Raw genomic sequence first — 114242 nt, 5'->3', positions numbered from 1 at the left:
CAGTCCAACACTAGTGTAACTGAGCTTTAAAAGTAGGAGGGAAAAGTTAGTTACAACAGAAAATCCTGAGAGAGCCTAGCTGTCAGTAATTTGCAGAATAGTGTAGATGGCAGAATATCTATTATAATTAATCGACGTCCCGCTGAAGGAAACCAAAGCCCGAATATCAATGTGGATTAAGTGAAAGCAGCAATTAGAACACAGCAGTGAAAGTTAAGGAAAGTGAGACTATCGATTCAAAAGTTATGAATTTGTAAAGTTTTGGTGCCTCATTGCTATATAAAATGACTACGATAATTTGTGATGTCATCTTCCACAACAGTGTAGTATAAAAGATATAGAAAGAATTACACCAAATCTCATTTTGCATAAAAAGTAAATGTTTCACTGACTTCTCACTGATATAATATTCTCAACCGACGATATGTTAAGGTTAGTATTAATACCCCTGTACTCCCATTATGCTAGAAAAGTGAAAGAATGTATTGAATATTCTTTGTATTTTCTTCATATTGTCCATAATGATGTAATAAAGTATAAATAGTAATCTCTTTATCCAGTGATGACGACAGAGGAACTTTAAAAATTTGTAAGTTTTGAATTAAATTGGCCACTAATTTCCCTTAAAGAAAGTGGTATGGAAGCTAAGTAGGCTCCTGAAAAGTACAACAAAAGAAGCAAAATATTTACATTCAGAAATTGAGATGTACTCATAGCTGCTCAAAAGAGAGAGAAAGAGTCAGTTATACTGAGTTATGTTAAATTCAAAAAGGCCTATTACTGAAATTTAGTGAGAAGAAAAATACAATGGAGTGGCTCCTTAGAAGTTCTAGCAAATGACTATAAAGCAGGTTCTGTAGAAATGGGGAAGTGGACTTGCAGCCCCATTCTGCCCCCCCCCCCCCCGCCAAATTTTTGGTTCTCAAAAAACAAACAAACAAACAACAACAACAAAAACAAAATTAATACAACAAAGCCTACGTATGACTTTCTGAGGGTTCAGTTGGTAGAATTACAACATTAAACGAAGTGGGGGGGGGGGGGGGGGGGCTCCCGCCATTCACCCCTGACGCAGCCACGAGTAGCCTTACTACCAAAGCGTCCCCATACTGAAAAAATATTTCATGGCTCCTGTAAAGGACTGTATAATCATTAATTTTTGCAGTGACAAATGAATTTTATTCCTTCCCTACTCTTTATCCGAGCTGTCTGTCTGTCTGTCTGTCTCTGTTCTTTTTTTTTTTTTTTTTCTGGTGGGGGGGGGGGGGTGTCTTCTCAATCTTAGGTCTGTCATGGTCATCTTTATTTTTTCCCATTTTTGAAATGAAGTAAAAATCAAGAACCTTTGATTTCTTGTTCATCACTTAATATTTACCATCAACATTAACTCAAATTTGTTGCAAATTCAAGACCTATCAATTTGTTTATCTTAACATTCTATATCTGTCTGTCTGCTAATTCATTTGTTTCAAACTTTGTATCTCCCCCCCCCAAAAAAAAATGACTTTCTTGATTTTCATTGCATTTGTTTGTCAACCTTTACTATGTCATCGATACTAAGAGACTAACTGTCCCATTGGTTTGTACATAAGATACAACATGTCTAAAAATTGTGTTTTTTAATGATATAGCAACTACAACTCACATGGCATATAAATGCTCATTACAATTAAATTACTGCAAATGTAGATGTATGATAACCTCATTTTGAGAATAATACTCTGTTCTGTTTTATTTTGTTTCATACAAGGAAATTTGATAAAGAGGCAAGGGCAAGTTAATTATAAAAGGCTTTTGAATAAATGGGATAAAATTACTTTTGGTTGTCATGTTATGTGCATGTTGATTTTCGACAAATATCAACATAAAAACTCTTGATATGCCACAACTTAATTGTGTAATGTCTACTGTATCTTAAACTTGCAATGTTCTCTTTGCTACAAATTACTCTCTTCATTGTAAAGAGGAAGTACACTCTAAAAGATAATGAATTTGAAGAGAACAAAAACAAAATCAAAATATTAAAGAGAAACAGGATAGTGAACATTTGGACCAAATTCTGATTGAAAAATGAAAAATTTATGAAATTTTAAAGACGTAATCGCTCAGACAGAAATTGATAACTCAGTAATAGATGTAGCATGTGATCTTATCTTGTGTTTGCCCTGCATGCATACAATTACAGAAAATCTTTTCTTTTTTCCCTCAATATTAATGATGGAATATACATATATTTTTTTTCCATGCAGGGGTTGTATACAAAAATATTCACAATGATTGTATAGAGGGTGCATGTATGATAGGACATTTACTTGATGGAAAATGAAAATTTCAACTTCAAAAAATCAAAACTTTTAAAATCTTGAATGGAACTTGTTCAAATTTTCACTGTCTTTTCCCTCTAATTTTTCAGATTCAACAAACACTTCACTAATTTTCAGAGTATGACTTGGCCTTTAAGTTAGTTTTAACATAAAAAAGCATTTCATCTTTAACATTCTCGTCCACTGTCACAAAAAGATCTGGCAGTGTTACATGCATGTGCCACTCTGTATGTCCATGTAATATAACAAAGCACAGTGTGAATAAATTTTACCATGAAACAAACAGAAACAAACACACACACACACTCACACACACACGCACATACACACAAACACACACACACACACACACACATATTAAGTCCACATCATCATTATAAACTGCATAGACCTACAGTAATCAACCAGTGAATACAGAAAATGAGTCTGAAACTCTTGATGGAAGAGAAGACACTTTGAGAGAATTATGATTCACTTCACAAGGACAACATTTTTATTACAAACAAACAAACAACAAACGAATAAGGAGACACGGATGATGTAAGATATTTCTCTGGTGGTGGAAATACTCCCTAAATTTGGCCACAAAAGAAAACAAAGGTAATGGTAACCTAACTTAAGATAGATTATGATTATAGAAAGAAATTATTATGCGGAATGGAAAAAAAAAAGCTACATAAGCTGTAACAGAATATAAGATCATAAACAGATAGCTACTATACCATGATGATAATGGTGAAATCAAATAGGTTTATTTCTCAGAAAAATAATATAACTGTGAACATAGCAGCACTTGAACACAAACTAAATAACAATGGCAGTTCTCTTTTCTTTCATACACTTAAAAGAAACATCCTCTACCTCTTGGTTCTCCTGTGACATTTCCTTCCTGAGTACAAAAAAAGAAATCTCTTTACATGCACAAAATTTACACAGGTTACCTACAAGTATTTTCAAACACAATCTACAAGCCTGCGCTTCCCCAATGGAAGGGGGTGTCGTGTACGCCGAATCTGTAAAACTGCCACATATACATTCTAAAAAAAGATCGGAGACATGGTTCACACAGTTGAATATAAAGATATTACACTTGGCATGAGCAAAACGGCTTGGCGCACGCCATCTTTTGCTATACTGAGAACGTCATTTCACAGATTGAGTACCTATTGATAACATTTGCCTTCAGATTCAAATAGTACCATATCTATTGCTTGCACAAATCACACTGTAACCATCACAAAATAAACTCACTATAAAGTGTTTGTTAAGACTCTCCTGCTCACAAAAGTTATGCTGGTCTGTACGTGTGGTTGTTTCAGAATTTTGTTTTCATATCCAGAGGGATTCTACATCGCACTTGTACCAAGACTCTTCTATTTGTTACTTGAGCATTGGTAATGATGTTATAACACCCCATCCACATAATTTTTGCATACTATGGGGTACAGTTTATTAACTTTTGTACGGTGCAAACTACCACACTGCACATGCTATGACAGGAATATGAATTACATCAGCCTTTGTTTGTCATCTACAGTGATTCCACATTTGACATTATTTTGGAGAAAGTTGTGCAAATCATTATACTAATATATGCTCTCTCTCAACTAACAAGGTTGTAATAAATTTCTTTCAGAGTACAATACAGATCTAAATCCCAATACCTGAGGGTTTTTATTGTAGTCAGATGATACTAAGACAATAGATCTCGGCACCTTGGTCATTATGAATCTTGAAGTAATACATTGGATGTTCAAAATTCATCTAGTGTTGATGGAACACTGTTGGAATTTACAATTAAAATTGCAAAAAACTAGTAATCCGGTCTATATGGGAAAATTAATGGATATTCAACTCAAACATGACACAAAAGACAGACAAAAAAAATGCTTAAAAGACAACAAAGAGGACTGTCAATTTTATGATTTTTTTTTTTATTTTTTTCATCTCTTTTTGACCCAAAATAAAAGGGGAAAGTCCAGAGTTGCTGAATCAAAGCTAGAACACACCAACCTGTACAGCAAACTTCTCCTGACTTCAAGATCTAATCAAAGGGGCAGAGATCTACTCAAATGTCATGCTCAAATATTATACAATAATAAGCATGCATTTTTGGCAGAGGGAGCAAAGTTAGCACTCAGTCTGTACATGGAAATGGAGGCTTATTGTGATGGACACACACACAAAAAGTGGAACATAAGCTTTAACTCATATTACAACAGGTGACTTGAATTAGGGATGTCAAAAACTAAGAAATAATAGACATAAGAGAGGGAAAATCTCTTACAAGGATCTTAATCAAATGAAAACAAAACATGCATATCTGTATTTGTTATGCAAAATGGCAGCTCAAATTCACAAAGCTGGTCACATGATGTGATTGTCTTAAAAATCAGTAAAAATGCAATATCATTATATGATGCAAACATAAGACATCCTGCATATTGGTTTCTGATGGGGGCAGAAAATGAGAAGTCGGTAGGCTCATATGCAGTTACCTGATTGGTCGGAAGTTATTATCAAACTTAGTCAACACAGCCAGCTAGTATTGCTCACTCACACAGCAAAAACTTTCTTTCCAAGACACTGCTGGATTATTTTCCTCCAACAATCTATCAAAGCAAGTTAACAGCTTCCTCTACGTATCATTCTGGTGTAATTTCATCCCTACTAAAAGATGAAAGTAGCCAATTAAAAGTAATTTAACAGTGTTGAAAAAGGAAGCTATTTCAATCATGGGAAGGGAGGGGGAGGGGTGGGTTGGAGAAGGGAAGGGGCAGACAAATTAAGGAAAAATATTTCACTGATTTTCAGTGGGCCTTAAGGCCACGACAATTACTACCATGGGATGAGATAAGAGCAGTTCAAAATGACTTTTAAACTCAAGGGTTCAACTTTAATGCCCGAGATGTTAAGTTGTTAAGATAAGTCTTCGTTTTTTTTCTTGTTGTTGTTTTAATTTGAGAGCCTCTACCCTGAATAGCAAAGGAGGGAAAGGGAGATAGTGTGTCTTTTATGCAGAGTGACTCATACCAAAATGCGCCTCTGAAGTGCACACTTAATGATCGATGTGTAGAGACAGAGTCAGAGATCATGGCGAGAGAGAGAGAAAAAAAAAGGTAGATAGATAGATAGACAGATAGATTTATAGATAGACAGATAGATAGATAGATAGATAGATAGATAGATAGATAAATAGATAGATAGATAAATAGATAAATAGAGAGGAGAGAGAGAGTACATGCAGCATCTCCCTAAACACCTTGGAAAGCACTAAAGATTACCCTGGAGCTCGCTTGGGTTTATTCTATCTCATTTTTTTAAATATATTCATTGCTTTATTCATTCATATTTTTTTCTTCCATCAAGTTGTGCCTTATTAGAAGTGCACTTTGAAGATGTGAAGCTGGTTGCAGGGCATGTGGGATCCTTTTTAAGAATTCATTCTGGGTGAAGATCTTAATGGGCATTAATCAGGGGCTAACTCCAAAATGTGAATGATTGATAATTGCCCGAGGGGGGAGACGGGAAGCAAAATAGACATAAAACTTTGTGAGTCATCACGGGGGTGCATAATTACGAAAAGAGAGGATGGTGCATAATTCATTGCAGTCTGTGTCAGAATTGAAAGATTACATTCACAAGTTTGCAGATGCCTTTCCCATTACACACACACACACACACACACACCGACAAACTGGTAGACATGGGACTGGGAGAGATTTTGATCGTCCATCACCATTCCCATAATGCTTTGCTGCACCCCTCTCCACGTCCTCTCTGGCATGGCAACGCCTTTCAGCAACGATTCGTTGTTGCAGCCAGCTCAGCACGCGAAGCAACACAGCCTACAAGTATGGGTGGTGGTACCATAAACAACAAATGTCTCCCACTGTCCATCTTCAACTACAGTGACATGAACACAATTACTCCTGCAGGTGGCAGCTGGCATTACACCACTCCCAACAATGATGTGATTTTCTGGACTGGCAAGTGTTTCTTGGTTCTACTTTGACTTCAGAAATACTGGTTTAACAGATATATAAAAAGAATCCATGGCTTCTTTAAAAGTGATCTTTTAGTAGTGATAGCAAAACGTGTTGCACACTCCACAGTGGCCAATCATAGAAGCGAACTGGTTAGGGGCTGATTAGTGAACAGATACAGATCTCTGTCGCTCGAAATGACTTTCCTCTTAACCCACTGAGGAGGAGCTGATTTTGCTACAACAAGGATTTCTCATAGGCACCTACCTGAGTATATTTGGGACTAGTCTTTGACAGGTTAATCACAGCCAGACTCCTGGGGTGTGTGTGAATAGATTTTTTGCTTTCTTTTTGAGCACTGTGACCAGCCGTTCTGTGAAAGTGAGCTGCCATTCATATACTTCCTTAGATTGAGGAATAAATAAATTATGTACACATTTTGTACAAAGCAATATAATGAAAATATATAGAGAGATTATGGATACTGCAACTAAAATACCAACATTCCCTGTACAAAGGGATCAAATATGTGCAATATTTATATCATGTGATCGTAATTATCTTTTTTTTTTTTGTCGTTGGTGGGGTTAATTCCAAACATTTTCTGTAGAAATAAAACATTCCAACAATTTACAATTGTTTTTTTTAAATTAACAAGTAATTACATGTTTCATTTATTAGTTTTATAGGAATGAAAATATTTATGATTACCAGACATTTGTATTTAATAGAAATCTTGTTTGCACCTTGCTTTCTGATAGTTTCAATTTTTTTTTTTGCAAAGACAAATCGATAAATCTAGAGTTGTGTATGTCAAACTTCACATGAATTTGATTCAGTAATTTTAAACGCATTGCACGCTTCCGGTCTAGATTTACAGGCTATATTCAGATCAATCTGCATTTGATCTAAGGAAGGCCAAAATTAAAAGAACCTTTGTTCTGCCTGGAAATTAGAGACACGGTCAAGTCTGGATTTAAAGAAAAAAACCCAGAACAATTAATCTTATAACATCAACAAATAAGACATTAATGTATCTGACAGACAATAAATTCATGTAAAATCATTCTTAGTTTAGCTTTTAAATTTGTACTTTCTTGGCTGCAAGATGCCGGGCAAGAAACTTGCGTATTGGTCATAGAAAAATCTGCTTTCTTGGTTGAAATCATTCTCCTACATCTTGATGAAGAAGAAACAGAAAATGTCAGTTGCCTTGTGCACTTTGAGAAAAAAAAAATCAAACACAAAGTTAATTTCTTGTAAAGAAATATAAATGTACAGTGAGGTATTACATCTTTGCCATTGAAGCTTGCACATGACACATTCAGTTTTTATTCTTAAAATCTTGTTGACATCTTTGTTACCATTCTTAGCGTTAACTGCCACAATTTTCAAATGTTCGTGATGGAAGCAAAAAGTGGATTGTGGTTTACACATTTGACAAGATGACTTGATGCAAGTTTCAAATAATTGCACACAAAAGAGTGGCAATGCATAGCAATGCTCAGACGTCTAGTCTGTGGTACACACTGAGCTGCTGTAGAGTCACATATGAAAGCTTGCTAAACTTGTTTGTTAACTTGTTTGTTGGCTTGTTTGTTTGCTCATTTGTTTATTTTCTCATGTGCTGTATTGTACTGAGTTTTTTTTTTGACAACAGAACACTGATGACCTCTGCTGCCAGTCAATCTGTCCAAATTATCACATGTAAACAGGTCTACAACAAGTGCGCATGGCAGATTTTGTTTTCATATAGAGAGTTGTGTGACACACAAGCATTACATGAATTATAGATGGCTTGCAGTATTACGTGTACATGGTTTAATATGCCACAGGCTTGCTCACGATTAAGACATGTGTACATTATCTTTTCTTCTTTTAGTTTCTGTTCGTCTGATGCGTGCTTCCTTGGTCGTGAAAACACTTGGTCATTATAATTATCATCATTCGTTTGATAAGTCGGCGTCCGTGGGGATGGCCTCCAGTATTTTCACTCCATCCCCTGAACGTACTCGATGTGCACCAGCCCCGTCTCCTCGCCGCGGGAACAGAGCAGCCACTCAGGGTCCACCTGGTGGTTGACGGTAAGGACATCGCCCTTAGAGAAGCAGAGTTCACCTTCAGTCATTGACACGTGGTGGCACAGTGCCTTCACGGGACTCCTGTGAACCAACAGCAGAAGGCGCAACAATGATCAACTACACTGGAAAAACTTTGTTCTCTTTCTCTGTACATTACAATGTTCTGCATGAAACTAGAAATAATTTATGTAAACATTATTACCCTCTGACTTTCAGAAAGAAAAAGAGTTTTAAAAAAGATAGAACAGGTGCAGTGGAATATACTTGTGCGACTGAAGAAGGTTAAAAATGTAGCAAAACAGCTGCTAAAAACTGCTTATCCAAAAGTAGCAAATCGGTGGAGTGAAATGGAGTCAATAGGGGCCTGAGCTTTCAATCCAAGCAGAATCTTTGTCAGAGGTGAAATGGTTGCAAAAAAAAGCATACTTGTTTACATTCCTGGAAACATTTAGCCCCTTACCAACATTACGCAATGACAAAGATATTTATCTTCAATAACACCTGTTGCTTGATCATCAATGAGTGAGGCCTGAGGTTTTCATTAAAAAAAAATGTATATTCACAGTATGTACATACAAGTTTTGTTGTTAAAAATCACTGCATGAAATTGCTAGACAGCAAAGAAATATTTGTTATTTCAAACTTGTCATATGATATGTGTCATATATGTGTAGATATTATATTGCATTGTTTACGGAAATTATAAAATAACATTGGAAATAAAAATCATTACATGTAGTCATCAGAAATATGGAGAAAATCTTTGTTTTGTTTTTTGTTTTTTTTTTTACATCAGTAAGAATCTATAACACCATTTGACCACCACAGATGCACTCACCCTGGACTGGTCTTCGGGGAGGTTGGGGAGGCGCGGCTGGATCCGCTCTCTCCGTCTCCGCCCATCCTCGTCTGCTCCTCCCGGGCCGGGGTGGGAGGGGGCGTGCAGGGCACCGCCCTGGGCTCCGGCTGCTGGGGCTGGCTGGGCATCATCTGGTTCCACATCTTGGAGAAACTAGGGCGGAGCAGAGAGCATGGGAAGTTGGAGGGAATTCTTAATGGGGTGTATATGGAATATATAAGGATTGATATGACATTCCCAAAATCAAAAAGTTGAAAAGGGTAAAACATCTCTTTATATATCAAGAGTTAAAAGGATGTCATTCTCACTGTAGCCTTATACAACACAACTGTTACAGTACTTGATGAGGCTGAATCTAATGTCTCTTAAAGAATATGAAAACTACATTTATCTAGAATCATCATTATTTTTTTTATTCATTTTTTTTTTTTTTGCTACACAGAAAACCCAGAAATGGTACATGTTGCAAGGTCCTGTTCCAGCTTTTTTATTGTAAAGAAAAGGAGTTTTCTCTTGAGTGACTACAGGACCACTAACACTTGGACATTTTGCAACTACTGGTACTGAAGGGGGAAAAAATATGATTAACCCATTGAAGATGCTTTGATTTTGCTACAACACGCATTTCCCATAGACGCTTGCCCGAGGCCCGAGTATACTCGGGTACTCTTCTTCAACGGGTTAATGCTCTGTTACAGACTATGCAGCCACTTGAAATATGTGAGTTTGTGCCATTCACCTTGCTCCAAGTTTCCCCCATCCAGACGAGAAGGTGGAACTTGTTTCCTTCATTACGGGAGTCTGCTGCATATCGACGCTCATACTCCTCTTGCTGCTACCCCACATGCTGTATCTGGGGTTTGACGATTGGACGTTGCTCCCTCTCCGAACGGGCACCCTTTCTGGTTGTGTAGCAACGGATGAAGCAAACTCCTTGATCCATCCGAGCGACCACCTTGTTGATTGCGAGTTCTGGGCGGGCAGTTCACGCTGGCCGCCACCCATCGCGTGCTCATCTCCCGAAACATTCTCTGCAGGGGTGCTGTTTGCTGTCCTCAACAGCCCTTCACTTGTAGCAGGCTGTTCTGAAGACTGTGGCCTCCCCACTGGAGAAACTTTGCGCGCATTGCGCATCAATGTCATTGAGCTGTACATGCCCGTGTTCACCGGTCTGGCCGGGTTCGTCTCCTCTCGTCGGGGCGCCCTGCCGAATAAATGCACCGTGGGGAATCCACTGGGTGCACTCCATCCCTCTGGTCTCGTGTCCGTAAGGCTACTAGTGTGGAGTGAGCTCAGGCTGGCCCCTCCGTGCTGTTCCACCAACTGCTGCTTCTCCCTCTGCCTCATGGCCTCGGCCTGGATGTAGCCATACTCGAAGCCGTGGTCGAGATTGAAGGGCAGCTCGGCCAGGGGCTGGACAGCCACCAGGAGGTCGCTGAAGAGCTGCTCGAAGGGGGCCGAGTTGCACAGAGACAGGAATGCAGTGGGTTCATACAGTCGCCGGATGATATCTGTAACAGACACACAAAAAAGACACACATTGCTATGACATTGTGAATCTCTGACTGCCAGCTTCCATTAATATGAAAAACTGGTGCAATAAAAATTTGAAATCTAGCAGCCTCATATACATCGTAACTACCAATACTACCCAATTTCCACAAAATCAAGAGTGAAGCATTTTGTGTAAAAACTTGTGACATTTGACAGATTTAGAACCTGATGGACTTCAGCTCACATAATTGGTTTAAAGAGAAACAAATCAAAAGATTAAGTGTGTTGTAATAAATGCATTAGTACACACACAAACATGTTGGATGAGATGTGCATTCAATTGTGGTGAATGTCAAAAAGCATGCTCAGTTTGTGGAGTGGTTCTGATGCACACAGATGCTATAGGCACGCTTTGGCATGGACTCCTGCTGTCTTTTGCCACAGTGTGCACACACTATGGCATGACAAAACAGGAGAAGAAGAAGGAGAAGAAGAAGAAGAAGAAGAAGAAGAAGAAGAAGAAGAAGAAGAAGGAGAAGAAGAGGAAGAAGACAAGGAAGACAAGGGAGAAGAAGAGCTATACGGCGCACCCACCGATGGCAGAGGAAACAAAAGTCCACCTCTGAGGCAGCCAGGAACAGTGAATGTTGTCCCTTCTCCTGCTTTCACTCCAAATTTGGGCATGCATGTGGCATCACTGCCACGGCTTCCGCCCACCGCAGGAGCGACTTTTCACCCTTCGATTATGTAAATATCACCACGCACACTGATTTTTTTTTTCCACCCTAACAAACCAACGGTGTAAAAGAGCATCAAAAGCATGAGTCAGAGATGGTTGCATAGAGAGAAGACATACACAGCGGACATGAGAAGGAAAATGCCATCATCATGTTACAATGCAGAAGTGAAGAGATGGAGAGGTTTCCCAGCCCATTACCAGGCAAATGTCATGTGATGATAACCTTGCCTTGCCTTCACTTTATCTCCAGCACAAAACTAAACCACTATCTCCGTGCTGGTTTCCATGGAAACTTTAGAATGTTAATGCTCCATACTTCTGCAAACACTTGGTGATGTTCATCACACCAACAAAAAGAAAGAAGAAAAAAGCAACAACAAAACAAACACTGACAACCACATTGAGGCAAAAGAATTCAATACAGCTTCACAAGACTGAAATGCACCTCTGCATTTTAGCACAGGGGTGGAAAAACAGAGGACATTCCCCTTTCCTGTGCTGTTCATGTTACCGAAGTTAAAGATCACCATTTGGTACAAATATCGTGTAGAAGGCATCACTTGGCATTTTTGCTCATAAATAAAGCTAGTTATAATGTCATCGCAGACCAAAATGTCAAACTAGGAGTCATCATTCTCAATGGAGATACAAGAAGCCTTCCAACATTGGAGAGCACTTTGGTATTCATCCACTGGAGGCAACAATGCTTCATTTGGGGTGTGCATGTATATACTGTATGTCTCCAAAAGAATTACACCAGGACCCTCCAAAATGATAACTTTAGAAATAGTGAATTAACCCAAATACAATTTCAGGGTATGAAATTATAACTTATTGCCCACATCTTACAGAAAACCCCATCCCATTTGCTTCAGTGGTCAAAGAGAAATGAGGAGTTTCGTAGTGCATGTCAGGAATCCCTTTTCTCCAAGTTCTGTCCACTGTGTGCACACATTAATACGCAGTTCCAAGAGCATCCAAGTGCTAAACTTGGAAGAATCAGACCCATGAAATGCTTTACAATGATCTACATTTCTCTGTGACCACTTAACCAAATCGAATGGGGTTTTCTGCAAGATATAGCTAAGATTTTATGTTTTAAGACCCTGAAGTAGCACTTAGACAGTTTAATTGGAAGTTATCAATGCGAAAATCTGATTGTAATTTTTTGGGGACGTACTGTATATCAAGGATTTTGATTGAACTACCCAGGGAAGTACCACAGCTCAATGTCTTTCAAGCATGCTTAATACCATGTTGCGGCAGAATAAAATGACCCTGTGGGATTCTGTACATCCAAAAAATAAACCAATTATCTGCCGGTGATGGAGAATGCCTGACACAGGCAGAAGAATTCTTTATAGGATTAAGACTTCAATGTGGGAGGGTGCTGCTGTGAGGGACCTGCATCGTAGATGGACCTGGCTTTGCAATCAGGTCGTTCTCTCCGTGCATCACGGCGGCCGCGCGTGCGGCGAGTCAGCTTTATGAGCAAAGATTAGTTGATCATTAAGCCCGGTCGGTGTCACACCAGGGCAGATGGCATTCGCAGGTGTCAGGAAGTAAATTGATCTCAGCAATCATGCCTTATAACTGACAATATTAGTCTGTGGTGGGGTCATCAGTTTCCATCAGAATTGTAATTTTCATAATGATATTCCATGGGCATTATAATTCACTTAAGAAGTTCTGGCTTGCTCTGCAAATGTGTTAGTGTGAAAGAAGCAGCTCAGCAATATAAAATAACAGCATTGATGAGGAAAAGCAGTGAAAAGACAAAATGTTACTGATTCATAGTAAATTTAGGAAGAGATAATTTCTCCTGCTGTGTCTAGTGTGTTCATTTGCATCATATTCTGTTCAATCGCTTGTTCCTATGTCACTCGTTTTCATTGTCAAACTACATTTCATTTGGCAAATGCATTAACTAATATGTGATTTTTTGTTCACTCATCTAAACATTCAGGTAATTAGGTGTTCATGGCCTCATTCATATGCCCATCCATCTGTTCATCAATATATCCACCCATCTATTCATGCTATTATTGAGTTCTTTTTCTCCCAGGCTTTAGCTATCAATCAATGTATCTATCCACCCATTCATCCAACCATCCATCTATCTCTCTACGAGTACTTCTTACTATTTTTTTTTCTATGTAGTCATCTATCAATATACTTGTAGGGCCTATGTTGCAAATGCTGATTCAAGCTGTAATTCATCAGGGCCATTGTATAAAAATACCATATGTCCCCCCCCCCCCCGAAAAAAACTACAATAGGACCCCCTCCCCCGAAATGATAACTTTAAAAATAGTGAATCAACCCAAATACAATTTCAGGGTATGAATTAAACTATAACTTATTGCCCACAACCTACAGAAAACCCTATCTGATTTGCTTCAGTGGCCAAAGAGAAATGAGGAGTTTTTTTTTAGAGCATGTCAGGAATCCCTTCCCTCCAAGTTCTGTCCATCCAACTTGGAAGAATCAGACCCATGACATGCTTTACAACGATCCACATTTCTCTGTGACTACTTAACCATACTGAATGGGGTTTTCTGCAAAATAGAGCTAAGATGTTATGTTTTAAGACCCTGAAGTAGCACTTAGACAGTTTAATCATATTGGAAGTTAGCAATGCGGAGATCCGATTGTAATTTTTTTTTTTTGGGGGGGGGGGCACACTGTACTGAACTGAGTTGTTAAGACTCATACAGAAAAACAACATGTGCAGCACTCGTTCAGTGTGAAGACACCATATGCCATTAGGCCAGATGGAGAACTATCAGGTCAAGATCACATGAATGAAGCATAATACTCTGAGCAAGCCTTTGAGGTACAGAACATACATCGCTTGAACCACTCCTTATCGCGTTCCGACATCACGCACGAAAAGCGTATCTCCAAGACTTTTCCCATCAAAGGAAATCTATTTTGGGGAAAACCTCTCCTTGGGCGCAATATTCCATAGTAGCAGACTACGATCATGAATCCACCGATGGCGGGGAAATTAGACAAAAATAGCTTGCAATGCCTCATCAGCCCCTACTCACTCACATGCTGAGATCTCAAGGATTATAGTATGTCCCCCACTTAAGGGTTTGGCATGGTGTTTTTGCAAAATATGCTATTAAATATATCAATGTATATATCGGGGTGGGGGAGGGGGTAAATGGTGTACCATCTAGTAGTTGCCATTCCATGCGTCAACAACAGCTTAGCGATACTGACAGCATCATTAAGATAACAAAATTAGTCATCTGTCTGCCTATATAAACAAGATTCTCCTCAAGCATATTGACGTTTCAACTTCATACATTGTAAATATAACAGAGCTCAGAATAGAACGAATAATTTTTGTGCTCCAAGTTTCAAAGACTGAAAAAAAAAATGATGATACAAGCTGCCTTACTGCTGGAAATTTTGGTATTCATCAATACTATGATGACTTTAACACTCTCCCCCCAAATCCATGGCATATCTAGTTTTGAAGGGCGTTTAGCACTGCATACAGGTAAAAACTCGAACAGTTTTCACAATGATAGAAGAGTAAATGTTCAAATATTAAATTTCATTATTTCTTTAGGAGTTTTCTTCACATCTGGGGAAAAATTGCTGGGAGTTATCTTAGAATTTTCTCCACAATTAACGACATAGCAAAGCAATATGAAAGACAAGGAGAACTGAATAGTTTCCCAATTGAAATGACTAATTTTTTTCTCTTTTCTTTTAATACACTACGGGAACACCTAAATTAAGGAGCCCAAGGTTGACCTATCAAAACCTGCTCTGCTTCAGAGCCCACAGATGGAAGCGATTCGCTTTACGCTGCTCAGGAAATGACAGCAGCAAAAAATTATGTGTGGGGGGAAAAACTGTACAAAAATGGACAAATCACATGAACTACAACAAAAACACAGAAAAAAGAAGAAAAAAGAAAAAAGAAAGCACACCGCTTCTCAAGAATTTGATCTCGTTCCTGATTACCAGACTAGAGTTGCTGAGAGAGAGAGAGAGGTTCTTGCAAGAAGACTGGAAAGGTAAGCTTTCTCTGTCTTCTCCCCACCCACCCCTTTTTTTTTGGGGGGGGGGGGAAGAGAGGGGGAAAGGGTAGTTGGATTCAGCAGAGATTCTAGGTATTTATGCAAAACATCCTACTGAAGACAGATGACTGACACAATACTGTACGAGCTGAAATTTTCGCGGTGGTTTTATTTTCACGAATTTCGCGAATCGCCTTTAAACCGCGAAAATAACAACACGCGAAAATAACAACGCGCAAATAGTTACGTTCAGTTAGACCGTCGCAACCGCGAAATTAACAACACGCGCAAATGTCCTCCAAGTAGCAATTCGCGAAAATATCTCTACGCGAAAATTTCAGCTCATACAGTATATCATATAAGGGTTTTTTTTTCTCTTTCTGCTGGCTTATTATCTTTCTTTTTTTTTCTTCACAAATTTATCTCCCGGGCTTCAAATCCTCAACCAGGCTAGTACATGTTGACTGTCATGTGTTATGACTGTCTTTAGCTGTGAGCACTTCACTTTGCCATGAAGTATGCATGAAAGTATGTGCCATAAACACAGTACCATACAGTGTCTTTGCATAAACTGAAAAACAAAATACAAAAAGATTTCCATGAATGATGAGTTTGTTGTTGTTGTTTTTTTGTATCTTGTCATTATGAATATTAATAATTCTTTTTTTTTCTTTCTTTTCTTTCTTTTTTTTTTTTTTAGATGGTGGCAAATCACCCTGTTGCCTCTCTAACAGAAACTTGCCATAGATTGTATACAAAGTTCACTCGATTCCAATTACACAATGGGATATCGTACGATGCTTACAGATACTCCCACCTAATCCCATTTACACTAGTTATGTTCAGACGACAAGCCCTAACCTCGAGGTTAGGAAACCTCGAGGTTAAGCTCTTGCCCCCTAACTTCGACGTGCGTCCACACGATGAATCTTAACCTCGAGGTTACGAAACCTTGAGGTTAAATTCCTGCCCCTTTGAGTGCATTGATTTTTGTGTCCACACGGTGCTTAACTACGAGTGGGGACACCCTCGCGGCTTGTGGTTAGAGCACAAACCATAAGATTTCTCGTAGCTCTTAACATCAAGCTAACCTCGAGGTTAGCTAACTACGAGTGCGTCTTCACGGTCCCTGACTACAAGCTTAACCTTGAGGTTAAGGCTTGTCGTCTGAACGTTACCACTAAATGTATACCTAGCAGGAAGCGGGAAAGGGAAAGGTATAAAACAGGAATGTTGGGAGGGGGTGAAAGAAGTTCATTAACACTGCCATTGATACAGAGAGAGAGAGAGAGAGAGAGAGAGAGAGAAAGAAATATGGCTTCTGCAGATGCCATTAGATAAAGATGGAAATAAATTGAAGGTATGTATTTGGGATGACAAGGAGTTAATGAATAAACCTCTGAATGGGTTTGCTTGATGAAAATGCATCCAGTGGCTGCACAGAGACCAGGGGGGCTTATCATTAAGGTCCCATCATCTGCAGTGTGATTTCCCAAGAGAGCAAGGGCCAAAATGAAACTTTTAGTTGTGACTGTACACCAGTGATATCACCAGACACTTAATCACCGACAAAACTAACCCCTTTTTTTCCCTAAGCACCATTATCCCAATCATCAATATGGGTGTTAGGTGGTATTCAAATATCTATTAAGAATCTGTCTCTTTACACAAGTTTTCACACCTCTCATGAAGTTTCCTATGATTATAGCTCACCCCTCCCCCCCCCCACACACACAAACATATAATATTCACAATAAGAACTATGCAAAGTGTAGTTTTAGTCTATAATTTTAACTGTTTTTGTTCTTTTTTTGTGTGTGTAAACTGTCAAATCCCTAAGGCAACAATTAACAAAGAGATGAAGGGAAGAAATTGTTATGTTTATTCAACCAGAGGTCTAAGATTCACTGAAGCAATCATTACCTCAAAAATGAGTCAAGATCTAGACAGGCCAGATCAGAACCGAAAGGGGCTCATTACTGTGGAAAGTGATGCGGTCGACCGATATGGGAATGGAATAGTCCGGTCCAAGAGCCCAAGGATATTGCTCCCACTGTGTCAGCTGCATATTACACAGCACCAGGAGGGTGGTTCCCGGATCTTGCGAGGGGTGTCATCTGACGTACCCTTGACAAGGTTCCGTTTACCCCTCCACTGAGGCAGAACTTGCCGCCCCTCCTCCTCCGGAGCGCAGGAGGACAGCCAATAAGATGCCGAGTGATCGGTGCTACGTGAGAGATTAGCTGACAGATAAAAGCGGTTGATGATGCAAGGGTTTTTTTTCAGGGTATGTTCTTCCTCCTCCTCATTCCCCCCCCCCCCCCCCCCCGATTTGGGAATTTAAAATGAAAAGGATCATCAACGATCAGTTCATCACTATGTAACTCCTGCAAGGTTTATTTGGAATTGGGAAATTGTCTACAATCATTTAAAAATGGGACATTTCACTACAAGAATTTCACAAATTTTATAGCAAGGAGACGTAATTTGTGCTAATATTATCTCAAGGACTCAATTAGGAAATTATTCAAATTTATGAGACTCATGATCAGTTCCTTAACAGAAGTAATAGCTGACTTGTGTGATGAAACTATCACGGGATACGACAAGAATGATGGACAGCAGACAGTGCTTCACACCACCCTTCATCCTTGCCTAATCATATTTTAGACTTGAGAGCTAAAATTTTGGTTCCGATGCAATTTGATTTCAGGCCTAAACATCAAACCTCCTGTGCTTTAATTAAACATATCTTCAATACAACCAGTGTAGATGGCATATCAAAACAGGAAAATCTGTACCATCCTCTTGGGATCCATGTTCCCAAACTTTAATCACGACTTTGTGACAGGTTGCGGAGATGAAATTCTTGGCAATTGAGAAGATCTAAAAAGTTGTCCTTGTAAAAGCATGAAGATGCAAAGTAAGATTATTTGATCCTCCCATTTCTTGTCAAATCTAAATGTGGACCATCAATCATTGCCTCTTCAACCAGCAAGTTTAGTTATTCTATTGAAACCTGGGCAGTTCCTTTCTTCCTGCATTTATTTGGTTTGTTTGTTGATATTTTTCTTTTTTCTTTTTTTTTTTGGTTGTTATTGAAGGTGGCACATCCTACGTGTGCAAGGGAACGTTGTCTTGGACGCCTTCCAGATGGGTGACGATACCCTCACCATGTTTGCTGCAGTCTCTCCCGTCATTTCTAATTAGTTACGCAGACTTGCTTTGCTACCTGAGACCTCCTTTTCTTGGCCGGGTCACGAGCAGGAGGAAGACATTAGCGAATTGAAAGTATGAGCCATGACACTGAGGAACTCGATAGAAGAAGTACGGTTGAAACTTTTTCCTCACAAGCTGGACATTTTTTTCCCCCTTCTCTGCTAATTCACGTCTTTTTGTCGTGCATGGTACAGGCATGAACAAACCAAATTTGTGAACACACTGCGATTCCTTTTAGAATAGAAGAATGCATTGATAATAATAATGATAGTGATATTAATTATGATAATGATAATAATAATAAACAATCTGTGTTTATTTGATATTACTGGAATAATTCAATCAGGCTGGACTGAGACTAATATGCATCTTTTACACAACTTCGAGGGACCAGTTTATCTTGGAGATGTGATGAACAAGGGACATAACAAAATGATGCAACCGATAATCATGTTTTTATTGTACCTCATCTCATTAAGTTGGGGGATAGACAGACAGAAACAAGTGAGTCAGAATTATCGTCCTTCCTTTTTGTCTGAAGTAAGCATACAAATGACAACACAAGCCTCCCATTCATCACTATCACTGCTGCTGGCAGAGGTCCACACAGAAACAGCCATCTATCTCCCCACTTCCTTTTTGCTTCACACCTCGGGATTTTACGCTTGGCAGCCATCTTTGACATATCCGAACACTCGCCGTTAACTTATACCAGCATTCTCGTCGGAGAAAACAAAGCGGACTTTATAAATAGCTAGCCCCCAACGACGAAGCATGCGCTGCCCTCTCGTCAACACAAGCCCACATCAGGCGGGGGAGGAGGCAAACATGTTGCTGAAGTGCAGACCCGGCGGCACCCGCTCTGGAGCCATGGAGGAGACAGTCCATCCACTCATCACACACTTTAAACAAAGCACTTGAAGCGGATCCTCACAAGGATGTGTGAGAACCGCCCCCCCCCTCCCCACCCACCCAACCCACTCTCCCCTCGCTCCACGTATGTACAGTGTATCACCATCGAAGCATTCCTGTTCCTGTATTTCTGTGGTACAGTCTACATTACTGTAACAATGTATCTACTTAAATAAGTTGTTTCATTTTTTTAAATCTTAAACTGTATTGGAAACATACATTATTAAAAAAAAACAACCAAAAACAACCAAGCAGACAAGAGTCTCCTAATTGCAGTGTAGTAGAGTACACATATCTACTTGCTACGCTATAGAACTGTACCTTATTATTATCATTATCACTAAATTGCACTTGTAAAAACAGAGAGTTACACATATTTCTCTCAACGAAACATCCACTACAACAAAAACAGTAATGATCTCAGTTGATCACTAAACCACTGAACAACAGAAAAATAAGCATTGTGTAGTGACTGTATACTGTACACTCAAGTATATGTACATGTATATCAAAACTGCCATCAAGAAGTGAAACGTGGAAGTGAAAGATGTCGAGTGCTGACAGCATGCGCAACTAGTGCATTTGTAATGTAACAGAACTGTCTCTTGTCTAGCTAAGAGCAGAGGCATTCACGTTGTCTGCTTTTGCATGTTGATGCGTCAGATACAGTGTTTGTACATTCACTCATGCATATACCGCATGACATCAGGCCTATAATTGATATTAGTTCAATTTCCTTGAAACCCGGCCCTCGACATACAATTCTCCATCGCTTGGGAAAGATGGCAAAACGTTAAAGGCACATGGTCCCGATGGTTTAGTCGAATGCGTACGCGGGCGCACAACGCAAGTTTCCTATAGAGACCTACGCTATCGACTCCTCTTTAACACTTACGCTGTGACCCACTTCCCCGAGTCCGAAGAAGTCCGATCCACTGTAGTCAGTGGTCCGATCACAGTTCGGCTCATGATTTGGCTGAGGGGGATGACAGCTTTAGCAAACTTACGCACATATGCACACACCCTGGCATTACTACAGACTGCGTGATGCGCAGAGAAGACAACGAAGGCAATGTTACTTAGCAACACCTATGCGCTTTACTCTTAATGACAGCTCAACTTCGGCAATCTTCGTATCAATGCTAACGGTGATCGGCAGTATCATCAACAGCGCCCTCTACACTACCGGGACTATGCGCCTTTAATGTTGGTGCAGTCTCCATAAAGAATGCAAAAATCAATGTCTACTCACAGCAGTGCCTTTCTATGATACCATCATTTGACAATGTCAAAACATTTTTTTTAACCACCCACCAACAGGTGGCGCTCTTGACAATGTTCAGATAATGGTAGTATGCCCATGGATATACGAGTTGGCCTACACTCTCTCTGACTGCTGACTGCAGCAAATTGCAATGACATAATGGCTGCAATGAACTTGAGACATTTCCTGACCTGATCATAATATTAACAACTGCCACAATACCCAATGGTTCAAAGACACTTTCTCTTTCCCTTCATGCTGCCCTGTCATCTCTGTTTATTTTTCCAGAAAGTGAAATGATGACAATGAGAGATTATGTGCTAATCAGAATGTGGTATCAGGCTTAGTCTAGTCCTTCGTGGCAGACCCTGGTCCTTCCTGTTTGAGGCTGTGGAAGTATATTTTGCACGTCTACTTTTTAACTTTACATTCAGATGATCTTCTCCCATGATAACTGATGGACAGCTAACTTTGTCCACACACTATTAAAAAGTTTAAAGATGTAAAGTACTTTATATTCTTTGTTTATTTATTTAATTTTATTTAATTTAATTTATTCATTTATTTTGACACTTGAGTTTGACACAGCCAGAATTCATGTTTTGGTCCCACTAACATCAGCACCATATGTGATATCAATAGCAGTTTGAACTCAGTGGTGCTAGAATGGTTAAATCGAGGTGAGAGTGCTCAGATCCCAGAAGAGTTTGATTTCATGTTACGTGTAAACTAATCCTACTCCATATATACCATTGGTCCATGAGTCCTGGATGCCTCGACTATTTTCACCTCAAACCCCTCCCAACCCATCACCTCCCTTCCTCCCCCACCCCCAAACATGGTGAGTCACGTAACGTAGGAAAAGACCAAAGTCAGGATGTTCATGTGAAAGTTATGTGGTTCGTCTGTCAACGTGCATCAACCACGCACATGTTCAAAAACCTGCTATCGATCAGATTAGTGTATCGCAGCATGTGTCGCTGGTATCTTGTGACTCACACTTCCCGCAAGCCATAATGTTGCACAATGATCGAGAGAAGTAGCAGGAACATTTGTCAGGTTTATCGTCTGCACGGCCCGCTACAATAGGCTTCAATTCTCAAGGACAAACAGCCGCAAGGGAGTTGAACTGTCCCTGTCGCCTAGTACGAGGGACTTGAAATAATCCTACGTCACAGCCAGGCCGACAAACGTGCACAAAGTCCCAGAACCTCAAACTCACTGGATATCACTTGGTCCATCCAAGTTCAAAAACAACAAAGAAGAAATATATTGTAAGGCCTTTCAAATCTTAACATCAGAGCAAAAAACAACAGAATGCGAACAAACAAACAGACAAACAAGCAAGCAAACAAACTTCAAACTCCAGAGCATGTCATCTACTACTCTCCACCTTCCATTTCACTGCATTTAATCCTTATTCTCATCAACCTGTCGAGGACGAGGAGATTTTCCTAGGACACGCTCTTCCCATGGATACCTGCCCAAGAATGCTTAGAACTACACGTAGTCTTCAACAGGATAATCATCAAGTCCACTGGTGTACCTCTTTCTTTACTGACTGGCACAGCTTACACCTGAAGCCCGCTGTCAATAATGAGGGGGGAGGGATTACTTGATCCTCTCATCATTGAAATGGCATACTGCTTTTTGGGGAACTGTAACATTGTTACAACTGAGTGGATTTTTGTCACACTTCCACTACTACAAAGTTTGAGGGGTCATGACCAATGCTGATGAAATAGCTAGACTGTTACAGCCATTAAACATGATGGACACAGGCAGAAAGGATAATGTAGCACCAATGCAAACATTTTGACAGGTAGGTACAATATGATTACTAGTCATTTAATTAAGCATTTTTTTTTTTCATTTTAGCTGAAAAAGACTGTATTTGATGAGGTGTTTGGAAGCACAGAGTTTAGTCAACATTTGTACTACTCTATTTTCTTGGGTTTAGGAACACACGTACGTCTATAGGGGATTCATACCAACCTGGGTGCGTTTTGATGTGCTCTAACCACGTCTCCACACAACGGATGCTGTAGGAGAAGGAGACAAAGATACAAAAAGAAATCATAAAGATTATATCAAAATATGGATACACATTATCACTATGTTCCATTTGTAACACACAATTGATAAACATGACTGCCACGGTAGTGCTTTAAAAACAGCAAATAGCAAAACTGAAAGAAATCAACCACTAAACAAAGTAAGCATATCAGTGCATAGGAGACATTTGATTATCACTCCCCCCCCCCCCCAAAAAAAAAAAAAAAAAAATAACCCACAACTCTCCAATTAACTCCATCACTGCCATGAGTAAACTGAACTGCACAAGATGTCGGTGGCAATTCAAAGCATCGGCAATGTGAGGGTTAATTGTCTGTAGTAAACACGAGCTACTCGTGTGATACAGAGGGCTTTGACTCAGAATATTTGGCTAGTTCCGTTTGTCACTTTCCTCACCAGCTGATAAGAAGGTACCTTGAGTTGAACCCAAACAGGAAATGCCTATCGAGTCGGGGGAAAAAAAAAAAGCCAGCCAAAAAAACGAGGAAGCGTGCGGAGGATTAAAGGTGAAATTTCATTGACAGTCATTTCGGAGATTATGGAACGCAATTTCGGTTCATTAGATAGTCATTCATCTCGTGAGAACAGATGGTTTGTAGGTGAGTGGCTTTGGGGGGAAAACAGTCTGCACTGCAGTGGGCTGATGTTTTGAATGTTCATCAGAGCCTGCCTTAAGTAATTTATAATTTGCACATATAAAATGTCTGGATTTTTTCTTCCCTTACTGGAATTCTTCTAAATCACACAATATTTAAAGAGAAAGGAATACATTCCCAGTTATGCTATCTCTTCACATGCCAGCACACAATAAGTATACAGAAACAACAGTACATAATGCTTACACAAATGTATACATTCACAGAGATTTACTCTGTTATTGGAATGTGTAATAGTACCATGGACCCTACCACAAAGGTCCATGGGGGTATCTTTTGAAAAGATCACGTTATGTTGAACATTTTGCACCACATGGGCCGCCTACACATGATTCATTCATATGGTGAGAGGGTCTAGCGTTGACTGACAGGCCACCGCTTACACAATGCGGACTACGTGACACTTGGCACAGATTCCACTTACATTATTACTCAGAATTTAAAGCGCACAATGCAATAAGGATGGATCCAGGCACAAAACAATGCACAAAGTGAAATATTTAGATCTCTTCTTTTGTTTATTCCTAACAATACAACCACTCCATCCAAATTATGAAACAAATATAGCATCTGCCATTTTAGGCTCTCAATGTAATTTGCATTGTTGAATGACTGCGAAGTGAAGAAGTGATTATGGAAATTCAGTTAAAAGGGACAACTGGCCACGAACATAAAAGACCCTATTAACCAAACTGCTGTTCCCAGCTATTGACTTCGTAACAATGTTCATGTCCAAAGAATGGGATGATCATGTCCAAAGAATGAGAGAAACAGAAATGTATTACAAATTCTTGTCTATAAATGCCCAGAAATCAACTCACTGGCTCAAGAGAATCAATCAACTGGCTATATAAAAATGACCCTGAAAAGTTTCTCTAACTTGTGATGGCACTGTGCATGGATTCAAGGACTTAGTATGAAGTGTTGATTCACAGTCTTTATGGTCCCCCCCCCCAAATGCGCAGGGGATTATAAAGCCTTCTTGCCATCCGTATCAGCCCTTCCAATGCCTTTGGCATCAACAAAGATTACGCTGGTTCTAAATATATATTCATACTTGTCACATGGCACGAAGAAAACACACATGATAACATGAGGACGCATTGATAAAAGACATTGAACATAAAGCTACGAATGCTTGACTGGTAAATCCCAGAACAGAAAGTAGGAAAAGAATGACAGTTGCGCCACACTGACATCACACCCTCTTTCCATTTATTTCCACAGTCATAAAGATTGGAAAGGAATTAGAGAGGCTTCACATTTCTGAAGACTCTCAAAAGTTGTGTCAGTGTCAGCAACAATAAATGGCAGGTGAAATGGCTGAAGTGATTTTAATTCAGCATTTCAATTTGACATCTGACCAATTACGCACATACGCAGAGCAAAAGGAGGCTAAGAAAAACAAACAAAAACATCACATTCCTGTTAAGCAGAAATTCCTTCTGCGTACTGTACGAGCTGAAATTTTCGCGTACAGATATTTTCGCGAATTTCTACATGCAGGACATTTTCGCGTGTTGTTAATTTCGCGGTTGCGAGGGTCTAACTGAACTTACCTATTAGCGCGTTGTTATTTTCGTGTGTTGTTATTTTCGCGGTTCAAAGGCGATTCGCGAAATTCGCGAAAATAAAACCACCGCGAAAATTTCAGCTCGTACAGTAGTTTATGATGAAGATATTTTGTTCATTTTGATTTCTCTTAAGATGAATGATTACACAGATGCACCAAGTCAAACTCGCTTTGGCAACCACTTCAATGATTTGGACTCCTCTTAGAGCAGTTCACATGGAGTTCAACCTGTTAATATAGACCACTTCTTAGCAAAGGCCACCCTACCAGCCCTGTCTTATTAGTGGTCAGGATTGAATGGAAGAATCCTTCCTGTTTCAAAAGCAGTGATCATGACAGTGGCCAGTCACTACGCATGTATACTCACTTGAGCAGGCCGAGGAAGAAAGCGTGCGTCCTTAGCTTGCTGTCCTTCAGTCGGATATCTCTGGAGATCGTGGAGGCCAGTTCGTGAAGTATCCTTGTGCCGGGACCTGTTACCAGAAAGACAAAGAAACGGGAGAGGAAAAAAAATACAATAGATTATTGATATTCATATTCAAAAACAGGAAGTCTTGGCAATCTTGATGGACTAGGAATGCAAGCTATACAGTTTCTTTGTGCAAACTTTTGCAGATACACAAAATTCCTTGCATGAAACATACTGAATGCTATTACACTCAGCAGTCATATTATGACAATTTCTTCAGAGAAGGTTTAGAAGTGGATTATGAAGTGTGCTTGTTTTCATCTTCTATGGTGCAAGAGACAGGGTAGGACTAAAAGTAATGAACTGATGATGGAATAGATCATGCTGAAAGCAAGGAGGGACGAGTGACATTAATGTCAGACATCATCGGTTCCCCCCATATGCTTCAAAGCGATTACTAACACCACAGAAAACATACAGTGTCACACTCTGTGGAATTTTGTATACTGTTGGAGGCAGATGGTGGAAGGCAGGCAATGTTAGGAAGGTGCTACAGCAGCTCAAAGTAAGAGATGGAGACATCCATTTCACTGCACCACTGGCTGGTGCTGTCAGCCGAGCGCTGCCGAGATGGCGCAGATGCATAATGCAGCGGCAAGAATTCATTACGACATGCAACAATGCACAGCCTGAGACAGAAATGTTCTCCACAAGTACGGGAGTGACATGAACAGAGACAACAGGAGAGAAAGAGAAAGGGGGGGGGGGGAGAGAGGAAAGCAATTAGACGAGGGAAAGAAAATTAGACAGCACTTAAAGAAACATCATGGTAGACACAATCCAAACTTGATGAAACTTTGAATCCAGAGTCAATGAGGAACAGTGAACGAAAGAGGATCTAAAATCAAAATTGCAGTAATATATTTATCTACATATGAGTGGGTAAAGCATTATATTTGCAAATAATGTACTGTATGTTCAATTTCTCTCTATTCCTAATTCTGAAGTGAATAAGGAACAGTGAAAGAAAGAGGATTTAAAATTAAAATGAAGTAATGCATTGTATATTTATCAACACATGAGTGGGTTAAGTATATGATTGCACATAATGTACTGTATGTCCAATTTCTCTCTATTTATGATGCCCTGATAAGAAGTAATGCTACTATTTCTACAACACTGTTAACCACTAGTTGTGACCACCTTGTGCACATAATACCCCCTCAAAATGAAGAAGAAGAAGAAGAGAGGAGTATTACAACTATAATTAAAACAACAACAACCACCCACCCAAATTTGATTTACATCATGCAAAACCCATGCAGGAGTAATACCTGCCCAAAACATATGGCAGTGAGGTTTTATATGGCCTCACGGTAGCAATGAAATAGGTGAATGGTTGAAACATATACCTTACCAACCACCTTTCTCTCATCCCTGCCTGTTCCTGCTTATTTATGTGGCAATCTCTCCCCCCCCCACCCCACCTTCACGAACATGTGTTAAACTCATGCAGCCAAGCGCGTATCCCGACGTCATACGACCGAACACCGTGACTGCTCGCCCCATCTCCAGGAATGCGTCTTCGCCAATCGTCACACGGGTCACTGCGCATCGCAATAATACCACCTACAGGGGGAATGGGGCTCGTAATTTATGCCGCATCCCAGCTCCACAAAGTCTGCTGTTTATCGATACATCGGTGTGATGGCATAATGACTTAGCCACCTCATATATTACCCTAAAGTATTTGGGCTCAATTCAAGACTATAATAAACAAAGGGGTGACAACATTCACAAAGTTGGGGAACAGAGGATCTTGCACCATGTATACAGATATGACAGAGGAGTACCATTCTGCTTTTATACCCTTTCCAAAGTGCACTGCGACATAGTTTTCTTTCTACAGATTTATGCAAAAGCATATGCAGTGGTTTTGATGTCATTTTTTACATGCATAAAGGATCCATAAGCTTGATTAGCACTGAATAAAACAGAAGCGCTAACTTCCCAAGCTCCCAAAACCAATCAAGATGAACTAGGTTTCTAGATGCTAGCCTTTGAATGCCATTGGGTACCTACTTATCTATTATATACATTATAAAATAGCAAAAGAAAAAAGAGTGAAGTATGAATTTACAAGTCATTTCATCTTATGACATCTCCTCTAAAAAGCAGATTTATGAAATGACATTTGGATATCTTTTTCTCCATCACATGCCAAAATAGAACATGATCTTGTGCAGAGAATTAGCATTTGATGTTAAATGAGGTAGTAATCTTACATCACGTATGCCAAAATTAATATGTGAGTTATGACCAAACTGTCTTGTTTTGGAGAGAGAAAAAAGAGAGAGAAGAAGAAAATCTGAAATGGTAATCACTGAGAGAACGTAATGAGATTTGGCTTCAACCATGCAAATTGGATAACCTAAATAGATGAATGGGATTTTTATGCACCCAAAACATATTTATGGATTATCCTCCAAATGATGCTGCCATGATTTTCCAGTCTGATAAATTTCAATGAGATTCACCCCATGTAAGGCAGGTATGAACACACAGACACACAGAAATATGTCATCTTCCACAATGTTCTCATGATTATTGAAATTCGGTCAGTGACTCTCGTTGTCCCCGTCAAACCTAATTAATCAAGTTCAATTCATCTGTGGGCTCCTCAAGGAGCAGCCATCCACACAAATTAGTTTACAGCTAGATCTAATTATTTCAGCAAAGTACTCAGCAAACCACTGATGACAAAACCATCTAAAAAGGCAGGTTATCATTTCGACTGGGACTCCTGCTGTAGACTACCCACCCACTTTCCTACTTTAAAAGGTCGTTTCAGAAGTTCACTTCTTCAATCAGGAGGAAATTCTTGTCAAATTTACCCTCTGACTACTAGTATGCAATCATTACCCCTTTCATGAATATTGCTATGGTACCGGATTTGGTCATTGTTTGGAATGATACAACCTGCAGTGTTTTCATATCTTCCATAGATGAGGATCTTTAGTGTGTACTTCCCTCATTGTTTTATTTTACTTTGTTTGTTACTCACTGATAACAACATTTTAAGTGCCTGGAATATAGGAGTATTCCATTAATCTGCCTGAACAATTAAAATTGAGACTGAGGCAAAAGGAGCAGCTGAGAGGAGGCCAGTCGTACATCCAGCTGTGAAGCTAGTTACGAGGAAACCTGATGCACCCGAGGCGTACTCGTTGTCAACTTGCCTCAAAATGACGCCGTAAAATTGGGGCAAATTTGCGGCCGACCCGTGACGGCGACGCGGGGAGCGGAGAAACCAGCACACAGTTGCGTTTTGTCTCTTGTTGTCACTGCGAAGCAAGGGGATCTAGACCTCGCGTGAGAAGGGGGGTCGTGTTACAGGTTGCGACAGAACGGCGACAAGTGGGGAATCCACTGGCTATTTGGACAGGACTGCCGCCACATTGTCTGCAATGTCCAGTCCTGCCCAGATCGAATTTGGCCACTCGAGGGAGAAGTCCGGCACATGAGAGGCAGACTCTTCTTTGAATAGGCGAGGATGCGGTAACTAGCCACACTGGTCCTCCTGCCTCGCGCCCCCCCTCGTCTTCCGAAATCTCTCACTCCGTCCGACGTGCTCACGACCGCGGATATGCGTCTGCCCCCGACTGGAGCCAGCCTGCCTGACCGCGCTGTGCATGCATAATGGATGAACTCCCAACTACCTGCTTTATTCTGCATGGCAAGCAGCGAATAAGGGATGTGTGTGTCTGTGGGTGTGTGTGTGTGTGTGTGTGTGTGTGTGTGTGTGTGCATCTGTGTGCGGGGGGGGGGGGGGGGGTTGAGAGGATCTACAGAAAGGCTGAGATACGCATATTTGCACGGCTATAAACTATACAAAAGCAGATGACCATGGGGATGGGTGCTGCGACAGAGACAAAGTCAACATCATTTACAGCAATACACAGATCTTCACAAATCTCTTGCATGAGATCCTCCTGTTCAAAACTGGTCAAGCCAATTTACGTCAACGTATGAAAGACAATCGCCCACTGCTTTTCTTGGCATCAAATCCTTTTCTTTCAAGAAATTGCCATCAGTGAAAGGAACGCGAGGCCATTGACCCAACAGAGTGCAACGCAAACCACATTAGCGCTCCTTCTTTCTCTTTCCATACTTCAAGACAAAAATAGATATGAACAAACACGAATTGCATGCAGTTTATTCATCCTTCAATTGGCAATGTGCGCGCATCTCAAGAAGTGGCCATGGAAATATGGAAAGAGCTCTCCAGAGAAAAACAAGGCACTGAAGTTCTTTGCCCGTTCTTTTTTTCCTTGATCTTGCAGATTAAAGGCTCATCAAGAATTCGCATGGCACAAGGCAAACACACATGTGCAGACTTCTTGAACTGATATCAATTTTTGTCAGATGAATTAACGGTAATGACTTTGACAGGAAAATTACGCCATCAAACCATTGAAGGCCAGCTGGGTTTTACATTCATTCTGCTCACAGATGCTATCAAATTCCCAGGTAATTCTGTCCACCGAGTTGTACAATCTGTGGCATAACATGTTCAATGAGAAAGTCAAATGGGTAGAACATTTATGTGGGACTTGAACTCAAATAGTAAAAATAAGGGGTACAGAATTATGACCCAAATTGTGAATACTCTTTTTTGTATTAATGTCCCTGTTCACATTGCGGATCACAGTACTATTTATCAGCTTGGGCCTGAAATGTTAAAAGATGGTGGCTCCTGTCACCATCCTTGCCGGTCAATGACACAATTAGGCTATTTAAAGAACGCCCTCTATTGCAGGAATGACAGTCAACACAAAGACCATTATCTGGATGTCACATCATCGAGAGTGACATATTATTGGGTAAATATCCTCGGGTGCATGCCATGTCCTCGTTTCTTATCCTTCGTCGGTCATCGATCGTCATATGCCACGGGAGAATGACAACTTCATGCTCCGCTACATCATGACACAATATCTTCCTACAATCTGGATCTAATCTGAAACTCATCAAACTCTTCCCGATCCCAGGATGGCACGATAACAATAACAGACCACTTCAACGAGGATTCTCCCTAGCTGGTGGTTGTAAACACTCCAGCGAAACACAGGCAGCATCTGATAGAAAGGCATCACTTTTTCTGCATGGCGGTACTTACACTTTCATCATAAATTCTACATCAGTGTGAAAATGACTGGCAGAGTCACATTCTCATACTCATGCTTCTAGATCTGATGCCTTCACTGCACAACATGTATACAGACTGCAGTACTATGATTTGTTGACAACCACTCATTCCCCCCCCCCCCCCCGCCACCATCATCATTAGTCTTCTATTCATTCAGTAAATCCCTATGTCACACTTCATGTATGTCCTTGTATGGTTTCATCTTGTTGGAGGAAAAATATAATTGTCATTGGTGGTCTGTCTTTGTTGTCTACCATGTCAGCTACATGTATCTTGACCCAAGAAAATGAATCATGTGTCTTTTCTTTAAAGTTATGCATCGGATCTTAAAACGGCAGCATCAGGTATATATGAGATGCAATGTACTAGGAAAGTAATGTAGTCCAGTATTTATGAATTATCTAGAAACAACAAGAAAAATGTGGAAGACTTACAAGTTACCCGTCATGGTTTTGCTTTCATTGCTGCCGTTGTTGTTGTTTTTTTTCTTTGCTGTGTTCCTACACACATTATCTTAACCCGTTGAGGACAGTTTGATTTTGCTACAACACGCATTTCCCGTAGACATCTGCCCGAGTATACTCGGGACTTGTCCTCAACGGGTTAACAAGGAAGCCATATAAAGGCCTTTTTTGTGCACCAATCATACATGTATGTATGGGAGGAGGAACAGTGATTTATTAAATACATGTAGATGTGACATCCTGACAAGTTTTGCAGCAACAAAACGAACTGTACCTCGATCCCTCAGTAACTCACTCCCTCCATACTGTCATTCATGACTCAAACTACATACGAAAATCATTCTGAGCATGCCAAAAGCAACAAAAGAATATCCCCCCCCCAAAAAAAAAAAAAAAAAAGAGAGAGAAAAAAGAATAATAGAAGCAATATGCTGAATGTGATTGAAGGGAAATCATAAGGTATGACTGACAGGAAAGCATTGGGATAAAACCTTCTTTCATGACCTTCTTTGTAGTTGACAGGAAGTACAAAGGTCATGTTAGTCTCACGTCAACCCCCCCGATGACATCATAGATGTATTTGAAGAGCATGGAAAGAATGGCATGAAGAGGAACCTAGAGCTGTGTTCATGAAAATCTGCATAAATCCCTCTGAAAAAGGAATTTAACCCGTTGCGGGCAACAGGCTGATTTGCTACAACTTGTACCACCCATAGATACTTGCCCGAGTACACTTGGGACTCGTCTTCAACAGGTTAATGCATGGAGGTTTTGAGTAGACATTTATTTTGTTTCTACTGGCATTACTTTGTACAGAAAGCATGTGTGATGTCATACACGCATGTACTTGACTGTTATAAAGAGATATCTCTTGCTTCTTTGTAGAAAGGAATTAAAGTTAGTATGTATCATTTTCTAGAGAAAGAGTGAAATTAACCCTACGCATACCAGGCTTATTTCATATCCACAGGTATCTGCATGAAATTTGTGCACAATTGACTTATTTGCACAGAAAGGATTTAAACAAGAATATTGGCCGAATTGCCTCGTTAGAAATCCCAAACAGACTTAAATGTGGCCTTCAAAAAACACAGCACACCTTCTTGGTAAAGGAGATAACACTCTTGGCATGTTGAAAAAAAAAACACTTTTGGGAAGCAAACATCCTGTTTTCTGATGGATAGGAAAACCTACTAGTTGAAGGCCAGGATAGGGAAAATTGACTTTCATGGATAATCTAAAACCCCGAGTTTCTCTTCACACACATATATACCTAAATATGAACATAACTCTTCTTTAAGCTGTCAAAGAGGGATCAACTAAAATCTCGACTAAAGATTTTGTGGGGTTTTTTTGGTCATATTTTTCTATAAATTTCATGAATATTGGAAAATTGTCACAAGGAAAATTGCAGTTGTCTGTGCACTATTGCCACATGAAACATTATTGCATTGCCCTGCATAAATTAGATTCTACTCGCTCTTTTCTCAGGTATGATAATGTGGACCAGCCCATTTTAGTGGGTTTTGACCAGCTCTTTATGAGGATGAGAAATAGGCTTTTTAATGTATATGAGGCGTGACTCTCTCGCACATGGGACCTCCATTTTTTTTTTTTTTTTTTTTTTGCTTCTCACTAGAGTGTATGACATCCTTTACACACACAACACATTGCTCATTAGCTGGGATCACGTGGACTCGTGAACGCACAGGGAGCAGATCGAGATATACCTACCGATCTGTGTTGTGGCCTCCACCGTGGTCCACGTGGTATTTCTGATGCGGCCCACCAGCAGGCTGTTGCTATGGGGACGGAGCCCATCCTGGAGGATCCTCAGGAGGGCGGGGCACAGGTAGTGGAGGGCGAGATGGCCGACATCTGGTGTCTTCCAGGAATCACCCAGGAGAACCTGCACAGGAAGAGAGAGATCGTATGAAATGGTTAACCCTTGTTTGGTTGTGTTCCTTGATATCCATCTGAACTGGTACAAGTGTCTGAAAACTAACACTCGGTGAATGAGAGTCACATAATATCAATAATCCTTACTGTGTCGCAATGGTCATTTTGTTGGACTGCTACATTTTTACATCCAAGATGGTTTTACTTCATTATTTTGGCATATATATATATATATATATGAATATATATATATATATATATATATATATATATATATATACTCCTAGATGGGTCATTTGGAAGACATTTCCATTTGTTTTATATGCAAATTTATTATATACATGTTCAATGGCAGTTTACGCAATGGAGACACGAAAATTGTCTCCTTAATGACCAGTTGTCTCCCTAATGAAGACACTTCCCCCCAATATGTCTCCCTACGGTGCCAACTAGGGATATATATATATATATATATATATATATAATATATATATATATATATATATATATATATATACTTGCAAAGTTACCATCAAGTACATGGACACAGTCATGCAGGGTTTGAAAATCTGAAAAACCAAGTTCATTCCTGATTACAGTAAAAGTGGAAATTTTTGGGTTGATGAAATTTTCGCGCATTTCGCGCAACCAGAAACTAGCGAGAAAATAAAAGTACATGAATATTTTTGCTTGCCATTAGTTCCAGAAATTGAAAAAAAAAAAGAGAAATATATGAGCAAAAGAAAAGACAGACAGAGAAAGAAAGAAGGCGGAGTGCACAAAATGGGAATATGACAAAGGAAGAGGGAAAATAAATCAGAAGAGGGAGGCAGAGGCTGCATCAGTGAATGTACATTGTATAAGGAAAAAAGAAAGGAAAAGAGGAAGAGAGGAAGATGGAAATAGAAAAAAAAAAAACTGCAGAAGTGAGCATTCAAGGGAGGGATATATATATATATATATATACATATATAAAGAGAGAGAGGGAGAGGAGAGAAAGAGAAAAGGAGAGATATATAGACAGTGTGCATATATACGTCTGCATCTGCGAGGAGAGCAGGGAAGGAGAGCAGTCTCCATAAACCTTGCCGGAACTCTGTAATTTGCGATCCCCGCCTGATTAGGGTGGATCTAAATTCCTGTCAGCAGACCCGCTCACTTTACAGCCCATCCAGCGCAGATCTTGCCCCGTTATTCAAAGGTAGTTAACACGTCAACATGAACACGTCTTTCATCGAGACCTGATACGAAAAGCCAGAGTATCAAAATACCTACGTGCAGTTGCATTATTCCTTGGTCTTACTTTAGACTTTGGTTGTACTCGGTGGGTTTTAATCCAACTTATTTTTCTCAAAGTCATGCAAAAAAAAAAGTCAATAACTGTAATGTTTTGAAATACAACTGTCATTTTCCCAGGTCTCTCTAAATCTACTTCTGGAATTAAAGGCTAATCACACTTAATTACTCACGGCGCAATTACTGGGTTTGTATGTCCATCTTGAGAAGAGAAAAAAAAAAATCCCCGAAGGGGAAAATATATTCTTACATTGATTTAGAGTCATGTAGCCCCCTGAGGCATGTAGTGGTAATACATGCGACCTTTCCCCGTAGTCATTTGCTGGGATTTTTCGCTCCAGCTGCGGCATCCTACATTCTAAGGGCTTACATGCAGGAAGTTATGATATATATTAGTATGGTGGGCCCCCTTCGTACCATGTTTGAACCCTGCATGTATTGTGGCAGTCCAGAAATGTATGTGGGTCAGAATGCCTCTAGTCACATGAAAAACTTAAAGTTTCTGAGGGCATTATATGACAAAATGTATAATGAAATAACTGTGGCTCAGCTGCTTGAAACTTTTTGAATTTGCTCTTTTTCATGGTTGCTTTTTCTCTCACTTTTTTCCCCCTGCTTCATAATCTATTTGGGAGTTTGACTTCGACTGAAGTGCAGATAATGATGTAAATATTAACTGATAATACTTCAGTACAATCCCAATGCACACAGAAAATGTGTAGCGAAAAAAAAACCCACAACATACAACAAATCAAAAACAAAAGCTGTATACACACATTCAGAGCGCTATAATCAACTGTATCTGATGCATTTTAGCGATGATCAACATTGACTCCATTCAATTGCTAGATATTCAATCCTGACTAAACTGCCTTCTGTGTTGAAATCAGTTTGTTTAGTCCTACCCTGCATTTTGAATTGGAGAAACGCTACCCTCTTCAAAACGGAAAGTATGGCGAGATATCTTTCACAATTTTTTCCAATCTGTGAGCAGTTCAGAAAAATAATTCACCAAAAATGGGCCCCTGTCCAGTGGTATTACGGTGGGAACTGATCAACAAGAATGGATGGAGCGCACGCCGAACACAATTCTGGCTCTGCGAGCATCGATATGAGCTGACAAGGCCATGCACTGATGAAAACTATAAGAGAAAAATGAAATAGCACGCAAATAAGACCAAATGGATATGCACTTTTATACAAGAGGCAACGCATGGCTTTGACGCAAAATGCCACTTTTGGTCCCCCCTCCCCTCCCCATGCGCATCAGTAATTTATCCAAATCAAAATTTAATAAAAGTGACCACAGCTACAATCTGTGCCAGGCAGGGATGAGGCATAGATGACACAGTGTATTGGTTGTTGAACTCTGGTGCTCTACGCTTTGCATATGAATTTCATTACATCTTCAGATCCATAACTTTCCCCTTCTCCCTCCCTGGTTCCCCCCCCCCCCCCCCCAATCCTTCCCTAGCCCTAGCTCCCTCCCCCTTCAGTCTCTGATTACAAGTGAGCCCTGGTTACAAAATGATTTTTTTTTCCCAGGAAGCTTTCTCAGTAGGTATCCTGCTAATCCATTTCTGCAGTAGAGTAATATTATGCAGCCAGAATTAAATTTGTCAGATTTTTTTTTTTGTAACATATACAATATTTAGCATCATCATTTTCTTTTTCAGGTACAAAAGTGTGCAAACACTTTCATAAACCATATTCTTTAGATTGTTGTCATCAATGTTCTCACTTTTGTACCACCCATATAAAGTACAAGTGCTTAGGTACTGAACATCCATTTTACTGATAAATGAAAGAGCAAACAGACTTGTACACATGCAATTATGTACTTGGGCAATATGTAAAATCTAATTGGCACATCCCCTCCCGTACCACCCCCTACCCCCCCCCCAAAAAAAAAAACACAAAACAACAACAACAACAACAACAAGAAAATAGTCAACAGACAGTGTAACACACTTTAAAACAAACAATACTGCTCATCCACAAACAAGAATAAAACTACTGCCTTTCTGCCACCCACTGATTAGCAGTTAAATGTACTTTTTCCACAGTGCAAGGACCTTTCAGTGCATTCATTAGGGACTATATCTCTTTATCTCTTCTTCTATACCTCTCAGGTTAACTGGTTTTGCTAACTGGCAAATTTATGTGAATTTACGGTTTAAAAAATCTCAGCAGAGTCAGAGAAGAGTCCACTTTTTTTAAGTTACAGGAGTGCAATGTTTTTTTGTATGTTTGTTTGTTTTTAAATATGTCACATTCTGAGTGAATGGTACATGTGTCCTGGAATTCATTTAATTATGGTCATTGGCTTTTAGCATGCATTGGTGCCAGTGGATTAAGATAAAAATGCAATGTGCACACAAAAACAAGACATATCCTTTCAGCATAAATGCAGCTTTGAGAGAAATTTGAAAGAAATAAGGTTGTAAACTGCAAACTACATCATACACAGAAAATGGATGTTAAAATTAGGTTTACAAGGGACATGAGCTGTAATATGCTGGTGGCCTTCGCTACATATTTCACGGGTCACTCACTTACAAGGTCTCTTCTGTATGTACAGTAAGAGGAAAAACACTTGTATGTGTCTGGCAGCGAAATAAGCCCCAGCACAATATTACAGAAAAAAAGTAGTACGTACGTAGCTCAGTATAATCTGCAAAGCAAATGATTCAAATCAACAATGATGTGATCCACACACACAAACCAGTCACACACATGAAAAGCCCTTATCTCAAAGGATAGTAACTGCCTTTCAGCTTTAAAAAAAGAGAAAAGAAATGAAAAGAAGAAAGACACCAGTAGATAGGCTCCCCCAAAATATCCACCAACCACATGACTCTAGAGAATGCCCAATCAACGTGCCAATATGCTGCTCTGATGACAATATTTGTTAATACAGCTTCAAATCAATATCAAATACATTAGCGCAGTCACAACAATGGTTTCATTAGGATGTTGACGCAATCAATTTCACGCCTGGCTGGCAAGCTGTGGCAACGATATCAATAGCACCCTAACTGTGGTGCAACTGCCTCGTTCACTATCAAAAGTGATCTTTGGTATTGATTCCATAGACTTCATTGGTAGGTCTGTTTCACAGAAAATGCTGATAAAAAAGGAGAAGAAGGTATGCAAACCCAAATGCACATCTGGCGTGGGTAATAACAAATGTCATGATATCATAATGATGATGACGATAATGATAATAATCATAATATAAATCATGGTTAAAAATGTCAATGACATGCTACGGACATGCAAAATCTTCTTGTGCAGATAATCAATACTTTGAACATTGCTCCTGAATTCAAGTATGCAAGGGGAAGGGGGTTGATACTGTTCATTTTGCATGATGACATTAGTCAGTGAGTTTGAATATGAAGTATGAAATACAGAGTGAGAGATAGTAGAGAATGGATAATGAGATATGGAACATTTCACAGCATATCTTTCACTCGGATTAAAGCATATTGGCAGGTAAATCCTTGAAACGTGGCATGCAGTTATCTCGCGAACACAAAGAGGGCATGAATGTCTTCATAGAGATAAACATGGAAATAGATGCAAGCGTCACTGTAGAACATTCTATCTTTGACGGGCCCAAAATCTGCTCACGTTCCTCGCCATCATGGGGGAATAGAATACAAGGTTTGATCACTCCATTTGCCGAGTCGCCTTTCTCCCTCGGTCTGCAGATGAATTACTCACATCACGCGCCACTATGGTGGGGAGGCGAAATTTTTTGTTCTGAAACGACCTGGCCGGCAGGGTACACCTTAAATAACGATGATCTGCGCATCTCCTTGCAGGATCTGTTTCAGTCTTCAGGGCCTCCCTCTCTGTTTGCGATGCATGAATGTTTGGTAATGAGTAACTTCCTTGATTCTTCTCTTCAGTTTTTTCTCCCTCTCTTTCTCTAACTGTCTCTCTTCTATCTTCCACCCTTTATCTCTCTCTCTCTCCCTTTCTGCCTGTCTATCATACTGATACGTGATGCATTATGTTCTGTGGTTGTGATTTACCAAAACTGCAATACCCTGGAAAACATTTCTTCAGGCTCACGATAATAGCTGCTACAGAGCAGTTCCTAGAGCTGATCTGAGGGAGGCCCACAGCCTTTGTGACAGAATGTGTGGGCGGTCGTCTGCTGCTCCCCAAAAATTTGATTGTATACCCTCCTGTTTGTTAATGGCACAATACTTCAATATATATCTCTTTGTGTCATGCCTATTGTTTCTTTATTCTGCATGCAGCATAGATGAACAGAATGCATTTCCCAAAGGGTCACAAAAGAACAAAAAAGGAAAAAAAACTCAGTAAAACTCATAAAAGAAATAAAACTACATAAAATAAAGGAACAAAAACTGAAACAATACAGAAGAAAACAATACAAGGAGTGCAAAACAAAACACATGGAGCAACTTGGGGTTCACAACCAACTTGTATGCTGGGCAATATCAGACAGGTTGCCAATATCATCTGTCTTTCTTTTGTGTTGTTTCATCCCCTCTGTTCACATACCCCCTCTTGTTTCCCTCTTGGCTGTAATTATTATTGGTAAATTGGACTTTCCCACCTTTCTCTTTTCATCTGACTTGATTGATACTCTTTTTCATCACATGACATAAGCTATTTTTTCTCCTCTTTTTTACATTCTCTATTCACTATAAACAAGGTACTAGAGAACAGGTTTCACCTGCTCATTATCAACTCAAGACAATGTAGGCTAACTGGAAACTAGCCCCCTTACCCTCAACGAAAACAAACAAAGAAAGTTTACATGTATCTCGCCTTGTTTGCTCAAACATGTACTGCACATGAGCATACTGTGTGATTGCTTCTGATGTGCGCTAAGCACTGAGATACTGTCATTAGCATGTTGATATGCATGGTCATGTTTCGTGCTTAAAGTGATTTGCTGAGCAAGTTGCACCAAGGGTATCATCTGTCGGTAGTCAAATACCATGTTCTTTGATTACAAGAAGCTGGAGCATCTTTCAAAGACTGAGGTTTGTCGAAATGCGAAAGTTGAATGATTTCAAATTACTTGCTGCCGATGGTAGCCTGGCCGTCCTACTTCTACACTCGTTATGGAATTACAGGCCTCTGACATAGATATGGGTGTGTGTGTGTGTGTGTGCTCTACTCAATTTGAGTGAAATGCTAGACGAACATAGCGTAAGCTGTGACGAAACATGATGTTAACCTTAATCAGGCCTTTCCTGTCCGCAATCTAACCTGCCACTGTGGAATGCCTTTTGTGGGATGGCGGTGGGGATGCATGGGGAGGGGGAAGAGTGTGGAGGGGTGGAATGGGGTGAGGGGGGAGGGGTTTGGAGATAACAGGAGTTGGATGGAGAGTAATTACTAGCTGATGCAGGGGGCCCTGGGGTAAAAAGTTACATTAGTGAACTCTAGCTGCTCGTTTCACATTCAACATGAATGTTTAATTCTCTCAATCTGGGGAACACCGGAGTGCTTTCCCCCTCCATTTGCCAGATTATGCAGGGCTCTACGAGCTAGGCAAGTCGTGCCCGTGACAGATTAGCATAGCAGATGCCGCCATGTTCCAAGATCGTCCCACTGCATGCGGCATTCATCACACCCCTCTGGCTATATACCAACCTCTGGATTAAATGCATTCATGCCTGAGGAAACGATAAAAAGCATATTTTCCACTATTTCCGTACATATTGATTGTTTAATTTTATTAAGAATGTTTTCCCTATTCAATTCATTGTAATTTACACTTACAGTACAGTCATCATTATAATCCTTTGATCATGTATGAGGGACTCACTGCAGTTGACAACAAATTGAACATGATTTTCAGACACACAATGGGCTACAGGCCTACCGGTTTATATTCATTTTGAGTCCTATTTTGACAATCATGTACCACTACAATGGCACTGTGCCTTTGGCTAATTCAAGGTGACCTGTTGTAGAGTACAGGGAAATCCGTGACAGGAAACTTCCGACGTTTGGAAATGGCGTGATAACATAAACATTCAGTTCTTTTTTTTAAGGCAAAAAACAAAAACAAAGTAAACTTGCTGCGGTTACATCAGGAGGAAAAGATTCAGGTAGGATAATGGGGTAATGATAACAATATTGATTGTTTTTATAGAGTGCCTTTCTACTGTGTAGTGGTGCTCACAGCACTTTGTAACACCAGGGAGGTGGAAGAGAGAAGGGGCAACGTATCCTACTATTCCTCCCTAGCACTCCCCTTCCGCCCCCTACACCCCCTCCCCCTCCCCCCCCCTCCATTGTAACTGGCCAGTGAGACGCCCTCACATGTCATAGTCTGTTTATCGCCGTATTTGTCTTCTAGACTGTGGATGACGGCTGCCATGGAAAGCCAGGCTTGGCTCTCGTCATGCTATTCTAGAGAGTAGGAGATCCCTGCAGGGTTAGCCAGGCGGGATTTAATCCACCAGGGTCACTCATGTTCTGCTCCCCCCCCCCCCCCCCATACAATAGCATTGAGGAAGCCAAGTGTCATGGCCCATTCCATCCTCTTGCGTGCATTCATACGTCACGCGAAACCTGGCATACACGTGTCATCAAACTGCTTTTTAGTGCAGACAAAAACATACTAAATATGGGATGTTAATCATGAATAAAATGGTAAAGATAAAATACTAGCATATTCTCCTCCTTCTTAACTTCTTCTTTCTTTCTTTTTTTCCCTAGGTACTCAATTCTTCAATTTCATGAGCCTGCATGATAATACACAAAATATTACTTGAACATGTTTTCTCTGAAGGTTATCAGTCACTGTCCTGTAGGCCGTCCTGAGTTTTCCACTGGCATGGCTGATACTTATAGTAACAACAAATGATTAAAGGGCAAGTATGGACTCCGTAGATCTTATAATGCAGACAGCTATTGCTTACTTTACAATTACAATTTTATCATACCGACTACCTCCACAGACTCAGCCACAGCCTAGACTAGGCTTACCTGACCTGGCAATGTCTATTGTATTCAAATGAGCCACTGGTGTACTATCTAAGTGACTTTTCACAGAAGAAGTAGAGTAAAAAATAGCAAACCACAATGCATTAGCATCACAAACATCATTTGAATGGAAGAGGAAAAACAGCCTCTGGGGATATCTGATCTTGTAGACTTCATATGCAGCACGAATACAAAATCCAATGTCTGTGCAATGCACTCTCCACACAGCGACTGGAATCTTGCGGTGCGGTTTGATGGTTGACATCCACAAGTGTCACTTGAAATATTGAAGACAACATCAGACATTTTTCTCTAATCCTTCTTTTTCTCTCTTCCCCCCCCCCCCCATCTTTTTTTTTATGTTGTCAGCACATGAAATGAACTGGCAAGTCTCTATAATTATCACCTGGTCCACATAATTTACCTGTTGATGTAAGTTTCCTCCTAAGCGAAAATCCACCGCCAAACACAAAATGAATTCCGGCAGGATTTGGGGGAGCTACATCAATTATTATTAAACTTTTTAAAACTTTTTTCTTTCTTTTTTTTTTTGGGGGGGGGGGGGAGGTAAAAAACTGAATTCAGCTGACAAGAACATACTTTTATTCGCACACGCTCATCGGATCAGAGTCAAATCTTTTGGCTTGCCACCGAAACACTTAAGGAGAGACAAAATAGATTGGGGACGAAGGGTTAAAAATCAAATTGGTCGGATGGAAATTGGTGAGCCCCCGAAAGCCGGTACCTGAGTCACGTATTAACGGCAGCTTTGAAGATGCTTGCTCCCATGCACGAATCAGAGCAATGTACAGTAATCTCACAGAACATGCCACCTTGAAACACAGATATATTTGAAGATAAAAGTGGGATCAATGTGGCACTACGTGAGACTTGACTCTGTTGCAGTTTGCAGTAGTTTTCCACAAAAAAAAAAGAGGAAAAACCCTACAAACTCAAAACAAAAGCAGAATTTCTATGATAACATTGAAACAAAGTACTAATTTGCAAGAACCTGCAGAATACATCTTTAGAGTTTGAGACAAAAACATGTATTGCAACACACCAACTTCAAGGAAAACATATTATCCAGATCCCCCCCCCCCCTAACAGCAAGTTGACATTGACAGCAAATTGGCAACATTCCCCAAAGTTTAGTGGTTGGCTTTTCATCCAGGATTGAAATAAGATGAACCTACTAAAATGTTATGTTATATGTGACTGCACATAATCCTAGCAACCAATGTTTCCTGTGACACAACATTCAAGTATCTTGTATCATTTCATGAAATGCATCTTATCCTCTGAGGGATCAGAATTTCTCTTCACATTCTGCAAACATCTCTAACATTCATGGGCAACACTTTGAAAATCCTCACTTAAATGAATTTGATATAAGCAGGATTTGTTACATGCAAGCCACAATTTTGGCATGAGAAAAACAAAACAAAAACCAAACATGCTAACTATCATTATAGTTTTCCATATTTGGTCAAAAAAGAGAGAGTCATAAATATAGTCACACAATCCTTGAAAACTTTTCCTGGATCTAGGAAAAGAGGAAGCTGGGATGATAACTAATTCTATCAACAAGATAATTCCCTTGACTATTTGACTGTCTACAGTGTCATCTCTGATAAAATCATGCACTACTCTACAGCTATGTTGCCACAGGAACCTTTCTAATTTTGTGGCGGGCATGTGCTTCACAGCTTTTCTTATTTTGTTTTTCTTATCATGTATGAGGAAAAATATAAAAAGAAAGAAGAAAAAAAGCTACTCTTTGATCAGCTTCTCTTCAGTAAGAACATGATCACATAATCCCTGTTTAGAACAAAGAGAGATCGGAATTCACACTTGTTGAAGATTTGCTGAATGCAGAAATCTGCCAACAAACAATAAAAACTCGAATTTCATGGTTTTAAGAAAAAATCAATTCAACTGCATATAAAATTACATGTCATTGTCCCCTTCAAAATGAGAAGAAGAAAAAAGAAGAGAGCAAAAAAAAAATATGACATTTATCACTCTGGAGACACAGACATTGATTCACATGATTAACATCAAAGTGGGAAATCTTGGGTATCATTTGTCAGTCGCGAGGCCATTTTCTTTTTCCGTGAAGAGATAATCCTCAGAGCATACATGTCTTGATATCACATACAAGTGTGTATACAATACACTGTATACAATATTGTCTCAATGGTTATGTCATGTGACATTTCAAATCAAAGTGGTCTTACGAGGGTCTCTTTTTTCTCTCTCTTTCTTTGTTATTGTGTCAAAATTGGCAGCAACAGAGCTCTAGACAGAAGGCACAACACATGAACTTACACAGAAAACACTGGATGGTACTGAGCATCAGAACAATGGTAGTTCATGTTGAGTGTGACCTTTGGCAGAGAGGGGAAGGGGTTGTTCACACATTAATATTTCCCCCTGGTTATTTATAATCTCTTTTTCAAAATCTGTCTTGTCTCTGCCACTTAATTTCAAACTCACAACAGCCTTGATCGCCTCCCTCTACAAAAATGGAGTTAAAAAAAAAATGAGCAAAAATAACACAATGATCTTAAAGGTGAACTACTTAATTTAGCAGCTTGATCAATACAGAGAATACCAAAACCAATACCAACAAGAACAAGAAAGCTTTCAAGCAGAGATTCCATGTTTAAAAAACTGGTAATAACATGCTTGAGAATTGTCATGAATGTAACAGAAGTGACAGAACTAAAGCAAAAAAAAAAAAAAAAATGTGTTTCTACCTGAGCTACAGTATGGCAACTTAGGCTTATTATTACTCTTGTCTTTCACTGTTTTTACAAAGACTAAAGTGCCAATTTGCACAAGTCACAAAGTAATGGCAAGAATGTGTGTATCTATAATATACAAAAGAAGACATTAATTCTTTCTTTGTCAGATTTTCATAACCCCATCCCCCTTCCCCACTTCTCATACACGTTTTACAATCATTACTGTCTGTATCTCTTTCTTCCACAGAGAACATCAATAAACAGCTAACACGAAATGCAGCTTGGCTGTAAATATTTTCATGTATCTTTACCAACGACTGCCCACAAAAAGAGAAAGAAATGTATGGGGGGGGGGGTATTAATTGCAGGAGACCCATCTTGATGATATAGGCTTTGAGGCTAGTCTCTGACTAGCTCTGAAAAGCAAATTATTGCGCTAGCCACAGAAGGGCTTTATCTCCTGAGATGTTTCACTGTGAATAGCCCCCTTCTGGTTCTAAAGCTGATGATGGTGAAATCACAAGACCCCCGGTGCTTTGTTGTTAGTCTGTGAAGTTGTCACGACTATCACTTCTCTTCCTCTGCCGAGAGGAAAGGGGGGGGGGGGGAGAAGGGGGGAAGGGAAACAGGCCCAGCCCATCCAGGATTTCCGCATCATCTTGCTATCAAAGCTGCACGCAAAGGGCCCCCCTGAAAATGGCGCAGACAAGGCCGGGCCTACACAGGGCTGGCCTGGGACCAGCGGGCTAGTCAGGTGACTCTGGCTGGGCAACACACTGTGGTGTAGCCTCGCTCCACAAAAGGGTGGGAGAAACTACATACCATGATGATGTCAACGACTAAGCCTGTCACAACACAACGACTGCCTGAATGCTAATTGGTGGTTGCTATGTTTGTAGGAATCGAAGGCTGCTGTAATACGGTTAATCTTTCAATCACCAAGATCACCTCTCTCATAAGTGTGTGAGTGTGTGAATTTGTATCAGACTTCACTTTCCCTCTCTCTCTCTCCCTCATTTTCTGTATCTCCATCTATCTTTCTATTTATCCCTCTATTGATCTCCCTTGAGCAGGTATATTGGATTTAAGAGCCCGCAGATGTTCAGTTTGGCATCTGTTCTTGACATGTTATTGAAGGTCCAGACGGGAATCACAGGAGTGCTGGACTGTGAAAAGAAATTATTTTGGCAACAGCATCCTTTGTTAAAGAAAAATCATGATTAGTCACTTTTACATCATTTTTCCCCATATTTCACTGTTTTTATCATAACTAACCAAACTGACCTCTTCACTGTAATATAAATCAAACTTCATATCAATGTTGCTTGTTGTTGTGAGTTGACATTTCTCTCTCTAGTTTAATATGTTTTTTGTCTCTTTGGTACAATTATCATAATTATCACAAATCCTTTTGAGATCTAAAGATCTCTGCTATAATTTTCCATCTCTTATTGACACCACAGTGACTTCAGTTGGCCTTTTCCTCTCTCTAGCTTTGTTTGTTTTATTTTCATTTTGCATACTCGGGTTGATTGTCCCATGGAAAAAACGAAACAATAAAAAAAACATCAAATATTGCTAACTCTGCCCATCTACCTCTCCTTAACTGACTCACATCAACCAATGTGCAGCCCATCCTGCCTGTCATGTCATGGACAAATATGGCTCTGAAAATACACACTCCTCGTGAGGTTTTTCGTTTTTCTTTTTCTTTCTGTTTTTTTCTTTTCTTTTCCATTTTTTTGGTGCAGGCACACAGGCACTTGTTCCAGGTGCCGCTGCCTGCCTGCCCGCCTGCCTGCATTCTTCAAGAGCGAGAGTGAGACAGCTTCCTGATGGACACGGTTGAATCTCGGGTCAGTACTAGGTAACGTCATATTAGGGGAAAAAAAAAGAAAGGAAGAGAAAACAGCAGCAAAACAAACATGGAAAAAAAAAACTGTGCATAGTCCTGTTGCCAAAAGGAACAGAGCTGACAACAGCACCTACATCAATCAACAACAAAACTAGACCTGTCAGCAAGACCTGGAGAACATTTTTTTTTTTTACTTTTTTGCCTTCCTCCTCAAGTTATCACTCCCCCCCCCCCCCCAACGCAGCCTTTTCCCTGCTTATTGTAACAATAGTTAGGTTCAAATGACATTGCAAATCTTATAGATTATTTCGAGGTTTTAGAATTAATTGATTAGCTTCTATGTATTGTAGTGTTTATCCCCATAGAAATGGACTCAAAAAGCTAGCAATCCTGGAGATTAAAACTGCAAGATTTCTTGTTGTTAACACTCTATCCAAAAGCCATGGGGAGTTCCCACTAGTAAATTTAGGTAATGTGGACATGATAATCAATGATCTTGAAAAGTTAACATGACTTCTCTGTGAACCCCATTCATCTTTATCTTCCGTATCAACCTCAAAAACATAAATACAGTAATCTCAAGCACAGTACGCTACTGTACCATTGCACATTATCGGGTTTACCGCTGGCGCTGAGTGCATGTATTTCTTCCGGTTACGTGGTTTAATCATCAAGTGGGACACTTGTTCGAAAGTTAAATTGTGGAGATTAGGTATTCTGTAGAAATTCATCATAGTTTTAGGTGTTATCTCTTATCAGCTGGTGATAGCTAATCATCGATGATTACAAATGTAGCTATACTCAATGATTAGCCTCTGTATGGACATACCTATTACCTATTCACCAATGAGATGGAATATTGGCATTATATAACGCTTTAGGTAATACATAAAATGAGACGGATTTTATCATACTGGAAATAGTGGTTGAGCACATCACTTTATAACCCCTGAAGGTTCTCATTCCCATATCATTGATCACTTTATATCGACATAATGGCTGCTATTAAGAAATATAGAGAGGGGGAGGTAGAGGGGGAGAGAGAGAGAACTTATCAAGGTGGAGACAAAAAATACTCCTGATAATTTGGGAAGTAATGAAGGTCATAATCCACAAGAGCCATTAAAGGGCACTGACGTCGCTTGTGGGGCCACAGTTCAGTAAGAATCTGTGGCAAAAGTCAGATGCATTTAGACCTGTGACGCATCATCTGTCCTGACTGACAAAAAAACCACTGCCCACCTAGCGACCACCAGGATCTGGTAGAATTGAATGAGTGTACACCTTTCTTTTAATACTGATACATGGATGCACAAACATATGCATGATGCAACAGTAATATGTGTGTCACACAACTGGAGACACAACATTTGCTCCTGCCACAACTGCTCCGATCTTACTTTTTTTTTTTTTTTTTGATTTTCTCCCAGGACCTAGGGTTAGGGTTGTGAGAGGGTTTTAGGTTTAGTTTGATGTGAGGATTAGGATAAGGGTTAGGGTTATGTTTGCGGGTAGAATTCAAATTTGGCTTAACATGCACATATTTCAAACACATGCAACCATGTACATGCCAACAATTTAATTTGCAAGTACTATTATACCTCCTACAGTCACATGATTATTATGACCATACATTTTTAGATACCCAGTATAAATGCAGAGACAAATGTAAACATTTATATGAAAAGCATATATAAACAATCATATATATATCTTGACAGTGCATATAGGATTGCTGTAGTCAAAATTAAATGGTGAAAAGGAAGGCTACAGGCTTTGTTGAACATAGATGGTTCCAGAAAAATAGCCTTGCAGTGTCTTCATAGACAATCAAGATTGAATGCCATTGCTTAACTCTTCCTGCTTTTTGTCTGTCTGTCTGTCTCTGTCTATATATTTTTTTCTGTAGTCTCTTTCTCTTGCAAAAAAAAAAGAAGGAAAAAAAATGATGCACAGTCATAAGATGACACAAAGCCTCATATGTGTTGTATTCTTTCTTCTCTGTTGACTTTTCCTGGTTTTGTATTTGACCTCACTATCATACTCTCCATCACACACGTCTTTCCTCCTTCCCTAGTCCCCTTTTTCCTGCATCCAGAGGGACGTCCGGATCAAAAGCTCTAACAAAATGCAACAGCTACACACCACTCCACGGTCGTTTCTAACAAAAGCTGGCCCCTTGGAAATGGATGATGCGACATTTCATTATTCACCATGACATCATTGAATACACCCAAAATTAGAAGCTGGTTTTCATCGACACCACCCCCCCTCTCTTTACCCTCCTGTTGTACTCCATCAAACATTGCACCTTCCACATACAAGTCTTGCCTAGGCAGGTCAGAGGACTTAACGGCGAGCCAACAACTGCTCCTTAGTCTCTGTCAACAGTTGTTTGCTACCCATTGTTGACAAAAACTCCTTCAGTGAATGAAATCCCTTGGAAGTTCTTTATTGCTTCTGATGCTGTTCCTGTTGTTTGAGTCTATCCCTCTTGTATGTTCTGGCATGAAAAATTGAGTCAAAAACTGGCCTGGAAATTTCGCCAGGGATAAGGGTAAAGGGGAGAGATATGTAACTCTGAACAGACTTGAAAACAACAAAATGAGCCCTTCAACTTCATTTCCCTTTTTGCCCATTATGGAATTAAGCCCTTGTCGCGGCCAGGCACAGGTGCCTGTCACGGATCATTTCTGGCAGGTTGACAGTGAGTGAAAGGATAGCCCTACTACTACTATTACTACATGGTGGTCAGAAGTCGTGACAAGTTTTTTTTTCTTCTTCTTCTTTTAGTCCTGTGTCTATTTTGTCTTTGACGTATTCATAGTTGCCAAAAACTTACAGATCCGCAAATCTAGTATAAGTAAGTAATGCCATTTTATTTACCATCATTGTTGTTTTTGTTTTGTTTTTTTGGTTGTTTTTTGTGGGAGACGGCGATACAATTTTTCCAACCTCTGAACATTTTCACAAAAAACATTGATGTTGAGGTCAAATAATGCAGAAACATTGCTCTGGATTACATTAATAATTGTAATGTTTTGAAGCTCAAATCAGCATTTTTTTTTTTAAAATTCAAAATTGAGCTAGAAGGATATTGAAAATATGGTCATTGAATTGAGGTCTTGACATCCCAGAGGTGTTTTGTCATGTGAGTGCTATTGGAAAATGCATGTAAATGGGACCAAAACAATGCAAGGAAGATGATTGAGATCTGGAGGCTAATTCTTATCACTTGTACAAGGTACTATGAGGACTTTATCAAAACAGATAAAACTCCGCATGAATCACCAGCAAAAGTTTTTACTTATTCTTTTTTTCAACTTACATCTTACCAAGGAGAGAGAGAGAGAGGAACAAAAAAGATATCAATGCAGGTCCTTCTGTTCTATATTCTTTCGCTGTTCAGTGAGCATGTCCAGCTTCATATGTACTGTTTACTTTGTGTGTAATTTTGATGCACAATCAGTTCTTTACAGTCCACGAGAGGGCAAATGATAGAATGTATGAGCTGCGCAAGACAGAATGACAGTGTGCATCCCACACCAGAAGTTGTAGAAATGTTCTGTCGTGCACAGAGCATGTGATGACGATACCTACTGCTTCATTAAGAAGAAGTATTTACTGCAGAACACATTACCTTTCAGCATACCCAGCACATACAGTTGGACAGTATTGATAAGGGTAAGCAGGTGAAACCCATGAGCTGACACGCATCCTTCCCATCAGAAAACGATCTCACAGTCTTGACCCACTCCTGACTTTTAATTTTTTTTTTGTTTCTGCATTTTTCCCCGTCTGGGGGGCGCACAGCTGGTGGTCAATCTTTTATTCGCTCCGTCTTGTTCCTGTCCTCTTCGGCAAGTTAAGAGCAAATTCACTCAGTCGCAACACACTTTCTTTCAGACAAGAACCTCTGCATCTTTAGCAAGCTAATGTCACACTTTGTATCATTAAATAGTGTGGCTATGCTGCAGAGTAAGATATACTTTCTGGTGATATTGTCACTTGCACATGGGATAAATTTGGCTTTCATGAATAATGACTGAGATGTCTTTTAAGTCCTTAATTATATCTAAATTCTTTGTCTCTCTCTATTTTTTCACATCTTCTGAAGATGTCAACTTGTTGATCTATTATCATCTATTTCAAAGATCACACAGATAAAATCCCAATCTGTATCTAGCGACAATGCTCTCATCAGCATTATCCATGTATGGACACTAAAAATAGGCCTACAGAATCCAGACATACCACATGTTCCATAAAAGAAGGAAAATTGGTTGTCAATTTTTTGCAAACGAACAATGACTTTGCTGATTTCATAGATAGACGATTGAAAAAAATCTGTTACTATGACATGTGACGCAGGAACTGTGTTGCCAAGACAACAGACAGAATGTTAATTGTGGTTTAAACTATCAGACTCCAGAAGTGCCCTCTTGGGATTTGCTAAATTTCCGTTCAAGACTTTCCAGTAGATGGCTTTACTCGACTTCAAACATAATCCAAGGACTATTGTCCACTAAAGAATCATATGGGTATGGGCAGTATGAACCTAAAAACTTTCTATGGCATGCAATGACCTCTCCTCCAGTGACTTCAAGATTTTTCTGTTTCCTTTGAGCAAGGCCCTGCCCTCCTTCCATCCCCACCACAAAAAAAAAAAAAGCGAAAAATCCCGATCAGCTGTACATGTTAATTCATTTTGAAACCAGACCGAATATTTGGCCCAAATAAAGCCATATTAATGAAGCTATTTGCACACTATGCACAATTTACTATGACAGATTGCAATTGGCCAAAAGGGTAAGAGGCAGAAATGTATAAACAAAATAAATAAATAAAAAAATAGCCCTGCATTTTACATAAATGCTGCCATGCAGCTTGTATGTATGGGTGTGTGTGTGTGTTTGTCTGTGTGTGTGTGTGAATTTCAACAGCTTCCATGGCTTCCTTACGCAAAGGAAACATAATGGACTCCAAGGCATAAGTTCAGATATTTCACACCTGCACACACATGTTTATACACCTCACATAAAGTCAGAGCCTATTTTCTCTCCCTTGTTTTCCTATTTAGGAGTAGGACTGGCAAAAAAAGAAGAAAATAAAACAAGCAAAAGACACAAAGAAACAAGCCACACATTTGTTCAAGATGGAACAGGAAATCCCAATGCAGACAAGACTGAGATACGGCCTTGTTGCCCTTTGTAAAACATATGCCAAAAAGAGTACATTGAGGAGAGAATTACACAACATATTAACCCGTTGAGGACGAGTCCCGAGTATACTCGGGCAGGTGTCTATGGGAAATGCGTGTTGTAGCAAAAGCAAACCATCCTCAACGGGTTAAGTGCATACATGGTGAAAGAATGAAAGTGGCAAGATATTTCACTGAGACCAAGAGTATCACATGAAAGTGAAATATTTGGAACACTTAAAATAAAATATATGTTAAATTCTGGGTTGATTATTCATTTCCTATCATATATCATTATAAACCATATATGATACCACTTGTTCATTATGTATCACAAATATATATATTCTATGTTTTACAAAATATCATCATATATATGCAGTACATGACATAATGAATGAATTGTTTTCTACCACAAAAGCAAGGAAGGAAAAAGAAAAGAGACAGAATTATCAATGACTGTCCACTCATGGCACTTCAGTTTCCTCTCAACCAAAGTTTGAATTTGAGTCATACTACAGAGGGAGAGAGGGGGGGGGGGGGGGGGGGGGGGGCAAGAGAGAATCCCAAACCCTGACCCAGTACAATCCCTTGCACGCCATACAACCTTGCTCTGATTAGCAATATCACAACAAACAAGCCTACCATTGGACTTGTGTTATCAGAGAGTTCTTTTCTCTTCTGACCACTTTCTACTATAGCTGCATTTTGTTTTTATTAATTAAGAGTGACTGATAACAAACAAAGACAATGAAAGAGTTAAAAAAAACCACTGACACTTTAAGAAGTAAACAATAAAAACTTACATGTAGAGTAAGATCTGTAATAGCTCGGCCTGATTGCACATACTTTTTTTTCTAAGTTTTTATGGTAGGCACCATGAATTTCCATGAGAGCTTTCACAGAGCTCGACTGTAACTGGCAAATCATTGTTAAGTGTTAATGGCTCAAATTCTCTCAGAGCATTGCTCCAGCATGCAAGCAACTGCCCCATCGCACGCACGTCAGAGGCACCGCCAACGGGGATTTAGCTTGGCACACCGCAACTTGGAACTTGGAACTAACTGCCCGCTTCAGAAATATGCTTTCATCGACTGTCACTTATGCCATTATGTTTGAGGGAATGAAAATGTCGTGCTCTTGGTGTGCTGGTGAATGTGTCAAGCTTGCAAATGTGGTGCTTGAAGAGCTAATTAGGGCTTTACGGAGCCATCATCTGCATAACTAATGGCGGCCGTAAACAGAAACCGTCTTATCGTCATTCAAAATGTTGCCTGCAGTTGGAAATGTGAAATGATGAGTAATCAAAGGTCTGGTTATCTGAAAAAAATGCAAGACATGTGTTGTATTGTGACTGGAATACACATCCATGCATTCAAGGAATTTCTCCCCCCCCCCCCCAAAATCAAGCAATATTTTTAGCAAAAATATTGACTAATCCAGTCTCACTGCTGTATGTCATTTGCATGAATACATAAATATATGTTCATATATAGTCATTGCTCAGAAAATTAGGCAAGACTGCAAAAGAGCTGTATAAACTTGAAATTTTTATATTGAGGTTGAACACAGCAAATTCAAAACCACTCTTGTACCTCTTGCTAAATATAAATAAATTCATAAATGACTTCACTTCATAATGCATACACAGTTTTTCTTCTGCGCAATTCTGTTGATTCTTTTATATTTTTTTTTACTCTAATGTGAGGGGCAAAGCTAACTTTGGATATTGTCAATCGGTTATTGAAGTTCAAATGATTGTGAAGATTGACGATGTTTGGAGTCGAAAACCTAAACAAACAATGCCCCCCCCCCCATACACACACACAAATATACACCCAGCATCAGATTAATCTTCGACATCTCTTAAATTGCACAAGATGTCAGGCCGCAGCCCAAGTTTTCCAATTAGCCCCCCCTGAGTGACACAGATCTGACAATATATCATGCACAGATCAATTAATTACCATCTCTCCCCACCGAGCTCCCCTCCATCATACAGTGCATCTGAAAATAACCCCTGGGTGAACCGTACGGCTGGGTGGCTGCGATAAGTGCGGCAAACACTTCAGACCCCCAGAATTGCCATTTTTGACCTGGGCAGGGAGTAATTAGGGCTCGGGAGTAAGTGTGTGTGTGTGTGTGTGTGGTGTAACTTATCGATCTGCGGGGACGTAGGGGGGAAAATGAAAATAGATATGGCATTGCATTGGAAGCAAATGCCTCCTGCTCTCTGTGAGCCTGACAACCCAAAAATTGTCAAATGCAATTATCCATTTACGGTTTACCGAGGGCCAGATGGATGGATATCCACATGTGGGTGCCGAGTCCGTTCATGTATGTATGTATGTGAGGGTAAGTGTGTCTGTGTGTCTGCCTGTACTGCATGGCCGTACCGGAAACCGGAAATGGAATCAAGGAAGAAATAGGGAAAGAGATACTACAGTTATTCATATGTGCATTTTTCTTTTCCTGTTTGCTTTTCTTTTTCTTTTTTTTTGAGCCACATTTATGGAATAGGGTGTAAACAGAAGTGCATTGATTGGTTCAATGCGTTAATGCCTCATTAAATGGCTACCATAGCGTGAAGGCAGATAATGGTGTGCTCGGAAACTATCAATTGACTCAAACAAATTATGAGGCTTCAGGAGATAAAAAACAAAGAGCGAATATTTCAATTCCCACCTCTCGCCCCTCCCCCCAACCAAAAGACAAAAGTCATGAGTGGTCTGCACTCCACTAACATGCATATCAACTGTGGCCTTTAACAGAGATAAGAGATAAAAACAATTCATCTCAGTTTATTAATTTTAAGAGCTGTAATTCATACTCATTTTACAATCTCATGAACACAGTTTGCAAAGTTATGGCAAATTCAATGCAAGGCTAAGCAACAGATTCTCTCTCTCTCTCTCTCTCTCTTTTCTGATTACAGGAACAAACAATGTACAAAACAGGAAAATAAAGCTGAAGATGTTATTCTCGGTCCATGAATTCGCAACACGCTTTGGACCTAATATCTAATATCATAACGTGAACCTATTTTCACCCGAAACACAATTTCCTACACCCATTCACGCCACGTTTTAATGAAAAATTGTGTAATGAAAACAACTTGTAGTGTGACATCACTGCATTCGCCTGATCCTCGTGCACCCACAGGGCCTCTGGACTTGATTGTGTTATCGCATGCCGACGGCTTGTAATAAATGAGGCCGGAAAACAGGGGCTTTACAAATGCAACCGTGAACATTGTACAATATCCCAGCCTTCAGGAGTCACCCACAAACAACTGGTGAGAATTTAATTTGCAAAGATTATTACGGGCTCTCTAGCATTCAGAGAATAGATGCCTGCTGTATTAAATATGAACAGAGCAGAAAGAGAGAGAAAAAAAAAATTACACTGATGACATCTACACGACACTCATGCAGTTTTGATTCACAAACAAGTCAATGCTGCCTTATTCCAGGGCACCACTTACAATTTTCCCCATTCTGTGACAATACTGACATTGTTTGTCATATTTAAACGCTGTGCACGCTACAATGCTCCTGAAATTGAAATATATAGGCTGTATTATTGGAATTAAATTATTTTCCTCCAAAAATAACTACGTTGTGCATGAGCTCACGCGTATGTTTGTGTGTTTGCAAATAGTGTGTTAACCAAATCATCAAGATTACGCTATCAGATGATGTGATACAGGGTTTCCAATAAGAATATTGCACTCTAATGAAGGAAGAGGAGAAACAGAAACATAGCATAGAGCACGTCCCAGAGAAATACGACTTACAAGTATTTGTTCCATTCATCAAATTTCATGACAGGATTGTAGGATTTTCTTAAATGTTTAATACGAGACGGCAGCATATTGCTTACTGCTGGGTATCACTTTTCATCAGAAAAGGAAATCCTGAATACACAGAGACTGGGAATAGATTTGGATGTAATGGAGCAACATGCTATCAACTGTCCATCCTGCGTAGGACATAATCATGTGACTCGAGGCGCTATGTGTTGAGGATTACATCCCGCAAACCACCACCGCTCATTTTCATGTGTTCGTGACAAGTGTTCGTGGATGGATCGCAACGGACCGGGAAAACTCTCTGAGACTCTCCGAAGGAATTAACGGCCAGGGCAGGGACGCTTGGTGAGGAGAGAAGGATCTTGTGCATAAATGAGTACTCTGGCGATGTAAGCCGAGACAGGAATACAGTTTAAAGGCACCGTTTGATGGATCACATGCATGTGGAGTCGTGTTAAACGCATCCACAAATAGAGGAGTCGAGGAAGTTTGCAGCTTAACAACAGACAGTATGCCAAACAGGATGGCAGCATACACACGACAAACAACACAGCCACATGAATGGACTTAAGAGCAGTGAAACCGATGATCAGTACCTTACCTGTCTAGAAAATGCAAAAAAAAAAAATTAATCAAACTCTCAAACAAAATAAAACTAATGCAAGACCAACTATTTACTCTTGTCCTACTGATACACACCCAAAAATAAGTTTCTATTTTCTTTTTCTTTCTTTTTTTTTCTTTTTTTGCAGTGTGATGAAAAAAACCAACAATTCATATGTGTGGGCATACAAACAAAAATATCATATGATCTGTGTAACGATGAAAAGATCAATCCATCATATTTGTTATTAAAACCCTGTGATAATTTCCTTGCTCAGTGTGTTTGGATGGCATGCGTCCCCGCCACCAATTTTTTTAATCCCATGATGTAATAGGATAAGGGTGCTCGGGTCATGCTCCGGTCATTGTTTTTAGCCATGCATGCTTCGGAGATTTAAAGTGCTTCGTTTGCAGACGAATGGCCATTTGTGAAAGAGCTCGATTAGAATTGATTTTTGCATCAAGTACATTCCAAAAACCAATGGCTACTGAGTGTGAATGGACATTCCATCAAGATTCCGCAACTGTGGGTAGTTAGATCTCCGCAAAAAGTTTTATGATTAAGAGTTACAATTGTAGGTCATTGATTTACCAGGAATGATGCCTCATTTAGATAATGTTTCAACATTATCTCTGCTTTCAGTGTTCACCTTGCAAGTACAATCTGACATAGAGATGGCCCAATCAGAACTAGATATGAACACAGCTGTATATTTTAATGTACCAACATCTCTTAACTGCATCAGTTACAATTGATATATTTTTTTTTTTGGGGGGGGTGCACAATGACTCAAACTGCCCAAAGCTAAATGGCAGAAAAGTGAAAAGTTCTTCAAGCAGAAGTGTGTGATAACATGACAGAAACAGAAGAACACAGTCAACAATGTACATGGTCTGCAAATTGCACCTTATAAACATGGAGAGTTTGAGGCAAAGCTTAAGATTGGAACGTCTATGTACCCAACAGGTGTGTCACACCCACTGAGGATAAAATGTTGCATGAAATGAGGACAAATTACAATGCAGCTTCGTAGGCTTTGATAGTGGATGCAAAGTTGCCATGTAACAATGCTTCTTCCACTTATCAAATTTGCCTCCAATAGGGTGGGCCCAATGATTGCAATCTGCAGGCATCCACATCCAGAATTCTTAAGCAGATTGGAAGGAAAGAGGTTGAGTGAGTGAGGGGGAGTTGAAGGCGAGGTCTTTTCACTACTCAATATCAATAAGCATCAATCGTGCCGAGCGAATCTAAAACTGGGTGACGTACCATGAGCAATCCAGAGATGGGATTTATCTCTGATTTTCTCAAAGAAAACCTCCAAAACAAAACAAAGAGATTGTCATGATTAGTTGCTGACAGCCACATCAAAAGACCAGACAAGAGGAAGACAACGTATTTCATCTTCATCTTGTTTGTCTTTGGTGGAAATGGGTCAGATTGGATGCAACACTTCGCAGAGCGAAAGTGTCGGGGAAGGAAATTTGACAACAAGAGATGAGGCAGATGATTCCACCCTTGACATATGAATCACAGTTGAAGAGTGCACTGTCTGTCTTCTCCTGTGAAAGTGGTACAATGAACTCCTGATTAATACGTCACACATCAACATCTTCTTTTTTTTTTGGGGGGGGGGAGGAGGAAAGCCACTATGCACAGAGAAGAGTGGCTAGGGAGTGACTTCGCTTTTGCTTGACAGATTCTTTTAATGCTATCACAAAATGAGGCTTCATTGCATCTTTGATAGACATTATTTTGTCAGATATTATCTATGCTGCCTCCGTGAAACAATTAAGTATGTAAACCCTAGTAAACTTTACAGTCTGGTCTAAATGGTCGCTATAAAACCACATTTGTATTGGTCAAAAGGACTTCAAGCAGGAATAGAAGCCTGCAAATCATCTCCTGACCACACAACTCCCAAACCACATTTTTTTGTTCCTTTCGCCAACAGCCCTGGAAAACTAGCCGGCACTTAGTCACCTGGGCTTTCGTCAGCCAACCAGGGGGGAAGCGTTTAAGTGAATTCGGATTAGAGCGGCGTGGTGAGGGGGGAGCAACATCACACACTGGTCTTATTGGCCTGATGGTGAGAGTCCAGGTACTCTCTGTAATGCAGTTAGGAAGTGTCGGGATGGAGCGTCTCGGGGTGGAGAACTTTGTTCAGATATATAACTATACCAATAGTCACACATCCTGGAGAAAATTGCAACTTTCACCTTCGGATTTAATTACGGATCACCAGAGTAGAGATAATCTGATAGGATATGACCCTCACCCATCGAATGGTCACAAAGCACTGGAAGTAACTCACACAAACATGCACAAACATACTTGTACAAGATGAAGTCGGTCTCTCTATCTTTCTTTATCTGTCCATCTGTTTAGCTATCTCTTTCCATCTACACCTACTGGAATGAAAAGTAGTTGTTTTGATTACATACAGACACATATCTTAATCAAAACTAAGCGGTGCAATTGTTGAGTTAAGTCAACTGACTGTTACAACATTAAATTCATTATCATCTCGCAGTCAGCTGCCAGCTCACATAGAGCTTTGAATTATTTGGCTACATTTGGCAAGTGTGTCTAACATCACCACTGTCTGTACTCCTGCATGATCGATTTTATGATTGCTTTCTACTGCCATGTTAGTGAAAAGGTGGGATGCCGCAAAATGGAGGTTGTGTACTTTACCAAAAACAGAAACATGGACAGGGGTTGGAGTGGGCATCGTCACCGTGAACTGTAAGATGGGGCATTCACAGTTGGGGTCTACAATCGCCATCATGCAGCAGTTTTAAATCTGACCTTTGTCTGTGAGGTCAGCAAAGACTTCCAGGAGGGGGTAGAGGAAAGCTATTAATTACTGCGCCGTGCACGCTTCTTATTTTAGACAGAAGCCGGAAGAGGTGTCTGCGCCCATTAGGGAGGACTCGGCTGAGACAGGTGTTAACAGTTGGAGAACAGCTTTCCATGGAGACGCCATGAAATGGCCTTGATATCCCCTAGCCAGCCCCCCCCCCCCCCCCAGAAAGATGCATGCGTAATTTTCACTCATCAGTACTCAAACAAACTTCGGCATGAGCAATTTTTGAGGCAGGCACTAGAAACTGTGTCGCCATTCTCTGCAGTTTATTGTTCATGGAATCAGTAACGTCCGGGAGTGGGGGAGGGGGAAGGACAAAAAAAAAAAAAAAAAAAAAAAAATAGATCAAAACAAAAACAAAAACAAATTATAAACCCATAGCAAGAAAACTTCCATTAGTCATGAAAGGGGAAATGCAAGGGAAATTTGAGCTAGTAAACACAGGGTGAAATCCTTATGAACCCTACTATAAAGTTTGTTCCAAGTACGTGTTGCTAAGAATCACTCTCGCTATTTACTGACATAATTTCCCAAGTCTCTGGAATTGCTACTATCAAGACCTGATTTTGCTACCATTCCAACATCCCTGTCTGTGAGGCTGTTTCTTTTACCCCCTACTCGTAGCGTCCCCTCTTGTTGGATGTTTCCACATCATACATTAGCCTTTCAATTTCTTTTCATCCCTATTACCTTTTTCAGTGCCTCCATGGATATTTTGTTGCTAGATCCAGGATCCCTGTATCTATACGGTACTCTTCTAGTGTCCCCTTTGCCTCTCTTGTTGGGATAATATATTACCCTTTCAATTTTCATCTCTTCCTCTCATAGATCCCCTAGCCTCTCTTGCTTTCTTCATCATATTATACAAATAATCTGTTCAGACAACACTTTCCCTTTCGTACCTTCCTTTCCTTTTCATCTCTTTCCTCCTGACTGCTCCAATTGATAACTGGTGTCAGTGTCACAGTCTGTCATTGCATTTGTGCATTATTGTGCATCTCGTAGTATTGATTGATTTATTCATTTTTTTTTTTTTTTTTTTTTTTGCTAGCAAGCTGTCTGGTTTCCACATTGCTTAAGTCTTCCGTATGGCATGTCTTGATGTCATGAGATAATGCATTCTTACACAGTCAATGTCTATCTAATCTTCATAAACTTCTCTCACCCTCTCTCCATATCTATCTGCACCCTTCTCTCCCTCTTCCTAACTAACCTTTATATCACATCTCAAATTAATCATCCTTTTAGGTGTCTCTATGTTTCTTTTGCTCTCTTTATATCACCTAATATATCACACTTTAAAACTTTGGAATATGTATATTGGTTTCTATCTATCTCTCCTCCTTTCACTCAGTGTCAAATCATCATTGCTCTTCGGTCCACTGCATTCCCTTTATTTCTATTATTTTTCATCTTCTTTTCTCTCCTCCCGCTGTCCCCCCCCCCCTCCACCCCTTATCACTCTTTCTAACCCCCCCCCCCCTCCCCCTTCCCCATCTCCTATCATTTCAGTCTCATAGATATGGTTTAGGATGCAGCAAGAAACAGGTGCAATGAGCGTAGTAGACCCACATCTCTGAGATATCAAATCGAGCTGGCCTGGGAGAAGCAGGCACTCTGGGCGTTACCACGGATACCGCCGTACCTAGACCCAGGGCAGATGAAAATGATGAGACGATAAGTAGGAGCAGCCTTGCTGTTGTTTTTGTTGTTAACAGAAGAAGCAAAGAAAAATTCTACACTTGTTTTTATTTTTTTTTCTTCCCCTCCCTCTTCTTCTAATAGAGTTGAGCAATCACCGCATCAGTAATCAAAACTGCTGATGGTAGGCTACATTTTCGTAATTCAGTTGAGCACTATCTTCAGCCATATCTATTAGCATGAGTTCGCATACTCTCATTTCCTTTTCAATTCTGAGTAACCCACATCATGCATCTGTGGGTAATGACATACAAACCGCCACATGTACTTTAAACTATCATGTGACTTATATCAATACATGTGATGCAAACATAAGAGTAAAGTAAGGACCCCAGGGGGTTGAATCAGAGTCAGCCAAGTTGTACAACTTGTGATTCAAGATGCGGACACTCTAAAAATGTTAGACCTTTGATAAGGTGACAAAATTATATATTAAATTGGCTGGGGGGGGGGGGGGCAGTACATTTCTAGATCAATAATATTGCCAGAAGTGGTACTGTCTATGCATAAGATGATTAGCATTCTTTAGCTGTTGTTGAATCAAATAGAGATTCTGTGTGAAATCCTTCAAATTCAATCATCCTGATGTATATAGCCAAAGTACAAGAAGTACGACAGTTGAGAAAGGGATGACATTCCCTATTGTTTTGATGTGGAATCTAAACATAATTTTTTTTTTAGACATATGTACTGGCTTACTGTACGCAATGACAGACAACATCTATCAAAACAGATACATTTCTTGTCTGCTTTGTTCAAAGACCTCAAAAATGTTGCTCTCTAGCTTCAGAGGAAAAGCTTCATTCTTCACCTAAATATCCGAGTGGCCAAGAGCATTGCGGAGTGATGTGGATTACGGGTTCCATGCCAACACGGCAAACACAGCAAAGCTGTGAGCTATTCTTAGTTCAAGTGAGCTGCCACAAACAAATTCCTACAAACACGATTCGATGGCTCCAATAATTTACGGCGGGCGCACGCATTACGGGCGAGATTAGATTCATTATTTACTGGAAACCCGTCTGAGTCAAACGTACATGAGCGGAATTTTCCTTTAATCCTAAAGCGATATTAAGCCACTCGTATGAGAATATAAAGAGGATATCCGTGGCTTTAACTATCTGATGTCTATGGCTTTTAATATCCAGTGGTAAGTGTAAAACTCATCCATAGACACAGTAACACTCATGCTTGATGGGTCCTTCTGTCTCTCTCTCTGTCTCTCTACTACACACACACACACATACACACACACACACACACACACACACACACATACATGTACATACACACATTGAGATAGATGTTCTGCCTGCATGAAACTGACATTAATTGTAAAAGTTAATGTCCCTGATAATATTTTTTGGCTAAATCTATACATCTATACCTACATTGTCACGCCCTGACACGATTGCAGTTAGTGCAGTTATCATATCATTCATGAATAAACTCGTGGATCCGTTCATCCAACTATCCAATCTGCATCTCAGTCTCAGTCTTGATGATTGCTGTTCTATGAAAACACATCCCTCCTAATTTGCTTCTTTTTTTTCCCACCCTAACTTCTCATTTAAAGTATCTTAGCTGACATTACCATATAATCACAGCTGTCAGACTGTAAAAGAAAAGATATCCGAAATCTTACCAACTATCACGTTAATCCACCGACAACTTAATCTAATCAGGGTCAAAAGTTCACCATCATGCCAAACATATCCTGTACATGAAAAACATTGCACTAAATCCCTCTTTCCCTAGAATTCATTTTACCACTTCCTGATAATATTGCAAACATCCTCACGAAGTAGACTATTGAGGTTAGAAGCATTCTTCTTGCTTGTTTAAAGATATCCTACTCTTTTTGTTGTAATTTGCTGATAACTGGATTTCATCCTATATGTAAGTTTTGCTGCTATTTTGCACGTCAAAATATACACTTGTAAGACAACAATCATTAAAATAGGAAATACCATATTAAACCTTCTGACAATAAAATTTGTTTCACAAAACATCTTTTTTTTTTCTTTGATGTCAAAAGCTTTCTTTGGACAAGATGACACACAAACATACACACACATGCATACACATGAAACATCACTCTCTCTAGCTTGTTCCATCTCAACTTTGCAGCACACTTACACATAGGCCAGAATGCTAGACAAATTCTCTTTTTGGTCTAATTTTCTCAAGATTGCTTAATTTACATTGTACAATAAGATACAACCTCCAATTCAATCTTGCTCTTCCATACAGACTACGCACTTGCCTGTATTATTAGTGATAAACTAGACATAATTCCTGTAATTCCTATATACTAAATGACAAACTGCATATATTTTCAAGCATGATTATTTCAAAAATTGGGACTAGTTAGGCAAATTTGAGGAGTGACAGAATAAGAAATAGGTATGATTCCTATTCAAGAAGCAAACTTTCCACCTTGGAGATTATATGCACTGCATTTATAGTACAGGCGGCATTATTTTGGTGTGTTGTCGATTTCTTGACTATCGGTCGACTCATACAATTCCCAAAATTAAAACCACCTACAAAGGTATCCTGTATACAGTATTTAATGTGCTACTCATTCATTTGACTAACATCAACCTGGACAAGAAAAACAAAAATAAGTCAAATTTAGGATCGCCTTAAGTTCTCTTCACTCTTGTTTTGTTTCCTCTAATCTTTGATCCTCATCACCCATAGGACGATGTCATGTATCCATTGCCAGGCTCCGAATATCAGATGATATTACCCGCGCTCCCTTCCCGCTCCTCGAGAACCCCCTGACCCTCCTCTCATGCCTTTCCTTTGCCACAAAATACCTACTCCACCCAATTTGTTTTCATCACCTCTTACCCCTCGGTGGGTAAGATATTACGAGGAAACTGTAAAGATGGTGTTACAAGGCAAGAGAGGGAGGGAGAAGGAAGGTGGGGGGAAATGGAATGGGGGAAGGAGGGGGGGGGGGGACTCAGTTGGTCTCTCATCCCAGACTGAGACCCCACCCCCTAACTTCCCCTACTCATGTGTGTCTATTGCCACAAATCTAATATACCCCACCCACTTGTTTTTGTTTTTTTTTTACCATAATCCTTACCTCAGGAGCACAAGATAAAAACAAGGAACTTGCAAAGACAGTATCAAAGGAGAGATTTAAGAAGATGAAGGGAAAAGGAAAAGGGAGGAAAAGAAAAAAGAAAATATATTGTCTGGGTGCCAAAGTCATATTTTGGACCTTATTTGTTTCACCAATGTTTTGTGATGGTTTTACCCTATTTCAAGGGTGCTGAATCCAAATCTGGTTGATGCAACTCTTGCATCCTATATGGTTTTGAGATATTCAAGATGGTCATCTTTAATGTCTCAAAACCCTCAAGGATGCAAGAGCTGTCTCATGCAGATTCAGATTCAGTGATCTCAAAGAAGGGTAAAACCCATCAAAAAAACATTGGGTGGATAATCAAACAAGGTTCAGCCTCTGGCACCCAGACCAAAGAAAAGGAATACAAAAGAACAGGAAAATTGGGAGGGGAGAGAACATTGGTACTAGGGGTGACCTACCTTGTCCTTGGGCTGGCCTGCCTTGGCCTGAGCAAAATGAGCCAATAGCTGGTCCACTGCAGCATTCACTTCCGCAACAAGAGCTGTGAAAAAAAAGAAGAAAAAACAAAACAAAACAATGAAACATACATGTGACATGAACAGTAACAACAAACAAAAGAACCATAAAAACCTCATAATCACCACGAAATTGCAGATTGCGATCTCATGCCCTTATCGTGAAGGAAGTCATCAACATTATTGGTAGGACAGCACGTCTCTGCAAGCTCATGGCTTTGGGCACACGTCCATTCAGCAGAGTGGATATGTTTTTCAAAGCCTCTTTGGCCGACAGACATAACATCATGAATTTGCACAAAATTTCTTGGAACAGGGGATGATCTCCATGAATAGATAAATACCACAGATATTTCAAAGTACTGCTAAAAGTTCTGAGAGTTTATAACACTTTCTCTTTAGTTTGACTCATATAACTTGAGACTGTGGCTCTCTTGCATGGACAACATTTTGAGCCTCATATATGGTGGAGAAAGAATGTTCCACTCTAAAACTAAAATATCTATAGTACTTATTGTTCGCTCTTCCAATAGACTTTTTCATCATCTATGATGATACAAATCACTTACACTCTCTTTCAGAAAACAACAGCAACAACAAAATGCTGGTGACCTCTGACCCCTTAACAAGCTCTCTATTTCTTTTCTTTTTCTTTTTTTTTGGTCACTTGTTATTTCCTCTGTTTCGAGAGTGACTACAAACTAGGTTTAGCTTGCTGATCAACAATCAACAAATGTATACTGAGAAATGTCTTGTCACATTTAATTCTGTAAGACGCAAAAATTTTGGATCACACCCAAGCTACCTATGACAGAAATAGACAGAGGATATTCGCAATGGAGTGATTACTGCAACTAGTACATTAAGGACAAAAAAAAAAAAAAGAGAGAACTCTGATTGAAAAAAAAAAAATCAAAGAGAAATCCATATCTTTATCTATGATATCCTGAACTATTTACCCCCAAACATTAAGATTTAGCATTGAAAGGGTTACACACGTCTTTGTATATCCCCTGATAGATTTGACACGCCTTTACTAGATCTTCTCTCAGATTATACAAGTTTGACTCTCCCTTAGTCCTTTCACTGAGCTCCATGTTTGCCCCAGTGCTGATCGAAACCCAAATGTTATGATACGGTGGAGAAATTATATGGGTGTGATGCGATTAGTTGGGGGGCTGTGAGGTGCCAAACCCTAAAATATCGCGGCTCAGGCACGCTACGTGTGACAGCTGTCCGTCTAAGGCTTTGATGATAATCCTCACTTTATTTTGCACTCAAACACAGAGCAGGAACTTAAAGACTCCATCTAAAAGCTGCCCCAGTTATGAATGAATAAGAGTAATGGAAAAAAAAAATTCAGTTTACAACATGCCTATGTTTGGGGGGGGGGGGGGGGGAGAGGCTATCTTTTTTGGATGAGCTTGGAAAACGATAACACTTTATGTGTGTTTTCATACATGTGCTGTTTCACGTTGGTGTCTAATCAATGAAGCGTAACAGATTTGTGTACAAGCACAGATAATGCACAATTCGTAACAAAAAGACAGGAGTACTGTGAAGTGGTTTGATTCAAATTTGGGGGAGCAGAAGGGTTAAGCAAAGCAGCGACGTGAGCAAACATAATTCCATTACCCGGCAGAATATGGATGGAGACTCCACGGCTCTAGGGACTCCAGACTAAACTAATTACGATCCACTTCTTTCGCTGAATTAAACCATTTTAGTCATGACCACTCGGGGGAAACCACAAAACGGCACACATTTGGAACCGCAGAGAGCATATTGTCACAAGTGATTAAATGAAAGACTGTTCAGAAGACAGGTAACATCTGATTCTGCAATAAATATTGAAAGCTAAATTATTATCTTTTTTTCAGTATAATCTTGTACTCTGCTTCAGAATGCGATACCCCTGTTTCCAGTGGCTGTCAAATTTTTACCTGATATCTCTATAGATTATATTCATTTATATATACATGTTTAAAAAATCACTGTTGAGTTTACTCACCTTATTACCAATCTCAATTAGTATTCTAGTTGTTCAGTATTATTCCAATCTATTTATTTCTTTACAGTATTTTGACTCTTAAAAAAAGGACTCTCTATCAAACTATAAGTCCTTGAAGTAGGGTATGAAATGATGAAGAATTGCAAGATATAACGATGAGATAGATCTTGTATGACTGTGGACTGCTGACTGTCTGATGCAAAAGATGTAAAGATGGAAGAGACATATTTACATATTATAGTAAGAGCATCTGTGGCTGTGTGTGTGTGTGTGCGTGTGTCTGTCTGTCTGTGTGTGTGGTTACATGTGAGTTTGTGAGTGTGTCTGTGCCTATATTGGTGCAACTCTTGTGGTGGGTGCGTGAAATGTTTCCCTTTTTTGTGAAAATGTACGATAACTGGTATTTAAACAAATGTAAAGACAATGCTGCTGGTTTATAATGCTGCTTTTAAAGAGAGACATCACATCTGCATCAAAACACTGCACAACTCATTCCTCAGTTTTTCCATTAACTCTTTCTGCGCCAGGGATTTTGGACAGTGTGTACAATGCTATGGGGTTTTCTGTGCCAGTAATTACTCAAAGCATGCAAAGGGTTAACTTTGAAGCACCACTGCCTGCAGGCAAGAGCAGCTCCACGCAGAATCAGAATGCAAACTTCTGACATTTACGAACAGAGAGAAAGAGAGAGGAAGATGATGACAAGTTTGCTATGGCAACATGGATGAGTAGCGCGCACTCCCGGAGTGTGTCATCCAAAATTTGATCACCCTCTCCACCACAACAACAGGTGAAGACAAGGACTGAACAATGTGTTCACTTCACGCCGCATATCACCATCGACACGGCAAAATTGCCCAAACTCGACAGACTCAAGGCAATTTAAATAAAGAAATTTACGGCTGGACCTGTTTGGCGAAATCAGGGACCGACTCCTGCGACACTTTTTTTTTAAGCTCGTTATTGGGCAGCGTGAGGGATTACATCGTGTTTGCTTACCCCGCAATGCCATGCAATCTGGGCCATACTTGTTAAAGGTCCACAAAGCTTAAAAAGGACAGCGTATGATTATTACATGTACACTTGATTTATGGGCCACAATTAAATCTCTGTTCTTCTACCTACACTGTAGTAATGAAAGTTTGAGATGAATGGACAATCTTCCCATCAGATCTAATGCTTTTCTTCATAACATACGACTATTGTTCCTGAAATATGCAGTTAAATTGCCTTTGCTCACTTTAAGTGGCAATTCTTTTCATACTATAATTGGTCATTCAAAAGATGAGGGATTCATTTTGAACTCATCACGAGACAAAGCAATTCAAGTTTAAAGCCATTAATAGCTTAATTTCATGTCAAACAGGAATTTGTTGTTGTTGTTGTTTAATTCATGCGCTTGTCCGACATCTGCTAGGCACTCTACTGAATACTTTCTCTTTTCTCTGAGCACTAAAATCCAACGTATTTTGTGCAATAATGCAGCAGAAAGTACCATGCTCCATGATCCTTTCTATAATCCAAAAACAGGCATGGGTTCATCCCATTAACTCTTTGCCTATCATGTATTGAAGTATCCTTTTAACATCTTGCGGCAGCGACTCAAACTCATCACGCATCGAGTTAATGGCTTCCACAGCCCTCGAGATGGGATGTGTGGGGGTGCCGCGGCCCATCTTGGCGTCGGCGATTCTGGGCCTACGGGCATTAAACTTGCCGTACACCCGTCTCCACGATATAATGGCAGGTGTGGGGACTTGGCAATCAGATTACCAGCGCACTAAATGAGTCAAGCCCTGCTGGCGATTAACTCCGTAGTCACGCCACATGCACGGTCTTGCAGAGGTACAGTATAGTAGGCACCCATAGTCGGGATTATACTACTTGGAACAGAAACAAAGAATTGCTTCTTTCTTCACTTCTGTAATGTCAATTGTGTCATTCTTTTATGTTACAAAAAAAAAAAGAAGGAAACTTTCAGTCTTACATGCACTACCAAAATGAAAAATTTATCAACAAAGCAGAAATGACATGCTCGTTTTATTAGATGAAATTCCTCCATGGTATGATCAATCCCCAAACACTTAATATTCAGTTCTTATTAGCAAAGGGTTGAAAATATTTGTACTTTTGTACATCTCATGTTGCGTTTGGATACTACCGTAAACTATGGGGCATACAATCCTTGTAAGTGTACAAGAACAAAGCCAAGAGGATAATATTGATGCTTGTATATTGTTCTACTTAACAGATTTCATAACTAATATCTTGTTGCATTTGCTGCAGACCGAGCAGTACTTAATGACAGGTGAAAAGAATTAGAGAGAATAATGATTTTTTGCTGTTGTTATGATTACTATTCATCTCATTTTCATCCATTTGATAAACCAAGTTTCATGCACAGCAGGTTAACTCATGGCATTATAGACATGTACAAAGACAAAATGCTCAGCTATCTTCTGTTTTCAACTGTTGTGTCATTCTGGTATTTAACAGTGCAGCAAATGTGCTAAATTCGCAGCTTTCGAAAGAACTAAATTGAAATCTAAATGCGAGTCATATTTACATGCCAATGCTGATTGGGCTGCAACAGCTTGTCACTTTATCTGGATTGTGAATGTCCCCTGCGTCCACATTATGACAACAAAGATGGGGAACATCTCCCTACCCCTATGATTGAAATGCCATTATCAAATAAGGAAAGGAACAAACAAACAAAATCAAGGGAGTTGTTATGTCAGTAGCTGCTGTTGGAGAGGATTATGTATGTGATGCCTGACAGAGTGATATAAGCTTTCATCTACAATTAGTCCAGCATCTGTTGAAATGAAACACACCTTGCTAGGGAGCAACGTTGGGACCCAAAATAGAACTTGACCTACTACCCCGAGGCCACACGCACCCTTCTCGAATGTGTATCGCTAATGCAATCACACCATTATCATGGCTCCTTGGAGCTAATTGGGGCCAAACGGCGGAATGGAAGCAAGACGTTGGGTGTGGTCTTATGTACCCTTGCCACTAATCCCTACCTAGCATTCATCACCTGTTAATCCCGCATTGGATCGTTAACACATCATCGTGCAAACGAATTATATTCATCTCTTTCACAATGTGTCAGCAAATATTCTCTTCCTCCCATTTTTCACGCATCTTGCCCGGGTCTTCATTAGAATCATCTGCTCGATTTCACAGCGCTAAGTACACAGTCATTCTCGCCGGGACAGGCGTTTCTTCCTGCCCGCAGAAGAAACACGGGCAGGTCAAAGGTCATGGAGAGAAACTCCGAGGGAAGGCCGCAAGTGAGATGCAAACGCCCCATCCTGTGCACACCTGCCAAGGATGAGGATGCTCTAAATTTGCGCCCATTCACGAGCAGCGCCCATGTTATCGAGACACATCTAATTAAGCCTAATTAGATCAACCCCGGGGATTGAGCTAATCAAGGGTAACTCCCAGAATAAAGTTACAGCACAGATTATCACTGATGTAATGATGCTTGTTGGGGGGGGGGATGGTAAGGAAATGACCAATCATTTCTAAAGTGATGGAATCTTTTTTTCTTTCCTAATCTGCTAATCCCTTTAAAGATAAAATTAGGAAATCAAAAATAACAGAAGAGTGCACCCTGTACACATGTACATGTATCTATTAATATCATATTCTGCAATATAGACACTACAACCTTGAAAACTCTTTCCTTTGTAGTTTTTCTCTGAAAAGACTCTTCCTGCTATCAAGAAAGAATTGTAAGACCTTGCCATCAGAGAGAAAGCGATATGAACCCACTTTAAGATGATCTGTGCAGTTTTGTCTCACTCTGGTACACAGTTGAGTTTTACGGGAAATTCCATGACTTCTGCTCTTAAATATTGTAGCCTCTAACATTCTACAGGTCTAGTACTTCTTTACCATCTTTTGATTGACTTTGTACACACCTAAGTGCAAAGAACTCCAATTCCATTTCAACTGCTTGTGACAAATTACATCAAAGGATTTGATTATTTTTTGTACAATAAACGTCACTACAATTTGACACTACCACCATCATCATCATCATCACCATCATCATTGTCATCATCATCATCAACATCATCATCATCATCGTCATCGTCATCGTCATCATTATCATCATCATATCATAAATAAGGGCAGTGCATACTTCATAAGCATGTGATTGAGAATGCTGTTGTGGTTGATCTTTTTAAAATATCAGAGTTCAGAGCACCATATTGCCATGCATCAGAAAAAAAAAAGACTCACCTTTCTTCTGGATGGCATCGATGCTGGAAGTGCTGGCCTCATCCCTGGGAGACACCTTCATCACCTGTGGCGGCATGGAGTCCAGGTTGTCCCAGTCATCCGAGTCCATCCTCAGATTCAGAGGTCTGCACAGTCCAGAATACACAAAGACTAACATTAACCCGTTGAAGACTAGTCCCGAGTATACTCAGGCAGGTGTCTATGGGAAATGCGTGTTAAAGCAAAATCAATTCATCCTCAATGGGTTAAAGAGGATGCACCTCACTAAACTTTGACTTTTGCTCAGCAGCAGAATACTGTGTAGTAATTATTTGTGTGTGTTAAAAAGAAAATTAATGAGGAATTACATGTACACTACAGTATAGAAAGAAATTGATTCATCAAACATTGTCAACTCCAAAATAGATGTCAGGACAGTCTGCTTCCATTAAAAAAAAAAACAACTACAACTACAACAACTGCAAGAGCATCATAGATTTTGACGTAAACAGCCTTTAATTTCTTGTCAGTTTTTAAAAGAGCGCATCTATAAAACAACAAATGAATACATTTAAAGTATTGTCACTCACAGAGCAGAAGTGTTTTAACTTCTCTGTTACTGCAATTATGGGGTCTTTTCGGTTGTGATTAAACATTGTTTCTGGCAAACCCACAGGCCCAAATTCACGATGGTGGTTTAAATGTAAACCATGGCTTATGCAAATTTCTTCTGCATAAATATGAATGACAGATTGCGTACGTCAACAAACAACCAGTATCAATGGGGCATTGATACACGCATGTCAAAGATACATCTATTTCATGCTTATTTTAGACTATTGTCTCTATTTGTACCATGGTCTACAGTTTAAATCACTTTTCGTGCATTTTGGCAAAAGTGTTAACATACTAAATGGACAAAGATATCATTCCTCATTTTAAGGAGAATTTGCATTTCTGTCTTTTAAAATGAAAGTTTAAAATGAAATGTACCTCATTTTACTCTTAAGAGCTGCGGTCCATTCTGGACTTCCCGACACCAGCATGGACTCGTCCATCTTGTTTGTGATCTTTGCCCTGATTGGCTGCCTGCCGGTAGCCCATGCCCAGAAGCTCTCTCTCCTGGACTGTGATTGGCTGTCGGTGATGGAAGCGGTGGCATCAGACTTTTGCCTGCAGTGTCCCTTGCCCAGTGGGTTTCCGGTGGCAACAGTAGGGTTGGAAAATGGCTGCCTGTCTCTGGGCTCAGCGCCAGTCGGTGGAGCGCTGGCAGGCGGCTGGATGTTGGCCAGTCGTTGCAACACTGCAGGGAAAGGAATGCCAAATGTGAGCTACGTTACAGGTATGTGACACATCTCGAAATAGTCGACAGGAGAATTTGACGCATCATGGCATCTTGTGCAAGACCGTGTGAAGCAATAATTGTACAGCAACAGCTCATTATGCCATGCAAGATAAATGAACATAAAACTGTGGCACATCAATCAGCACGTACACACTGCACTCTTATTGGAAACAAATTCTACTAATTCTATTTTTTTTTGAAAACACTAAAACACAGCTCATGACAAGTAATGCCTCTAGAGGATCTACAGAAATTTATTCACACACACAAAATTACATGCTAACAAAACGTGATCACTCCAGTCTCTAAGGCTAAAGAGACTAGACATGCCTGAGTGAGAGACAATATCCTTTGACCAGAGGCACTTGACACAAAATAAGAATGATTACGACCAACTGTGGCCAGTAATTTCGCTCATTACTGCTCCGAGGGAAGCCTCGTCGAGAATAACTTTTGCTCTTCCTCTCATTGTTTGCTATCTGTTGCACGTGATCAGCCACACCCACGTCTCTCCTAATTCACTTACACTCCAAGGATATTTTGGGGAAGAAAAAAAAAAATGGAACAAAATTCCAGAGTTCGCTTGCTGACCATAAATGGTTACTATATTTCAAACAGATGGGCAAATATTTACCCCGTCTTCCTTTTCATCTTCCTAACTTTGTTAAATTTGATAAGAAAAAAAAATTGAACATTCTGCTTATGAGACAATCATGCCACATACATGTAGACACAAAATATGTGATTATGTAGAATAACGATCCTAATGAATGAAACTTATCTGGCTTGGATGCCTACATTCAAAATTAGATTGATATGAAGGTTATATCACTATTTAAAGGAAACATAACATCAATATCCACAAATGTAAACATTCTGCCATTAGTGGCTATGGACCATTCTCCATCACACATCTTGTACCATAATAGCTTGTTTAAAAAAACAAAAAAAAAACTTGAAAGGCACATAGAAAGAAACATTGTTCATGAGCCTACATAATCAGAGAAGTAATATTGTATATGAATGTGTGAAAACAATCTGTGCAAATTAAAGTACAATGGCATGCCATCACATTATGTGATTTACACTATTCATAAAAACATTTATTTTATTAATAATTATTTCTTTCTAGAATGCTATGACTTTGTGCCTAGCAGAGAGGGCTAACCTTTGCACCCAACAAAGGCAGCCATATTTTCACTATATCATATATTATTCATATGACAACAGTGCCTGACAAGCAGAATATTCATTATGTGTGGAATTGAGCTGCATCCGATACACGCTGAGTGATGAAGCAGCCCTCAATTCTCCATGGAAATACAAGTACCAGTAGTACGACTGTCCAACAGCGATCCACATCCCAGCGGACGATGAGATACTGATCTTTGTCGGCCATTGACGTGGATAATATAAGTCGTGTCAGCTGGATCTTGTTATCATATCAGCGCTACTCTGACGCGAATGTCAGTTGGTCTTTATCAGAATATTTCTGAAGCACTGGGAGGGTTGGGGGGGGGGGGTGGGGATAACGGGGTAAAGATTTACCATAGTACTGACATGACCTATTATTTCCAGATCGTACACAGGAAGCTATCATTAATTTCCTCCACTCCATACTGTTCTCATTGCCAATGCAGAAGCCTGTTTTTAAAATCCATTGAAGTTCAAACATAATTTTTACCAGCAGATGGTGCATGAAAATGTGTTCACATTGACATTAACTTTCTTCTCTGTCTTTCGTTTAATTCTTTTTTTTTTTCAGGAGTTGTTCATAATTCTCACGTGACTGTTTGGATCAAATGTATTTCCTCCTTTTATAAAGCCTAGAATTAACCTATTCTCAAATGGATTCTGATATTCAGATGTAATACTTCATAATGCCCCTAGGTTTCAGTAGCCAATAGCCTACAGAGTCAGTGGAATATGTTCACAAGTGATTCGTCATGTTAACTGCCTAATATTTTGAGGTTAATCCAAGTTGGGGAGAAATGATTCAAGGAAGAAACAATGTGATTCACAAGTCTGATTGGACAGTATGCAATTTTCTGACTATTGCTCAAATTTAGTGAGGTTACTTAGCTACAATTACTATGGAAATGATCGAAGTTATCACACTTGTATTTATGCAGTTTTGCATTTCAGGCTGTGGCTTGAGTCAATTAAAGTTTGGTCTACATATAGAAGCAGATGTGGACACATAACAACATTAGGTAGTGTGTCATTGAACCCTGCAAATATTTACTTCGATCCAATTCTGTCTAACTATATCGTAGCAAACTAATTTGATTGTTGTACGCCTACAGGTTTCCCACAGGTAGCTCATATCCTGTTCCTCCTGCACGGATCAAATTTATAAAAAAGTCATTACGTTTTCCTGAATGCAGCTGCGAGCGTCTTCGCAGTATTCATTTCTGACCCCACATGCCACTGAAGCGAGGTAGGCAAAGATATCCTACATTTGTGTGTTCACAAACGTGACTCACTCATAAAGACCATCTGAAAGTAATATCTCTGTTTCTTTTTTCGTCTTGTCGCCCTAAAACGGGCATGATTGCGTAAAATTGTGCCATTGGAGTGGTCTAGATTGGAGCTCCCTTCTGCCAATCTCCACCCCCCCCCCCATCCCGTCCCGCCGTCCCCTCAAGCTGTATAGTAACTGATGGCAGGATTCTCTTTGCACAACTGTGTGTACGGATACTACTATCAAAGGAGCCACATCAAAATTCCCATTTCTGACTAAACGGCTTGAATCAGTGGTGCACTTGAGGGGCGCCAGGCCGCTACCCACGAATCAACTTTAATGGATGCCATTCTTTGTCCTCCTCCTCCTTCTTTCTCTCTCTCATCTTCTTTGTCCCCTTCACTCTCCTCTTCTCTCCATCTTCTCCTTTACAAAATGGAGGGAAGAAATCGATCAAACCCCGGCAACATGAGTCACCACGAGCATCATCAGTCAATGGGGCCTCAAACATTTTGATTTTATGGAATACAAACATTGCCATTTTCCATCCCTAAACCACCAGGAGGGTGTGAAATCGGGAGGCCAGACATTTTTCTCCCCCCCCCTTTTTTTTTGAATATGTATATACCTACTTGTGATAGTGAAAGGCTGGCAGATGGGGAAAAAAAATCTGATGGTGCCACTCTCATTCAGTTTGCATTTGAATTGATTTGTATTCTCACTACACATAAACATGGTACTAGAATGTCCTCTTAAATCCATCGCTACTGCCTAGTTTGCTGGTTTGATTTTAAGTCGCAAATAAAAATGATGTCACCACAACAGGGATTGCTAAAAGAATGAGATGTCTACAAAAGTGTCCATGTGTGTTTATCTTTGTCAAAATACAATATGCAGCGTGACGGGACTGACACTCTAGTTTCGCATCGAGTCATTTGTCACCTGAATTTCACATGGAAGATGGCCGACACACATTAATGATATAGCACTATTGGACATGGCAGTGCCCAACTCGAGTTTCACAGATGGAGAAAAAAAAATTGTTGGTAAAAACTGTAGATAAGACATTAAACAATGGTGCCCCAATTTAAAACAAATGAAGGGAATCTTTGATTGTGTCATGCAACAAGTGAGACATCCCTCACTCCTAGATATCAAAGCAATGAACCCAACATCCTTGCAAATCCTGGTTGGATTTTTCGGCATGACTCACAAACATGACTAATCTAATTACAGCATAACACACAAACTTGGTACGTCTGCTCTGCTTGCATACAATTATAAACAGGTCATAATCTGTATTTGAATCAGCTCTCGATTTTTCTGTTTTTTCTAAATCTGCTCGCTTTATAATCGCACAAAGAAAGAGGGAGAGAAAGAGGGGGAGGGATCCGTTTAGAGGCTCCAGCGTTTCCTCTCTGAAACTTTAGTCTGACCAAAAATAGACCCACCTCCATCCTACTGACCCGACCTTCTGAACAACGAGATGAAAGAAACAGATGTGTCAACAGGGTCTGAACCAAACCTGAATACTACCGCCTCAGAATAGAAGTGTTATGCATGCATGAGTATAAACAGAACTGTGTGATGGGGAGGGGCTCGAGCACCCGATGACGTTCTTACGAGAATAACCCTAAAACACGAGCAACAGCCAAGAGAGTGTGTGTGCATCCAGGATTCTTTCACAAGCATACGTATTGTACATATCATTAAATCTGAAATTGAACTTACTTTAAAAAAAAAAGTCTCTCTTAAAAGGTCTGAAGATCATTTATTTCTATAGTCACTCAAACTACTCTTTCTTTGACAATGGCGCACACACAGAAAGAAAAATAAAGGAGAGCAAAATTCAGGTTGATATTGAAGCATTCATAATGTGTAGCAATATGGAAAATGTTGAAAAAAAAAACCCTCGCATGACTGACAATTCTTAAATCTTTTTGAGAACATGTGTATCTAATTGCTATTACTTCCACCTAACCCCCCCCCCCCTACCCTCTACAAATATTTGCAGAGGAAATTCATGAGAAATAGGATTGTGAAAGTAAGTATAGTGGCACTACAATGACTCAACGTTGGTCAAACAGCACTGCATCATCCAAACCATCACATCTTTGTGAACCTAGGGGGACACATCACAAAAGCGTAACAAGCGTGAAACGTGAGCTTCCGAAGATGGCAAGAGAGGTACGATCAATACCCAAAACATGATGCCACAATTTTTACTTTGCCCCGCACCAAATTGTGTTGTTCTCAGGAGATGATTGCCATGTCCAGGAATGCTGGGATTTTGATGGGATGAGTTGTGTTTTAAAGGGATGAAATAGTTCTGGTTGAGATGGGGAGTTAGGTTTTAACTTTTTATAAGAGAATTAGAAATTGCTTATAAGAAATATAAGAGAGCATACAATTCTAAGAGGAATTCTAAGTTTATTTGAAGAAAATTGGTTTTGAAATGGCTGAGATATCCAGAAACACAGAGGTCCTAATAAAAGGTAGGTCCCAACTTTTACTCAGACCACTCTCTATCTCTCTCTCTCTCTTTTTTTTCTTTGTTTTTGTGATATCTTAGCCATTTCAAAACTGATTTTCATCAAATTAACTTTAGATTCCTCCTAAAATTGTAAGCTCTTTAATATTTCATATAAGTGGTTTCTAATTATCTTGCAAAAAGTTAAAACCAGAATCCTCATGTAAACCAAAACTATACCATCACTTTAAAATATATTGAAATTTGGTAACAGACTGATGTCAAATTTTTTGCAGGAGTCATATCATCAACAGTACTTTTTATCACTTCTTGTCAACTTCCTTCTATTTAATACTGTTGTTGTTGTTTCTGAAACTGCTGTGTTACCATACATGTGAAACATAATGTAAAAACTGAAAATCAGTTCTTGGCTATTAACTCTTGAACTAAGAAATGACTTCCTACAGAATTCGAGAGGATGTCTGCAGGCCCTAACACATTTTTCCCAAAACATATGGTGTAATGATGACACATACTAGGTTGGTTAACATCTGTATAAGATTTCCTCATACATCAATGACATGAGGATATACATGTACAATCCAAAATTCTTCCCTGCTCATAGCTCAAAAACAACAGTTCTTTCAATTTTAAACCATAGACGAACACAGCTGAATGATTAAACTTGTGTATTTGTGTTGGAATTTCACATAAAAGGACAAAGCTCACCATGTCATTCTTGGATCCCATCTGCTGCATTTTTACAGGACACTGTATATTTCATATTTGTCACTTTCATTTTCAAAAGCTTGCAGATGCTCACTTATAACAGCTGCTTTTCATTTTAACTTGTTCTTTGAAATATAATACATTTGTCTAAAAGAAAAAGTCATATTCAATTTAATTGAGTATATTATGATGTATTTTTTATATTTTCACATATGTATAAAAAAAAACAATACTTGTGGACATATATATATATATATATATATATGTATATATATACATATACATATACATACACATACATATCAGCAGATAGGATATGACAAGAATAGATATATATTCTGTTTTTCCATGACATTTAATAAGCCTACTGCAAACACATGACTTGTCATTTCTCGGCATTTCATCACTCACTGGTATCTTATCACCAGCTTACATTTCTTTTATCTCAAAAGTTTTTTTGGGGGGGAAGGACAAAGGAAAGAGGAAGCCCCTTTTTTCTTTTTAAATCTCTTCCTCTTCTGGCGCACCTCTCACGCCGCCAATTCCCGAAATAAAGCACTCCGTCCTGACTCACATCCTCCTCACAAAGAAGGTCAGATTTGCCCCTTCCAATTTAGCCTTTCCTGCAGCCGATATATATCTCTCATTCTCCATCAAGGCTACGGCCAACAGGGCACGTCGGGACTCACCATGCATCGGCAACTCACTTTCGGTGAGGTGTGCGTGCGCATGCGGTTTTGCACACACTTAGGTCGTACTTGCCGTGGAAATGCTACTTGTCCTGCATCTTCTTTGTGCACACATGCATTGATGAAGTGGCATCCTGACCAATACTGACATGCAGACAAACTTGATACACACACACACACACATACACACACACACACACAAACACATGCACACACATGTCTGTCACTTTCATGAACTATTGTGCCTCATTCAGTGTTTCTGCGGTTTCCTTACATGTACATGTTCCTGCATCATTCAAAGAACTGATATGTTCTTACATCAGCTTTAGCGGATTATGTAATGGACATAATGTATTAGAATATGAGTGTAAACAACCTCTGCATTGAACTACAGAATAACTTTCATGAAATACAATAACCACACAATGAAAATACAGGGCAAGCAGTAACCAACAATCAATTTTTTTGTCTACTCACTAGACAATGAAACTCTTCTACATGAATTTGCAGGCAAAATAAAAGAGGAAAAATACAATACAAGCATTGTTTTGAAAATGAATGCACTCAGAGGTTCTACAGCAACAAAATTGAAATAAATAAAATCAATTAAAATGACATCATGATCAATTTGGTACAGCACTATTTGACAATGACACATTCTTCTAAAAAAAAAAATCTTAATGATCTGGTATAAGTACAAAGAACAATTAGATTTTAAGTTGGTTGATGAGTCAGACACAATACAGGAAGAGAAATAAAATGCATTCTTTATCATAACTGCAACCCAGTATACACAAATGTATATAAATGCTTCAGAGCATTTTTATGAGAGCTAAAAAAAAACACCAAACAATCCTGATCATGATAGCTACAACAAAAGCATACATTTCTTGTGGAAAAAAATAATAGTGGAACTTTAACAGTCTGATGACAAAATAAGAAGGTTGAGAAGGTGAAGACACTCCACATGTTACGTCACGTCGACCAAAATGAATGAAAAGCTTTGTGCCATTGCCACTCATTAGCAGAATTTGGATATATGTCAAAAAGCTGACAACATCTGTTCCGGGTAGTTGAAAATTCATTACGAAGGCTCTGATATGGACACTAAATATAGAAATCCCCGCTTTTGAATCTACACTATTAACTTTATGTATTATTTCCTGCAATGTTGCTAGGAGCAATTACTGCTGGGAGGCCTTGTGGTATCACATAGCTAGCGAGAAATCTTTTCAAAGGGTGAATCTCTTTGTGTATTCTGTCTTTACAAGTTGGCAGCCAGAACCATCTTCATCCATAGGGATTTTGAGGGGGGCCAAGTTTCCATGTGCTACGGCAGGACAAAATACCATTTTTGGCACTGCTTGGGGGGAAGTCTCAGGGCTGATTTACCAAAGTCACTTCCCTCGGTCATTCCTTGAATGAGTGATTAGCCCTACAAACCATAACATCCTGTTTTATGACACATCAGATATCAAAATATCCCCCATGCACATATGATAAAGAGGAGGCAAATTGGACAAAGAGAAAGGACCAGGAAAAATTGCAATAATCTGACAACTCTGGAATGAATAATGAAATGGATATAACGGTCTATGCAAAATTGATAAGCACAACTCAATGCAACAAAACAGAGGCCTTGTGGGTTTTGTAACTTCACTTGTTTCTCCCACGTATATAAACAGTTGATAAATGGGAAAGGATGACCATTAATGTTTTATGATCAAATGAGCACAAGAATGATGTTATCTGCCAGGAAACAATCTCACACAAGAACTTCAAATCTATTCTATGATAAACATGATGACAAGGTGATTATACCTATAGAAAGATAGTGACAATGTAAAAGATTTACACAGAATAAAAAAGAGTATATCACTATATCATGTATCCTATTTTGACTCATTACATTCAGTTCTGCCATTTGCACAACAACAAACATATCAATACAGGTCATGCACTAAAGAAAAAGTCCTATATATTCACATTCATAAACACACAAAAGGACGAAAAAAGGTAATGGCTCAGAAAATTAAACATGAATGAATGTTCACAAAATGTCAGTATGAATGAAACAAAAACATAGATGCAAAAAGACTAAACAAACATGGACTGCTAACCTAGATACTGTATATGGAAGTTGCAAATCAGCAGAAGATTGGGTGATACTGATAAAAGAAAAAACAAAATCCATGGACACGCAGCTGCAAGCTAAGTTTGATTTGCACAGGAAAGAAGATCACTTCCTCCCCTGTCCACTAGTGGGGCAAGGCTGGGCAGTAGTAAACAGATTAGAGAGCGTGCCAGCGCAGCCGATCTTTACGCAATTACATGGAACCAGACGTCACAGAAATACGCAAGAAACAGGAGTTTGGGCAATGCATAAAAAATATATATTAGCACACTAAAACCATCCCCCCCCCCCCACAAACACACAAACATATACATGCACCATGGAGCTACAATGGTAGCCAACAGAAAATGTTGGCAGATTTGCTACATGTACTCTGTCAAACATGTGATTGAAAAGTTGTTGATTGTGTATTATATAACAATGTTCATGGCATACACTCAGTTGGCAAGGATGGCTACATTTGTATTGACGGCACTCTGTCAGTCACTATTTGCATTAGAATTTCTTCTTTTTGCAGGCATGTGCTTCAGGTACTCATGTCATATAATGAGAAGGTGTAGCAAACAATATTTTGCACTGCATGTTTGAAATAGCAGAAGAGAATTTGTACTGTATACACACATAAAAACTATTATGTAATTTATACGTTACAAAAACAGTTCTGATTATCTGTAACATGCTTTTTAATAAAACTTGAATATTAAAGATATTGTATATTTGTGAGTAATAGATAGATCTTGATTTTTATTCAAGTTGTGAAACTTTGCTTCTTCTCTTTTTTTCAATAAACTCTTGGTTAACAAAAGTATTGGTTTACAGTATGTTAGAAGTGTAAAAAAAGTGTGAGAGTTCTGTATAATATTATTATCTGAAATTTTAAAATCTATTTTCAGCAAAATATGATCCAAAGTTAACATGTGACTAAACTGTGCAACTATTCAACAAGTATTACAGCCTAAAAGAATTAAAACTTTTGACACCTACAGAATTCCCTTGTAGAAATTTCTCTTAACTGCTGTTCCTCAAATATGGCTCACTTTCATAGGCTCTACCAAGAGCCCCATTTGAGGCCCCACACACAGTTGTGTGAGTAACTCACCATGAGCTCCCTATTTACTTTCCTGACAAGAATACGCTCTCTCTCTTCCTTCTCTCCCTCTCCCTATCCTAACCCTGCAATCTCTTCCCCCTTTTTACTTTGACAAATCATGCTCGACACAGGCCTAGCGGACTACATTAAGGGTCTACCAATCACAACACTCCATTGCGCTTATTCCCTTTTCCTCCCTCCTGTGAAATGTGCATGCTGAGGTAAGTTTCCTTATTTAGATCCTCCCTGGACCACATATTGGCCCTCCATATTGAACCAATTATGCAAGGAAATATATGTAATACTCTTTTGACTCTGGATTCCCGCTGAATCCAACCTGTGCTGACAGCCACACGTATGTTGCTGGCGAACACAATGTCCCCTGTCACTAGCCCTGACTCCATTTGTATTCAAATTTCACGCCTGATGTGTGCATTTACATGACTTCACACATATTCCCATGTAACTGTCTGTCCACAAATGTTCGTGCACACACCATAAGAATTCTGTAGATACCTGCACAGTGTGTCCTCTGGCATTTCTTTTCATCTTCGAATCGATGATGAGATAGCTTTTATACTTAAACCCTGTTAAGCTATTATCTGCTACATGAACATCATTGTGCTATACTCTCCAATCTACAAAATATTCTTGTCATTTTTTTTTTTTGTGTGTGTGTGTGTGTACCTTTCATTTTCTTCCCCTCGATGGAGTATTCCTTTTTTAACCCGTTGAGGACGGAATGTTTTTGCCACAGCATGAATTTCCCATAGACACCTGCCAGAGTATACTCGGGACTCGTCCTCAGTGGGTTAAATATACTACCTTATTGAGCTCATACATAGTTTTCAGCATGCATTGTAACTAAAATGAAAATGCACAGTACAAAGTACAAATTAAACACTGCAGAATATGAAAACAAAAATGCTTTGAAAAAAAAAAAAATCTCTTCAAATGTATCTTCTACTTGAAGATGTGCATTTTTTTTTTTAATTCTGTTTTGGGACAGTTGAAGACAGGAATGTAGAATTTCATGTTATCATTCAACATTCTTATCATTTGTTCAGAGGGATTCTAACCAGGGGAAGAGTGAGAATACTGGGCAGATTTTTTTTTCTTTTTTTTTTTCATTTAAAGTTCTCAATTTCCCAAAATCATTCCCCTACAAAGTAGTGCAAGTACACAAAGTGACCAACAAAAAAAGGAAAAAAGGGTCTAAATCTGTCCACTTGCAGGATGTCCCTTTTTTCCACCAACGATCTCAACTTCCTGTCTACTGGATGCATCTGCATCATCTGCCAGCTGCATTAAAGGTCAGGTCACTCTCAATTATGACTTAACAGATGAGAACGAGAATGCTCGTAGATATTCCACCTATGCAGAAGAATGCGATATGGAAGGGCAATGAAATGTTGCATGTCATTTACCTCTGACTCAGCAGTGTAAATGTACATGATGTTTAGGGTTCATTCCCAGCTCGCACTCTTGGCGACATGCGCTTGAAATTCATTACGTGGATTGATTTTCTTTCTTTTTTTTTTCCGGGATTCTGAATGACATACTGATTGCAACATCAATACTGTTCCTGGAGCACTACAACAGCACGACTAATTGATGGGGAGACAGACAGACAGACAGACAGACACATAGAATCAATACTCTTCAGCTCATTTCACCAAACATTTGTTTTTCTAATTGCAGCCACATGTAACACAGATATAATGACAGATTCTATAGGCAAGCAAAAGAGATACAGCAGTAAGTAGGGGTGAGAAAACTCATCATATTCATTTATTATTCATGCAAACAAAAATGAAAACCAAAATTAAACATACACAGCAGGAACAAAAACTCAGCAGATACAGACAACGTTGACTAAAGTAATGTTAGTTTAACAAACAGTAATGAAATGAACATGCCTTGAAATATCTCTTGCCATGATATCAGTGTCTATCATTCTTTCAAACTTTAAGAAATCTACATCTTCTTGTTAGGCCAAGACTGAGGCACTGTGCTTGTATAGGATCCTTAGAAAATTTCCCTTTGATCTTTCACTATCAAAGAAATTATTGAACAAACAAAGACCACAGTTTAAAAACAAAATGCAAAATGCATCTTATGTGCTACAAATTTGAATTACACATGACATGAAAACAAAATATCATTCATGAGGTATAATGAAATATTCAGAAAACAATCTTTTCTCTAGAGGAAATAACAAGGTACAACACTTGGGTGATGGGTGACAATGTTGCAAACATAAACAAGCACTGAATACATGCTAGCATGCTACAAAGAGACATGGATACAAAGCAATGCCAACCTTTCTTGCGGTGGTGTTCTGCGTCGACCACGTGGATGGGCTTCAGCGGTCGATGCTTGATGTACTTCACCTCCGCGTCCCTGGCTACGTTCTCTATCCTGATGATGCGGCGCGAGGAGGGTGGGAAAAGGTCACAGTCGTCGCCGCTGCTCTGGAGCTCCTCGCATGTTACCCTCGTCTCCTTAGAGGGAGAGGATTTCTTCAGAAGACACGAGTTGAGGGAGGCATAGTCCGCAGCATCAGATGCCTCCCACTGTTGTTGAACGGTGGATACTGATGCTACTGTCGATGTTGCTGTTGATACACTAGTGGCGACAGGTGGTAGCGTCCACTTCTCGCTGGGTGTATCTTCCTGCGATTTCGATTTGTTCAGTAATTTGCTGTGAGGCATGAGGGTACTGAAGTTCCCAATGTCCATGCCGTGTGAGAAGGACGGTAGTCCTTCCATGCTCTTTGGGCGGCTCTTGCCGCTACTACTGGCCGAGGCTCCATTTCGCCTCCTGGCCACGCCCATGTTCCTGGGCAGGCTGCGCGTCTTTGGCACAACCGATGTTGATTCCACTTTGGGTTTGCTTGAGTCAATGTCTTGCAACAAGAACGGCTTGTTCTCAGTTCCGCTGATGAACACGCCGCCATGCTGCAGCATACGCTCCGCGTACGTATCCTTGCAGTAGTGTCTCTTTCGCGACCGCTGAATATTTTCTTGGAAGTTCTTCCTGCACAAAGAGGCATTCAGTGGCATACTCCGCGCATTGTACAATGCTGATACGCTTCCCACGTTACCGCCCTCATTGGGGGATCTGCCATTGGAGGCGATGTTTGCATTGATGTCGGTGGGTGGGGGCTGCCACGAGTCCAGGCTATCCGTGTCAGACAGATGCTCCCTGCTTCCTAGCAGTGAGCGTCTGCTGGTGGCAAAGGACCCGCACCACGTGGTAGTTCTGTGCCTGCGTGGCATGGGTCCACCAAACTCTATCTCCTCTTGCCTCAGCAGCGGGGGAAGGGAGTGGGTGGGAACGTCCCTGACAGGGGCTTCCTCCATTGGGTCTGGGGACAGTTCATCAGCCTCAGACTCTGAGAGCTCACCAATTCCTGCATAGGAATTCCAAAAAAGTATGCAACAACTCTGAAGTCAGTCATTATAACGTTGATACATCAAAGATTATGACACTGAGACTTCTCCTCTATTCCTTTCTCTCATTCATCATCTAAACTGCTTATGAAGTCTGAATATTCTTGGAACATTCTTGGAACATTCATGACAACCTACAAGTATTACAGACAAATGTAGATCAAGGTCATACTCTTGTAGTAAAAAGAGCTTCAGAGACTATCATGTGGTTGCAATATATAGTATGAGAACATGAATGACAGTTTTGACTCAGCAGAAGTGTCAATACTTGCAGAATGGTTACTCACAGGACATGATTGTCATACTGATAATCAAGTTACATAATTCACAATTCTATATTTGTTTGTTTGTTTGTTTTTTGTTATTAATGCCTCATAAAAGAAATATATATTATGACATACAAATGTGTGCTCTTTTTAGATAAGAAGTATTTTTAAATAGTTTAAACCAGCACCTAAAAATGACAATGAAGTATCTGTGTCACAAGACACTTGTGACAGACACTGCAAGTCTGAATAACAATCAATATTATCACCCATGTACAGGGAGAACAAAAGAAATCATTCATTTCACTAAGTGTAAACCCAAATTCAGAAAAAAAAAGGAACATTAAGCAGATACACACAAATTTCATAGTGTGTTTTTATATATTATGTCTGTATGGTGTGAAAAGTAGAGTGATATCCTTGTACAAGGTAGTGAGTTAGGTCAGTATTTTCTATTTAAGCTGTTTGTTTGCAAATCCGAGAGGTCAACTGGAACAGGAAGTTTGCAGAAGGATGTCAGAAAGTGGACCAAAGAACCTTGTCTTACCTGGCCAGCCAGGCAAGCCTCAACCAAAACAAAACAAAATCTATGCAACTGTTTTGACAGATGTCATTGCCCCATCATCAAACACTAAATGACATGATTACTTCTGGCAAATTGCACTATACTTGGTGTATATAGACATACATGAATGAATTTGTCAAAGTATGTGTGTGCTTTCTGCATCTCATGAATATAAAAAATGGAATTGCACTACATTCTCCTTATGATATTCATACAACGTGCCTGTCAACATGCTGTAGATACTTCTTTGAGTAATTTACTTCTGATACTTTTCAGGAAAAAAAAATGCTATGCTCACAAATAGCTAAGGCATACACAATCTTTCAAAGGAACTTCAAAAACACAGTTGAATTTTTTTGAATACAGAATCATTGTTCAAAATTAATGATTCTTGCATCAAGTTGTTTTTATAATTGTTATTAGCAACTGATCAGTTTGGAGGAATTCAAATAATCACTGCATTAGTACACAGTGTAAAGCAACAATTAGACACAGAAAATGACACAAGTTGATGGCATCCAGCCATGCAGGGCTGGCAGAGTTTTCTACTTACCCTCATCATGCTCTCCCCAAGACTTGCTAGTCCTCTGTCCAGCAGTGAATCCTTCAGGGGCACTCAGAGTCCTAGTGACACACCTGGGATGTTGCGGTGGGGTGACATGAGGGCGGATGGTGGGTTTCTGGAGGTGCCTCAGCTGGATCGGCAGTGACTGAGGTCGCCGTGGGGCGTCCAGGAGTTGCTCCTGACTCCTGTACTTGGCTCCCTTTCCCGGGATATCTTGGGCTGCACAGGTCGCACCTTTCACCGAGAGCAGCTCTGTCCAGTGGGGCAGACTCTCCTGGCTGCTCAGGTCGTCTCTCTCAACCTCTGCAGGCACTGGTTTCTTCCGCTGCTGGGCGAGCTGAGCAAAAGTGATGACCTTCGAAGAACTAATGTCCTCCGCTGAATGTGCCTTATTACTCCCAAAGTCCAGTGTGGATGGGCGGTGGTCGAACCACTTAATTTCGCTCTGATTACCTGCTGCCAACCCAATATTCGATGGCCCACCAGATGCAGCTACGGGGGAGAGGTTAGACTCATCCGAGCTTTCCTTTGATCCTCTCTCGCCTCCTCTTTGGTAGTTCATCCTCTGAAGCTTAGGTGATGTTTTGTTCAGAATATCAAGAGAAGACTCCTCTGGAGGATCAAGGTCCACTCCGTTCTTCCTGTGCTCCTTCTCCATCATGGCTGCCACCTCAAAACTGCGATAGAGCATCTCATAGCTCTCTGGGCTGGATGACAATGCTGGAGTCTGCAAGGAGTACGCCGATCGGAGACTCTCTGAGGATGCCGAGCTCGCAGCATCCTGCGAGGAATAGCTCCTCTGCTCGTCAATGTAATCCTCCTCGAGATCATTGTTCAATTCAAAGTCATCGGTAACAACACCAATGTTACGTATTTCCTTCCCTACATCCTGGTCAGAAGATTGGAGGAAGCTGTTCAAGTTGGTCGGTGTCTCCAACGCCGCTCCACTGATGTTGAGTGCATGATGATAACTCAGATCGTTTTCGTCGTAGTAACAGGGATCATCGATCCCTTCAACTACAGGACTATCATCATCAGACTCTGACCAAAAGCTTCTGTCAACTGTAGGAGTCTTGTCGCTGTCATACTCTATCCTGCAGCTTTCCGGAGGAACTCTGCTAGACGAGTCCACATGGTTCTCATTCAGACTATCCAAGCTGATCGAGAAGGTGTTCTTCATTTGCTGGATCGACGCATGCTGTGTCCTCTCCTCCTCATCTCCACTCAGCGATTCATTGCTCAGCCTCCGCTTCCTCTCTGCCAGCCTCGTTGGAGACGGGATGAGGCTCCCTTCATCCTCAACCTCCTTCAGGACCTGCGAAAGGTCCATAAAGTGGTGGGACTCCAGGGAGAAGCCATCCCGGCTCTGTTGACGTTGCGACTGGTTCTCATGATGCTGGTACGTTCCCTTGACAACGGGCTGGTAGAGGGATTGGTAGGCATATCCTGCATCTGAGAGGTCAGAGCTCTGGATGCTGACACCCTTGCAGTTCCAAGACCCTGAGGGCATCTTGCCGGTTGAGGGAGCCCCTTGAAGAGGCTGTTCCGCTACCGACCACAGCACAAAGATGCAGATGAGGATGACAATAAAAAAGCTGTGAAGAGAATGTTAGAAATATGATTAGTACGTTATGAAAAATGTTCACAAAAATTGAGAAGAGCAGGCATTCCTAGGGATCCCTACTTCTTTAACTTTCTCTCAATGTTCGATATATTAATTGAAACAATGACTTCTTTCCTTCTTATGTGCTCTGCTACAAACAAGTCTATCGAACAATGTACATCCATTATTTTGTGTCACATATTGATTTGATGCAAAAGAATGAATCCCAGTTCAGTGTATTTTTAGGGTTGTTTATCTTATTTTCAATGAATAAAGTATATTATATACAATGCATCTGCCAGAGTAACTTTTTTTTTTAATGGCAAATTTGGCAGATCATGTTCCATACATCTTATAATTCATGAAGAGTTTAGTAATAAATCACAACGATTTTTCTCTACACACTACACAGAAGGCTGTAAAACTTCAGGGAAAGTATGAAAGTAAACTTTGATTTCATCCATCAAAAACCTGATGGCAGTTTGGAGCAGCATCAAGGAAAATGATAAAAAAGCTCCTACGATATCTTCAAATTGCATTACCAATGGCTGAAGTTTCAATGCATGCAAACAAGATGTACAAATTTGTTTTTGTATTGTTCAGTGTTCATTCTACTTGTCTATGTGATTTTGCTTGCACAAAATTTTTCCTTCAAAGGGCATATCCCAGTTGTCAGCATAGAACAGATGTTAAGAATGCAAATGACGGTGTGTACTACGAGTACGGAAGGCAGGATGTGAAAAATTAGAAGAGGGAATGTGCCCTTTAGGTTCTATTCTCTACTGCCAAGTTATTTTTTGTAGTAATCTATTCATTCATTGTACTGTGCTTTTTTTTCAGAGAGAGAGAGAGATAGATAGAGTGTGTGTGCGTGTGTTTGTCTGTGTGTACAACCAAAGATTGTGCTTTTTTTCAGAGAGAGAGATAGATAGAGTGTGGGTATGTGTGTCTGTCTGTGTGTATGACCAAAGATATGTGTGTGTCTAAATGCATTTTGTAACTGAGATATGACCTTAATTCTGAGTAAAATTTTCAGACAATCAGAAATAATAAAAAAAAAATAATGCGCATTTTGTTTTCTTTCCACTTGAACATTCTACAGAGTATTTCAGATGGCACTGATCTATATATAATATACTTTATATTGTATTGAAAAAAATCCTTTATCGGACGAGTGTAAGAGAAATGAAAAAAAAAATTGTATCACTTTGGATTATGTCAACTTTTTCTTTTCTTTCTTTGTGATGATGGAAATAAATAAACTATTGAATTGAATTGAATTGAATTGAATTGATCTAAATGATGGTGATACTCTACTACCCATGCTATAGCACTACTACTACTTTTACTCTTGTTCATGTTGGAAACAACAATGACAGCAATCACAGAATAAAATGATGGTTACAGAGACAACACAAACAACATCTGACAACAAAATAAATAATTTCTTTTGGTCGTGATGGCTGCATCTTTCAATGTTCCTACAATCACTGACAGTAAGGAAAAGTAGATCCCTTGCTTCCAATACTATCACTTCTGCTGCATTCTGCAATAACCCACTAAAATAAATGCTGTCACAAAAAATAACCTACCCATTAAATCTCAAACCCCTCTACAAACACACTTTCCAAGTTCTGTCTTACACTTTCTTTGACTATCATGTTGATTCATAGACAATGGCCACTACATTTGTATCATGCCTTTCCTGTGTTCTCAAAGACTATCCATCTTTTTCAAATATCAAAATCTGAAAAACATACCCATACAACAAGGGTTTATTGTCAATGAAATAGTAGAAGTGGTTGATATAGTAGCAGATAGCAGGTGAAACAGAAGATTCGAATTTGTGATAGTCATATGGGTGATGGTATTAGTAAAGGTAGCAGCAAATGTAGAAGTAACCTGTTCCTTCTACAATTCTCCGAGAACTTTCAATGCCCCTGATCAAGACTTTTTTTTGCCCGTTGAAAAGGAATCGACTGGTTAGAAATCTGCTTGTGTGAAAGCAGTCAAGACGTACATGCACATATGCAGTACCTTCTTTCCATAGTCAATTGCGTGTGCCATTAAACAATGCAAAATATTGATTGGATGTGAAAAATGAATAGAGTGTATGCTGGGCTCACAAACTCTCTTGTTATACATTATAACTTGGCATTTGAAAGGAGTCAGCAAAAGTCAAATTCTAGTGAGCTCAGCCCTGATTGTTACTTATGTCTTCATACAAGTTTCATAGCAAAAGATGTGCACTACTATGTTGGAAAAGGTAAATTAGATGAAAATGATATAGTTTTGATATAGAAGAAGAATAGGTATTGATACAAGAAACTAATTTTTCAGATCAAATTCATTTTTCTGGTCAGTATAAACACAAATATACATGAATTTATGCCACAAATGCAGACAATCATGTCTACAATTTGGAAATACGGGTTCCCATATAAGACACTACAGGAACGTGGTATACCAGTTTTCCATAATTAAAAAGGAACAGGTTAATGGTAGTAGCAACAGTAGGATACACTAGAAAAAACTGTACTGGTAGTAGAAGTATAGTTATTATGTAATTCTAATAGTAATTAGTAGTAATAATAAAGGTGATAGCAGCAGCAGTAATGTATTATTGTAATAGTAGTGCTGGTAGTAATAGTATGAAAAAGAAAAGGAGAAGAAGCAGTGAACAAAAAAAAACATGTGAAATAAGCAAAACAGTAGTCATTGAGGATGCATGAAGTACAGTGACAAGCGCTGCCGGGAAGAACATATTGGACCCAAATGTCGTTTGACCTAATCATCATTTGAGCCAATTATTGAAAGCTAAGCATACTCACATAAAAACTCATATGCCATCCCCTCCCCACCCCACCACAATAAAAAGAAAGAAAAAATATATATTGCCATGACAATACTGTATGTCTTTTGATTCCATGAAGAAAAGGCAGATTTTTAAAATAGAATGTGTGAGTGTTCATCATCTTTCCCCCTAGTGAGCCCCAGCCATGACGTCCTTTGGTGGTTTGTGTCTCACAAGCCTCCAGAGATCAAGGCTGTGACATAGCCGACATACCAAGCATTGTACCAAGTAGGGCCTACACACACACATACACACACACACATATATATATATATATATATGTATACACACAATTCGAATCCATGGAGAGAGAGCGAGAGACAGAGTATTGGGGAAGATGCACAATGAGTGCTCTTAAGACATGGCTCCTACATACTGTGTATTGACATACTGTAGATTGAGTCATGGTAGTAGTGTGCCTACATCATGGGTAGATAGCACACAGTCTCTGAATCAGCCTGTCTTAATGTAGATGACACAGTCAATATTATTGTGTTGATGTAGCCATTGTGCTTCTTTTGAAATTTAATGTGCACCATTGATGCACACCAGATGTTCATTAGACATGTATCATGTTGATGTTAATGTTATGTAATGCTGTTTCACTGCAAATGATATAGCATACATAATTATCATCATGTACACATCAGAGATTGCAATGCACAGATTAGCAGATGCTAAGAGTACAAAAACATATTGTGCTATCGATGTCTAAATTGCAGAAAGTAAATCAAATTCATACATGTGGTAAATATTTCTTGCTATAAATACCGTATATATCAATGTTTACAAAGTGAATCAGTTGATAAAAGTCTGGCTGCACAATACAGAAGCATGAAATCTTAAATTCTGCTCAATCTGAATGGATCTACTGTGAAGAACTAACAAAACTAATTAATAATAATAATAATAGTAATGATAATAGTGAGACTCTTATAAAGCGCACATTTCTACCTAAAAAAGATACTCAAGGCACTATAGAACAGAGTACATATTGTGTCACGTTACAACAGTATCACAAAATTGCAAGAGCAACAATATTGTGGTACAAACGTACCATCATGTGAGTTTACATTGTATATCATAACAAATAGAATAATTACACAGAAATTAAAAAAGAAAAAGAACTGAAGCAAAGCATGCTATGCTGTGCTATGGTGGCGAATAGCATGCAAATACATATTTTGTAAGACGTCTCGACATACAAATCTATGATAAGTCATGTATACAACATTGCTTGAAGGATATCTAACTCAAAACAGTTCTGTGGGTTATATGACAAAATATAGTCGAAGGTATAACATTTAATTGATGCAGGTGAGTAATACTTACACAAATAAAGTGACAAGGACGACGACAGAACTCGACCGAACAACAAACGGCTTTCCCACTCCGCAGACATCTGTGTTTCTCTTCGCTAGATCATTCCTTCCACAAAGACCACTTGGGACTATTCCAAATCATCTTCCACACAAACTCGCTACAATGAGACTGCTGCCGAGATTCCAGAGATGGAGAAAACCAAGAAACGGTTAGAAAACCCCGAAAAACTATGATGATTATTTATAGCAAATATACACCTATATACAAAAAAAAAGAAACGCAGCCGCTGTGTGTGTGTGCCTACATGGATGGCTCAGCACGCACACAATATGGCGGCTAAAGGGGTAGGGGCGAAGGCTTCGCCAGGAGTTAATGAGAAGCGCTCCTTGTGCGACCGCGGAGCTGCATAGGGATGTAGGCCCTGTGCACTGCGTGTGTATGCCGCGATGACAGGCCTCTCTTCCTGCGACAGCTATCCCAGCATGCCTTGCTTCCCTTACCCTGTAATTGATTGCTCATAGAGCCTGGCAGTCACCGCGCTGCGCAGCACACAGAGCTACGGAGAGCAGGCCCATTAGCATAATTGTCACTCTGCGCTACACAGGAGGTTCAGTGTGGGCAAAGGAAGCAGGGATCATCTCAACATGTTTCCCCTCACCACATAAACAGTAGGTAAGGGGAGGCAGGGACCAAATCTGTGGCTCTACAGGAAGCAAATCTTTTTTTTTTTAAGCAAATTTCTTTTTATAACAGAAATTTCAGACAAAAATCTGTAAACCTCAAGCTACCAGACAAGGAATATCCATTCCGTGTTTTCTTTTTTACATGTGATGACTCTTTCATGCTCCTTCCTTTTTGCAAATGACCCACAGTTTATCAAGCTGTTTTATGTTTTTTAAACAACACTGCACAAACTCTTGAAAAGTGGCAATTATGCATAGAATGGAATACAATATCTCTTCAATTAAATGTTCATAATGACTAAAAAAAAAAAAAAAACTGGAAAGTGGCACACTTACATATCAACCATAGTAAATGGAGGTTGGAAGCAATTTTGACTTTTGAAATGGCAGCCAAGTATCTCGTTTAATTTGTTAGCTTTTAACCTTTTTCAGAAACAAACAGAAAAAGGAGTGAAGAGGCAGATCGGTGCTTCATTTCTGTTGGTTGGCTATGCAGAACACCAGTGAATATATATTACTTTCCTTTTGGGGGTTTTAAAGGTAGTATATCCCTGTGCTGGAGATTAAAAAAAAAAGCTACAGCTCTGACAGTGAATAAAGTTTAAAACAAATGCAGGTCAGGTTCAGATAATCTCTAACAATTTGAATTGCCAAGAAGTAAAATTGGAAATACTTCCACTGGCTTTTCACATGTTTTAAAACAATAGACAGGGTGTTTATTACACATTGTATGAATTGCTTTGTGTAATTTGTAACAAACATACAATGGATCTGCAGTTTTCCAAGCTTTGCACGCATATCACCCACTATGCAGGCATCTTTGTAATCAACACCGAGCCACACTTTCAGCTGGGACATTCTCAAAGCAGATTTGTGCCAGTCTACCATTCACGTGTGATGGTTGTTGTGAGAATGCATAAGTTCCCTTCTCTTTGAAATATGTCTAAAAATTGATGTGATAACGACAGCTGTTTTTTTAGCAGTCAGTGAAATTGTGTGCATGCAGCAATTTCAGAATTGGGTTGAGATAAATGTGATGTTTGATATTTTGAAGGTTCATTAATCCAAAAATAAAATATGGTTAGTTATTCCAAAACTTTGTTATTCTGAAACACACAAATTCTATACACCTATATGTTTTTAAATGTTAATCTGAAATGAAAGAGTGTTCCTTAATCCAAATATTTGTGGTGTTGTTCCAAAGGTTTGTAAATCTAAAAAATGAAGTAAAACTTATTAATCCAAAAATGCAAAAAAGTGCATACTAACAACCTTCAGAACTCCAAACTTCATTTTGTTTCAGCCTTTCAGATTAATGAACCTTTGGAATAGCAAACCTTATTTCCTTTTCAGATGAACAAACCTTTAGAATAACGAAGTGTAACCAAAGATAAATAGTGCAACCACACATTCAAACCACCACGGTTCCATGAACTTAGATATTCCTGGAATGCCAACATTGTAAATGTCATTGCAGCATTCTGGGAGTAGAAAAAGTATATTTTAGGTGGAAAAAACATTTACCTTTCTTGTAATTGACATGTGTAGTAAGACAATTTGAAAAGACAGTATTTCTCATGAAACCTTCATTTTCTATGAAATCTTCATTTTCTGTGCAAACCTTCAAGCAACATATAACTTTCAATATTTTTGGCAAATCTGCTACTGTATTCCTGCATAATTGGTTTGGTTTTATTTCTGCATTTTTCTTTCTCCAAGTATAATGACAAATCAATACGGGAATTGCCAATTTCGTAACAACACTGTCCCTGATAACAATACATATGAATTAAAGTAAAGCAACATCCTAATGCAGACTGTATTTGTACATGTGAGCAAGGGAGAAATAAATACAGGGGACTGTCATCATATAAAGCGCAGAGCTTGACATGGACAAGGATCATATGAACCTAAGCTTAAATCATTTGAATGAAGATATAAGATTTCACCATCTCCTTTTATCTCTTTCCATCCATCTTCTTTCATTCCTTGAGCTCTTCTCTTTGATCTTCGTCTTTTGTCTAACGCTTCTCCTCAAGGTTATAGATATTTTTATCACATAAAAAACAACAAAATGGAACATTGCTTTTAATCTTGGCAAATATAAATTTTGTTTGGTGAGCATAATACTAGACATTCTTTTTTTCCTAGGCAAAACATTCATTTATGACCTATCAATATGTATTTTTTCCCCCACAGATCTTGTCTTATTTGTGAATTCCAAAGTTGCTTTCATACATCTTTTCTTTAAAGACTTTCCTTGAGAGTGCATGCCAAAATGACACCTTATTTTCTTCTCTGTCTCTCCTTATATCTCTCCCTCTCTTTATCCCATTCTGTACTGTCTTTCCTGTTGAACTTTTGATCTCATTAAAGAAGCTTGGTGCTAATATTACTCGACAGAATGACACCTACTCTCAAAGCTTCCACAACATCAAAACACTGGGTGCTATACTCTTCCCCCTTTGAAGTGAAATGAGATACAATCGGCTGAGCTTTTTTCGGACCATCCCTACGTATGACGTCTGTCCGCATCGCCTCCGCATCGACCACTGAAAAATGGCTCCTTCCATCTGGAGTGTATACTCCTTATGAATATTCATGACATACACCTATATGTACCTCTGATGATTGCTCTGTGAATTAGGATATCCCAAGTATCTTTTTAGATGCAAATTCCCTCACATTAGCATTCCTCATTTGGAGAACATTGTGATGGATTTGGAATAGAAGTACTTAGGTATATGTGTGGCATGCATTGGCATCTTTAAAGGACAAGTCTACCTTCATATATATATATATATATATATATATATATATATATATATATATATATATATATATATATAGGGATTGAGAGAATACAGTGCTCAATATCAGTAGAACACATTAGTGAAAGTTTGAGGAAAACTGGACAATCTGTTTGAAAGTAATGAATTTTTGGAGTTTCAGTGCCACCATGGCTGGATGAGAAGACTACTACAGCTTGTGATGTCATGTGCGTAGAACAGTATAAGGGAAGTATAAAGAAAATTTTACATATTTTCACTTTTCTTGCATAATAATAGAGCACTTGACTTGCCTCTTTCAGAAGGCAGGGGGAATATTACCCTTAACATATGAAGGGGTCGGTGCAATATAGTGCTAACCCACATTTCTGTCAAAATTGAGTTACATGCATTTTCATAATCCTTATCCCCCACTCTAACCTCCGTGAAAATATCATATTTGAATTCAACCAATAAGATGGTAAAAAATGCATGCATTCATGTTTTATCAATGTACAATGTATGGACTTTCCAAACATTCAACAGCGATTATCTCAAAATGAACATTGTGTGGGTTAGCACTATATTGCACCGACCCCTTCATATGTCAGTAGCGAGTCGAGGGAATGTGTACTTTTTTTCAGAATAATAAACTTTGTGGAATTTGCTTTATATTTTCCTTATAAGTCATTCTACACATGTGATATCATACACTGTAGTAGTCTTCTCATCCAGCAGTGACTGTGTAGAAACTTTAAAAAATCCCTAATTTTTGAACGGATTGTCCAATTTTCCTCAAACTTTCTATGATGTGTTTTACTATTATTGCTGCATTCACTCAATCCTTATCTGAAGGTGGACTTGTCCTTTAATATTGCTTATCATGATATCCATGGTCAAACTGAAGCTTTGTTTCATGCTTTTTATCAAGACGAAAAAAATCCATCAGAGCTGTAGCATATCCTAGAAATTAGTAGCAAAAGTCTCCCCAAAATATCAATAAATCCTTTTTTGTAAATCAAAGAAAAGAAAAGAATTACATGATGACTTATACCATGAATAAAAGCATTTGCAGGCAACAAGAAGACATGAACAGCTTGATCTATAAGCCAGCATTTTGACAACCAGAAAAAAAAAATCCCAAAAGGGAAATGATGCTGCCCATAATTACTTCTCTTGGTAGCCCACATCCTTGTTTTATAGTGAATCCTTTAGGATGAATCTACACATCTGTATGTAGTTGCTGGCAAAGCTTTGAATATCTAAAGCATCTGCTAAAAAGTTAACAGATACATCTAGAGATGATATCCACTGTGTTTTAAAAGTCATATTTTGAAACATATTTACTGATTAAATAACTTAAGAACTCAAGTCATTCAATGTGTGAAGTAATGAGGTGAGTAAAAGGTTCTCTAAGCACTATAAAGACAAGAATGATTTTATCTCTAATAGTAGCATCACAGCTGTCTCTATCATTACTATAGCATCATTATCACTTGATAAGTGTGAAATTTTATAGATTTGTCATTTGACTGATTCCTAGGAGTTGATTCTTTAATAATGATATGCCTATGAATTTGCCTTGCCTTGTCAAACCATATTGCTATATATTCTGTACAGCCAATTACATCCAACTTATGACGATTATGATATATTAGGACATAATTATAAAGGGAAATACAGAGAGCTAAAAGTAGATGATCAAATGCCCTCAGTTAACAGAGCTGCAAGTAACATGATGCTGCCACGCATCATGGTACTGATAGCATCAGTAATCAGGACAGGAAATTCAAATACAAAGTCATTCCTCGAAACTTAATTAAAAAAGCACAATATACATAGCATGTAAAGATATGCACACGTATAATACAATTGTAGTGTCCACAAAGATTTTAGGACAGAAAGTAGTGATAACATCTAGCCAAGGCTCTGAAAGCTAGATACTCCATAAAAATGGAATGCAAGTTGAAACTAAATATATGGAGTCATGCACTTTTGGAGAAGAAACTACAATACCCTACTGCAGTTTAAGTGCACAGAAATTACCAAATGGCATACAGCATCAAGAAAATAAATGCCATAAATCTAGATAATACCAGTACACTGCCTACAGGCTCAGCAAATGAACCCCTTGAGGATGAGTCCTGAGTATATACTCAGGCAAGTGTCTATACGGAAAATGCGTGTTGTAACAAAATCAGCCCGTCTTCAATGGGTTAAAAATAACAATACATATTCAATTACCCTTCTGCGTGACGGCAAGCTAATGCAAGGCTGCACACTGGCACTGGTCCGACAGTCCGGGACCACTAAAAATCACTGTTGGACCAGTAACTTTTTCAAAATATATGTTTAGATAATTACAGAATGAGAAAACAATGTTCACTTTGCAGTCGTCAAAGAATTATATATATATATATATATATATATATATATATATATATATATATATATATATATATGGTGTGGACCACCATAGAGACACAGGTGGTCACACAAGACAAAAACAATAACAAAAATGCACATGTATGAACAAAAGACCCAATATTGTAGTAACAACAAAGAACACAATGACATTATTGGACAATGAAGAACAAGGACAAAGGAGAGGGAGAAGAGAAGAAAGGAAGAGAGGTCTGTGAATACACCACTCCATCGACAAGATAGTTGAAAGTATGCACCAGGTTCGAGCAGTTGGAAACTGCGGTAGTTCCTCATGAACTTTGCATAATACAAACTCCTGTATCCTGAAGTGCAGACAAGTGAACAAATATGGCCATGCATGGAAACATTGATGACTGTCAGCCTTTAATGTTATGCATGAATGATAGTAACCAGATTTTCAGTTTGACTTGTCACAGTTTGACTTGTCATACAGGACATGGTGGTAATACTGGAAGTATATTTCCTGGATGTCTATTCATCGATTCACATGCTATAGGTTTACCACAAGGATGATTCAAGTTTCTGTGGCTAGAGTTTAAAAAAGATTATTTATTGTACATTGCATGACTGTGTCCATCTATCTACCTAACACCATGCAAAATAAATTGTATTATGTTAGGACACCATATATTGGTATACAACTAATGCATAGGTGAGAGTGCGTTAGTGGAGATGCAGCGCACCCGAGGGTATTCAATGGTGCAACGTGCACATGGCACATCCGAGTGCATGCTGCGCTACCGTACATGTACATTGCGAATACCTGAGTGTGCGCAGCATCTCCACTTACATCATAAACTTAAACCTGTGCATTATTTGGTTTATAAAATGGGTCTATAAACAATCTTTAGTGTGATATCAGATGATAAATTTTCAGATTTGAACACAATTGTGCCACTCTTCAATTGAAGAGATGACCTTGTAAAAGCGATTGAGTTCATGCTGCGTGTATGTCCCATACATACTCGTACATACTCGCACATAATGTAGAGCTAGCTAGCTACACAAAATGTCTAACACTGCTAGTGTAGCATCTACACTGAGCAATTCGTAAACTGTCATATGATAACAACACACGCCCGTGCACGTTAGTAGGAAAATACAGCGCGTATATTTGACTCATTTCAGCATTTCAGACTGGCTATGTACATTCCTGAACATACTTATTTCAAAATCACTGACACTAAGGCAAACCGAAAATGACACTTAAACAGTAGAGGGAAAAAAATCCAAATGCAATGTCATTAACCAGATCAGTGTGATGTGCAAAGATATGATGCAATATTCTTCACAAAAAAACATAATTATAGCAACTGCACCCTGCAATATGGTCCAAACACACAAAATATATGTCTATCTTTTTATGACATAATTTTGATTTTGCTTCAAAGTTTTACCTCACCAGTGGGCTCTTCCAGTCTTCCTCTGCCACTCCAACTCACAAAATATGATATGCCTGGTCTCAAGTCATGTCCATTGTGACCTGTTACCAAGATAAAATTCAAAGTGAAAATACAATGGTGAAGTTTCCATTAAGGAGTATTTTCTCTTGCAAGAATCAACTTCAACATTATGTAAATTGTAAAGGAGGGGGATGCTTGGGGGCGGGGGGGGGGGGGGGGTGGCTGGGGGGAGGATAGAGATACATGAATGTATACAGAAAGATCACATTTGGGGTACTGAGGAGGATAGTGAACAAAAGTGTGAAGCCCGACTTCTAACAACAATACCTTCTGGTACCGAAAATATGTCGCAATGATTGAAATGGGCATAAAACATTGAATAATACATTCAAGTTTTGGAAACATTCTGTAAAACAGGATTATCATAAGAAAGAAATATACCATCACACCAAACTCTCTTTCTAGTATATCAGTGTAAAGGTGCACAGGCGCACTCTCGGCTACGGAGAGTCAATCACTTGTAAACTAACATCAGCATCATGGTTAGAATAATCCTTCCCAACTCTGCCATAAACACTGGTGAAACATCATATCTGGCTTCCAGGTTTCAGCTCAAAAGGAATTAATCCTCATCTACAATTTCACTGGTCTGCATAGACCTGACAAATTTTGTGTCACGTTTGCATAGAGTTCGGTTACATAAATCCCAGTGTTCCATTTTATATCCAAATATTTCTATTTTACTTTACAGTGAGCCCAGAGCATTGAGAGGCACAAACTGACTTATGCTCACTGAGTAAATCCTACAACAGTAATTCCTGCAATTCCTCTCAAACACACACACATACACACTAACATGTATAGAAGAAAAAAAGTGTTCATCAGAAGATAGAAAGATATCCATTTATCTTTTGGTGGGGATTGCTATCAAGATTGTTGGTAAGGAGAGCGCAACGAGGTCAATATTAGGCAAACTGATCAGTGGACAGTAAAAGCTACAACATCAACAAAAAGACCCCTAAAAAGGCATACACAAGTCACAAATCTATCAACACATTTCCTCATTTTCTAGAGGCTGGAATTTATCATCACTGGTGCTTGCATCACCACAGTGTTAAATGTACAAATTTCTGGTTTCTTCAAGTAATATGTTTGTCTCTCTCGACTCTTTCTTTCTTCAAAACCATACCATTCTATATTCATTGATTACTACTATGTTTCAGTTCTTCACTTCATCTTTCTCTTCTTATTTCTTCCATTCTGTACAGTTTTCTCCTTCCCATTTCATTATCTTCAAGCTTTTCTGTTATATCAGTGACAAGTTCATATAACACACACTTTACATATATTGTTATCACAGAGACTCCAACCCAAAGCACCTTCTGATCTGGAGATTCTCCCACCTGAAACCCCTAGCAAATGGGAGACTCCAAGTTGCGCACATCACGAGCACGAAGCGCGAAGATCTTTGTGGTCAGGGTCCAGGGCCCTTAAGCGGGCCCTGGAAGCTCTAGGGTTCTAAATGCTCTCTCATGCTATCTGAGGCTTATTTTTTCCAACATACGATGGCAATAAGTATGAAATCCTTTCCAACAGGAGACACAGAGCCAGGGCGGGAGAAATTAAATCTCAAGCGGGAGAACAGGAGATTTTGCAAAAAATGGCTTTTGGCAGGAGATCTCCCATCGAAAGCGGGAGAGTTGGAGCCTCTGTTATCATTAAACCTGATAAAAGCAATATGACTGATTAGACGAATGTGACTGATACACAATTTTCCTACATAATACATGCAGGCCTGACCGTGACATCTACTTTGTGAATTAAAAACTATTGTAAGCAGTTACAACAGGCAAATGTATGTATGTCACATATCTTATGGTAATCAATCTTCAATGGGGACTTGATTGACCCGACTTGACTTCATGTGGATTTGATGTGAACAGGGACCCTGAGTAGCAACCCATAAAAAGATCTAATTACCGGTAACAGTGTTGAAGTATATAATTAGGACTGTCGTGAGATGACCAAAGCAGATCAGGGCAATATAACAATTAGTGGTTTGTATTCAGTATGTCACTTCAATACAGAAAACAACAAAATACACGTCATCACTCTCAGAGTCTGGTTATTAGCAGTATTAGATGGTACTTTCAGACACACTGAGTTATTGTATATTATACGACGTATGGGTTATTATTGATATGTAACCCGGCATCAACCAAAACCAACAAAGATTTGCCAGACATGGATTTTTAGTTAGGGACAGATTCTGAAAGAGCAGACGCTAAGCTTAAAAATGATGTATAACTCAATTCAAATGGACTCCCCTAACCTATCTAAATAATGGAAAGAAAGCACACACCCTGGAAAAGTGTGAACTGAGAAAAGATGCTCTGAAGTACAGGGTCTATTCAAGCGCTTAACCCGTGGAGGACGGACTGATTTTGCTACAACACGCATTTCCCATAGACACCTGCCTGAGTATACTCGGGACTCGTCCTCAACGGGGTTAATCTTTTCCAAGCCGTGCTAGCTGTGCGCTGAAAGGGACAAAACACAGGATGTAAACCACTGGAGCAACAACAATGAAGGGATTATGAGATTAAGCTGGAATTGAGCATGTTCTATTAACACATTCTGTCCATGATTAATGCCAACTTTCAAAGCAGTAGCATTATCCTTTCAAAAGTTATTAGACTTTGCAAGAGTGTGCAAAGGATTTCAAGAAATAAAAAGGGACCTCTAAGACATACCTGATCATTCCACTCTCCCCCAAAAAGGGTTGTAGAAAAACTGAAAACACACTTTCCAATTCATGTTAAGATCCCAAACTAAAGAATACTGTAGAAGGATAGCTCTTTCAGAAAATATGAAAAATTCAAGGTTGACTCAGTTGGCCCATTTTACCTTTAATATGATTCCTCACATAAAATCAAGGGGTGTGACTTTTTGTTGGTTTAGTGATGCACGGTCACATATGAGACCATTCAGGGACAATGTCCTGATATACAACATAATCATACAGTACTTAGCATCAGACCTCATGCACTGTCATGTTTTGTGAGGAGATCATGAATATGTATGACTCTCTTCCATAAGCAGTGCAAACTGCATGGGCCATATATTGTGCTTTTTACATTGTCTTAGGATCACTGTAGTTTGTGAAAAAGCACCACTTACATGACATAGAGACAGGAGATCACTCAGACACTTTTATACAGGCAACATCAGTTATAAAAAAGTCCTCGGCCCAGCAGTTTTCATTTGTTATTATTTTCACAGTTGCATTATAGATGAACAGCAAAGTGCATTAAGATTAGATGATAATTTTGCAACTGGAATTTTTACTTTGTTGTAATGAGAATTTCATTTTAACTATGATCGTTATAATGGGAGTGTATAGATAAATGGTATGGGTACGAATACAAATAAATGCATCAAATCAATATACAATGTACGGCCATCCAGACACATGAAATGTTCCATAACCATGTGAGAACTCCTAGTCTGAAAGGGGGAGAGAGTCAGATAAAACTACATGTGACTATGATCTCCGCTCATGCTCTCATGAACGTCGCTATTCATTAAAAATTTGCGAGCCATCACTCCAAGCTGTACTCTCATCTTGTGGCCTCTATCATAATAGTGCGCACTTTCCCGTCACTCTTGACGATAAAAGAAAGTGGGCTAATTACGCCTAATTTCTGCTGCAGGATAGGACAGCACAGCCATACAGGACATGCTGCTCAGAATAAAATATTGATAATGGCATTACATAATCATCTTATCATTACTGACAGTTCGTGCCTCCCGTGTCAGTGCAGTGGCTCATATCCGACTGAGCATCATCATGCACTTCAATACCAATTCAATACAAACAAAAGACCCACTTCTATCTCTATTAAGAAATTCCTCAAATTCTCTGTGATCTTCTATCTATAGGAAAGTCATTTTTATCTCCTTCGTCTTTTAAATCTTCCTTCACTCTTTTGTTTCTTGAAAGACTTTTCTTGCTTTGTTCTTCTATGCAGATCTCTGTAAGGTCCTTTTTTACCTTCTAATCTTGGATCCTGTTACATAATATTGACAAATTGCAATCTTTCATTTCATTTTCATTTCATTTATTTCCAAATTCTCATTAAAATACATGTAACAAAGAACAAGGTGAAGATAATAACATTACATTCGGTAACAGTATACATGTACAAGAAGAACAAGCACAATGGAGAGAAAAAAAAAGATTTGGGAAAAAAAAGAGAAAATTCTAAGAGAGAAAATGGAGGAGCCAGCAGAGGCCATTGGCCTTTCTATGGCTGGACTCCCACTTCAGATTTTATGTACATTATAAGATACGCTTAAAAGGAGGGAAAGAAAGACGTTTAAAAAACAAAAATATATATATAAAATAAAAATATAAAAATCGAAAATCAAAAAAAAAATATATATAAAAAATAATCTTTGGAAGTGCCAACTCTGTGGTCATGTTTTTTCTTTTAAAATCACGGGAAGTTTCTGTGGATAGTATACAATAACAATATGGCAACACAAGCTGCTCATTGTTTTGATGTAATCTGTTATTTGCCATATATGCAGTAGATAAAGAAACATTTAAGAGCATGTAGAAAATGATAAGATAAAATGAGAATTTAGTTTCCACATATCCCCTGTAATTGATGACAAATTTTGTAATCACTTCATTGTAAAATTTGGATAAATGCACTTGTGTTACAAATGTACAATATGGTGTGCATGCAATTTGGGGGTTCTACATTGTATACACTGCAAATTGTCTATTTGAATCCTTTATATCTGCATGTGAAGTATACACTGATGTGTGTTTGTGCCTTCATGAATACACTTTGTGCTTTGTTTTATCATTTTCATGTCATTCAGATGTTAGTGATAAAAATATTGCAATTATAATACCACACATTTGTGTTCCTCTCCATCTTGTACAGATTTTTGAATGCATGCATCACAACCTATGCATGACTATTTTTGTGGACTATGCATCCACAAAAATGCCCTTATTCATGAGCTACATGTAAAATGCTTTAAATCTGTGAGTCATTTCAAAGGGAACTTCAGTGATCATTCATGCCATCATGCACTGTTATTGATGCACAGCCAGAGGATACGTGCTAAGTCGTCCATCACATGATTGGTTTATGCCACACCAGGTCCATATAAAGGCACACACTCCCTCGCAGTTGGGGCATTGTCCACTAAAATCGAATCATGCATGGGCACAGTCTCTCAAAGAGTCAAACCAGCACATTAGTTTCACACCAAAAGAGTCGTACAGAATTCACCTTTGAGGTTCAGAGAATTTCCATTAGTGGATAAAAGCCCATAAAGACAAGAGGCAATGCCACAAACCACTCTTCCTTTCAGGAAACCTGCCTCTTCAGCGTGCAATTCCAATTCTACAAATTTTTGGAGAAAGCCGACAGCTTACATAAGGACAACAGAAGATCATATAGGGCCTACACCCTTCAGCCTGAAATCAAAGGTTCAGCTATAAAGACCAAGAGAGGTAGTTGAATCTCCGTCAAATATCTCCATCTTGAGGTCATCTTCAGCAAAAATTCAGTCACATAAGATCCATGTATTGAAAAATATGAGGTACATAGATCAAGAATTCAATTGTTATAGTCTTTGTGTCTGTATATTAACATCAATATGACTTTATCACAATGGGACCTGGCACAGGAGTCTTAAAGGGAAAATTCAGTCCAAATGTAAGTTAGTCTGATAAAATAGAGTAAAATCCTTACAAGTTCAACAGTAAAAATTTGACTGAAATCAGATGAAAAATAAGGAAGTTATGACATTTGAAGTTTTGCTACTAAGGGTAAATACTGTTAATAGATAATAAAGTGAAAGGCTTCATACAATAAGGTTCAGGCAATGTTTATAAATAGCCATACTGTTTAATGGGATATATATATATATATATATATATATATATATATATATATATATATATGGTAAAAAATTCTTTCCAGAAAGCAGAATTCCATTCTAGATATTGCCAATAATCTGATTAAAGTAGAAGAGTTCAAACTTTAATCTTTCCCTTCAATTTTCTCATGATTTACACAAACTAGGTCTTGGAGTTTTGCAGTCATAACATATTTTGGAGAGATAGAGACAGAAAGAGTCAAATGGCATGCATCCAACCCTAAAATGATATTTTTTGATTTAACTTAAGAACTGTTTCTATTCTCTTTCCTTCAAAAATTCTCATCTAAATAACAATGTTGGAAATGTGTACAGCTTCATCAATTAACCTGATTAAAAAGAAATGCATATTTGCACTTTTAAAAAAATGATAATAATACTTACATACTGTTAAACATGATTATTTTAGTGGCATGAAATGTTTGCAAATTGGAGCTGACGACCTTTTTCACTGCATGAAATTTTCGCGAAGTGCCTCTGGCATTCAATGCATATAGTGTACACAAGAGCCCTCACGTGCACTTTAATTTTGCGAATTTTGGCTCATGCGAAATTCGGGAAATTAAAATGCACACGAACATTCCTCGTTTTACAGTACATAGAAAGAAGGTTCCCACCCCTGGCTGTGAAAAAGAAATCCCTCCACAAGTTTCTATTGACTGATAAACAGTATACTGCCCTCTCTTGGCAAATGCTACAAAGGCAAAGAGCAGGACTTGAGTGCTACTGGTACTGTGAACACTACTTTCTGAATATCATTTTTTTTTTTTTAAGTCTCATCAATAAGGTAAAAGATGCCATAAATTTGGACGTCCATAGTGCTGTTTTGTATTTCATTCAACAGAAACCCGAGACACAGAGTGCAGAAAACTCTTATTATTATATATCTTATTATATCATATTCTTCTTTTTAAAGTACCAGGTATTCATTTCTTCTCAAAATTTCAAACGATTCCCCTCTGGATACTCACAGCAAAAAGTTTATGTTGTATTTTATGAATATTCGGTTGTTCCTCACATTCCTCCTCATGACATTACACAACCATTGGACACCATCAACATGTGAAATACCATAGCTAAAATAGGGACGTGTGTGGCACACATGCTTCCATGACATTTGCTCCTGCAACAATTGCCCCCATGAAACATCTGCACACTAAGCCAAACATGAATTCTTCCCTCCCCCCCCCCAAAAAAAAAAAAATAATAATAATAATAATAGTAATAATAATAACCCTAACTCTAATTCTGATTCTCACTTTAAATTAAACCTAAAACCCTATCACAACCCTAACTCTAACCCTAAGTCCTTAGAGAAGAGACTGGAGCAATTGTCGCAGAGGTAAATGTCATGTCATCGGCACATACAGAGACGCATGATGGGAGATGTTTCTAGCATGTGTTACCCACATTTCGATGTGACCACTACTGCAACACAAGGATGGTTGAAACTTCCATACCACTGCAACCTAAAATCTGACAATACACACTTTTTTTTATTCTAATAGGTAGCCAATCACAAAAACAAACAAACAAACAAGCAAACAAACATAGTTCATAAAACAACAATTTTGCCTTTTCAAAAGTTCTTTCAATAAAGAAAATGCAGTACGTGTGCACAATGATAATGCTCCAAATCTCATGCAGAATTTAGCGAGTTTCTGAAAGTCCTGTTTAACAAGACACCCAATGGTGAGAATCTGGCCACTATATTTGCAATAAGAGAATTTAACTTATACTGTGCACTCTGCATAATGGCATTTGTGATTACCAAGCTCAAATTTCACAAAACATAGGCCAAACTTATTTCCAGTTGTCCACTTAGTTCATAAAACTAAGCTCTAACATTTGAATTACTATTTAAAATTTTTAAAATTGGACTATCCCAACCCATCAAAAAGTGATTGATAAAAGAGAGAGTACAAAGGTGCAGTTTCATAGAAAATAGAGAAAAGAGGATTTATAGATTAGAGTCACTCAGGCATGCTGTGGAGAAGTATGAATCAGAATATATTCTATTTTCCAATGAAAGTAGTGCTTGTCAAAAAAAAAAAAAAATCAACAAGACTAAAGCAATTTGTGAAGTCACTGGAAGAAAATAAAGAAAATATATACAGAATTCAACATACATTCATATTTCTTCAAAATGGAAGAGCACTTGGCTTACCTTTTTTCAGAAAGCAGGGGGAACACTATTACCTTTCACATGTGTCAGTAACAAGTCAAGGGAATGCATACTTTTCATGAAATTTTGTAGAATTTCCAGTATATTATTTTCTTTATATTGTGAACTTGAACCAGGGCTGTCATGATCAGTCTGTGACCTTAGTCGCCATTGTTTATACTATTAGTGCACATGCTGGACATGACTTACCTAGAAACAACTCCTGTTCTCTGAATGCATTAACTTCCTCGGATGAAAATGTTCAAGTTGTAGAGTACAAGTTTTAGGACCTCTGCTCAAATGCCATGTGCATTTTTTTTGGACTTATCTATTTTATTATATTTTTTTAATATCATTTTGTTTAATATAAGATCACACAAATTGTGTTCTCATACTGCACTGGATGGACACAAGTGGCAAACAGCTCAATGACTACTACTCTGACATTATCTATTCATGAGCTAAACCTTCCTGTTCATTCACTGATATTGAGTCAGTGAACTTGGAAGAGTTACAAATCTGACCACTCGGGGCTATACGAGTGACCGTGCATCACAAAACCAACCAAAAGTCACATGCCCTGATGTTACGTGAGGACTCAAAATAGGTGAAATGGGTCAATCTAGTCAATCCTGATTTTTTTCATATTTTCTGATAGAATGATTTTCTTCTACATTATTTCAAAGTTGAAAGTGTTAAAAGAGCTACTTAGTTTCTGCTGGATCTGATAATTGTTTCTTTTTGTCCCATTCATTGCACAGCTAGCACAGCTTGGTAAGATTACATGTGTAAGTTCTTTTGACTATAGTAAGAATAGACCCTCCACTTTGGAGCCTCTTTTCTTAGTTTTTAGACTTTCCAGAGTGTGTACTTTTTTCCAATATATACAGATCTAGTTCAAAAAGTCCAATTAAATTGAGTTATACATCATTTTAAAGCTTAACTTCTGCTCTTTCACAATCTGCTCTTAACTAGAAATCCATGTCTGGTAACTTTTTGTTGGTTTTGTGATGCAGGGTCACATCTTTAGTTACGGTAACCCTGGGGTACTCCATTATACACAGTTATACTGTGGGAGTGCCCGGAGTCAACAGAGTGGTATCTCTGTACAAAGAAAAAAGAAACACATATTTAAGCACCTCTAAAAGTGCCCTATTTCACTAGCAAATGGTTTACTTTTATACTTTACATACATTTCGTATCTAATTCATATCCGTCATGCACTTGCTCATTTCCAGAGTGATCCTATGGTCTTTACAAGACGTTTTTCTACAAGTTTATCTCCATACGCCACGTTCCTTCCTTCATTTTTTGAAAAAAATCTTTGCATGGCACATTGCATATTGGCGATATGAATATATGTATGAAGAGTCCCAAATGGGGTTCCAGTGAGAGCGGCTGGGCGCCACAAGATTTTGTGCAGCGAGAGTGCCTTGTCAAAAGGCTACACTGCTACTGGCTAGCACATGGGCACAGGTTTCAAATCCATCGAGAAGAACAGTTGTCGTTCTCACATATTTCGCTTGACCAAATCAACAAAAGTCAGGAACTTGGACAGAAAGGGACTATGTATTTGAGGAACCAAATGTTCCACGACACCAATTGTAAATTGAACTACATCTGTACGGTTAAACTGAAGCAAATTCAAGTATCTAAGTTGGATTTTATACGCGATACTACCCCGTACAAGTCTGAAAATCCTACTATCTGCAGCCCAAATGCTGGTCGCACTTAGCCTGTTGAGTATGGACTGATTTTGCTACAACACGCATTTCCCATAGACACTTGCTCAAGTATACTCAGGACTTGTCCTCAACCGGTTACTATTTAGTCAGCTATACAAACACATCTAATTACTTGGAAACTACTACATTTAACAAATCTTTTTAGTTATACTTTGACAACCTTTACTTCAAGCCATCCATTTGTTATATCTGTGAAACTTATTAATTTCACTGTTCTTTTTTACCACATGAATGATTTAAGAATGTTGACTCAAAATGTAAACAAATACCAGTAATAGACAAGTAAGGCCAAGTAAAAAAAGAAACCAGTTTCTCGTCCTCGTGCGCATCGATTTTGGCCGCCGCATCGATTTTTTTACTATTTACTATTTTCAAAATGGCGCTGAAAATACCAAGAAATTCATAATTCTCGTCCCAACCCGCTCCCCGCCGCATCGATTTTCAGTTGCCGAATCGACTTTTTTGATATTTACTATTTTTTCGGCCGCCGAAAAAAGAAATTGACAATAATATTCACCTACCAATGGTGATGTCTCATTTCTAATTACACCTTGCGTCCTCAATAGCTATAGTACAGCTGTAGCTTCTGTAGTGCGTATGTAATAGCGCATGCATTTCACACTGCTCCACAAAGCAGTCGAACTGTAGTTGGATGGGCGGCCCTGGGCTGTGATGTACAGCGCACTCGGTACTGTACGTCGTGAACGTGATAGCGGCAACATTTTTGCGAACAATCGCTGATATTCCACGCGTATTTCGCGCATTGTTCGTATTTTTCCCTGTTTCTCATATTTTAAGCGGATGAATTGTACTGTACAAATGCTTGTGAGGATTGTATGGAGTTTGTATACATTTTCCTGTCATTGTGACTATGTGCATGTGCGTGCAGTGTCGGAAGGTACGGTAATGCAGTGGCCGTGCCGCACCGTTTATTGGCAAAGTGTGCGTGTCTGTAGAAGTGTAGAGGCCCGTACACTCTGCTCTGTAACATTGCATCTGACGGCGATGTATTGTTATATTTTGAAGATAAAATGAATGCGCTTTTCCAGCAAATGTAGAATTATTAAATGGGTGTATCTACAAAATAAATAACTTTTCCACGGATTCTGGTTTGTCTCGAATTTCTGTGGGATACTTTTCTTTACGATGTAAATTCACGGACACGGCCGTGAGTCGTATCATCTGTAGTGTGGTATACAATCATTCATCATCCAAAATTTAATGATGAGTGATTATCAAATGTCTTTTTAGAACATGAAGAAACAGCTTTAAATGTTTAATGCTATAATGCCATATCAGTATCATTCTGACATCCATCTGCAATTGTACAAGCCAGTTTTCAGTTGAATGTGCTACACTGTACTGTGAAGAAATGCAGATACATACCAGCTGTGTGGACACAAACAGTCACAAACACCAATGATAAATAAAGCAGTGTTTTGAATATCATGGAATTTATTTCAGTCGTACATTTGTTGAAAGACATGTTTTATACCTGTTTCAATTAATAGCACAATACATCAGAATTGCAAGTACACTGGTATCAGAAATGCCATTACAACACTAAATACCAGTTTTAAGATGGTCATTTTCCCTTGACATCTGTAGTGGAAAAAAAAAAGCAAATGCATTTCTGCATGCATGAAGTTTCATTTCAAGTATGGTACATATATATATTTGTTTGAAAATGCACAGAGTGTAGGCAAGACATACACTTGGGACCTGGTCTCTCATAACACAGCTACCAGAGTGATATTTCATTTCATAAATTGGATATAGAAAATAGTAAAGCCCTCTCTCATAACCTTTCTCAGAATTACCGGACGAGAAACACATATTACTTTCATTTTGACAATCCTCGAAAAAATAGTAAGATATCAAATAGTAAGGACCTCCCTCATCGCCTTGCTCAAAAAACCCGGACAAGAAACTACTTTCTTTTTTTACTTGGCCTAACAGCATATAACACATTAAATTTGATTTACAAATATTTAAATAGCACAATGTGATTAAAATTTCATAAAATACATAGCAACCAGAAAGCAAGATGCTCTGCATGGCGTCTGGTCGAGCTAGCCTCTACACAGCTGTGCTTATAGTAACCCTTGGGCGCTCCTTCACACAGTTATACTTAGACCAATGGTATCTGTCTTTTCACGGTGGGCTTCTTATCCGACGTAGGGACATGTACAGTATGTACTGTAGTATGGTCATCCCCTCCCCAGATACCATATTCTGTCCATAGGTCTAAGTTATACTGGGTACATTTTATTACAGAGAATAGAGGCAAGCCATTATCTACTATTACTTTAGACAGAAAAATCTGTCTGTCCGGTGGAGTCTTTTATAATATAATTTTTTTTTTTTTTTTTTTAATTCACATTAAAACTCAAAGCTCTTCTCCGTAGAGGATGCCGGATGGGATTCCGTGAAGCAAGACGTAGTCTATGCGGAACAAACAATAGTGTATTCCTAACTATACACGTCTGGTCGGGCTAGTGGTAGTGTATCCCCAACGACCACTTGAGATAGAAGAGACAGAGGCACTCTAGTACTCAGCTCCTTGACACCTAACCCCGACACGGGGCGGGGCCGGGGCGCTGTAACCAGTAACAGTACGAGTTGGGGTCGCTGGTGCGGTTACTTGACACCATATTGTACATGTGGGACTGTGCTCGACAAGATTCTGTGTTTATATACTAGCCCGTAGTATTTTTATAGAACACGCAGTTTATCTGTTTGAATCACACATACACACACAAAGTGAACAAACAAACAAAGTGAATAAACGTATACATACATACTGTATTACATCTTATCTCAGAAATTTGTCATTCGATCCTGCAACTTGTTCGTCGCACTCTGTGGTCAGTTGTACCGGTAGAGCGGTTCTAGCACAGTAACCTTGAGGTGTGGCGCAAGCTTGTTAATGTTGTGGATGTGGCTAGGGCTGTGACTACGTAAGACGGGAATTTCCCCACCCATCCCTCTGTCTACTGCATTCTCCAGTACTCACTCAGCAGTGGACAAAACTACTGCAGAATCTATAAGATGCTACATCCGATTCCGCAGTTCGCAACAGCATCACAACATATTGTCGGAAATTGGTGGCAGGTTCTACTACCACCACTAACTTATACCAGTAATTTAAAAAAAAAAAAAAAAAAAAAAAATCTTATTAATTTGTAATGTAGTGTTCTCTCCGTCCCACTGGGTGACATGTGACAATTATTCCGGTCTTATTTTCTCCAAGTAATTAGGGCTAGGGTTGTGATAGGGTTTTAGGTTAAGTTTGTTGTGAGGATTAGGATGAGGGTTATGATTATTTTTGGGGACAGAATTTGTGTTTGGCTTACCCTGAAGATATTTCATGGGCGTATCCGGGCAATTACCCCCAGAGGGCAATTACCCCCGGCTAAATACTGGTTAGTGGTATTAAAGGTTAGAGTAAAGATTAGGGTTAGGGTTAGGTTTAGGGTTAGGAGTTTGGGTTAGGGTTAGGATTAGGTTCAGGATTAGGATTAGGATTAGGGCCAGGGGAAGGGTCCGGGGTAATTGCTCAGGGGGTAATTGCCCTAGACCCTTTCATGGGAGCAAACCGTCCCGCTGACATAGGTCTTCTGACAATCAGCGCATAGCATTGTTACGTATAATTTTGCATGATAACGATGCCTCGGGTGTTTCACAAAGACTTTAAGTCGATCCTTTTAAAAAAAAGTAAAATCAACTTGAAAATTATGTTATGCCACCAATTTCCCTGTTCAAGTTTTATCAGCCTTTCAGGATCTACTTCAAGTTGTCATCAAACTTTACAGAAAAAATCATTGTCACCTGTCTCATTTTATGTACTAATGGGCCTATAACTTAATGGCTACATCAAAAGAAAACAATTCTCCAAAATTCTCATTTTTATTAGGAACCATTCAAGACAAACACAGCATACTATATGATTTTGAATTGATTTTAACTTTCCAGACACGAACTGGGTCAATTAGTGTTTCCACTTTTCAACATAAAACGATCCTGAATGAGGAATGGAATTTCAAAACCTGCAGGAGTTGTAGGAATTAGAGCTCGGGGATGTAGGCCTATTATTTACAACACCGATCAAGACAGTGTCAATAGAGGACCACACCCACAGGTGTAGAAAATGTATTGTGATGGTGTTGAAAAATGTTCACCTGGCACTTTGTGGTGTTAATTTGACACTGCAGCTGGTGATATTTTTGACACTGCGCTGGTGTTGATTCAATAATGGCACTACATGGTGTTGATTTGATATTGCCGGTGTTAAAGTCAAAGGTATAACACCCGTCCAGCTACAATAGGAGACCACACCAACTGATGTTACTGTGGTGTAAATGTGTTTACACATTTTTTTATCTCCAAAATCAAGTACTTTATCGGAAAATTCTATATCGTCTTGTTGAAGTTCAAAATCAACAAGAAGTGCAGTAACTATAAGAAACTATTCCAAAAACAATTTTATATTTTGAAATGACACGCGGAGGTATATTAATCCTACACCATAACTGAGCATCGGATATTCAACACCAGCTCGGTGTTTCAACACCGGGATTTTTTGCAGTGAAGATACTTTATAACTTCCTTTTTTTTTTCTCAGGAGTACAAAGAGAAAGAGAAAGAGAGAGAGGGAGAGGGAGAGAGAGAAAAAAAAATTTTTAAAGAAATCACCGGGTGAAAAGTCAACAACATCCCTTCTTTTAGCGTTATTCTTGGGCAGGAGCTCGTCATATTATGAATACCCCTATATGCCGGAGATTTAGGGAACACGCATGCGGTCCCTATCCGACCCCGAAGTGATGGTGGTGATGGTGGTGGTTGTGGTGGTGGTGATGGGGGTGGTGTGATTGGGGGGGGGGGGGGTTGGGGGAGGGCTACATAGACATGACCCTGAGATTGGCACTGTAGTCTCATATGTATGTCTTCTCATGGATGTGTGTCATGTGGGTATTTTTCGTGTTTTTCCCCCTTTGGTATACCCCTAGTAATTCAAAGTATCCTTTAATTATTTGCCTGTCTAATAATTTTTATTTTTTCATTTATCTATTTATCTATTTATTTACTTATTTATTCATCTATCTATCTATCTATCTATCTATCTATCTATCTATCTATCTATCTATCCATTTATTCATTCATTTAATTATTTATTTATTTTTCAGTGTTGGCATCTGGTAAGTCATTATGATACTAAATTATTCTTTACAGCTCCACGTCAAAAAAGAAACTAAAAACACACTTATGTAAAGAACAGAACAAGAGTGATTACTGTGGATTATTCGTACTCGTAGTCGATCTATATGTCTGTTCTCTTTTGTTAGTTGTAAAGCACTTGGAAAC

The 114242-nt window shown here is 39.1% G+C and overlaps 1 protein-coding gene across 1 annotated transcript; it reads right to left on the bottom strand.

Moving 5' to 3' along the window:
- Positions 1-7344: 7344 nt before the first annotated feature.
- LOC140237506 (uncharacterized) lies at positions 7345-92013 on the bottom strand. The gene is made up of 12 exons (XM_072317437.1): positions 91716-92013; positions 85915-87521; positions 83399-84490; positions 71148-71457; positions 70176-70300; positions 63845-63927; positions 33043-33217; positions 25594-25699; positions 22917-22963; positions 9990-10761; positions 9230-9403; positions 7345-8472 (listed from the first exon to the last, which is right to left on the bottom strand). Exons 2-12 carry the CDS (start codon positions 87434-87436, stop codon positions 8301-8303), a joined length of 4578 nt encoding a protein of 1525 aa, XP_072173538.1. The 5' UTR covers positions 87437-87521; positions 91716-92013; the 3' UTR covers positions 7345-8300.
- Between the last annotated feature and the right edge of the window lie 22229 nt (positions 92014-114242).

The sequence above is a fragment of the Diadema setosum genome, chromosome 14 (assembly GCF_964275005.1).
Source record: "Diadema setosum chromosome 14, eeDiaSeto1, whole genome shotgun sequence".
In the NCBI taxonomy this organism is placed as follows: Eukaryota; Metazoa; Echinodermata; class Echinoidea; order Diadematoida; family Diadematidae; genus Diadema; species Diadema setosum.
The sequence above is the reverse complement of the archived record's forward strand: the minus strand, read 5'-3'. Positions and strand labels throughout refer to the sequence as shown.

What these genes read in the sequence shown, in the direction of transcription:
- LOC140237506 (XM_072317437.1), bottom strand. Translation starts at nt 87,436, where the DNA reads ATGCCCTCAGGGTCTTGGAACTGCAAGGGTGTCAGCATCCAGAGCTCT. An exon ending in TTGGGGAGAGCATGATGAGG is followed by an intron (nt 84,491 to 85,914) that starts GTAAGTAGAAAA and finishes ATTCCTATGCAG; the next exon opens with GAATTGGTGAGCTCTCAGAG. An exon ending in GCTCTTAAGAGTAAAATGAG is followed by an intron (nt 70,301 to 71,147) that starts GTACATTTCATT and finishes TGGACTGTGCAG; the next exon opens with ACCTCTGAATCTGAGGATGG.